This window comes from Alosa sapidissima, chromosome 10, assembly GCF_018492685.1.
Source record: "Alosa sapidissima isolate fAloSap1 chromosome 10, fAloSap1.pri, whole genome shotgun sequence".
NCBI lineage: Eukaryota > Metazoa > Chordata > Actinopteri > Clupeiformes > Clupeidae > Alosa > Alosa sapidissima.
Window position 1 is genome coordinate 807,241 of NC_055966.1, and position 144,179 is coordinate 951,419.

The window sequence follows — 144,179 nt, forward strand, 5'->3', positions numbered from 1 at the left end:
ATGGAGGAAACCCATGCTAAAATAAAACTCTGTAGTCACAAATTTGTTGTGTTGGTATGAATATGTTGTAGTATGTGATTCCTACAGTGTAAAAAAATATACTAACATCTTAGAAACGTAAAATTATTGAAATAGGTTAAGAAAGCCACCGCTAATGGTGATTTCAATGGTTAGATTGATTTGTTTAGATCAAAGATTCTAGAGCGGAGCAAGATAGATCAGTCACCTCATAGGCATGAAGTACGCTCTGAGCCATTGAGCCATTTTAATAAGCTCAGCGCAACATTTCATAGAGTTCCAATTCTATGAGCCCACCTGAACAGCTGTTTTTGACATTGCCAGCTGTTTGTTGTCATTAACAACAATGGCCGTTACATCCAGAGCCTTTTGCTCAGCAATTAACTGCAAGAACCGGCAGTGCGATCGGCCAGATTTATCATTTTTCACGTTCCCACTGAATAAGGAGAGGTATACTATTTAGACAGATAATGTAGATATTGTATGTATATACTGTAGATCATATGTATTCCCATTGCAAGACCGTATATAATGTTAGCTAGCAGGCTAATTAACTAACGCTATAGCCTACCTTACATTTTATCATCATTCTTCTTTCTACCCATATAAGTTAACCCTTTGTTAACAGCCTGCTTAAACACAGGCACATAAGATACATAGCCTAACATAACATCAGTTTACCTTAAAGTTACCAAAAACCTCTGCTTAAAATAATAGTAGGCCTATAGTATAGTCTTTATTGTCCTATAAGGATATTCTTTTTCACACACATCATTACCATAAGTTAGCCCAAGTAACGTTACCATTACCGTCTGATCACACCGTGACATCTCTATCCACATCTGTTCATTTTTGCTAGATGCCAGAAATGGGTGCAAAACTGTCGAAGGCAAGACTTGGTGAAAAGGACAGCTAGTTACTTAAATGCCAATTGCCGCCTATGTGCTGAACATTTTGAAGCCTGCCAGTTCTCAAGTCACTTGAGAAACCGTCTAAACTGGAATGCATTGCCCACCTTATTCAATCTGCCCAACCAACCTCAACTACTTAAAAGTACACGGAGGATATTAAAAAAAAAAGGAACATCTCTAAAAGGTGAACTCAAAATAATATTTAATGTCAATGTTAAACTCACTTCCATAGACACATTTTAAGATGCTTTCACATAAACAGTTTTTTAAAATAGAAAGTGCTTTATGTTTGCACTTTCAGTGCATGGTCTTCCGGCAGATCACACCTACAGCCGGCCCATCACTGACGCTGACCTGGTCACCCCCTCCACCTCTGCTTGTCTGACTCAGTCTCCATCTGTGACTCCAACTCCTGACACGGGGAATGATACTGCTGCAGCTCCAAGGCCTAAAAAACATCTAAGTCTTTTAACCCTTTCGTGCCCGTGCCGAACATTCCATTTTTGGTGCTGGATGACCTCCTTACACAAAAAACCTTATTTCTTGAGTATAATACATACCATCAATGGGATATACATACCATTGTAATCAGAAGGGTCAGTTCTATCAAATGATGTAAAATACATATGGTAATGTTGATATAGTAATGAACAGTCTTTGAAAATCCTCTCCAAATGTATACCAAAATTCGTTAAAATTGAATTTCATTCGCATAAAAATTAATTTTCATCATATTTCTATACGAGATAGAGAAAAATATAGAGTGTATGACATGTTCAGCAAGTTGTGGGCTATTTAACAAAAAAGACTGAATTGGAATATCATTAACCTTTCAAAAGTTATGATAAATTAAGTGATAAGTGTAAAAAAATGCAGGAAACGGGATTTAGAATGTTGACAGAATTCACATTCTCTTTCTCACCAAAAACATAAAAGTATGCATAAAAACTAATAATGAAGTCATGTTAACTTATATTTTCCCTCCTTATGTTTGACCTTTGACCCGGGGAGCGGATGCGCTGGGTGTTGTGTGGGATATGAGTTAGTTGGACCAGTGGCAGGTGAAATGGTAGCTACGGAGTTGCTCTGTACTGAACTGGAATAAAAGGTTAAAGTTATATAAACGTAGTGTTTATTGAATCTAACATTGGTAGCAGAGGATGGCTGCTAGTTACAAAGTTCCGCCGAAGTTTGACGAGACCCGGCCATACGAAAGTTGGAAAAATGAAATCAACGTCTGGACGCGGGTTACAGAACTCGACGAAAAGAAACATGCACTCGCTGTCGCCTTGGGGCTCCAAGGAAGAGCCCGGGAAACAGCCATGGAAATACCCGCAGCTGACTTGGACAGTGATACCGGTATGAATACGTTGTTAGCAAAACTAGATAGTGTGTTCCTAAAGGAGGAAAAAGACCGCGCATATGAAGCGTATTCCCATTTTGATAGCATTACAAAAGACAGTTCTCTGTCCATGTCGGACTATATAATTGACTTTGAGCAACGATATAACCGGATGAAAAAGTACCACATGACGTTACCCGATGCTGTGTTAGCATTTAAGCTCTTGGACACGGCTTGTCTGGATGTGAAAAACAGGCAACTTGCACTGACAGCGTGCACGGACTTAAAGTTCGCCGACATGAAGTCAGCACTTCAGAGGATTTTCGGAGGAAAAACGCCAGGCACGTCAAACGGAATACAAGTAAACCAGCAGGACGTGGCGTTCTTTACAGAGCAAAGAAAGCAAGGACGAGGACAACGGTACACGTTACAGACTGGACAACAGAGGCAGCCTTTACCAGGTACCAATCCACTGGATAAATTCGGTAAGAGATCAAGATGCGCCATCTGTCAGAGCACGTTTCATTGGGCTAAGGATTGTCCTCATAAGAAGAGTGAACATGTAAAGCTAACTGAAGAAGAAAATGTTGAGGAATGTAACATCACACTGTTTACAAAAGCCTCCATGTCTGACTCAGAAATCTTCTTGGTTGAATCCCTGGGGTCAGCTATTATTGACACTGCTTGTACTCGTACTGTATGTGGGGAGAAATGGCTGGAAAACTATGTAAAAGACCTCAGCACAGACCAAGTGAACAAGATGCTGCAAACTGAAATCCCCAGTTGCAGGCCATTTCGATTCGGAGATGGAAACTTAGTATATTCCACCAGAAAAGTGAAACTGCCTGCCAAAATAGGGCAGACAAAATGTCATGTTGAAGCTGAAGTGGTCAAAGCTGATATCCCACTGCTGCTGAGCAAAACATCTTTGAAGAAAGCAGGAACCATTTTGGACATGGAAAACGACCGAGCTGTGATGTTCAGACAACCTGTGCCTCTTGAATTCACTAGCTCTGGCCACTACTGTGTAGACATTAGAGACAAAGATCCTAAAAAAGGTGAGATTGAAGATGAAGTCCTTACTGTGACAGAAAACATGTCCACTGATGAGAAACACAAAGTTCTCCTGAAGCTTCACAAACAGTTTGGCCATGCTTCTGCAGATCGTCTACAAAGGCTCATTCGTAGTGCAGGAAATGAGGATAAAGAATGTATTACTATTTTGCAACAAATAGTACAGGACTGTGACATATGCAAGAGGTACAGCAAGACAAAACCAAAGCCTGCTGCAGGTTTGCCCTTGGCCTCAGAGTATAATGAAACGGTAGCAGTGGACCTGCATGAGTTGGAACCAGGCGTATGGTACCTCCATATCATCGACCATTTCACGCGTTTCAGTGCTGGAAACATTGTGAAAACAAAGAAATCCTGTGAAATCGTCAACTCCTTCATTCACACATGGATAAGTGTACATGGCCCCCCACGGAGACTATACAGTGACAACGGTGGAGAATTCAATAATGAGGAAATCAGAGACATGGCAGAAAACTTCAACATTGAGATAGTGTTAATTTCGTCAGACAAGACGAGAGGAAATATGTTCGTCAACAACCTTTTTTTTCATGACTAAGACGAGACGATGACGAGACGGCAGTAATGTCCTGAAACACTGACTAAGACTATCTTAAGATGCATTATTGTTGACGAAAAAAGACAAGACTAAAATGTTTTGCATGAAATAAAAACTAAGATAAAATCTCTCTTCATTCTCGTCTACAAAATGAGAAGACAGAATATCTAGCTGTTATGTTTTCAAAATATTCCGAATGAGTTCATACGCAACAGCTTTCCTGTAGGCTAGTCTACGTGCTGTTGCTGCAACACAAAACTACATGGAACAAGAACACTGGAGATTTCTGCCAGAGTTAGCAAGCTAACTACCTAAGCTTTATGCCACAATGCTACATACCCAGAAGTTGAAGCTTCTCTCATACAAATTAACATCCCCCAGAATGTCCATACGAAAATGTTCCTCATGTAATGTCAACTATTTAACTAGTTAGACTGATGATGCAAAGTTTGCTAGCAAGTAAGCTAATATGGAAAGTTCGCTAGCAAGTTAGCTATGGCTAAGATGGAGAGTCTGTTTGGGGAATGTGTTGTGTTTGGGCGCATATCGCCATCTAGCGAGGCGGAGTAAAACATTAATACTTTGGCCTATGACAGTGTTTCTCAAACTTTTTCAGGACTACTTAACTAACCCTAGCTAAAAAAAAAAAAGATTAGACCTACTTCAACAATAGCCTATAATTAGTCTACACAATAGGCCTACTCACTGAACCACCTTGCTTATTGTCTTTGCACTTTGCTTATTGTGTGGATTCATACTGTATGATTTAAACTGGCATATCTTACATAGACAGTGTTGTAGAACTGTTTTTACATACAAGTTGGTTCAATATTGCAAACAACTCATCTATATTATATTTTACCACGTCTGCTCGCGTTCTACTTGGGATAGCTTGCGGACCACCAGTGATCCCCGGACCTACACTTTAAGAAACACTGGTCTACGAATATGACAGTGGTCCGGTCAAATCTTTTACTGTCTATGGTCAAATCCCAGCCAAGCTATAACTGTAGCTCGACTTACCTGTGAATGTAAACATACTGACTGACAAAAAATCAGAATGACTAATTATAACAGACGAGTAGCCCTGTGGACACACAATATTGTTGGAAAATTGAGATGTGTGAAACACTATTTGACTCAAATGGTAATCAGAAATAATTTGTTATAAAAAAAAAAGACTAAAATGTGTTGACTAAAACTGACTAAGACTAAGATACCTTTAGTTTTCTTTTGACTAAAACTAGACTAAAATGACGAGACTTTTAGTCGACTAAAACTTGACTAACAAAAATGATATTTGAATGACTAAATATGACAAAGACTAAAAAGGACATTTCGTCACAAGACTAAGACTAAATTAAAAATAGGTGACAAAATTAACACTACATTGAGACAAGAACAACAGCAGGATACAGTCCCTGGAGCAACGGCCTTCTGGAGAGGCACAATCAGACACTCACCGAAATCATCCAAAAAGTGAAACGGGAAAATGGATGTGACTGGCACACAGCTCTTGACTGGGCCCTTATGGCCAAGAACAGTATGCTTAGTGTTCATGGTTATAGCCCACATCAACTAGTATTTGGACAGAATCCTAACCTCCCCTCTGTATTAGTTGATAAGCTACCTGCCTTAGAGGGTACCACTGTAAGTGCTAGGGTAGGAGAACACATATCAGCTTTGCATGCTTCCAGGAAAGCATTCACTGAAGCCGAATGCTCAGAGAGAATTAGGAGGGCACTTCGCAAGCAGCTTAGACCTACAGATGACAAATATGTGACAGGGGACAGAGTATATTACAAACGAGCAGACTGCACTGAGTGGAAGGGACCAGGGGTGGTTATTGGTCAGGATGGAGCTGTTGTATTTGTAAGACATGGTGGTATTCTTGTTCGAGTGCATCACTCTAGGCTTTGTAAGGTGAACACACAGGAGCAGGACAAGCAGATTGCACAAGATGATGCTAACAGAAAAGCAGAAAGTGAGGAAGGCATGACAAACACTGCAGTAGACAGCTCAGATAGTGATCAGGATACTGACGATGAACAGGAGAACATCAGTGACATGGATGTGAATACAGGAGAAGTGTTGCACCCACCCATGACACAAACTAATGTGACACAAAGTGACACAGAACACAGGGCCTGTGGTAACCCTGCCCCTTTTGCAGGTGTAAAGTTAAGAACAGGTCAGACTGTAACATTTGTGAGTAGAGATGATGGCATTCAACATACAGCCAGAGTTTTAGGCAGAGCAGGAAAAGTCACAGGAAAGAACAAAAACTGGTATAACCTACAGCATCTTGAACCTAATGGCTGTGAGGGACAAAAGGAGTCAGTTGATATGTCACATGTTGATAGTCTTAACATTGAGTCAGAAGACAGGGAGGTTGATGTACTCATAACAAAAGACATTTCATTTGATGTAGCAAAACAAGAAGAAATTAAGAATTGGCACAATAATGATGTGTTTGAGGAGGTTGAAAATGCAGGCCAAAAATGTGTCTCCACCAGATGGGTCTGTAGTCTCAAGGAAACTCCCAAGGGTATTGTGCCTAAAGCACGACTAGTAGCCAGGGGTTTTGAAGAGCTTAATATGCAAGAGTTACAGAAAGATTCTCCAACTTGTGCCTCAGAATCTCTTAGGCTATTGTTATCAGTAATCTGTCAAAACCAGTGGCAAGTTCATTCTATGGACATCAAATCTGCATTCTTGCAGGGCATGGAGCTCTCCAGGGATATTTATATCCGGCCCCCTCCTGAGGCAGGCAGTGAAAATGTAATATGGAAACTAAAGAAATGTGTATATGGTCTTGCTGATGCATCTCTATACTGGTATAACAAAGTCAAAGAAATCATGCTGGGCACAGGTGGTAAAATGTCGCAGGTGGATCCAGCCGTCTTTTTTTGGTTAGACAAGCAGTTTAAGGTTACTGGAGTACTTGCATGCCATGTAGATGATTTTCTTTGGGCAGGCTCGCAAGATTTTTCAACAAATGTGATTCCCCTACTGAAGTCTGCATTCCATGTAGGGCGCGAGGAGCATGAGCATTTCTGCTATGTAGGGATGGATTTTGCTACTGTTAATGGTGTAGTTCAGGTACATCAGCACAGTTACATTGAGAATTTACAACCTCTTCACATGCAACCAACACGTGCTATACTGAGGGATGCCCCCCTTAATGACACTGAGAAAGAGCAGCTTAGGTCAAAAATAGGACAGATCCCATGGGTTGCCAAGCAGACCAGACCAGATGTTATGTTTGACTCATGTAGTTTAGCATCTAATATCAAAAATGCTACGGTGCAGTCTATGCATGAGGTAAATAAAATCATCCGTAAGCTGAAGTCAGAAAGGGTGACCCTCAAGTTTCAGCATTTAGGAGACAATGATGTTCTCAACCTGGTTGTTTTCAGTGATGCTTCTCTTGGTAATCTTCCAGATGGTGGTACACAGGGGGGTACATTGATAGTTCTTATGGGAGAAAGAGGGAAGTTTTCTCCTCTCTGTTGGCAATCCAAGAGAATTAGACATGTTGTACGAAGCACTCTTGCAGGAGAAACACTTGCTATGTCAGATGGTATAGACAATGCTATTTTTCTTGCAACTCTTATGTCTGAGCTCACCACTGGTAATGCTGAACTGAATGCTCCTTCACTGGTCTGTGTGACTGACAATCGATCTCTGTTCGATGCCCTTAAGTCAACTAAACAGGTCACAGAGAAGAGACTCAGGTTGGACATAAGCAGCATTAAGGAGCTTATACAAAGCAAGAAAATCAAAGAGATGCTCTGGTCTGACACAAAAGGCCAACTCGCTGACTGTCTCACCAAAAAGGGAGCATCGGCTCTGGTGCTTTTGAAAGCTCTAAGTGAAGGACTGTGGAATCTGTGGTGAAAACTTTGTTTGCGTTAATATGTTCATATTTTGTCAAACTTACTCTGAATGTATCAGGATGTCTTTTTTTGTTTTATAGTCATTGGATGACTTTGTATGTTTATTTGAAATCTTGACAGGTATTACTTTTACATTGTTTTATTATTTCACATAAAAAGGATAGGGAGATTGTTAACTTATATTTTCCCTCCTTATGTTTGACCTTTGACCCGGGGAGCGGATGCGCTGGGTGTTGTGTGGGATATGAGTTAGTTGGACCAGTGGCAGGTGAAATGGTAGCTACGGAGTTGCTCTGTACTGAACTGGAATAAAAGGTTAAAGTTATATAAACGTAGTGTTTATTGAATCTAACAGTCAGACACAATGGTTTAGATTTATTTGGTCCATAAGAATAAACCATTTATTTGTATATAAGCAAATGCTACAGTCAACAATAATGATATATAAAAGAAAAACATGTACCTTACCAGTAATACAGGAAGTAAGTATACTGTATATTTATTGAAGATCAATTCTGAAGAGACATAGAATACATTTGATTCAACAGATACAACTTCCTTATATAAATTAATGTAATATGAAAATGATATACATCTATAAAATGTATTATTTATGAAAAGCTAGGAATACAATCAACTTCAACATCACTCAAAAATCAATGTGTCTAAACATTTGAAAGTGGATTACATAGAACAAGCCTGTTGAGAATAAACACATACACACATATAAACACAAACTCACACACACACACACACACAGAGGAGGATAGGGAAAGGTGGGGTGGGGAACCTGAAGGTTAAACACAGAGGACCTATGACTCATAACGAAACGCATCCCCTTCTGTAGAATGCCAAATCTGACAGCAATTTTGTTTACCAAAAAAGCAGTCACCTACCGCTAAACTCCAGGCCATACAAGCTACTTTAGTGTTATTATGTATTGTTTTTATAACAAAGCCAACAATTTTTCTTTGGCTCCTGCTGTACAGGAATATGTACTTGATGAAAAGACGACAGAGTAGTAGTTGGAGCAGCTGAAGGCGAGGCTGAAATTTTGACGGAAATGCCTGCCAGCTGTTGTGATAGATTTTCGCCAAAGTTTTTCTGGCTGTAGCTACCAAACCTAGGTTCAACACCAGATTCTGCATTGCCAAACTTGAAATAATAAGAAACTACTGAAACAGCAATGTCAATGGAGAAAAAGTGTACACAATATGTATTTCTCATTTGGTCAACGCTCCCTGATCCCTTCAGAGACTTGGTTCCCCAGTAGCAATGGATATTAGGGAGGGAAGTGAAGTCCCATGTCAATGATCAATCCCAGAAAACTGTGAAACTCTTCTGGGGTCTCTTCGTCCCATGCCCCTGCACTGTGTGTTTGCATACGACGGCCTACTAAGCACAACCTCCCACCCGTTCCGGTGGGTAAAACCACATATGCCTGGGACAACAACATAAAAATCAACATAACAAGTCTATTTCACAGTGTTTTAGTGGCAGTCTACACCACCCTACGCACGCCACCTAAATCTATACCTTCTTCCTCCATCCTCACATGGTCTTCAACATTGTGATCGCAAGCTCATCAGCAGTCAGCCACCTCTTCAGGCCTGCAAGGAGGTCTGTGTAGGTCTTGTCATCCTCCATCTGAAACAACAGTAAAATCATACAAATGTAATACATTTATTAATTTAAAAAATAAAATCACAAAACTACAGATGTGTGCGTGTGTGCACATACATACACAAGAAGAGGTAGCCTAAACTATTGAAGCATTTTGAGTAACTCAAAAATATTTAGAAGTATGAAAAGTAATTTTATTACACATGGGTTTAGCTACCCTAAATCTGATTGCCTGGCTGGCATTAAGATAAAGACAGATTACATTTCACTTAGTAACTAACTGCTTAAATGCAATAATGACATTTCTGACATAATATGTGATTTCACATCATGTTTTCTATAAAACTACATATTGAGAAGAGTAGAATATCAAGTCATGCCATCTTAGAAAATGTTGAGACAAGCACGTCTGATGTTTGTCATTTAGAAGCAAGGTAAAACAGTTCACTACAAACTGCCTAGCGAGGTAACAACCCGATGAGAGGCAATACGTCAATTAGCACTACATTTCTGACAGAATCCGTGATTTCACATCTTGTTTTCTACAACTACATATTGAGAGGAGTAAAAATATCGCTCAACTTATTTCATGTAAGAGAACGCAACTTAGAAACGCGGCGCCCATTGATTTATTCAGCTTTGGTATGCTATACTGACTTGCCAATATAATGCTTACCTAACAAGCAAATTAGTACTAGAAAACAAACTTACTTACAGGTTATATACTAACAGGTTTTTAAATGAAATTGTCCAAATGAAAATAACTGATATCAAAAGCAAACGAGAATACTGCAAGCAGTTCAGAGTAATGCAGCTAGCTAAAGTTACATGAAGATGCACTTAGCCCCCGCTATGCCATAATGTTGACGCTGATGAGAAAGCATATTACTGTCAAATAACATGATTTTATGACTACAAATTAAGATTAACCATAACTAGAAACGATGTAAAATATATATTACCTCAGTTTATCCAGCTGTGTGGTTTCCAGTCGAGGTAAACTCCAACGAAGTGCAGGTGGCATCTGGCGGTCCATGTTAAAATGTACGACTGAAGTGAAAAGTTTTTTTCACGACTCATCTTCAAGTATCCAAAACATTTCGCGCCATAAAGCCCTTAACCAATCATATCAAATTGAAGCTTATGTTGTCAGCATTACGGGGAAGATTTCAGAAATAAAATCAGTCATTGGACAGCTGAGATATTAGATGATTGGTCATCGTTAAAATTTTAACGAAATTAGAACGGTCGGGCTTGTAAGGGTTAAAGAAAGAACCGCTAAGGACATTTAGATTGAAAAAAAAAGTGCAGGAATTACAGCAGTGTCTTAACAAGGTAAAATTAGAAAAAGATATGTCACCAGATAATTTAATTAGAAGTGCTCAGTATTTTTTGGAGGAACCAGCACTCTCCTTCTTCGCTGCACAGCTGCGGAATTCCAGCCGTAGCTGTAAACTGAAAGGGAGGAGATGGACACACTCCGACAAAGTCATTGCACTTTCTCTTTACCATCAAGGGCCACGAGCATATACATTTTGCCAACGTATATTTAAGCTACCATCAGTACCATCTCTGCGCCGGTGGCTCAGTGGGGTGGAGATAAGGCCAGGATTTTCTCCCACTGTCTTTGACTTGTTAGCCAGTCGTGTCAATGACATGACCCAACAGGACCGACTGTGCGTAGTAACGTTCGATGAGATGAGCTTAAGATCAGGCTTGTCATACAACATCAGTAGTGACAGTGTGGAGGGATTCGAAGATTTGGGCTCCCAGGGAAAGACGTGGAAGCAGCCTGTGGGGTATTTCCTTTCTAAAGATGCTGCCTCAGCACACATTTTACAGGCTCTTCTAAAAGAGTGTTTGGATAAAATTAGGGCAATAGGCCTACTTCCAAAAGTTGTCGTCTCTGACCAGGGGTCAGGTAATGTCTCGCTTTTTAGGCTGCTAGGCATCACCACTGAGCAGCCTTTCTTTGTACATGATGAAGAAAAAATCTTTGCATTGCATGATCCGCCACACCTGCTGAAAAACACAAGGTCAAATCTTGAAAAGTATACATTTAGAATTAAACAGCAAACACCCAAAACTGTAAAGTGGTCGTACCTCCGGAAGTTTTTTGAATTCAATTCCCAATTGCCAATTCGAAAGACACCAAAATTAACAAAAGGCCATTTTCAACTAAACAGCTTCTCAAAGATGAGGGTAAACAAAGCAGCCCAGGTACTGAGTTGCAGCAGGTCTTTACACCTACGTGGCCTTAGACAAAATCCCTGGAGAAGCTGTTCATACAGCCGAGTTTATAGAACTCATAGATAGCTTGTTCGACTCCTTTAATGGCAGGTTTTTCAGGGACACAAAACCACTTAAGCGCCCACTCTCGCACAAATCTGGCCATTTGAAATTCTTTGAGGCATGCATTCCAGTCCTTAAAAACGTAAAGGTAGTGGGATCAAAAAGTGTCCTTTTCATCAAAGGATGGTTACTCACTATAGCTTCTGTCACTCAGCTGTGGGACCACCTACAGTCCACTCACAAGCTGCAATATATGTTCACCTCCAGATTAAATCAGGACATCGTAGAAAATCTGTTTGCTACAGTGAGGAGGAAAGGTCGTGATAACCCTTCAGCAAAGGAGTTCAGGTGTGCACTGAGGATGGTCATGGTGGCAGAACTAATCAGACCAGTTGTTGGGGCCAACTGTGTCCCAGACACTGACAAATATGTCTCAACACTGAAAGACAAAGGCAAGACACCACAGTGTAAATTAAAATCTGCAAATTCTATCTTGCAACAAACAAAAAGCACGCCATACACCAGTGTCTACCTCGACATCCCTGAGCAGAACACTCTAGCCTACATTGCTGGTTATCTGTGTCGTCGCTGTGTAACTGCACATGAGTGTGACACATGCAGAAGTGTACTCCTGTCCCCTGAAAAACACATTAATGACCCAGCACATGTATTTATCCACCACAAGGCATACGACACAACACAATCAGATTTCGGCTCACTTCTAGTTCCATCAGATCTATTCCTGCAATTTTGCAATGAATGTGAACAAGTATTTAGGAAAGAATTCAATGACAAAAAAATGACAAGAGAACATATGCTCTAAAATCAACCAGGCCATTCACAGTCAAGCAACGTTCAAAAGTTTACCACTCTGCAGTAATGCGGTAAAATCAAAACTTGTCTGTACATTCGTCAGTGTCCGTGTGCAGTATGCACTGAAATTAAAAATAGGGAGTTAAGCCACAAAAATGTACAAAAACAATGCAGAAAACTTAAAAAGGTTACTCATGAATAAGATGTCATGTTTTCATGTTTCTAATTCATTAAATCTGTAAATATGTCAAGATATTTTTGTACAATCTATTTCATATTTAGAATTAATACTTGTGTAATAATATGTAATAAATGTTTGATTGACTGACTCCTCACTGACTATTTGGGTGTCTGTGCCTGCCTTGTGTATGCCTAGTCATTTTATTAAATCGCCTGGCCCAAGCTTGAATTCAGCTTGAGCAGGGGCGTCGCTAGCTATTGAAAACATTCGGGGCTATAGCCCAGAAGTTAGAGTTATTTTTATTCGGGGGTTTCTCCCCCGAGAGATTTTGAAAATCGGGCTGATGAACATGAAATTTTAACCTACTTTGAGAATGAAAAGGAAGGCCAATCGTAATGACTCACGTCACGTCATTCCGAATATTTTGATGTTTAGTGTAAGGAGAACGTCTCTTCTGCCAAAGTGCACCACATACAACACCCAAAATATGACATTAAAATAGCCTGTAGAATAAACATCGTCATGCACCTCTGTCAAGTGCACAGGTGTGAGCGTTCCTCTCGGGATAAACATTTGGACGTCATCACCTTCAATTAATGGGCTATGGGTGCCTTGAAAGCAATGCATTTGGGTTGTGTATCACGAACTTTTGCCCAAAGAAAAAGTTCCATTCTGTCAAAATCAAGCCCAGCATGCATTGCTTGGAAGCCCCCTCAAACGAGGTCAGGTTTACCATATTTACTGCACATGTGACCATGATTCAATAGTAAATCACGATATATTGAAACTGCAGTCTTGTTTATTACCGCGATGTATTTCAAATGATCACTGAAAGTATAATATTGGACACAATTACTGGATTGGCAAGGGGAATAGCTTGATGTTAGGAATTATAGCCAAAGTCCGTCTCGCTCCTCATTCATTCAACTCTGCTCAACTTTTGCCGCTTGCTCCGCTCAACTCGCTGCTGAAGGTCACATTCGACCGTTTCTTGGAATCATACCAACGTCAGTGAATGAATAAGTCTGCACTGCTAACCTGTGGTAAAAAAGACTGGCGCAACTACTATACTGTCATGGAAAATATTTTTTTGTTGGTGGTGAAGAATGTGATTCCATTCTACAGAACCAAACGTAAGTTAGTGTCTCTTTCTAGTTATTCAAAGTGTCTTTCAAGTTAGTGAGGTGCAGTGGTAGCCTGCTAGCTAGTAACATCAGACCAGCATTGATCAACGTTGTCTTTGAGGGCTGCGTTTCACGAACCTGAGCTGATCGAAATGTCCTCCTGGGTTGCGGGAGATGACCCACACAGCAAAAGGACTCCGCGGCGGATCCGCCGCGGAGGTATGACGCCTTCCGGAACGGACCCGCGAAACGGACCCGTATCGGAGTCCAGATGCTCTCAGGAACGGATCCGCTACGAAGGCGGATCGCGGACCCGCCGTGGCTCCGCACTGCATCCACTCCGCATCCGCGATTAAAACCTTACCTCCGCGGCGGGTCCGTTTGGGATCCGCAAATCGATACATACATCCGCCGCGGACCCGGAACGGACTCAAAGGCTCATCTGGCCCGGGTCCGTTTTGGACCCGTTTATCTCATTTTCAAAATTCCTTCTGTTCTTGCTGTAGGATAAAACTAGGCAACTATAGGATAAAAGTAAAACTATCACTAGGCCTAGCCTAGGCTACTACAGCAATATAGGCCTACGATTAATCTGCATTGCCTCGTATTTTTAACTTAACAATACTGTCAATAAACCTAACAGAAAAGGTTTAAGTCAAGACATCAATTTACTGTACAAACGTGATCACTACTCAATGGAAATATAAAATGGACATTTATGGAAAGTTACAGGTTATAAGCTATTCTGTTTTTGTTAAGTAGCCTACATTGCCTAGGCTACTTTACATTCATTTTGTGGTCAAAACCTAATTTAGTGCTTTATAGGCCTAGGTCAGTGCAGACATTAAATATTTTATCTAATAGGCTACAACTTCAATGAAATACTGCGCTATGCACAGCTAAAATATCAGAAAATGAATAACTGGTGAATGACAAGAAGTTCAATAAAAAGATTGTTTAATGCTTATTTCTCCTATTACTCCATTTGTGTGGATGGAGGCGGAACACATCTCCTCGTTGCCCGATCCACCGCCGGTTGAAACACCCGATTGCGTGTTTGGTGACCTCAGTGTCCGTGGCAGACCGTGTCACCATGTTTTTCCTCACAGCACCTGTAATCAAACAGACAGATATGTTTATGGTATGTAGCATCCAAAGCCAAGTATGCTTACACAATACAATATATGAGATAGGTATTAAGGAGATTAAATTTAAAAAGAAACATGACTTACAAAGCTCCTCTGTTCGCTGCACGTTGAGGGCTGGTGTGGGGGTGGAGGGAGTTGAGGAGGGACTGCCGTTCCTGGCCCATAGTGAGGTGGGCGGTGTGCGAGAGGGGGAACATTTTTTTATTAAATGGTAGTATTAAATTGTAAAATTGTATTAATTTTTTTTTTTTTTATTAAATCTGTTAACCATGACTGATAATACACATGGGGCCTTTCTATTCACTAATATTTCAGAGATCAGTCCCTACCTTGAGTAACTCTCCGTATGTTAAATGCAGGTGCAGGTGCAGGGAGTTGAGGTGGTGAAGAGTGTTGCGGTCCTGCCCCATGGTGAGGTGCTAAGGGAGATAAATGGTTGTGATCTGTTAAACATGGTAGGCTGAGAGCTACAGGGCCAAACAATGGCAAACAAAAACAAATCTCTGGTCATGCTGGACATGAATTTGTATGTTTCAATATTTTGGTATGCACTATCTATATCAACTCCATGAATGGATTGACATTGAAATCAATGTGTTTCAATACAATCTGATAATAATGAATGAACTTTTCAGGCAATATTGCATGAATGCAGATGTTTTAACTGACAAAATATTTGGCTGAGATTTTGAAAGTAATGGATAAAGTATGCAGAAAATCTCAGATGGTAATGCAGATGCAATCTGTTGATCTGAAATGGAGTGACTACTGCTGTGTTAATATAGATGGGGCCACTGTATTCAATATTATTTCAGAGATCAGTCTTTACCTTAACAGTTTTCTCCAGGTTGAGGGGTAGTGACTCAGCTGCCTGGCACTCGGCGAGATGGTGGAGCTGGAGGAATAGATACAAAGAGAGGGGAATGTATTTAGCACTAAGAATGTTAACCATATCTCTAATATTAATATTATGATTTAGTTATTTCAATGTAAAGAGATTATTACTTACTTTGACAGTGCAATTGGCTTGGGCTTGAGGCTTCAACTGATATACCAGGCGAGTTGGAAGGTACCTCAGCGATGCAAAGTCACCATTTTCTGGCTCTTCACTGTCATCAGAGTCCCCGAAACGATGGCTGTTACATAACGATATCATTATGGTTATTGCAATCCCAAAATGTCCAAATATACATATAGTACAAGCATCTCTGGTCTATTTTGGAATGCTACGGGAATGTGTTCACATTACATTTTAACAACCCAGAAAGTATCTTACTTGATCAAGCAAACCCAACAGAGGCAATCGTAACGTTAGATGCTAGAATCCAGCCGATAAAAGTTGACGCTGCAGAACAAACAAAATAGAAGATGGGGACCAAGTTCCATACAGTTAAGTTACGTTAGCATAATAAATCACAAACCGATGCCAATAGTTGTCTGAACCGACTTAAACAGTGATTAAAATGCCGAGGCTTTCATTACAAAGATGGCAGATAGACACTAAAGTTACGTATGAGACCAAACTTGGCAAAATGCAAACGTTAATGCACAGCTAGCTAGAGGCTAGGGCTAAACCATTATCAGTGAGTCAACATGCTAAAGTTGTAGGTAGCCATCATAGCAGAGTGCTTCACTGACTTCATTGACTGAAATACCAGTGCCAATATCACCTTAATCAAGGTTTGCATCGCAAACGTGATTTCAATATATGTATAGCACTAATAGACATTAGCAATAACTTATGCAATTGCGCCTAGCAGCATGCTAGCTAGCAGCTATATGCCGCTAGCATAGTAGCACTATATGGACAACAGCGACACATTAAAACAGACAAGACCAGACTAATGTTAAATAACAATGTGTGTTTTTTAAATCACACTACCATTACATATGCCGAAATTACATTCTGCCGAAATTGCTATCCCATTTTAAATCAGATAGGCTACAGACTCCTATGAGCATCACAGCTAACAATAACGTTAACTTTGCACAAACTGTTGCACAAAATGACAAACGTCTCTGGTTGCACTAACGTTAACGTTAGTCCTAATATCAAACAACGTCATTACAATTAATAAACATGATGATTATAAAACCACAAAGGCCAATGTTTAGCTATTGTGAATGTCGCAATATATTAATAAATATCACTTACTCGAGAGGGTTCAGCGCAACCGTGTCCCAGCAAAGAAAATATCCACTAGTATGACTCTTCTTGGCTCTTGGTGTACAGTCATGTTCAACCGTTACAGTAAATGCGCGTCCGCGCCCGCGGATCCGACATGGGTCCACTCAGGATCCGCTGTTTGACAGTAGAATTTACGGGACCGCCTGGAGGCGGAGCTGATCCTCTGTGAGGCACCAAAACGAATGCGACAGTCACGCGGGTTTGGCGTCTTGAAGGCGGATCCGCCTAGGAGTCTACTGCTGTGTGGGGATGACACACTGTGAGTTTCCACTTCTTGTCCCTGCTCTGCCCTTTTTTTCTCTAAAGAAACTTCTAATATCCATTTGTCCTTCTGTACACTTATTTCGCTAAGGCTAGTTAGTAGAAGCACGAAACAGCAATGCGTAATAGTGTAGAGAAGGTACTTGAAATTGTAACATTTTGCAACAAATGATTCTAAACCTGCCCACGTCATTCTAAACCTGATCACGTCAGATTTTCTTGCGCTGCTGTTAATGCACACAATGGACACAAAACACAAAAGTCTCTTCTACGGGACTATTTATTTAATTCACGATTCGAGTTTTTGTTGTTGTTGTTGACGGCGCATAGATCCGGGGCTATAGCCCCGAATGCCCAGGTCTAACGACGCGCCTGAGCTTGAGTCAGTTCCTGATAACTTTAAAGATGAACTGAACTGAAATAATCAACGTTGATAACGTGTTGGTTATCACAATTACATATAAATTACACTAAAAAATTGAATAAAAAAAATCAATACATAGCTTTTTTAAGCAACACAAAAAAATGCGTTTGTTAGTATTAGAACGCTGTCAATTTCGATGACGTCACTGGCATGGTAGGCTCTGAGAAGGTCCATAGACAACAGCTGCAGCACATTACACACTCAGGAAAATGAGTAATTTTAATGGCATGGGATATGCATTTGAGCCTGTGAGGGACAGGCCTGTGGTGTCTGAATATCACCAGATGGGTGACAATCAGTTTCAGGCTCCAGTTTCACCTTCAGTAGGCCTGCAGGAGGGTCGTTTGGGTCGCAGTGACTGGTGTGTGTGTGGGCGCTGCCGGAGCATGGACACCACTCTGGAATCCATCTGTTGCAGAGAAGTCAACCTGGACCATTTATTGATGGGTGTACAATGCATCACCATGCATAGATCATTTCGGATGCTGTGCGGTGAAAGAGAGGTGTTGGAGGTGGCAATGCTTTCTCTGAGGGATGTCCGAGCTGAGATGCTGGAGCGCCCCATAAGTAGCAGGTATGTATGTACGATTATTTTACGAATTGGTGACTGGGCTAGGCTAGGCTAGGTTAGGTTAAGCTAGGCTAAACTGTTAAATGCTTTTTTTTCTTAGACTGTTTAGGTTGACAGCTTACCGGCAGTTCACTCTTTGGGCGAGGGGGCATTTGGGAAGGAGGAATAGGATTCCGATCCCGTCCTGTGCAGTCAACTATATTAGGGATCTTTTCCCCTCAGCCGAATATCAAGGATTCGAGTATGCGTTGGACTTGTAAATAAAATGTAATTCTGACAGCAATGTGTCAGACGCGTCATCATTGCCGTTTTCAACACATCTGCCTTGTAATGTCACCATGCTCCGATAAGCTTACTTAACATACCTTGACATATCTAGGATTAAACACTAGAAATCACGATTAGAATACTTTTTGTGGACAAGGCAGAGAAAATAAAGTACAGATTATCAATTTGGTCATCATATAGCAATACGTTTCATAAAGGACTAGGTCCTAGCCTACATTCTTGAAGCTAGCAGCTAATGGTTCTCAAACTTTTCATCCTGAATACCTCAGAAAATATTTGGTTTTCCAAGTACCACCATTGGTATTAACATTTAACCAGATTAGCATGGTGTGCGATAGGGCCATACTGTAATGCCCAGAAGAAGGTCGATTTGATGTTTTTAGATTTCATGATTATGTGATTGTTTGATGTGTCATTATTTTCTGCACAAAGGTAGCCTAATCTACTTTCTGCTGGTTCAGAAGTCATAATCAATAATGCCAAGAGTAACGTAAGTTTACTGGAAGACGCCACCCTTTTATTTGATGATAGACACATTCAGTTATTGAAAGAGGAGGCATACCATATCAGCAATGACACAGTAAGACAAGGGGGTTTTGGTGTTTAAAAAGTTGCCATGTAGCCACCATTTTATTGGATAACATCAAATAATTGAAAGGTAACTTTGGTAAGCATAGAAAAAAATAATTTGAACTGATATTGCTTCAAGGAATATGTTATGCAGTAGGTGTATTATGGATGAACAGAAATATTGTATGTAGGAATAAGATTAGTATATATACAAAAAATATATGTTGTAGGGATTATACAGTATAGGTTAAATGTGATTTTGATTAGATTTTGATTTTACTGTTTTATTTTTCCTACTAGGTGAACCGGCTAAGGTGTTTTGCCACAGAATGCTCTTTGTCTGGTTTGGTAAGTCCTCTGTGTTGGCCCAAGGTAGGGTGAGCTTCCTGTTTCTGTTCCTGTAAGGTAGCCTGTATGGTGCTAGACTCCCTGCGTCTTATGATGGCTCCATTGACAATATCCTTTCGGAAACTGTAAGCTTTCTGTTCTTTTATTGGTGCCACCACATACTGACCGGCAGCCTTTGAAAATTGTTGCCTGAATCTCTGTCCACCTGCCTTCGTTTTGGCCCTCTCTCTCTCAATGTTGTAGTTGTTGTCCAGTGCAGCCAGGCGAAGACGGGCTTCAAAGCTCTCATAGCTGAAGGCCTTTCTCTTCGTAGCATACTTATTGTATAGAGCATGAACACTCTCTAATTCACCTGTGTGGATGCCCTCGGTCACCCTGTCAAGATTTTGGAGGAGCTGCCTGTTCAGGACAACCTTTTGGAGGCTACTAAAGGCTGCAGAGTCAGGGCGGAGCCATGGGCGCCTGCTCTCCTCATCTGGGGTGTAGGGATGGTGGTCACATTTCGTTATTGTCTCCCCGCTCACCCACTCATGAACATTTGTGATGTGGTGTAGCAGAGATATCCACCTTTCCCTGAGTCTTACTCTATCTCCCCCACAGGAAGAGACAGAAAACCACAAGTGGTTAGTGATCATCCTGGTCCACTCACTCAGGTCAGGATTTTTGCATTTTAAAATTTTCTTTTTTACATTCTTGACAATGTGCCATAGATCATACTCATGTTTGATTTCCTGGTGTTTCTCTCTTAGTACCTTTTGGACAGATGGGTGGCAGTCGGTGGCCAACACAGAGATGGAGACTCCGTGGTCCGCAACTTTGGCCAGGCATCTCTCCATACCCTCTACCTCGAGCCAGTAGCTATTTTTCACATCAGTCACCCGCACAGTTTCCTGAGCCACGATCATTTTTGATTCTGTGTCAAGCAGTGAGTAGGTGCCGAAGGTTGCATTATACCCAGGGCTGTCATACCGTGCATCCCCAGAGACAGTGATCGGCTTCTCACTCACAGCACTCATGACCCCCCTCATTGTGAATAGCCCAGGCATAGTTAACCTCCGGTATGACGTAGGCTTTCTGGATATTATACCACTGCCTCTCTGACATGGCCTCCAAGCCAATAGTTTCGCATACCTCCAGGAAAGGACTGCATTCATTCCCTGTCACAAACACCGCAGCCGGAACAGTTATGTTGCACTCCATGACTCCCCTGACTTGATTTTGCGAATGCCAAATGTAATTATGGCCATCAACACAGTGTGTTTTTACAGTCACCCCAAAACCACTGTTGGACAACACTGGTGGTTCCTCTAGGCATTTGCCACAACCCTCCCAATGACACATGGAAAACAACATTAACAACTGCTGATGAGCAACTATGCTCTTTCTCTGATCAATGCAGTTTGTGTCTTCCTCCTCTCCCTCCTCTTCCTCCTCTACATCACTGCAACTGGCACTATCGCTTGTCCAACCAAAGTCCTCATCATAATCCTCTAAGGACACCTCATTATCTTCCTCTTCACTGATGCTTTGCTCGAATGACACTTCCAGAGTATGCTGTGGTGTTGAGGTTCTGGGGACAGATTTGTTATCAGGGTGGCCAAAGTTTTCCACAGCAGGGCAGTAAAGATGGTCATTGACTAATGTTGAAAGGTTGACCAGGTCATCAGTTAGTGTACCTATGCTCCTGCCCTCATGAATGTTTTCCTCAACTAGGTCTGTCTGGGTACCAACAGATACACTGACTACGGGTTCACAGAGTATGTCCTGATCTTCCTCATCCCTGTCATTTACGGTTGTTTCACTGCCCACTGTAGACATGCAGGCCTGCTTGAACTGAGGAAAAGGGGAAGAGAGAGGAGGAGGGCTGTTACATAATTCTGTGCACTATAAACTAATAAACATTGTGCTGATGAAGTAATTTTTTTCTTGTGGTTTGTTATGTTTCCTAATGTATTATTATTATTTTTCACATTTGTGTTTGGGTTTATTACAAATTATTAATGGCCCAATTGTGGTTTATGGTGTTATAAGAGTGAAATATGGCGGGAGGTTGGAGGACTGTAGCCTACTATGTACATTATTGTATCCAAGCACTGTGCACTCTCATTTATTGTATCCCAGCACAATATGCATTTTAAAAAATAGAGACTGATTAAACTTAGTGTGCATTTAGAGAAAATAGACAAAACATGGTTGAGGTCCTGTGCGTTTCAGAAAAAAACGAGGCAGATAAATGGAAAACGTGATTGGAGAATTCAGCCAATGGGATCGCTTGTTAAGCTATCTGCGCTTATGAGTTACCCCAGGTTGAACACAGATGCACGAAGGAGTCACGAGTTGTGCCGTTTACTTGAGGCTAGCGCTGAGTTCGGCAGATTTTTCGTTGTGGATGTTGGTGGATATTGCACGGATAAGTATATTGCTCGGATACCTCTTACTATGGAACTAGCAGCTATTTCTGCGAGTTGAACTCTGCATCAACAAGACGGTGAACATCAGCTAGCTTCAGGGTAAGTAGAAAGGGACATTGAATTCTGTTTACAGACCCGCTGTGGTTTAGTTAGCAGCTAGTAACTGCATTATTATCGATCTGTGATATCATCGGAGTCATGGTTTATACAGTCTATGGTCGGAATGCTAGCTTGTGGAGTTTGACATAATGCGTTCAGCGTGTTTAGAGGCTAAGTTAGCCGTCTCCCTAGGTTTGATCGTATGGTATCTAGCTTCGTTTTGTGACTCCATGCCCAGTGTGTCAGTTTTGTTGAACGCTATAAATCCTAGTAAGGCTTTATTTATGTGTGTATGTGAATATGTATGTGTTTTGTGTATTTGACAACTTCATTACATCCAGCCCTTTGCCTAGTAGACCTGCTGGATAACAGTTAAACATACCTCTCTCTCCTCTGCCTGACGTGAGCGTTTCAGCGCCCTGTCTCTCCGACAGATAGCATCGGTGGTGTTAACGATACTTTCTGTTGGTCTGTCGGTCAGCCCTGTACTGTAGTCTGAAAAATTAAAAACTGATGGAATGGCCTCAGGTTTCAGTCTGTCGGACTTGATCCTCACCAGTGACCCTGTTGTATTGAAATTATAGCTCTCTACATAGTCTGTTGTTAAAAAATGGTCGCTACAGACTCTAAATCCAGGAGCTGTCGGAGGGCTAGCCAGCTTTAAGGCAGCTAGCCATGAGTTTAAGACTGTTTTTCTCTTCAAAGGTAGCCTGTGAAAATGTGTCTTAACCCCAGCTGCCCTAGCCCTATACATTTCATTACTGCAGCCAGGGGCAATACAGTATGAACCCCCCCTAGACCTGTAGGTTTCTGTTTCCTCAGCCATGTCAGCTTGCCTCAGACCACTGGCTACACTGCTGGTGTTAGTTAGCCACAGAGTAGCTTACCATGCCAGTGACGTAACCGATTGTTGAAATCCAACATGGCGGCGCCCATGTAGCAATAATAACACTTTCACCATACCATTTTATCCCTTTTAACTAATTCATCCATTTTATTAATTGTACCAATGAGAAGAAATAAAATGCATCTGTTATATCACCTTTACTTCAAATTCCAGTTCAGTTCATCTTTAAGCTTTATAAGCCAAAACTCTCCTTCGAAATTGCTGGGCTATCTCTAGAAAACACCTCAGCTGAGACGGGGCTTCCGTTGATAACAAATAAAAAAGAGGGCATCGAGGATAGACTATTATAGGTCTAAAACCATAACCGTTCTTGCCAATAAACAGGACGTTTCTGGAGTTTGTGCATCTAACGTTACACCCCATGGGAAGTAACGTTAGCTAACGCTACCCCCCGTGCTGCGGTCTAAAGCGCCATCGTTTGACAAATACTAGCAATTTAACACTGTTTTTTGTATTCTGTATTTATTTACTTGACCAGATATTAAAATGGTCAAATGCGATTCTGTATTACTGCTTACAGTCTCTGAGAAAGCACATTTATCATGTATGCCTCTATAGAGTGATTTTATTAAATGACCTTACCCAAGCTTGAATTCCGCCTGACAACTTTAACGTTAAGCCTCTCACTCGAAATCCCAGCAAACACACTAATGTGACCATCACGTGGCCGCAACGTGATTTTCCAACCAATGTTTACGTTGCCGCCACGTTCATTTCCAACTTGGCGTAACCGGAAAAGTGAAAGACGCCGTGATGTTGCCGCCACGTTATTTAACAACATTACCGCGACATATCGGCGACATGCAGGCAACCTTCCTGCAACTTAATGGCCACGTAACCACAACGTTTTAGCAACATTGGAGGTCGCCAGAATGTTGTCAGGATGTTAAACAAACAGCTCTGGGCGAATCTGCAGATGCAGTCCTCATTTGCCCACTCACTTGGTTTAAGAAGAACAGAGCGACATTTTACATTTGATTACACCATTTATTTAAATTAATTTAATTTGAGAGTTCCTGCCGATGACTTGACGTGCTGCTGCTATCCTCCCCCTCCTCCTACTGCTGCTGCCCGGCCTGCAAGCAAAGAAGACAACCTTTAGCTTTCAGGTAAGAGCTGCACTTTTTTTGAATTTGTGCAGACTGTCCCGAAGTTTTACTTACGTTTTATTGTGCTGCATGTGTTCCGAGCAGTGGCAGCTTCTTCTTCCCCTTCAGATTGCTGCCTCCAAATTTAGTAGTGTGAGCTACAGAAAACAACATTTCAATTAAGAGAGGCACAACATAGCCAACGTTTTCTGTAACCAACCATGAGAGAAAGGGTTCCACTTTCATCTCACACACACAGGCTACTAGCTTGTGTCTTAGAACATGCCAAACTAACGTCTTCTCTGGGGAGTCCGCTGCTTCTACTGCATATATCTCATATAAAATCATAGCACACCATCTACTAATTACACTTGTCATATTCAATAACATTCACATATCATATTAATATTAAAACACTAACATTACAGTACAGTAACAAAGCAGTACAGTAAACATAAATCTCCGATTGTTTTTTTATCATTCAATTAGCTCAAAGTTATCCTTGCATGCTACATGCTAGCCCCATTCTAATGCAATTGCTGCTACGCGATGCTAATCACTCGCTAGCCTTAACAATCTTTGCTAGCAGATAAATTACTCACCGGCGTTCAAAAGAAGTGGATAAAGACGTGAAAAAAATGAGGAAAGATTAAGGACAAAGTAGAAATAGTAAAACTACTTAAGAGGTATTAAAAATGATTCACGATGGTGACAAGGAGTAAAGCAAAGATTCTAGAGCGCTACGCGCAAGATGGATTACTGGCTAGAAAATATGTTGGATATGTTGAAGTACGTTCTATGACTATGGTCGCCATTTTAATAAGCTCAGGTGTCATCACAGACGCTGGCTACCGTGGGAATCCTATGGCGCTGATCCTAAAATGTTATCAATATTTGTTCTTTAAAGCTGTATGTTGAAATTACGAGAAACCCAATAGACCACACCATGTCTAGACCAGTTAAATATATTGTATAAAGGCAATGTCGAATTATTTCCGAGGGTAGCCTAAATTAGGCTAGGGCACTGACATCTGTCCATCATCTACCAAAACTAAGTTCAATAGGCCTATGTTGTGCGTCGTTAATGTAATTTCGTTACTTTATTGGGAAACGAAGTAGGCTAGTCTAAAGGTAGCCTACATTTAAATTTCATTAATTCGTTACAGTTACTGAATAACTGTAACGTCCATTCCTGCATTAGGCCTAGGCCTATTCATATAGCCTATTTTTGTCTCCATGATTGCTTATTTAAAATATGGATTAGCCTTGACAGGCTACATTATTTCATAGAGATGTGCGTGTAGGCTACAGCACGAATTTTCTCCCTGCGCCTCTCTCCCTCAAACGGGTTCAGCCTGCATCTCCCCTAAGCAAATCAAAAAGGTGGCTTGTGCAATAACTGGTCATGCAGATTTCAACTGGCGCGGTAGCCTACACAACTTTGCAAAGTCAACTTGAATGTATCAATTTTGAACAAAGTTAGTATTACCCTATTTAACACAACATTGTCTGTCGCGTTGTTAAACGCAAACGCAAATTTATTCAAACGGCTAAGGAATTAACTGTAGCTTAATTTGTGGAGATCGAAGAGAAAGCATCTATTTGACATAGGCCTACGCGTAGCCACGGACGGCACGGTTTACTTGTCAGTCTTGTCCGTCCGATTAGAGGGCTTTCCTTCGTTTACGCTCACCATCTTAAAAAGACGCGCAAGTCAACACTGCGCTGAAACCTCAAGAATCAGTCAAATCGCGAAAAGCCACAGCTCCATTTAATTGTCAGGTGTGATGAAATGCGTTCATAATCCACTTCTTATGTCATAAACGTTGAATGCCTATGGAAAGGTTTTGTGGTAGGATTGTCCAATGGTCAGTGTTGCTTCAATTTGTGTTTTGATTTATGCGACGAACCGATGCTGGGTTCAAGTTTAAAACGTTTAGCCAACTGCCTAATTTGTCATTTTCGTTCTATAATTTCCATTTCTCATGTCATGAATGTAACATGCCTATGATGAGACTTTGCAGTTGTACAAGATGGTCAATCTATTGTCTCAATTGTGATTCATGTGATGCGCACACCAATGCTGGGTTCATGCACTTGATCAGCCTACAACAGGAACATTTTGGAGAGGGAATGAGAGAATGAACGCACGCAAGAAACACTTTTTAATTAAACATAGGCCTAATTTACAAAGACATCGTAAAACACTGAAAGTTAATATTTACACAACGGGTCTCACGTCGCTCTCAAGATCAGTCGCGTGCTGCCCTCTTTTGAGCTTGCGAGAGGCTTAAGATGCACAATTGTGCAGCCTATAATAAAAAGTAAATAATGCTTAATTAAATAAAGGGATGTGCTTACGCAGCCTATAAGTAAAGAAAAGACCCCTGCCATAATTTGAGGATTTACAGTAGGCCTAGATGAGTAGGCCTAAATAATAGGACTACAGCTATTTTATAACTCAAGCAAATTGTTTTATTAACATATAATTGCACAAATTAAGTCCAACTTAGATTCATCTGGACGTGTTTTAAGTTGGCTGCAGCCTGTAAATAGGCTAATGATTTTTGAAAACGAACTTCTGTGGTCATATGCATTTGACATAGGCAAGCAGGACAATTTGGGAGTTTTTTACTGCATGGAAACGATACAATAGCCTAGTGTCAAGCACAGTTGTGTTTAGCCTAGGCCATTTGCATTTATTTAAGTTATGAACATCAGACCCTTGAGTGAAATCTCGACCTTATTAGTGATTGATATAGCCTATCTTATGCGCTGTGTTTAAGCAGGCCGTGAACAAAGGGTTAAGTTATAGCCTACAGGTAGAAAAAAGAAAAATTTTGCCTGCTAGCTAGCTTATCAGTAGGCTATACAGTCTCTCAATGGGAACTTATGTGATCTATTTACCAGTGCAATAGCTACTTCTGTCTAAATAATAGGCCTATTTACCTCTCCTTATTCAGTGTAACCTTGGAAAAAAATCAATCGGGCCTTTCACACTGTCAGTTCTTGCAGTTCATTACCGAGAAAGAAAAAAAAAACAGCTGGTAACGTTAAAAACAGCTGTTCAGGTGGGCTCATAGAATTGGAACTGTATATGAAATTTTGCGCTGAGCTAATTAAAATGGCGCCCTGTCAGGCTCAGAACGTACTTCATGCCTATGACGTAACTGATCTATCTTGCTCCGCTCTAGAATCTTTGGTAAAAGGTTTTGATTCAAAGTCTATTCATTCAAGTGTAACGTTATTGAGTCCATTGAACGTAAAATAAATGAATTCTGGTATCCAAGCAACACGCTTGTCAAAATAAAAGCATTTCCCGTTGGCTAGAAAATCGTATGTTCTTCTTCTGGATTTTTAATTATTTTGTTATTTATTAAATGTATGTACCTATTTATTTAACATTGGCAACTAATTTTGGATTTAGTAACCAGTGCTTAGGTGGGTTACACCTTCACCCCTCTCCATCGACTTTGTGCGTGCACATAAAAATGTCAAAGCAAAATAAGATTTAGGTAAGCATAGACAATTGACTCTTAACCTAATGTTACATCTAAAAGGCAAGCTCGAATTAACAATGTTTGGTCTCCTCATTGCCAATGCACAGGCTGCAGAGGGCAGCATGGTGGTACTCCTCACATCTGGTGTAGAGTAGAGTTACAGGCATAAAAACAAGATCAGTCAGAGACTTTCTAATGAGGAGACAGCACTCAAAAAATCCTCCATAGAAATGCATGGGGTTAGTTTGTAATGCCAATATGGCTGTTGTCTACACATATCCCACCCCTTCCTCGCCAAAATGTTGACATGTGTATACATTGAGCCAATTATGTGCTGTGTTGTGCAGACATCGTGCCAATCATGTGTTGTGAACTCGCCACTGGAGCACACTGGTGTCGTGAAGCCTTGTGCACGCACATTTCTGCCGAATAGGATGCCCGATGAGTACCCAAAAAGTGTTGCAATATGAATGCCGAGTGGAGGGACTTGCCTAAAAGGACTTTGGATCAGTCAAACTCAGCTAGCTAGACACAATTGTTCTTGTATAGCTGTCTTTGCACACTTTTTTATTTCGCTTGATATTTTATTAAACTGTGAGTGTGTGAACAGAAAGTATTAAGACATTCTTACCTTTTTTTCTTTTCCAGGGACCGAACTGAAGAGGGATCGATCCACCATTTTGGAGACAACCAGAGGCAACATTGATAACCCTGACTCAGTTGCGACAGCAGAACCAGCATCTCTATGGCTTAAGGACAACTTCAGCTTGATAGAAAACTTGCAACACTTAATTGACATATGAACTGATGTTGGATTGGCACCACTTAACCTACTTGCTGATTGAATCATTTGGTGAATACAATAATAATTGAATTATAATTAAGCTGGTGTTGTAATGTAGAATTATTTTCTCATGCTATGATTTCATACAACATTTGGGTTCTATGGAATTATTTGTTTTCTTATTGGACAGGAGACAGCTTTCCCAAAAGTGGGAATATCCCAGGTCAATAGAATAATCTGGTGTTTTAAGGTTAATTAGTCGGCGGCAGAATTAATGTATTGAATCAACACAGCATTTGTGATCGCGGGGTTGTTACCTTCGCCACTCGGCCTCAGAACCTCCAGGTTACAGCCAAACAAAACACCTGTGATTATATCATTACCCAACACTCCTACTCACACAATTTCAAATTGCTTAACCTCTTTTCAGCCTTGGTAACTGAATACTAAAATTAAACTCAGGTTGATTGTCAGTTATCAGTCTTATCCTGTGGGTCATGTGCACTGCTGTTATTTTCTTATAACTTAAATTTTGACTATAAAGCATAGTTTGGATTGGATTCTGATTAGCAGTCAGTGGTTTAGCTACTCTCCACCTCAGCCTCTCCAAGGTCTTTATGCTCTCTCCTGGTTGACCAATGCCTACCCTGCAATGTGGTTTGTTTGTACACATCACTTGAATTCATGAAACATATGAATTTTACTTCAAATGTTAATAGAAAGAATTGTCAGTGTGATTTATTAATGTGTTCCCTACATGCATTTAAAATAAATGATTCATCAATTCAGTATCTGAATATATTTGATTGCTATTTGTCAACTGGGTCAGAGTCTCATCTACAATGAGAAAATTGTAGTTCTGGATGGTCAACATTAATCTTAATTAATTAATGTTGCGGCCACGTTATTTAGACCACCAAATGGCAACGTTACCAAATGACCGTAGGGCCACGTTATGGCCACGTTCCTCAAGTCACCAAATGGCAACGTTACCAAATGACCAAAGCGCCACGTTGCGGCCACGTTATTTACACCACCAAATGGCAACGTTACCAAATTACCATAGGGCCACATTGCTTAAGTCACCAAATGGCAAGGTTACCAAATGACCATAGGGCCATGTTATTTACACCACCAAACGGCAACATTACCAAATGACCTTAGCGCCACGTTGTGGCAACGTTGCTCAAGTCACCAAATGGCCACTTCATAGTGGCAACGTTGTGGCCACGTTGCAGGAAAGTTGCCAGAAGGTTAGTTGGCCGTGACCAACTGGCAACTTATAGGCAACGTGGCTGTTTAGTTGTGTGTTAGCTGGGATTGCTGGGCTATCTCTAGAAAACACCTCAGCTGAGACGGGGCTTCCGTTGATAACAAATAAAAAAGAGGGCATCGAGGATAGACTATTATAGGTCTAAAACCATAACTGTTCTTGCCAATAAACAGGACGTTTCTGGAGTTTGTGCATCTAACGTTACACCCCATGGGAAGTAACGTTAGCTAACGCTACCCCCCGTGCTGCGATCTAAAGCGCCATCGTTTGACAAATACTAGCAATTTAACACTATTTGTTTATTTACTTGACCAGATATTAAAATGGTCAAATACGATTCTGTATTACTGCTTACAGTCTCCGAGAAAGCACATTTATCATGTATGCCTCTAGAGTGATTTTATTAAATTACCTTACCCAAGCTTGAATTCCGCCTGACAACTTTAACTTTAAGCCTCTCACTCGAAATTGCTGGGCTATCTCTGGAAAGCACCTCAGCTGAGACGGTGCTTCCGTTGATAACAAATAAAAAAAGACGGCATCGAGGATAGATTAATATAGGTCTAAAATCGTAACCGCTCCTGCCAATAAACAAGACGTTTCTGGAGTTTGTACTAACGTTAACGTTATCGCTTGGACAAATACTATAACCAACACTTAACACTGTTAATTTATTTATTTGACCAGATATTAAAATGGTCCAAATACGATTCTGTATTACTGCTTATGCTATCCAAGAAAGCACATTTATGTTGAATGACAAATTTAGTCTATAATCAGTCGTCAAAATCCTATGTTAGCCCTAGGCTACGGGAGCTTAGTGCAGTGAATGTAGCTCAACTTACCTTCAGTATAAAGTTACCGAAAATTATTAGAGAACTATTCCTGTAGATAAATGATGTATAACAAATATGTATAATATATAATTTGTTTTTTCCTAATTTAATTGCGTATAATATCTCTGAACGATAAAAAGTTAGTAAACATGCTGATGTCAGGATAACGCCACATGTTTCCCACGGTGGCCAGCGTCTGTGACGCCACCTGAGTTTATTAAAATGGCGCCCATGGAGTCATAGAACGTACTTCAACATATCCAATGTATTTTCCAGCCAGTAATCCATCTTGCGCGTAGCGCTCTAGAATCTTTGGTTTAGATCCAGTGAAATTGCTCCCTTGGCAACGCTACGTCATGGCTTCAGTACTCTATAAAGACTTTGGGAGCTAGAGCGGTGATGTCATAATAGGCCAACATTCCGCCATTTATTTAAATGTGGGAAAAAGCGACGAAAAACAGGAATATCAAAAGAACGACAAGGGGCAGTCACCCCAAATCTACAAGCAACATACACCGGTTTGCGATGCTGTGGGCTTGATCAAGCCCACTTATTATGAATTCAACAAAGATTGGGAAAACAAGAAGATGTGGCAGAGTTATCAAGTTCCCACTGCCTCACCATTTATAAGCTCAGGTTGGTGAGAGGGCTCTTTAACATGCAGAAATACAACAACAATATATGGACTTCTTGGACATAGCATGTGATCCTCACACTAAGTCATGTGGCTACTCCAAGGAAGTAAGATAATAGGTCAATACAATACATATACATTCTTCAGCATTTTCTTGTCATAGTACTCCCTCACAGGATATTCCTAATATTACTGCCTCAGGCAGAATACAGAAGTACAGAAAAGCATACACATAATATATGGAAATGTAATGTTAGTCACCTCTATAATAAATGTAGATAGGTATTCACTTCTAATACATATAAACTTATTAGTAATCACTTATATTGCATAAGATGTTTTTAGTGCTCCAACATTTCTACCACAGCTGTAGCCTACTCACTGATTTTAACATGGCCAAAAATATAAAGATTATTACTTTGCCACCAAGAATTGAGTTGGTAAGTCTTCAATAATTAATTTCCCTTAAGCTAAGCATTTCCATGAAGCATATGCCGATTGAAAGCCTATCCATTACATGTTTCCATATCCTAACAATGAAGGCTACTTGTAATAACTTTGTGTTGTCAATGTGGCACAAACAATATTGGCAATATTGTTGTTGCATACCCCTCAGAAAATAGGTAATTGCACCCTTCATAGAGGGTTAATGATTTTTTTGCCTCGCTATTGGCTTAGCGAATTTGCCCCCACAGGCTATGCTACAGTATGCTATTCAGTTGTAAATGCATATTTCTGTGTTACTCAAAACTGCACCAGTGGATGTTATTTTTTCCCCAAAAACACCCTCGCAATCATCCACAAATAGACCCTACGTTGTTATTAGGTGTTAAACGTGCTTAAACAAGGATTATTATTCAAACATAATTAAGCATGGGAATGTGTCACTTTAGGTAGTGCTACATTTACATTGTCTTACCTTGGGAAAACAAAGGACAAATAAAGTGATTTGTAGCCCCTTAGAACGTAGCCAGTGTATGTACCTTTGGGAATCACGCACAAGCCTGACTGACAGTCAAATGAGACTCAACAAATATAAGCCAACCAATCGGAGACGATTCCGGCTGTTTGGATGGATGGAATAACATACTCCAGTGAATACAGTGCAGCATGAACAGAGGATGAAGCATTAAGCGAGCACGTAATCTATGCACAGGTTATCATGTTTGAAGTAACTCAGGTGGAGCTCACTTGAAAATATAGCCTTGGTAAGTTAACACTTTCACTTGCACTATACACGATTTAGCCTATTTACAGGTTTAATTCGCTATGATGCATTCAATTAACAGTTAAGGGTCGCGTCCCCCATAAACCTAAATTACTTCAAAAGCTGACTGTGGTGTTCAGAACTGTTTCAGGGTAAACAGTACCCTAATATAATCTCGTTGTAAACCAGGGACACATCAACCCCTTTTTCTCTCGGGCGGCTGACGCGGGCTTGTTGCGCCTTTTAACGTGCTCCATCGGGGTTTAATAGGCATTAATAGCTTACCCAAATACAGCATAAACGAAGGCTAATAGTAATTCATTTGCAATAGTTAATCCACGTTTTTATTCCTCATGGCGAATACAGCTTCTGATCGGTTTAAAGGTGGATGGGACAACATCGCTGATGAAGAGGCTAAACAGTTAGATGGGACAAAGAACATGGATGGATTTTACGACCAAAAAGTACCTCTCAATAAACCACATGTGAGTCAGATGAAATTGACAAGCAACAATGTTGACAATATCATTGATTGTATTATAATGAGTATGATGAAATTGTATGTGACCAAGTGGGTAGATTCATAGGGGGAATGTGGATGATTAGGCCTATTGATTTCTTTTCCAATTCTATAACCTACTGTGAAACATGATAGCCAAATTACCTCAATAGTTTTGGGCCTGTTGACTATATGGTCCAAGCTCTTGTCCTGTTTTTTTCCCCCTCCGGAAATGTAACATAGGCTTAGAGTAATTTCTGCCTGTTCACTTCCAGCAGTTGTAGCCAACATCGTTTTTTCTTCTGTATCCCTATGCCCCACCCCCCACTTCTTTGAATCCACAGGGGAAGACTTCTGGTGAGAAACCAGTCAATGACAGAAAGCAAAAACACATTCAATCTAACCTGCCATTTGGCACAGAGGGTAAGCTTGGAATTAGGATGGACCAGAGGAAGTTCAATTTACAAGTTGACGTGCAGTATACTTAGATGCTTTGATTTCTTTCTCTTAGCAGCCTGAGTTTCTGATCAAGTATCACAGAAGATGCTCTCTCAGAGCTTCAACAATGAGGTCCAAAGTCAAATGTACCACATGTTTCTATTTTGTTCCAGATCTCTTTCAGGACCTTTATCAGTTGCCGGAGACCTGGCTCTGTTCAGGTAGGTGTCTTGGGTGCATGAGATAGAGACAAATGTAAAGGCAGACAGTCTACATGTTACAGTAGGACGAGGAGCTATGTTTGGTCAAATGAGCAGAAGAGCACTCAAGCACTTGAAAAATGAAAGTGATGAGGCTATAGAGGGGTGGTGTTTTAAATGTTAGGTTTGTGTCTTTGTGGAGGATGAGCCTCAAGTTACCTTAGTGTTTCAGCCAATTGATGTCTTTACTGGTATAGGCACCTTGTGTGTCATGCATGCATTATAGAACTTTTCAAGCTTCAATCTGGGAGAGGGCAACTGAGAAGACTACCCAGAGTGTCATTACATATTATCCTCTTACCAAGCAGCACGTTTAAATACCCTCTTAGCTTTCTGCAAACACTGCATCTCAGCCAGCCACCGACTACCACCTTGTACTTCTTCTAATCTTCACCTTTGTTCTTTTTCTGTTTCTCTGTATATCTCTGCCTCTCTGTCTCTGTCTTATTCTTTTTTATTTTCTCCTTTTTCACTGTAAGTCAGTTTTAAGGTCTCTCCAGTGCTGAAGATTTATTGTTTCCATTACCCCTTTTGCTGTTTTGGATAAGTTTGGATTGGAAGTTGGAAGTCCATCATTTTGGCAACAGTGTGGACTTTTTTCTTCATTTATTAATTTTCTAATGGCAAGATTGGCTGATTTTTGGGTAATACGAACAAGATGCTTCAGGACATAAGTGCGAGCGTCTTCTTTCCTACCAGCTTGCAGCGCAGACCCGTAGGTTAGTGAATGCTCATTCCCATTGTAAGTTTAATTCCACTCATCTTTTACAAACTGTAATAAGCTGTAAAATATGTTTATAAATGCTCATTTGCTTATGTGAACAAACTCATGTTAATATGGTATATATATATATTAGTTTCAGTGAATAAGGCAAAAAAGCATTTTGTGTCTTTCTATGAAAGTTATCATATTGTGAAGCATTTGCATACGTGTTATGTATGTACGTTTAAAGTTAAGTTAATCAACATATTGATAGTTGAATAATATCACTTCACTGTGTTGTGATACACGTATCTTATGTTTAACATAATTAATAGCAGTTTCAAATACCGACTCCACTTTGTCACATTTTGTTATTTTTTAGATGTATTGTACATTAAATATTTCAAGCAGAAATACATGCAGTGATAGAATGAAATTATGTTATACCTATTTTTGTAATACGTCAATGCAGTGTTGCTGGGTTTCACTAACGTTAGTGCTGACTTTTGCAAGTGGTTGTCAAACTTAAAATCTTATGATGATGGTATAAGTACTTATGACCATATCCAAATTTTAAGGTGAAATATTCTATCAACAATACATATTTTGGTGCTTGTGTTTTATCTGTTTAATTTAGTAATTATTACATTTTAACTATGATATAATGTTTTAAATTAATTTTGATATTGTAAGTATTTTACTTACTGTAATGCATTTTGTAATACCATTATTGTATTTTGAGTGTCTGAAAACCATATTTAACCAATACCAACAGATAAATGAGGGACACTCACTATTCCGATAACTTATTTCCTTTTTCATGAACTTAGAATACTTTCAATTTGATTTAGGTATATATTTAAAGTGAAATGTGTGCTGCTCAAAAATATTTTGGGTGGACATTTGTCATGCTCTGTTTCAGCTGTACATAGTAAAGCCTTATCACCAGGGGGCATCTTAAAGAATAAGACATCTTTTAAATATTTTAGTTTCTCTGGAGGGAAGAAGTGTCTCTATGTAGATATTCCTGAAAGAAATATAATCCTGCCGAGCTCATATCACTGAGATGAACATCTCAACTGTGTAATTTTAAAAGATGACTTCCTGTCTATTAAAATAAAGGAAAGAGCTACATTGCTGCACCCATGTGTAAGATTGATTGGGTCTAGTAATTGGAAATAAGAGATCATTATAGGAGACAGATTGTTCTTCTGATAGCATGGTAGTAGTGGATAGGTCTCTAGTCTTGGGTTTAAAATGGCAAGAAATGAAAAATAGCTAAAAAATAAATGGATGATTTAATGTCCCACAATGGTAGGCTATTGTTCTCATCTGGTGTTTTAGATGTGATTTAACATGACCCATATGGTTCTTCAATTGATTGACTTAGACATTAAATTTGGCAAGGGGAAAAGATAAACTGGAAATTACACCGAACATGTTAATGGATATCAGTTCATAATCAGGTCATATTTTGAAACCACTACCTTAAACAAGCAAATTTGTTAAGACAGTTGCCCATCATCCTCACCTTTATTATGCTTATATCGAGATAATGCAGCAATTGCTGTAGACTATCATAGCCCATACCAGGATCCCAACAGTTTTCTTTTCACTCTGTTCCTCCCGTTTTTATGAATGGCAGCAAAGTTCTTGGGCTGGCTATCTCATTCACATGTTGACACATACTGTATCCACTTCCACCTAGCCTGGAAGGAGTTCTCTGTGTCCTCTGCCGAACCACATTTTCACTCACATGCTTTTCAGCTCAACACTCACAGAAACCAACTCCAGTCGTGTTTCCTTATTACATTCTCTTTTTTTCTTTTTAGCACTGTAAAATGTTTTGTTGTCTTTTTACTCTTTTGAATGAATGATGATCTGAATCAAACCCATTCACAAATGTCCTGGGAAAATATGACAAGAGATATAAACAATATGGTACAGAACATAGGAACATGACTCAACTTGTTTTTGAAAACCCATGTGTATAAATAAAACTTATAGTAACCTTCCATGATGGAACTCTCTTCAAGATAGTTTTCATTTGTTAGATTGAACTTGAAGGCACATTGCAAATATCTGTGTATAAATATGTGATGTCAACAAACATACTAGGTGAGGCCTCTGTCAAAACTTAAGAATTTTCAAAAATGATTACAAACAAATGTTACAAATATTAAGCAAATGTTTTTTTTTAAAAAGCAGATGCTTTCGACTTTTGTCCTCAAATTAAGGACAGGATTGACCTCTTGACTATTTTGCGTTCGTGAGTTTGTGGTTTGATTAATGCTGATTTTAAAGCTGGGTGTGCTTCACCTTATTTAACCCTTAAATGTTTAGTCACAGAAACATAACAGTTTGTTGCTGTATTCATACTGAGGTTTTCCTTCACATGTGGTGTATTTACAGAAGCCTGCCTTTTGATACTTTTCACACTTGACATTTCACCCTTATTCAAACATTACTTTTATCCTCTCATTTTTCCTGATCTAGCTCTGGAGAATGATGAACAGTTTGTTCCAGACTTTCATAGTGAGAACTGTGAGTATTGATCAGACTTTTCATAAGACTTAATTAATTTACATGGTATCTTGTAAAATACAAAGAGATATACAGAGTATTCAGTTCTTTGGTAAAACACTGTTCTGATGCTTAACTCTCATATGCATGATCCAGGATGGTGTATCCTGTTGATCCTGTAGCTCAACTGGCAGAGTAAAGGGTAGAGAAATGTGTTAAAATTTGTGGGAGCGTACCTCCTGTGAAAATGTATGTGTTCTGTAAATCTGTTCTGTAGATCACTGGAAAAGCAAAAGCATCAGCTTGAATGGTACTATAAATTTGTAATTTAAAACTCTTGATGTAAGGTGTTATCTTGAAAGCTTTAAAACATTTTGACAGATAACGACACTAATGTAAGTCCACTGCAGTCTTGAAATAATTATACCAGTTTCATGCTTCTACAGATGTTGAAAACTGTAGCATATAATGTCTCTTAATAGAGACATTAAGTCAATTAATTAAGTCAATTAAGATCATAATTATTAGACCATTTATTTGCATGTTTAATCGAAGTTGGCTATTTATGTGTTAATACATACACGCCTGTCCAAGTATGCTGTCTTCTTAAAATGGACATACTGTAGGAAGTGCAGTTGGCATAGTTCTAGGCTGCAAAATGGTAGTGCCAGCATCGGAAGTGGCAAGGACCATGAATGGCGTGGCAGGGTGCAATGCGAGCTTATGTTTTAAAAATTAGCCAAGAGGGGGCATGTTGCACACCTCATCAAAACAGGGTCTGGCTTGTTCATTTCTGGAACATTATCCTATCTCTGCTCTCTTTCACATGCATCATGTGTTACTCTCTCTCTGCAATGGTTTGAATACCCTGCATCAGGACTTTGTTTATATTATATTATATTATATTGTATATATATATATATATATATATATATATATATATATATATATATATTATAATATAATATATCTGTGCTGTGCTATTATTATATTATTCCTATATCTATCATGTACTTATTAGCTCTAGTTAGCTAGAACCATGCTAACGTAATGAAATAACATTTCACTTACTTTAACTTTGGCTTTTTACCTGTATTCAGAATAGACACATGGTTCCAGGGAGAAAGTGTTTACCACTGTTTAGTCACACATAATTTTGCGAGTCATTTTATGGTTGCTGCACATACTGAGTGAGGCACAGAATAATGAAACAATTTTGCTTACATTGTTTTTTAGTGTTTTTTCACATGGTAATGTAATGTCCATGTTGGTGTTTGCAATACAATGTCGTTGCATGTATGGCAATGTTAGCATGTATGCACAGGTGGGACAGTCAAGAGCAGATGGACACTTTAGGCTTCAGAGTGGGCAGCCTCAGCACTCCCATATGTGCAAGTCATGTTGCAAGCAGGGGCTGAGATGTTATACAGTCACAATCAGTTTAGGTATCAGGGTTCTAGGCGTATACAAGGAATTTGGTTTCTGCATTTATCCCATCCGTAAATTAGTGAACACACAGAGCACACAGTGAGGTAAATAACCCAGAGCAGTGAGCTGCCTTCCTACAGTGGCGCTCGGGGAGCAGTGAGGGGTTAGGTGCCTTGCTCAAGGGCACTTCAGCCATGGATGTGGGCATGGGAGAGTAGTGCTCGACCACTTCCCCCACCCACATTTTTCCTACTGGTCGGGGATCGAACCGGCCCGAAGCCCTAACCAGTAGGCCACATATTCATCTCACTCTGTATTCTTTGATACTTGCTTTCCTACACATACTGATAGTGTATTCTGCCTTTCATCAACAATGAAACTAGTTTTCATATTTTTATGTACTACTCACAATCAACCATGCACAATTGCATTATGCAATATCTACTGTTAGTTTTGCCACATTAATATGATCTACCTCACAATTCCCAGTGTCACAAGAATATTAGACTATTACGCATTATAATTAAATTTTACATTACACGAAAAAAAATCAGCCAGTGGAGCATCAAAAAATGCATAATGCCAATAGAACATCTAAACTATACAGTCTTCTTTTATTTAGATGTTTTTATATTAAACATGGTTCTTGCATATTTGGAAGTTTATTAATTGAATAATACATTGACAAAAATATCCAACACCCTTGGTAAATTCAGGGGCATTGTGCAAGAAAGGGTATTAAACAAGCCTCTTCTCCTACCCTTTCTTTACACTTACAAAAGGTAAAAATATTTAAGTTTGTCTTTAGAGACCCTAGATGGCTAAAAAGAGCGATTAAGTTGGCAGTCCAAAGGCAGTATGCTATTCAGTTGTAAATCTCAAAACTGCACCGATTAATGTTTTGGTCCCAAATGAAAATGTACACTAATTATTATCCAAAAATAGACCCTAGGTTGTTGTTACTGTAGACCACAGTTTCCCTTTAAATTGGGCATATTCAAATACTTGTCATTACATTTTCATTTAGAGATTATTGTAAAACTTAAAATATTCCAATTAAAATATTTTGGTGGCACGCATTGGCAGGATGGCACTGGGTAAACTTAAGGTCAGGTACCTTTGTAATGTAGTTGTCTGAAAATTTATTTGCTGTGGTCCTTAAGTTGTTTTGAGTTAGATGTTTAAGTGTGCTTTTACACTTTCTGTATCTTTCACTTGTCATTGTGACAGTATGGCATTGTGTCTCTGTGCAAGCCATTGCCTCAGTCAATGATCTAGAATGGTTATTGCCTTCCAAGAGCATACAAGATCTGGAAGTATACCACAGAATCACAGAATCAGGTTAGTTAGTTTGCAACACACTGGGTAGCCCCGTAGCATCATTTTCAACACACAGGGCAGTCCGATAGTATTTCATAGAACCCTTCATGTTAAAAAATGACACTAAAAAGGTACCCAGTATGTTGAAATAATTGCTCTAAGGGCTATCGACCAATACTTACAATGTGCTACTAAAACAAAATATTACATTTTGTGGTAAATATGGAGACTGATGAAATTATTATAAAAAAAAAAAAAAACAATCAATTGTCATAGTTTACATTTCATTTCACTCCATCAATTCACTCCATCCATCACAAAGGCTCATCAGCATTCTGTGTACAGGGTAGAAGTTCAGCATAGGGTGATAAAGTAGATTTGTATATAGGAACAAACAACACTAACCCTTTGGAAGAACACCCTTTGGAGGAATTGGCATGCTGCACATTTAGAATAGAAGATATTTTTTGAGAGTACAGTATGATGGGCTCCAGCATCCTTCGCGCTTTCCATATAACATCAATTCTACTTCACCCACTTTTTAATCCTTTATTTGGATAGTACAGTGTAGAAAGACAGGGAACAAGTGGGAGGGAGATTGGGGGTAGGATCAGGAAATGACTGCAGGTGGGACTCAAATTCAGTTTCGGTGGGCTCACAAAACAATGCATGGAGAGATATACTGCTACTTGTGCTACTAATAATACTATATCACTTATAATCATAATTGTATAATTGTATTGTGTAAATTCATATTTCTTGTACATTTATGGAAGACTTTTTCTGCCTAATATTCAACATGATTTTCTTGTTTTTTCCAAATTAGTTTCATTTTGTTGTCTTCTGCTTACAGTGTCATTCCACCACCTGCATCTGAAAATTAAAACAGAGCCACATAGCCCCTGTGCAAAACTCAGTACATCCTGCAGCCACGAGCCATCGTACAAGCTGCATTATGGGGAGAAGTGCCTGTATAATATCAGGTGGGTAACCTTAATGTAATACAGTTTATACTTTCTCTGTTACAGTGGCGCTTCCTTTTAGTTGTAAGAGACACAAGTTGTAGAAGCAAAAACATATTGTAAAGATGAAAGATGAAATCACACACACACACACACACACACACACACACACACACACACACACATAACATATACTATTCATTTATTATTTGGAAAAAAACACAAGAATTTGACTCTCTTATAATGAGAATCTTGAATCTTGAATCTTGAAATATAAAAACTATTAAAAAATGATTGCTTGGAATTTGGGTATATAGAATCAATTTCAATAAGACTTTCTTAATATGGCGGACACAAACCCATCACCACATTATTGATCTCTTTCAGCGATAGAATAGTATGCTCATAATGTGATATTTCCAGTCCTATAGTAGAATGTGACTACCATGTACTGTATACTATATGTAACTATAGCATTTCACTTAAAAAAACTGGCAAGTGCGTTTCTAATTTCAACAAGCACGTGAAGCAGTGAAACTAAGCTCTGAATCTAATAATCCACTAGACAGAAGAATCAAATAGTCCTAAACACAACTGTGGTTGCTAATGCACACTTTATTTTCATTGATTAGATTAGCTGTCCTCCCTGTGCTGTTCTATACTTTCTCTGTTCTCGTTCTCATTCCACAATAATCTTGATGTATTTTTTGAAGTTCCACTTGGACATTATTAAATACTGTGTGAATATATTTTTTTTTTTGCAAGTAATTTGTTTTGTTTTGTACTAGGTGAAATAATAACATTTTAACATTGCCAAATGGATGCTATGTTTGTTTAAATGAGGTCATGGGCATAAGAATTCAGACTTTACAATTATGCCAGCACAGAACAATACTTGAAAATTAACTACATTTGGATGGGAAAGAAATTAAACTACTAATTGAAGATAGCGGATATCTCCTTATATTACTATTAATATTTCTTAATATTTAACAATGTCTTTGTAGCAAATTTTGCTCTAATGGCGATGTGAGAGAGGTATGCAAAAAAGAGAAATCCACAAATTTAAAAGGATATTATCTTCTGAGGTTAATTTGATTTGTCTGTTGTCCTACAGGATAATGTTATAATGTTCCAAGCAGTATGTTATATTGAAAAAAGATTATAAATTTATCTTTCTGTCCACAGTGCCTGTGAGCAAAAGCATATTGCAGGCATAAAGGCGTCTAATCCTGTGCCTCCACCCAGCAGCACTCCAGTGTCCCCTCATCATGCATCCCCCTTAACAGTCCCATCCAACCCTAAGTCAGACAGGACATTCCCTCACGTAGCAACTACGCAACCTACTCCTGACAGCACATATACCATGGAACACAGGTCTGTCTAAAATGTTTCTGTTTGGGTTTCCAAGTAAACTGGGGGCAGCTGTGGCCTACTGGTGAGCGCTTCGGACTTGTTACCGGAGGGTTGCCGGTTCGAACCAGACCAGTAGGCACGGCTGAAGTGCCCTTGAGCAAGGCACCTAACCCCTCACTGCTCCCCGAGCGCCGCTGTTGTTGCAGGCAGCTCACTGCGCCGGGATTAGTGTGTGCTTCACCTCACTGTGTGTTTACTGCTGAGTGTGTTTCACTAATTCACGGATTGGGATAAATGCAGAGACCACATTTCCCTCACAGGATCAAAAAAGTATACTTATATACTTATATATATACTTGAGTATATCATCAAATGAACATCAAATGAGTATGATTAATTATAGATAGATAGATAGATAGATAGATAGATAGATAGATAGATACATACATACTTTATTGATCCCCAAGGGGAAATACCTCAATAACATCAGATAACATTACTTTTGTTAATAGCATGTTTAGGTAACAGGTAATACGGAGGTATTTAAGACTTGATTTTGTACTACTGACAATGTATAAGTATATAAGTAGAAGTATATATACTCTTTTGATCCCGTGAGGGAAATTTGGTCTCTGCATTTATCACAATCCATGAATTAACACACTCAGCACACAGTGAGGTGAAGCACACACTAATCCCGGCGCAGTGAGCTGCCTGCTACAACAGCGGCGCTAGGGGAGCAGTGAGGGGTTAGGTGCCTTGCTCAAGGGCACTTCAGCCGTGCCTACTTGTCGGGGTTCAAACCAGCAACCCTCTGGTTACAAGTCTGAAGCGTTAACCAGTAGGCCACGGCTGCCCCAAGAATGAATAATGTAAATGGAATTGTGTAATGTAATGGAAGACACATGGATATGTCTCTACTTTATTCTTACATCTCTGCAAACATACATAATAGTGTAAGTTGTTTAACTGAAGAAGACTCACTTGTGCAATATCTTTCACATATGCCAGCTCTGTATAGAGTCAAATACAGGTGTGTAGGCCTCTATTAGGTTATCACTAGTATGTCTCTGTGTCCACTATAGGTTCCGACGTCAACTTTCAGAACCATGCCACTCCTTTCCTTCACCCCAAAGTCTGCCTCGTGATGGGCGCCCTATGTGTCATCGGCAGCTATCTGAACCCAGTCTCCTGTTTGCCCCCCAGGGCTTCAAGCAGGAGTACCACGATTCCCTGTTTGAACATCCCATCATGGCAGGTGCCCCTCTTCCACAGATGTATCATCCTTCTATGATCATAAAACAAGAGCCACAAGATTTCACTTATGACTCAGGTACTATATATTTTTACTCATCCAACTAAGGCTGCTCAACGATAGTTTTTACCGTTGTGGTATTCACCATGACTCCATTGCCTTACCATGATAATGTTCATATAATAGCCTACAATTCTCACCTAATATTTTGTTACCTGCATATGTATTTAATAATAAATAATAGGACTGTTGCGATTGAAAAGTATATATTCTCCCTAAAGACTAAAGCTTCTTAAAGGGCATATTAACTCATTGAATGCCAAGCTGTTTTCGGGAGCTTTGTCCTAGAGTGCCAGCAATCTAGACCATTGTTGATGATTTTTGTACAGCCACAGCATATTCTGTGTCATAGCTATGAACACATACAATGGCTCGTTTAAAAGGTGAGACTTTAAGCTCTCGGTGGGTGCAAACCGTGTATTTCTACACGCCTCTGTTCCTGAGAAATCCCAAGCTAAACAGTGGCTAGTTTTCATCAAAATCGCTGTTTTTTTCTAGAAATGGAGATATAACGTCTTTCATGAAATATGAAGTGTTGCCTGTTACTTACTTGTGTAAACTTCCGGGAAGTGATCAGCGAGACCTGGCGAGACTGCCACCTACACTAGATAGACCCACAAAAATGGCCTGGTTTTGACCTGACGTGCATGCATCACTGATTCGACCCAAAGCGGCAACCGAGTTATGATAAAATGTCCAGATTGTGCGTTTTCATGAGTTTTCGATCGTCATATATTTCATTTCCATTAATCACAGAGTTCCCAAAATCACATATAAGGTGTGTTAGAGTGTCTAGTTTCGTAATTAAAAAAAAAGCTAAAAACGTAATATTACGTTTTTGGCACTCAACGCATGGGAAGGAATGAGTTAAATACAACATAAATTAAAAAATAATGAGTAATCACAAAGGTAAAAGTAAAACAGTTTTATATTATTTAAATTATAATAATGACACAGTAATTTTGTTTTAAAATATTCATTTCTTAAGAAATACTACTAATTTGATGCTGTTTAACTTATTTATAAATGGTGCACTGTCAGTTTAAGCGCATTGTGTCCACACATTCTCTAACCCTAACTCTAACCCTAACCCTAAACCTAACTTGTTATGACAAAAAACGAATGTCACTGAATAACAGAAGCGTTATGTCATAAATGTTTATGACTTGTTTATGACACGTTCATGACAGTGTCATGTCACTCTTATGTCGATACTGTCAAGTAAAGTGTAACCCAATTATCAACAACGACAAGCCAGCTGGAACCTGCCACTCTTTCTCTCTCACTCTTGTGACGTGTTCCCAATTTAATGGAGTAGCATAACGTTCAAGTTGGATGTTAATGGAGAGGACCCAAAATGTATCATCTTTATGTAACATGCTGTTAGTGTATTTTGACATCGTAAACGTTCTCTAACAATAGTGAGCAGTTTGCAGTAAAACCAGGGCTCGAATTATCTTTTTGTCTTTAAGGGGGTCTCTCTATCTCATAAAAAGTTGGCACACCCCGTGCATAGCCTAACAAGTCGATGAAATAGCCTAGGCGTACAATATATGCGCACGGTAGGCCTAGGCTTTACCTTGACACACACACACAACAGACATAGATTTTTCATAGAAATTGATTGCTTTTAATTCATTTCAACATATTATTGATTGTAATAGTCCATATTTCATTTCAATTTTACAATACAAAGACATAGACTAAACGATTTAGTCTGTGCCATTCTCAATTTCACAACGTGACTCATTTGAACCAGACCACCGTCTCAGAGAGGCTATCCTCAGTGTCAAACACAATAATGCATGTAGTATAACTTATACACAGGGAAAAATCACTAACTGGCAGAAATTATAAGCCATTGCAGCCAAACTATGTTCTAGTATTGTTGAACCGTGGAAAATTAATAGACGAACAATTTTAGAGTTTGCACTGAGATGTTGTCGGGTAGCCATTGAATATTCCGACATCAGAGATTGCTAACAGGTGTTTCAAAATATCTGAGAACTTTCTGGAACTCTGAATGGCAGAGGATAGCTACAGATCATCAGGCAACACAATCATTGTAGGCTGCATTATGGGCCATAATTTATGGCTTTGTCAATCAACATAGAAGAGGTGAAGGTGGAGGTGATAGGACTTTTTAGCACATATCAAACCATATTGGCTAGCCCAATGAACGCCTATATAAATAAACAAAACACTCGCATCAAAGCAGGGTGACTTCTTCAGATTTGCGAGTGCTGTCAAAACGATCATATACGGTTTGCTCATATAGTCTAGTGGTGTGGTGGTGAAGTGTCATGCTGCGTTCAAGAGCGTAGGGTAGGTCTACGTCCCGTAGTAGCCTATATTTTAATTTAACGTCTTTAATGGTAAGACATCGCACAGGGATAGATAATGAGCGGTTGTTTAAGATTAAATTGCAATGCCAGACACCTTCAGATATGAGAGACCCCCTCAGATTTTTGACTTTGTTGCTTTCATGGGAGCCAGTCCTCACTCTATGGGAGCTCGGTTCCCTCTGGCTCCCACGTAATTCGAGCACTGAGTAAAACCACTATTTATTGGCTAAATGGTCCCTCCTCTGTCCCTTGGTGTGGGTCCCTCCTGTGCTTTTAACATCAGGCAACTTTTAAATCGAAACTTTTTGCCTACAAGCTCCTCACTGTTCCTCTCCATCTTCAGCTAACTCCATAGACAGTAAACTAAACTCTCAGGTTTACGGCTTCAGGTTTTGCGGCTTCCGTTCCGTGACATCAGCCCCTACAAAGGAAGTAGGTAAACAAAATTAGTTAATTGCGTTTTTTACACTTCCTAAACATTAGGCTGCTAATGTCTAATTCCAATACAATCCAGAAACCACAGGCAGACAATGTTTAAACATTCCAGCACTAATGACAGAAAGTAAGATCATTTGACATTTAAGCCTACCAATTCACAGCAGGCCTTGTTCCACTGTAACTTCTTAGAACAAACTAACCAAATTAAACAAGTTTCAGGTAGAATGTTTTATGTCCAACTGAACACTCCTTTTCGGAACATCTCAATAAGAATTAAAACATAATGAAAAATGCATTAGTCTACTTAGTCGAGAAGGACCATGACCGTAATGTAAAGGATAGGTGAATGGTATAAGTAGCAGTAAGCCGTCCATTTATGATAAAATGTAAACAGTTTATAGTAATTAATGAACTACCAGATCGAGCTAAAATTCTGATAGATGACGTTTGGAAATATGTCATAGGGCCTGTGTGTAAATAAAGAGGGTCTGCCTACAGCTGGATGCAATATGTTCCTGCACCATGCCGATAGAAGGTTACTTTCACCGGCATTCTGAACAGCCCATTTGATGAGCGGCCCTTCTGACATGTGCCCAAAATCCACACGGCCAGTCCGTCACTAATAACAGATCAGCAAAAAGATGAAAACAAGACAAAGTTGCTTAAAGAAGCAGAAGAAGAAGTCTGGTTATTCCTTCGCTGTTTCTGGGTTTTCGCCTGATTTTGGCTCGCATTTTTCACGACATTTTTCCCCCTGCAGCTTCGGTAGCAAGTGACTGCTACGCTAAACCCCCACTAGCTAGCGAGCTAGCCATCAAGAAACCAAGCTAAACACATACAGGGCTCACAATAAAACGGTCGAGCAAACACATTGTTCAAGAGACTATCAAACCACATTACAAAAACGAAGTTCACCCAAGTGTGGCTACTTACAATTTCAGCAGCAACAAAGCCAAGTCGGAGTCCGTTTTGCAGTCTTCTTAGAAACTACAATCTTACTACATTTTCGAGGCCTTCCGCCGAGTCACATCCAGATTTCTTCGGTCCGGGACCAGAAAGTTGCATATTCGGTTTTTCCGCGGAGAAGCACTAGGGGGAGACGAAGCACCCACCAAACGACCCAAAAAGTGTTGTAGAACCATCAGAATGACTCTCAACCTGCATAATTAAGGTCATTTTTGCTAAAATTGTTGCATAGGGCCTCTTTAAATCAAGATAAGAAATAATCAATAATATGATATTTCTTTTTTTGTATCTACAATAATTAAATATAGTTGTAGATACTAACAACAAGACATTATTTATTAACATATATATTGATTATAGAATCATAATCTTATTCTGATGTCTATTTAAAGGTGCGATTTGTAGGATTGTTACCGAACGTTCTGCAGGCCAAAATCAAAACACTGGTGAACGTTCTCAAGACTACCAGACGCGAGCCTCTTCTGGGTTGCCAGATGTAATGAAGACTTAGCTAACGTTAGTTGACCTGCAGCTTTAACGTTTCTCCAACCATGACCCAGCTACACATTACGGAAACAGTGAAAACAAAAAATACCTATCTAACCAACGTAACATGTTTAGCTGAAGTTAGCGATGCAGATGAAGTTTAACCTAGGCTACCTGTTGTGGAGAAATAGGCTATGGCCAGCTCTGCGTCAGACTTGATATTCTTCGTTTGACGAAGACGTCACCATCTCAGGAAGCTCCTCCGATGTCCACTTAATTTGTTTCTTGTTTTAATTTTGGAAATTTGCCTGCCTCTCGTAGGCGTTCATGACTACAACTGACAGCTGTTGACAGTTGGCCTTTGCTAATTTGGCAACCTAAATAGGAGGACGATATTTATATGGTATTCTAGAATTAATCGTTCAAAACATAAACGAAAATTCCAAGAGATTCCGCCCCGTAACTCATTTTTTTTCATGGGTTTTACGGGGTTTTACGGGTTAGAGTAATGTTGTCAAATAAGCCATTACTTCAATTCATCGTGTTTCCTTACTCTCTGACAACATATGGTGATCATATTTGGAATGGTTACAGTTTATTTTCCATTATTTCCTACATACTGGACCTTTAATGCTTAATTCAAGCAACTTTGTCTTGCTGACTTGTTATGAGCAAGTTTAGCCTGTTTAGACATCAATGTTCCAAAAAAAAGAATGGAAATCTAATTATTAACTTAAGTTAAATATCTTAACATAAATACTTAAAATAAGCAATAACTTACCTAAATTAAGACTGTTTAGGTCCCTGAGCCCCTAGATATTTTCTCGTGTTTCAAGTTAACTTAACAAGTGCCATTTTCTTGCTGCACTGGCAGAAACATTTTCTGAAAATAAGTCACTTTTACCCAAAATTGTATTTTTTCCCTCTTATTTTTGGAAAGGCATTTTTGCAGTGTATAACATGTTGTTTTTAACATGTTAGTGCTCCTCATTCTCAGCTAACTTTTGTCATTCCTATAATATCAACATTCAGTATTACAAAAATGAAAACTGTTCAGTTTCTGTAATCTCTGTCCACACATGCAGCTGAATAGAGAGACATATGTACTCTACAATGCAAGGACACAATGTTGCAGGTCAAATATGAATACAGCTACTGTATGTGGCTGCAAGAACAGCAGCATGGATATCATTTAATGTTTGAAGGCAGACCATTGAAAATAGCCGGATGGCTGAAATATCTTCTCTTGCTCTCTATTAAAACTAGTTTCTCCTTTTGCAAGACTTTGTCTACACTGTAACAAGATTCTGTGATTTTCACAGCATCACTGCTGTTTTTGAGAAAAATGTGTACTGTATTTGTGAATACAGTATGTTGCTGTAGTTTCGCTATGAATTATGGTCAAAAATGGTCAAACTACAGTAATAAACATTTGCTGCGAATCATAACACAGTAATAAATCTGACTCCTCCCTCACTTGTCAGCTTTTTGAAAATTTTGAAAAAACATGGCGGAAAATCAGTTGGGGTTTTCTTTTTGCACATAAATACAAAGTTAAGCTCCCAGATAGCAAGGTGACATTGATATTACGTTGATTTTCCACCCAAATCATCATTTTGAAAAGATATTGAAAAGTCATGGATTTATGGTTTACTGGGAAATTTTGACGTGGTGATTGAAACGTGCACCGCGCGACGACGTTTGAACTGTCCGGCGGCGGGAGATCATTTTTGAGCAACAGTTCAGTCAGAGTCAGACCAACGGTGTTCAGCACTCTGTCAAGTTCGCAGCTCCACCTTAATGGTAAGCAAGCATTTATTTATGTAACGTTAATGTTTCATTGTGAAATTGTACTACATTAAATTCGGGCATGTGTACAGTCTATGTACGTTGTACTGTCTAACTTACAGACTCATCCATGCTTGTTGGATCAACTAAGTAACTTTAGGCTAGCTATCATAGTTGCTGTTGCTGTGAAGGTGGCATTAACGTTAATGTGTTATGTTACGTTAACGTTTTGGCAGTCTCGTTTATATTAGGCCTACCTTAGTTCTCAGTAAGTTACAGTTTATTATATTCATATAATTTATATAAAACATTCGCTAGTAGTGCTAGGCCTAGTATGTTACTGTCACAATGTTAGGCTGAAGATGATGTGCTGCTGGTTAACGTTAACGTGGAGGTTTAGCTGCTACCAGCTAACTTATGTAACGTTAACTCATCGTAATATACATATATCTATGTGTTGCTGCAAGCAAATATCATCAATGAGCTCACCCAGCTGGCTAACGTTAGCAGCTAAATATACCTTGCGAAACTGAGTTATGCTAACACCATCTTCAGCCTGGCATTTTGACAGTAAACTCAAAAAACATACAGTATATATATATAAATGATTATTCTAAAGTTTCACTTGTAAGTAGCCTTCAGGTTCAGTTGAAAATTGTTATCTAACACTGTTTATCTTTTTTTCTTCTATTTCTGCTAGGTGCTGCTTCACTCTGCTACTGGTGGTGGATCAGGCTGACTGCAACCGTTGGTCTAACGTTAGGATGCAGCACACGAGAATTTCTAAACGGGAAAAAAAGTGAATAAATGTACTTGCTTTTCAAACTGATAACAAGTTGTCAATGGTTATTTATGCAAGTTTGTGTAGCCTAAACTATACCTAGGCCTAGTGAAATTTATCCTGGCTGTAGATAAAGCAGGATATGAATTTCCCAAAATTACTGTATATAATATTACAGCACTGGTATTACTACTGTACTAAGTTACAGTATGATCCATAAGTACTGTGATTAAAAATACGGTAGACAATTCAATACTGTATACATTACAGCACTGGTAGTACTACTGTAGTTTGCATTTACAGTATCAGGCATAGGTACTGTGATTTCATATACAGTAGGTGTACTGTAGAGTGAAATACAGCAACTTGCTGGTTATTTGCTGCCAGCAAGTTGCTGTAAATTTTACGTTAAACTTTTTACAGTGTAGTTACTTTTTTCAGAGTGCGAACCACTTATAGCCTCTTCCTCATATAATTAAATGTTTTCCTTAATAATCCATTATTTATAATATCTTATTGTATCTGCTTAGAGGTAGGACAGTATGAAGGAAAAGTAGAAAATAAAAACCTAACAATTTTATGTGATATTATTCAGAAATGTATTATTATGTACCCATAGTTGTCAAATTATATCCATAATGATTTTTTCTAGGAAAACAAGGTTGATATATGTATAGTGTTCATTATATATGATAATTTGTCATATTAATAAATTATATGTTATTTTGTATATCCACTACCACATTAAGAAATCAGGAAGTCAATCACAAAACAATGCTCTGAAAGTATAAATCAGTGGAAAGTGCATAGGGTGTATACTGTGTACACATTCTAGATATATGGGAATTACCTTTTACATGTAAAGCTGTACTTTTTTCGTTGTTCTATTTGGCAGTCAAATATAGGCTTATATGTTGAACTCTAATTAAGCTAATGTTCATTAAGCATAATTAACTTTAGTGGCCAAGGTAAAGTTTGACATAGCTACCCTAATTAATGATGACATTTGAAGATTTAACATTTAGACACTTTCTCAGTGATTGTATAGTATTGATAATTATTGATTATTGATATGATATAACATTGACTATCCTATGTACAGTAGATTTACCTGAGTAACATTTTTTACTGTATTTTTACAGTAGTTTAAATGTTGATTGCTCTGCTAAATTTAGTCGCTTGCCTTAAATGTCACTTTAAAGCAAGAGGGCAAGAGTGAGAGTGGGTTTGGTAGAGGATATACCCATGGCTGTGGTTACCTGCAGCATGCGGCATGCAGCCCCCAGCCTCACAGCCGAACCAAAGCCATGGGTATACCCTTTACCAAGGCCACGATCACGAGTGCCATATTGTTTTTATGCAACAATTCCACTTAGACCTAATCAAGTTTAAAAACATCAAATTATGTTTTCTATCATTCATTTTGTTTTTTGTTTGTTCATCCCCTGCCCCAAAAATAGTTCCAAACTATAGTGATGGCGTCTACTGTTGCCAAGCAATGGAAAATGTCTTTTTGCAGCCAAGAGAGAGGCCATGTGCACCATAATTTGTATGCTCTCTTGTCCTCATGTTACATTCTAATCTGAACATTCACCCTACTCTCCATTCACTCCATTTTCTCTCTCTTGCTGTCAAATGTCACATCGTGAAATCACAAAGCGAGACTTTGAATGAAAAGAATGTTTGTGTTTTTCAGGTGTGCTGTTCCAAGTCCTTAATGTCATATTACACAGAATAGGCAGGTAGCATAAATAAGGTTTCCAGGCACTCGGCAGGCCCGGGGTGGGTAATCGGGAGAATCGGGAGAATTCCCGATGGGCCGCTTCACTTTTGGGCCGGTCGAGGAAAAAAAATATTGACATTTGTCACGTTAGTCTAACTTCTCTTAAAGTAGGCTACACGTTCCGCATTCTGTGCATGGCACTGTTGCCTCTGCATGGGTTGTAGCCTACCATATGAGGGAGTTCTCCCCTCCCAAAAAGAGTGTGTTGGGTCCATATAGCCCGTCTTTTCCAAAAAGTTTTCTCTGATACGGATAGCCGGGCCGGCCCTACAGTAGCCATAAGCGTCAGGAAGGATGGATGGTAGAAAGAGGCCAGGAGGGACTGAAACGGCCAGGTAGATGCTGTTAAATGTGCCAAACTTCCAGATTAGGCCTACAGACAAAAGTGACAACTGGTAAAGAGAGATAGCCTATAGGCAATGATTATTAGCAGTTATTTGGCTAATATTGGACGTTTGTATTGTTGTCAAGCTATTTGCAAGCAACATATTAAATTACTTAAAATATTATACTTTTGTATCCGATTCATAGACTTTGCAGTATGCAAATATTAATAACAAAACTGAAGTTTGATCTGTGTAGGCCTATGCGGTAAAAATTGTAGCCTCTGAGCAGCAGATCAACCAGTCGACCACTGAAAATGATGAGCCCGAAATTAGTGATGAGGAGGCCATGACTACAGGGACAAGTAGAGAGGATAAATTAAAGTTATTTAATGTAAGAAAGAGCAATTATGCTACTTGATGAACCTATATGCCTTGTTTGCTTAGAAGAGGGTGTAGTAAAGGAGTAGGCTAAATCACCAAACAACAATATAGCCTACCCATGCAAAAAACATGTAGCCTAAACATTAGTTCAATATGCCTCTTTGTGGAAGTGTGGGATAGGCTACATTTCAAAGGCTTTCTTTCTTTATTTCTGTCTTTCTTTCTTTCTGTTTTTGTTAACTTGTGGAATAGTGGAATATTTTTTGTTAACTTCTGAGTTGAAGTGAATTATTATAACCCTTACACATTTGTTGAACCATGGTACTAATAAAAACTACAGGATAGTAAGAGCTGAAATGTTGCTTCATTTATCAAATTTCCACCACTATGGAAAACGTCTTGGGCCTTGGGCCTGAAACTCCCGGGCTGAAAAGTGGCCCCACTCCGGCCCTGGCACTCGGTACACACTTAAATAAACCAAACATGCCTTTTATGTATGTAATATCTCAATTGACTGTACTCATATACTCATAAACCAACTTGAGTTATCAAAACAAACATTATGGCTAAATATGGTTTGGGGCATGCACATATTTTCATTCAATCATAACACAGAAAAACACCACAATTGCTATACATTAATGCATTTATAGCATACATAAATTATGTTTATATACTTATAAATTTACCTATGTGTAGCCAAACGGAACGAAATACAATCACTATTCAGTGGTAACATTCAGAATCTCCTCTGAAGTAAAATATTTTTTTTTGCCACCTCTTCCACCTCTAATTCAATCTGACAAATTTCATTTTGCATATGAAGTCAGTCAGCTATCCATTCAGACCATGTCAGAGACCAATACAACTTGCAAAACCCTCATTTCAATACAGCTTTCACCATTGCCACTGTTTTCTCGCCATTTGATATCTTAATAAAGTACATGTAAGTGCATTTTTCAGTAAGTGCATTTTTCAAAATAATTTGTACAAACTGCACTAGTGGATTACCTGCAAAAGTATGTAACTTGCTCAAAATGCTTAGTTTATGTCTCAAAAGCAATAATCATGTCAGTGCCATAAGAATGACAAGTCCTTATGCCATTGTTTACAAACAAGATAGTCAATGCTAGTCATGTTGGCAATAAAACAGTTTACTCATTTCTGATGCAAACAAAAATTAAATTGAAAAAATATATGTTTTCTCAGTCGCTTTGGTACATTTGTTTGACATTTGTCAAAACAGTTTGTACAAACTGCATCACCTAGTAGCTAACCAGCAAAAACACATAACTTGCATTGTAGCCCCCTCTGGCCCGTGGCCTATTCCTATTTCAACCTTGCAGGGCTTATTGCTTTTATGAAACAGTTACTACATACACTTGCAAGGTTCACAAAATAAGCACACATTATTGAAATTGAATGGTTATTCTTCCTCCAAGCAATGTAGTTCTTCAGTGACAATGGTTGTTAAGCAACATGCAGATATTGCTGCTTAGAGGCCATTACAAAATATGCTTTGCCAGTAGATTTGGACAAATCTGAACCTGTTGATTGAATTTTTAAGAATGTCTGTATGTCTGACATTGAAAACAAAAAAACAGTTTAATCGGAAAATCCTGTCTCCAGTTTATGAAAGCCTTTTCTGAGTTAAAAGTCAGATGGCCTTTTACTGAAAGATGAGTTCATTGATAAAATTAAGACTCGTTATTGGACAAGGGGTCTGTTTATTGTTTTGGCTCTGTTAGATCTTAATTTCCTGTAAGCCAGGCTTTGTTTGGTCCTTCTGAAGAGTTGGAAACTAATTGTCTCCCATGGGTCAAGGCCAGCAGCCCAGTGCTAATTAATAAATCTCCTCTCAGCTTGTGTTTATTCATGACATTGAAATTTCACAGAAGTGGTCACTCCTAGTGATTCAGTGATTCCAATCCAGTGATTTCCTCACAAATCAAATGTCGATAGTCAAATCAACATTTTATGTTGTGATGGATGTCCAGAAACACTGGTAGTGGTCAGTAATGTTATATGGGCTTTCAATTAAAGAAATTCCATCCAACCTGTTCCAAATTGGTGGAGGATCTAGTCATGAGTGGGGCAGGTACTTAGCTACTGGGTATAACACCTCATTAGTTTCCTCACAAGCAGTTTAGAATGACAAGTTGCACATTTCTTACACATGCATACATAGGAAGGTTGAGGGAAAAGTGGAAGTTTTTGTGTGAAAACATGGGAGGAGAAGCGCTGACAGTGATAGATTAGATATTCTGGAAGTATCAAAACTACAGGGAAAAATGTTTGCCTTGTAAAAGAAAGTGTAATCCAGACTGTGATTAAATGTGTCAATAGGAGAAACTTCCAATGGACAAACAATCAACGACTCAATCTGACAAATCAACAAATCTGAGTCGTTGATAGAGACTTCTAAATTCAGGGCGGGGCAGTGGTAGCGTAGTGGTTAAGGAACTGGGTTAGCATGTAGTAGCCTGAAAAGTTCTGTGTTCAATTGTGCCCTTGAGCAAGGCACTTAACCTGTTGCTGCGGGGACAATGGCCTTTGTAATATAATTAACATAAGTCGCTTTGAGAAAAAAGCATCAGCTAAATGAATAAATGTAAATGTAAATTGTGTGACTCACTAAATTTCCCGAACTCAAATTTTGTGAGCAGGGTAAATTCGGGCTGGCTTCCAGGCTAGGGTTTCGGCTCCTTATGTGCCGAGGTGAGCGTCAAAGTGTGTGTGTGTGTATGTGTGTGTGTGTGTGTGTGTGTGTGTGTGTGCTGTACATGTGTTCTGTACATGTGTGCACACGCATGTGTGTGATGATAGATTTATAGATAGACAGGCAGGCAACAGGCCCTTATTGTCCATTTGCTTGGTGGAAACAAAAGGAAATTGTTAGGAAGGCTGCAGGTCTGGGCCTTGAGGCTGCAGTACCACTTATCTGTCCCTTTAGCATTTGAGAGTAAAAGAGCTGTGCACTGGTGTTATCATTTTCTCTTAATAAATAGTGTATCACAAGAGAAAGATATTTGGGAAACACTGGAATATGGTTAAATCTGATGTCACGCCTGTGGCCATCGCCAAAATGTGATGTTGAAATACTATTGACTGATAGAGAACATAGCATGCAAGCTTACTGTCATATACTTATTTTGTACAATTAGACCCACAAAACAAAAAAACATCTTTGTTATTGTAACCCTACAATAGGACTTGGAAGTCAGGACATTAAAGGTGAAGAACGTGTTTGTTTTTCCTCTTTCTGATTGGTTTCTTTTGATGTGTTAACTGAATGTATCATTGCTGACTTGGTTGATTTGGTCTTTCCAGCCTTTGTTCACAGGAAATGATAGCATGTCTAAGGCTGATTAGATTACCACTAATATTTCTGACATGTTCATTATGGTGAATAACCATGGAAATTACCCTCTGTCAATGAGAAGGGCATTATCATTTTACTCACTTAGTAAACTGTTCATTGTGTTTTGTGGTATGGAGATCACAATTCACAGTCATATATTGTTTTTGTAAACAGTGGTCTTATCGAGAAATATAGTGTGAAATAGTGCACTTATCATTATGCAATATAATGTTTACATTTCTTGGAATCCTGACAGCACGATTGTTTCCCAAGCAGGGTAAACAATAAAAGGACACTTGTTATTTCAAATAAATCTTTTGAGAAATATGGGTTTATAATTGAAATGTTGATGAAAAACAATATTGTGTAAAATATCAGTGTTGGGATTATCAATGTGTTAGCATGCCACCTCCCTTTTAATCTGCAGAGAAAAACAAGAAAGGCCTTATGACAGGTGGCAACTGTTAATGTCCTGGACTTATAAAGGTTTTTAATTCACACTTTGTTATGGCTTCTACAGAAGTTCCCAGCTGTCATTCTGTATGTCTGAGACATGAAGGGTATCTGTCTTACCCTAACAGGACTGAAGGTAATTGTAACACTCAATTTTACAAATGAAATTATCGTCTCCAGCACCTATGGGTTATCACACAAAAAGTTACATGACTCTGGTCACTTGACAGAGAAACTGTAAAACTCAGATAACTCAAAGAGTGTTTTATAAGAAACATGTAATTAAATTAAATTAAAAATTTAATTAAAAAAGACAAAGCAAATTATAGAAATAAATAGCCATATAACTAGACCCTGCCAAAAAATCAGAAACCTTTATCATGCCCTTATCAATTGTTTATTTGGTTTCATGATGTCTCACGTGACCCTGTTTATAATTCATGGCCCCGTTTAGCCGGGTATTAATCTTATGTCATATACTGTACCTTTATGTTTAAAGGTGCTCTAAGCAATGTTACACGGTTTCTAAGCAAAAACATTTTTTGCCACATACAGCAAACATCACCTCACTATCTGCTAGCTGAATGCCAATGCGGTCTCTGTGAACAGCCCAGGCTCCAAAAATGGCAACAAAAACAACTTGGTCCAACTTGCACCATAAAAAAATAACAAAATTGTTCCAGCCAATCACCGACGAGACGAGATGCGCATTTAGGAGAGTTTCACTTGCACAGGAGGGAGTGGGAGAGAGTAGTGAGATAGCTCTCTGTTTTGTTTGAACGTCAACAGAAGTGACGTTACCCAACATCGCTTAGAGCACCTTAAAGTAGTCGTTTCATGAGTACAAGTAAAATAAATTGATGCACTGACCATATATTTTCTGTTTGAATTAAGACTTTTTACCTGAATACCTGGTGATTTTGTGTGTTTTCTTTTCCAAAATTAGTTTAATGCTATTAATATTCCACATGGGTGTGTTAAATCATATTTTCAATTTGCACAGTTAGGTTAATCCCACCACACACACGCGCACACACACACACACACACACACACACACACACACACACACACACACAATGACGAATTTGTTTATCTCATAGCAGATATTTCCTCAATATTCTGTTTCTCACAGGTTGCATGTTCGATAAAGTGACACGACACTTCTATGACGATACATGCGTGGTGCCAGAAAAAACAGAGGGTGAGTTTTTGCATATATATGTTCATGGTTGTTGATATTTATCTTTCTTTTTGTAATTTCGGAACTGAACGTCCACAAATACACACTTGGCAGCAGCGCACAAAAATAGCACTGATTAAGTATCCATGCAAGCACAGTACAAAATGATTAATAAAAGAGAACAATGGAAAGAAACATAACAGAACATAACAGGGAAGAATGATGGAAAGGATTACATAACCTAAAACAAAATTTTTTTAAAAAAAAGATGAAGGGAATTTGAAAAATCAGAGAAAACCAGGTTCTAAGAGTTTATTTAATCTTAGACCCGTTAACCAAACTGTCACAGTTTCCATCAAGCTGAAAAGAAAATGTAAGTATCTTTTGTTATTCCCAGTGAGACATGGGAAGTAAGCATAGTGGCTTGGACCCAACTATAAATTATTTCAACCAATGTACATTGCTTCAAGGAGGGGTGATGTATGACTTGGTTAAAAACATTATATACTGCATATACTGTTGATGGTTTTGACTGATGTTTAAAATGTCTGAAGTTGACAATGTATCCAAAAGAATACAGTGTCTATAAAAATATTAACCCCCTTGGACATGTCCCCCTTTTATTGATTTTACAAATGGAATAATGGTCAATATTGTTTTTTTTACAAGAATTAAAAAGCTCTTTAATGTCAAAGTGAAAACAGATTTCTACAAAGTAATGTCAATTGATTAATAATATATAATGTAAAATAAGCGATTGCATAATTATTCACCCCCTTCAAATCAGTTTAATATAATTGAATAGATGCACCTTCAATCACAGCTTGGAGTCTGTTTGGATAGGTATCAATTAGGCTTGGACATCTGGATATTGCAACTTTACTCCATTTTCCTTTGCAAAACTGCTCAAGTTCTGTCAGTTAACACATCGATTGGGTGTGAACCCAATTCCCTTTTCAGGTTTTGCCACATATTCTGTATTAGATTGAGAGGTCTTGGGCACACAAGTATGTTCACCTTGTCTTTAAACCATTTCTGTGTAGATTTCACAGTCTGCTTCAGGCTATTTTCTTGCTGGAAAATCTTCTCCAAAGTCGTAGTTCTCTTGCAGACTGAATCAGATTGTCCTCTAGGACAAAAAGTATTGTGTGTTTGTGGTGATGTGCAGTGTTTGGTGTCCACCAAACATAGCATCTAGTCTGATCGCCAAAAAGCTCAATTTTGGTGTCATCAGACCAAAAAACTTCTTCCATTTTGAGTCTACCACATGCCTTTGGGCAAACCTTAGTCAAAATGTAACATAAGCTTTACCACTCACACATAAAGCTTTGACTTGGGCTGAAGCTTTTATGTCATATGCCTTAGTGGCCTCCCCCACCAGTCTGCTCATTGCATGGTCACTCAGTTTTTGGGGGTGGCCTGTTCTAGGCAGATTACACATTTCATGATGAAATTGTAGCCAGGGATACTGATTAACCAGCGACTAGACCTACCAGACACAGGTGTCTTAGACACATTATAGACATTCACTGCACTTAGGCAATCTGTATTTCAGTAATTGTAAAAGTATTATTTAACATTACTTTGTAGAAATCTGCTTTGACTTGACATTAAAGAGGGTTTTTTGTAAATTATTGTAAAAAAAAAGGCCAAATTAAATTGACTAAGATTCCATTCAAAAAGCAATAAAAGGGGAACATATCCAGGGGGGTTAATACTTTTTATAGGCCCTGTAGGCTTCATTACAATGACCTGATCGTTTGAAATCAAATAAACTGAAGTTTGTAGGACATTTTTGTATGAAGGACAAGGGGTTTAGTTTTGTGAAACTGCAATTGATCCCTAGGTGATATCAAGCAGGAGGTAGGGCTGTATCGTGAAGGACCCACCTACCAGCGCCGTGGTTCTCTACAACTTTGGCAATTTCTGGTGGCTCTGTTGGATGATCCGTCAAATTCACACTTTATTGCCTGGACTGGGCGTGGTATGGAATTCAAGCTCATAGAGCCAGAAGAGGTAACAGTTGGAGAAAATTAGTCTTCATACTTTCAACAGACACATCTCTTTGATATCTGTTTAGATGTCAACTGACATACTATGTTATCATGCACATATTTTTTATACATACTACGTTATCATGCACATATTTCTATGTTATCATGCACATATTTCTATATTATCATGTCATCATATTACATACACAAATCGTCTCTGATCATAGAGATCATAAAATCACTTGAACTATATAATTAATTTAATCCTGGTCTAGTCAGGAAACAAGGCTGTTGGAGAATAGTTTGTTCAATTTGTAATAGTCAAACTGATTTACATATAATTTTGTGTATGTGCCTTTCAAAGGTTGCCCGACGATGGGGGATTCAGAAAAATCGTCCAGCAATGAATTATGACAAACTCAGTCGTTCATTACGTTATTACTATGAAAAAGGGATCATGCAAAAGGTTTGAGATTGTCTCAATTCTCTGTTCTGTTTCACATACTTGTGAATTTAACAATATACACAAGATTTGTTATTCTTTTTTTGTTATATGGTTACAGGTGGCTGGGGAGAGATATGTCTACAAGTTTGTGTGTGACCCAGAGGCACTATTCTCTATGGCATTCCCAGACAATCAACGGCCTGTCTTGAAAACAGAAGTGGAACGACAGATCAATGAGGAAGACACTGTGCCACTGTCACACTTTGATGAGAGCATGGCATATATGCAGGAAGGAACATACTGCAGCTCACGTCCCTACAACGAAGGCTATGTCTACTGATGCCTGTTGACCACAAACATTTTTTTTTCTGCTATGATGACTAAGACCATTTGAGAGACAAAAGAGCATTCACAAAATCTTTCTACTGTCTCTCTCTATGTCTGCCCTGGTGCTGTTCCCTCATCCCTTCTACAATGACAACCAGGACTCAGCAAGCACTTTAGAAACAGTGACTGTGAGGGTGTAACTCACACATAGAACAAACTGTTTACTCAATCTTTCTGTCTGTATGGAATTAAAAGGTTACTGAAGCAAGACAGCTGTTACAGCATGCCACATACGCCACATTACCAGAAAATACTCCCACCATCCCAGAGAAAAGCATTCACACAAATTTATTTCACTGTTTCACAATTAGTGTTTTCTCTTCTGATTTTCTTAGTTGTATCATATGTGTAATATAATATGTTTTGTCATGCGCTGCTGTGGTCCAAGTTGCATTCATCATTATGTGAAATGAGTTCAAATCAATTGTGGTAAACTGAATGCGTCAGTTCCATAATATAATTACATAAATAAAACTACTGAAAAATATTTTTTTTTCAAAGAAGTTGTGTGACAGTGTTACAAATTAAATGCCCAGTACAAAATTCTAGTCTTTGTTAAGTCAGTATGGTCACAGAAGTAGTTTAATAATTTCTCCCGGAGTTATTCAATAGTAATATGAATTATGAGTGCATATGATTTATGATGCTCCTGATCAAGGGCAAAGAAGTATAGAAGCAAATGGGTATATTGTTAACGTAAATACACAAAGTAATGTTTAATATTCACATTATCCATTTCAATTTCTCTTTAATTATAGAGCACTATAGTAACAGTATAGATATCCATTTTCAAGGAGCCCAAAGCCTAAGCCCCTAAAGCAAGCACATACTGTAGGCAGTGTGATCCAGAAAAAATCCATGTTAACAGGAAGAAACCTTGAGAACCCAGTTCAAAAAAGGGGACCCATCTGCCGGACGCCAACCTGTATAAAGAGAAAAGGGGGGTATTAATTAACTGTGTTGGCATCCAAGTGACAGTGGGAGTTAATGTTGTTCATACTGTAGACGGTTCATTTATCCACTGTCAACCTAGCAACAATAACAACAATCTTTTGCCATGACTCATGTGGGAATGTGAGCCACAATAATTCCATTTTTAGAAGGACAAGGGGAAGGGGGACTTATCCCCTTTCATTTACTGCACTGATATCAGTAAGTCTTGCTCCATGTATGTCTCTTTAACTCTTTCCGGATTGTCTATAGGTATGCAAACTCATCAAGGGTGAAAAAGGTTTCCCAAGAAAGTTCATCAAATAAAACAAAACACAATATGCATGACAGTGGATAAATCAAGTGGAAACACAGCTTATTTTTTATTACAGCCGAAAGAGACCATCCTCATTTCTTCCTTTTGGTTATTATGAGAGTTTTGAACGCATTTAGGCTATACATTGATTTAACAACTACTAGAGCTACATAGTACAATGAGCATGGGATTTCCCCTCTTCTCTACCCTACCCTTCTCTACCCTACGTCCTCCCACTCTGTTAAGAGTGAACTCCATTTTGTAGAAACCCTTGTGTCTGCCGCTGGCCCTCTCATCATGACAGAGTAGGGTATGATACAGGGACAAGAACTTTTGACATGTGCTCAAAGAAAATTGACCTCAGGACTGTTTTCATCAAAATAACACAATACAAGTAGTTTCACAATCAGAGTAAGTGCTTTGTTCCACAATGCCTAAAAATGAAACCTTCTTGAAATTTCATTATTGTAATTTTTGAATTGTTGTTTAAAAGGGTAAAAAAATGTTTCATGGCAACTGGTCATAGACAATTTTAGTAAGTAAGACTGTGAAAGCAAGACTGGTTAAGAAAGTTAACATTTTGTGGTCAGGCTGTTATTTGGTTTGATGCATATCTGAAGAATTTCCTCTGTTAAAAAAGTTCAACCAGGTCAGGAAATTTTTACGGAAATTTGGACCATATTTCAAATACCCTAACTTCCATTTAAATTATGATAATTCTCTGCTTTCCTTGAATTTCCCCTTGGGGATCAATAAAGTATCTACTGTATCTATATATCTATCTATCTTCAACATCACAATGCTACCATATCACATAATGTACTAGTGTGGTCCAGTTTTCTGCCCACAGCAACATTTTGTTAATATAATGTGTTGAAGTGGTGAATTAAGCTGAATATGAAAATGACTGAATGTGTTTTGGGCCAACAAATGGTATATTTGCACTTCTTTTTCCAACTCCTCTCAAGGTGTGCACTTTCTCTGCAAACTTTGGTATGTACGTAGCAAGGTAAGTTAGCATTCCCATGAATATCTCTTTATTTTTGCAGGGTCTGGTTTTATGCCACTGTCTGTGTACAGGTTGCCGAAGAATGAGATACTGTTCTGCTTTATCATGCATTTCTCGCTGTTAAACACCATACCTGCTTCTGCAGCCCGTTCCATCAGGTTGATCAGGTTTCTGTTCTGCTCTTCTTCATTTTTTCCGCATACGGCTATGTCATCAGCTATACTGACCACACCACAAAGCCCCTTCAGAATTTGGTCCATCTTGGCCTGGAGGAAACTTGAGATCCACTCAGTCCAAATGGCAGACATTTCCAGCAGTATCTACCAGACGGAATGCAAAAACGGTGTCAGGACTTGCAAGTCTTCATCCAGATATATTGACTAGTATCCTGCTTTCGCGTCAAGCTTTCTGAAAATCTTTGCATTTGCGAATTTTGGATTCAGTTCCTCGACCGTAGGTAGGTCAGTGTGGTGTTGTACTTTCCGCAGAACATCTTGCCGGACTGGATCCCCCGAAAGGAGGGTAGGGCGGACACAGTTTTCTGTAAATATCTCGAGAATTGTAGGGCCTAGGAGGACCACCTTTTTTGTGTCAACCCATCCCATAACCATTCATTTCATGTATAGTGCTACCTAGTTAAAAATGAAAAAGCAGAAATGAGATGTTGTAATCGCAGGTATCTCTGACCTGACATGGTCAAAACTGCACAACATTGGAAGTGTAGGATCATTATGACACCCTCTGAATGCATGGGGGGGGGGCATACAATAAATTACCCAGATAGCAAAATGTATTTGGCCCGGATCCGGCCCAGATCCACCTTCAGATCCGCAAAACGTACCCGGGCCAGTGTCTTTTGGCACAACGGGCCAATACCGTTCCGCATCCGTTTTTATGATCTGGCCCAGCTCTGGGACGGCTCTGAACCGGATGTGTTTTTTATTTGGCGGATCCGGGCCAAATGTGCAAATTATCGTCATGATCTGGGCCAGATCCGGACAAGATAAGTGTTCGATAGTGGCGATTGCGGCCCTTATTTGGGCCAAATGTGCACTTTATCATAATGATTCTGGGCCAGATCCGGACCAGATGAGTATTCGATAGTGGCGATTGCGGCCCTTATTTGGGCCAAATGCGGACCAGCTCATTTTACGTCTGGCACCCATTTGTACTATATAGTCAATGTCACTAACAAATCAAGGAGTTACAGTATTTGTTCAGAATGTCAAGCTGTAAAAAGTTAAGATTGTCAAATGTATAAAGGATTATTAATAAAGCTTTTTAAACAGTAACATCCAATACCTCTAGTTGAACTCAGTAGCCAGTCGTTTGATCATGTATATTGAGTGTTAAATTATCAACATCTTGGAATAAATTATCTAAAAATCAAAACCTTGTGCTAATGTATTTCAGAAAAGAAGCACAAATTCAAAATTTTACTTACTTTATTAAATTTCATATATCACACACACATTTTCCCTCTCAATTTATTACACACACATATGTAGCATGCACTGGGTGGTGGGTGGATCTTGTCCTTACTGCCCCTGTTGAGACAAGAAAGGCAATCAGCACACATGACAATCCTTGGCAAATGCTTCCTGTACAAAAATGACATTACTCAACATTATCAAGATAGTTAATGATTTGAGTTGAATTTGAGAATGAATGATTTGTGATGCAGTGTGTAATGCTTCCACTAGATTGGAAATGTAAAAATCTTGTTTGAGAAAGATGACAAGTCTTAGTCTTGGAACAAGAACATTTCAAAAATGTGAAAATGGAGGGTACAAATTAGAAGACAAAGTGGAATGTCTATTTCTATCCCTGTTCAAACAATTTAACACCCCCCACAAAAAAACAGCGTTCCACATTCAGCTTTTAGAGAGACAGTTATCTTTGATTATGAGTGCACCACCGGGGACTCGAATTTCGAGAATTTTACGAGAATTTTAATCCTGATAACACCTTTTATGTAATGCAATTTGGTTATTGAGTTTTAAATGTCAGAAACATCGGCTAAACAGTGCTACAATACTTACACTTACCTAACTGAAAGGCAGGATTGCAGACAGGGCACGCCGAATTCACGCCAGTCACGCCACCTCAACGCCTCGGTCCTGGGGCTGAAGAGACGGGGGCGGAGGGAGAAGGCATGATTCATTCGATACTTGGATACCCGTCTAACAATATAAAATCATTATTTTAACATAGAAACACGTACTGTATCTCACAACATAGATAGCTCGCCAACATCCCAATTTGTTCCATTGGCAGACGTAATAGTTTTAAAATGATCGAACTTGTCTTAAAGATGGCCTCCCTTACAACACCAGAAGATTACAATTACAATATAATATATATTTTATTTCCTTTATATTTTTCTGAATGACTGATATTTATGACAGCACACTTTATGCAGATTAGCCTATAGCCTAGGCCTACTATTTTTTATTACAACTCTACCTCTTTAATTCAGCTGTCTGGTTAAAGCCTGGAAATGTTGTAAACAAAGTAGCATAGTTGGCTAGCTTAGCCTATCATAGTCTACTGATTGGACTGTTCAGTTTCCCCATGTGTGTTTAAGTTTCAAGATAATACTTGTTCTCCTTGGGAAACGTTGGTATTGAGATGATAAGTCAACTTCAATGCAAGAGTTTTAAACAAATATGTGCAGCAATGATAGCTAATGATGCTAAGCGGATTTAATAGTAATTTAGTTAACCGTCTTCTATGCGTCCTTGCTTTCACGATTGTGAATGTTTTATTTAAGTTGCGCGTGTTCATTAAGCAGGAGATGGAGGGAGAGGGAGGGAGGGAGTGCGAGAGAGAGCGGGCAAGGAGAGGGGGTTTACTTTTATACTGTTTGGTAAAGTTGCACACATAGTCTACAATGAAAGCAAGGAGAGGTATGAAATTATTATTTATTTATTTGTTTTTGGACAACGTAGGCTACCGATAAGTAAAGCGGGAGATGCGGGTTGCTTTTGTGGCCGCGTAAGCTGCAAAGCAGTGCGTGAAACACTAGAAAGGGTGTGTCCCGATTCTGCCTTTTCATACCGCGGCTGCTTCAGTTTTTTCAACCACGATTACCACGAGTTTGAAAATGCTCCCTCCCGCTATGTAGCAGCTAGTCAAGATGGCGCACGCTGAGGGCGAACGATTCTAGAGTGAAGCACGTATCCAGCGTTCCACATACAGCTTTTAGAGAGACCGTTATCTTTGATTACGAGTGCACCACCGGGGATTCGAATTTCCAAATGACGATTGTCCGTCGTACAAATGAGATTTTTAATCCCTGATAACACCTTTATGTAATATATTTTGTTTTTTGCGTTTTAAATGTCAGAAACATAGGCTAAACAGTGCTACAAGACTTAACACTTACCTTACTGAAAGGGAGGATTGCAGACAGGGCATGCCAGTCACGCCACCTGAACGCCTCGGTCCTGGGGCTGAAGAGACGGGGCGGAGGGAGAAGGCATGATTCATTTGATACTTGGATACATGCCTAACTGTATAAAATCATTATTTTAACATACAAACACGTATCTCACTACATCTCAATTATTTTCTGGCTTACAGAGGATGCGGTAGCGGTTAAGGAATCAGGCTAGCATGCTAGCCTGGATATTGTGGGTTAAAATCTCAGCCTAAGTTGCTCTAAGGGAGACTAGCCCTGAAGTAACAAGTAAATTGACCAAATTAAGTCGCTTCGGATAAAAGCGTTGCTAAATTAATTTGGACATTTTGACCAACCCAATCCTTGCTTACCCCAAAAGCTAACGTTAGCTAATTGTCCAAGACCAGTTTAAAGTAGTGTAAACGTCAAAAGGAGCCATTAACATTATATGAAAGCAAAAATTATATATTTCATTCTAATATAGTTGAAGCAAATAGGCTTACCTGAAACAAATCAAACGAACTCTTCTTATCACTAGCTCTCGTGTTCACCAACCGCCTCCGTTAATGTCTAACTCAGCTCTGGCGGCTGTAAGGCAGTCGACGAAATCGTAGAACTAAAAATTTGCGCTTCCGTTTCACGACGGCTGGCCGTATCAGTTGTGACTGTGCTTCCCGCACCCTGGTGTCTGATCCGGGTCAATGTCTCCATCACGACAGTAAAACAGAGGTGACAGTTACACGGATTTGCCAGTTTGAAGGCGGAGTCTGTCCAGAGTCTACTGCTATCTGGGTAATTTATGTTACTGTACCTGTGGCCTGTAGGTGGCCGGACACAGTTTTCTGTGAATATCTCGAGAACCGTAGGGGCTAGGAGGACCACCTTTTTTTGTATGTTGGTCTTAAATAGCCATGTCAACCCATTCAATAACCATTAATTTTATGTATAGCGCCACTTAGTTAAAAATTAAAAAGCAAAAATTAGGTGTTGTACAGTGTTGTACGGAACTGCACGAAATTGAAAGTGTAGGATCATTATGACACCCTCTGAATGCATGCCAAGTTTCATGGATTTTCGCTCATGGGGGGCAATACAATAAATTCATGTAAAATTAAATAAATTTAGTGACTGTACACCAACAGAGTTTTCTGTGAATATCTTGAGAACCGTAGAGCCTAGGATGACCAATTTTTTGCGTATTTTTGCCTCCAGGGGCCATGTTAACCCATTCCATATGCACACATGTGCATAAACAGATACACACGCACACACATACATTCACAGTAATCATACGTATGACACATACACACACAGCAGACATATGTACGCATGCATGCACATGCACACACACAGGCACAGACACAGGCACACGCACACGCACACACACACACACACAGGGGGCAGCTGTGGCCTACTGGTTAGCGCTTCGGACTTGTAACCGGAGGGTTGCTGGTTGGAACCCCGACCAGTTGGCACGGCTGAAGTGCCCTTGAGCAAGGCACCTAACCCCTCACTGCCCCCCGAGCGTCGCTGTTGTTGCAGGCAGCTCACTGCGCCGGGATTAGTGTGTGCTTCACCTCACTGTGTTTTCACTGTGTGCTGAGTGTGTTTCACTAATTCACGGATTGGGATAAATGCAGAGACCAAATTTCCCTCACAGGATCAAAAGAGTATATACTTATACTTACTTACTTATACACACATAAACATAAACACGTACACGTACACATGCACACAATTCAAGAATTTCTCAGAATTATGAACAGGCAATTCGGGGTGGGGTTGTATAAAATGTATTTTACATGTGAAATCTATGAACTAATCATGTTTTGGTACTTGTTGTCTAGCAGATACCAGTGAGAATTGAGTGTGCATAATGCAATTCAGTGAGACAGTTAGAATCATATATGCCCTATATGCCTTTCACCTTTTGTTTTTAGCCAGACCAGCAGATACCCTGACTTTGCTGAATTACTGAAGCTAAGCAGGCTTAGTTAGTACTTGGATAAGAGACCTCCTTGGAAGAGTAGGTTCCTGCTGGAAGTGGTGTTGGTGGCAGTAGGTGACACTCTTCCCTTTGGCCAAAAACCACCAAACACATATCAATCCCAATGCCCCATTGCAGTGACAGGGACACTGTACTGCAGGAGATGTTTTCTTTTGCATGAATGTTAAATTGAGGTCCTGACTCACCATGGTTGTTAAAGATCCCATGGCACTTATCGCAAAGAGTAAGTGGTTCCCTGATTTGCTGGCTAAATTCCCAACCTGTTTCATTCAATTTGGCCTTGTAATCATCCTCCCAGTGTGTAATTGGTTCATTCACTCCTTCACTCTCCACCTGAAACTAGTGTGTGGTGAAAATAAATGATGTTTTATAAACAAAGTTCGGGTGGAGCCTTCGGGATGATTGACAGCAATTAACTCACCCACTGCCGCCGCAGGGTAGGCCTATTTAAGCCGACCTCCTTTTCCATACGTCACACGCTCCGACGTTAGAGAAATCATCCCCCCTCCTCCCCCTACTCCTCCATTTCACCAATTGCCCTGTTACTCATCCTCCTTACACAGGGGGGTGCAAGCGGTCATCGCTCTATCGCGATGTCCGCTCCAGGCACTCCAGGACCACGGACAGCTACCTTGCCAAACACGCACTTCTCCCATACATTCTAGTCTAGCTGAAGCAATCATATAGAAGGGCGAACTAGTGAATGGCACATAATGGCTGTTGTGCATCACTTAGATGGGTGCTATATATACTTCATCAATACATACAATCAAATGTATATACATGTACATATATATACAATCAAATGTAAAGTATATATATACTTTACATTTGATTGTTAACATTGTTACCAGTTCTGTATACATTATTGTAACAGATGGGCTAGGTTTTTGGTAGAGTAACACGCACACTACGTAACACAAACACATAAACACACATACACACACACACACACCCTCACACACATGCACCCACACATACAAACACACCCACACACACACACACACACACACAAACTGACTTACATGCAGGCACACACTCAATAAACACAGAAGCACACATATACACAAAAACAACCACACAAACACAAAATAAGGAACAAAGTAGGAAATTAACACAATTTGACAAACGTGGAAAAAATAGATAGATAGATAGATAGATACTTTATTGATCCCCAAGGGGAAATTCAAGGTCTTAGTAGCATACAGACATCACACACAACAGCAGAAAAAGTAATATAAGTATACACATAAAAAACTCCACTGTACAAAATAAAAAAAAAATAAAATACTAAATATACTATATAAACTAAATCAAATATCCACATAGTGTGCTTAAGGATGATCAAGCATGAGGCGCTTGCAGTGACAGGGCAGGAACTGAGCCTGTAATTCTGTGTGCATGGTAAGGTGCTCTATGAGAGTGAGTGTCATGGTGATGGTTAAAATAAGTAAGTGCAACAGTGCAAGAATAAAGTCTAGAGACCAGCATAAAATAGATATGGACATATAAGAGAATAATGTATAATGTAGACAAGGTAATATATAAAAAAACTATATCTGTGCAAGAATAGGTTGAGGTAATAGGGTAGTATTAATAGGTAATAGGGTAGTATTAAGTATAAGGTATTAAGCAATCCAGGCTGTCGGAGGGAGGGAAGGGTTGTGCATATGTGCTAATATAGCATGTAAACAGTGTAGCAGTAAAACAGTAGGCTAGTGGACAGTCAGTACACATACATGGAAAGGGTGGAGAGGCAGACAGACTATGCAGAGAAGTCTATCTCTCCTCTTCCCTTTAGTGAAGCATTGAACAGTTCAATGGCCCTGGGGACAAATGACTTCCTCAGTCTGTCAGTTGTGCATGACAGTGAGCGAAGTCTCCAGCTGATCAAGCTCTTCTGCTTTGTAATAGTGCTGTGGAGTGGATGACATTCATTGTCCCAGATGTTGATCAGTTTGTTCAGGGTCCTTTTATCTGATATTGAAGTGATGCACTCCAGTTTGGCTCCCACGACAGAGCCAGCTTTCCTTACCTGTCTAGTCGCCCAGCATCCTTCTTCTTTGTGCTTCCTCCCCAGCATACCACAGCATAGAAGAGGACGCTAGCAACAACAGACTGGTAAAACCGCGCTAAAATCCGCGCTAAAAGACGCCTCTATTGTCGTAAAGGAGTCTGCCCCATGGTCATATTCTAGAACTGCTCAAATTATTCCGCCAGAAGGCCTATCGTTTCATTTCAAGATGCAGAAAGGGCGATAGTGTTGCACCTGTTAACCGTATTGAGTTTCTGTTAAAAAAATACAATTTGAAAGGTTAAAATTAGAAGTTAGCTAACCCTGGTGTCTTCCTTGGTTTAGTAGCTAGTGGATTTAATAGCATCTTTGGACAGCGCAAAAACGAGAAGGCAACAGTGTTCAAAGGTATGGCCACATACTGCATTCAGAATGAGCTATATATATATATATATATATATATATATATATATATATATATATATATAGCCTATAATATAGGCCTAGTTCTACAGCGAGTGGTCAGACAATTATCCATGACACCCAACTGTTTTGAGTTGCAGTTATAAAACCCAACTATTTAAAAATATTAGACAGAACACAAAAAAATAGTTTTGTTTACCCATAGCAACAACAGTTGCTATGCTTCGCTGGTTTAACGTGATGAGAACGGTGCAAACTTAACTGATGGGTTACTGATCTACAATTTTAATACACTTACATTTCTGACTGTGACATGATTTAAGCATACAGCAAAGTCCTGTAAAATATGCAATTTTAATGTAGCCAAAAATGATAGGCTATTAAAAAAAAGTCAGACAAGGCTTTCTGCCCTACCAAAATGTATGGTCACCGCACGCTACTGATGTTTACTCTAAAACATATATTCAAATACAATTAAAACCTCACTATTCACTAAGACAATGCAAACATTTCTTGCTGGGTTAACTAAATACCAGGTTTTAAGTACAACACCGTTAATACTTGTACGACAATACTAGTAGAACTGTTTAAGGTTTACACTAGTGTAGGGTTTTGGAATCAAACTCTTCATAGATGGCCCACAATGATCAAGATAAGAGTTTAACAGTAAAAACTACACTGAAAACCCTAACCCTAACTCTCAAATGATTAATGATATGGGGTTGAGGACAGCAATGTCCTCATCTGGCCACCCCTGGTTAAAATTTTCTCGGGACGGCACTGGCAACATACAATATAAGTCACCACAGACTGTTGTTATAATCAGCCATATAATCAGCAATATTGCGAGAGTAAAAACTAATGACATGGTGTCTCTGTTCATGCTATTGTACCAGTATATCCTTCAATTAATTGAAGCCCTTTAAAGGCTCAGGGGCTCATTTCTAGAAAGCGCCGTTTGCTAACTTGCGTCGCAACCTTGGTACAGTGTAGTTCGCTCCGTCGTTCTTGGATTTGGCGTTTCTAAAAAAGGAAGTTGGAACTCTCAATCGCAAACAAGGATGCAAAGTTTGGTCGTTTGAACTACTGCCCCTGGGCAGTCGCACTTGTGTCCTTCCTTGGTAGTTCCAGTTGGTGGCCTGAGCGCCTAACCAAAAAACACAACTGCCTAACCAAAAATTGCGAAGTGGATGTTTATCTCGTGAATCAATGATTGATCTATCCTGTAGCTTTATTTTGATTAAGAGACTGACTCCCCTACTTGGCTCATCCTTGCTATTTATGTTAATTTGAGTATTGCCTTGCTTTTTGATAAGCTAGTATTATAATCTTCAGAGATTCTTAAAATCAGCACAGTGATAACTTGTTATCCCAGCATCGTAGGCTCGATTTTCTTATGATGTGAGATTGTCCTGCTTCTCGCTACCTGCAGGTGAACTAGTGTGACCCGTAGATTCAATTGTTTTTGACTGATGTCTTGTACCTATTGGTCTCTCGATGTAGAGTAACTATATACATATATGTTCAAAACCTATTGTTGTGTCTCGTAGGCCTACTCTTACTCAGAGGTGAAAAGAAGAGATAGGATGCGAACTCTGGCCGAGCACACAGAGCACCGACGCGCTGCCATTAAGCCACGAGACAGTTGATACATTTTGCGATACCCAGAAATTTGTCCAGGCTATATATTTTTTCCAACATATTGGATATTTAACACAAATAATGACTCATATTGGTCGGCTTAAGTTAACTGTTTTATATGCTTGCAATAGGTTTAGGTTTTTGCTGATGGCATGCAATGCCAGCATTAATCACTCGGTTTAAATTAGAAAAATGTATTATTAATGGTATTACACGTTGCCACTGTTTCCACCAATGATATGTATCGCTGCATCATCAACAACGTTGTTGGAACTACAGTGTTCGAACGCCGGAGGTAGCGAATTGGGACACAGGTACGATGCTTTCTGGAAACAGGTGTAACAATGTCGTTGTTTGTTCGCAAGTTGCGTCGTACCACGTTGGTTGAGAAACGTCGTTGCTAACTTTTCTAGAAACGACCCCCAGGTAGGCATTACCTACAACTCTGGGGGCTAAGCCCCCCCTGCAGCGATGGGTTTCCTCTCCTCTTCTGTGGATGGTACTTTGGAGTAATTCTGTTATAGTGCATTGGAAAGAGCCTCACAGTGGTCCTGGAGTTTGTATTCAAGTGACGACAAGGTCTGGTGAGGTATCGCAATATTATCGCCTGGTGAAGTATCTCAATATTATCGCCAGGTATCGTCTCCCTCATTATTGTGTCTTGCCTACATAATGATGGTTCCACCAAGCTCAGCAGACTGTTAAAGGCCCAGCATGTGCCATAGAAGCTAGTAGCATTTTTAAAGAGATTTGAAGGTGATTATTATTAACAGAACAATGTGGTTATTTAGACTTGACCTGACCTAATCTGAAACTCAGGGGTATGAGGATTTAAATACTTAAGCAAGCGGTAAGCAATGCAGGCCTGCATTTAATATATATATATATATATATATATATATATATATATATATATATATATATATATATATATATATATATATATATTTATCTGTATTGATGGTAGACAAAAAACATATAAGATAAAAATGTACAATGCAAATACTGTGAAATATGTGAAGTATCTTTTGCAAATAAGGACATGACAATGACACACTGTATGCTGTGACGTTCAAGTCTTTCTGAAAGAACATCATGTACAATATTAGGATGCAACAAATTGACATTGGCTAGTTCAATCATAGACAAAATAAACATGTCAGGGATTGTTGTCAACATAACAGCTGAAATAACTGAAAATTGAAATCCTATTTCTAAAAAATGAGATGTCATAACAAAACTCCATCAAGAAAATTACCATTGCTTCTCCATGTTTCCTGCCAGCACAACCTTCGCTGTCTGGTGTCCATCCTTATGTGTGCAAAAGTGTCAGAACTCAAAATGTACACTCAACTCAAAGCCTCAAACTCGAAATGTGTTTCTTTTGATCAGATTATTAAATTAATCTGACAAACAGCAGAAGTAAATATTAGTAAATTAACCATTCTTCATTGTCAACTGCCACAAATTGAACATAGTGAAATGTGTTTGGTTAGCCCCCATAAATCATGCAGATTGATTGATTTTAGAGGTAAAAACAGTCAAGAATTAAATTATTAAGAATTAAATTTGTATTCAATTTTCATAATTATTATTTTTTGTTTGAATTACAGCCATTAAATAGAAATGGGAAAGAGAGTGAATATAAATTGACATGAGAGGAAATAATGAGAATGTGTACCTACTGACATATGAATTGGATATGCCTTCAAAAGCTCCCGTCAACAATACATTTAAATCAACAATAAATAAATCATTATACTATGTTATAATTTATATATCATCAGACAATGGTGTATGTGGTGTCTATCAATCTACCTATCTATCTATCTATCTATCTATCTAATGGTGTCCTGAGTCATATTATCATCTACTGTATGTGCAATTCATCTATGTACTGTATGTAAAAGCCATTGTAATTCAAACAGAAAAAGACCATTACAATGGCTGACTGATCATATTTCTTTGTATGTAAAGAGGGTAAGGTTAATGTAGTATTGTCATTATGGCAGCCTACAAGAGACACAAAACCCCTACACTTAACATCTGGACCTTGAACATCTTTGTGGACCAGCTGATAAACCAGCTGTTCAACATTCCTCAACCCCCCCCCCCCCCCCCCCCACACACACACACACACACACACATATACACACAGTAATCTTGTTAAATCTCATACCATTTACCTATCTGTCTCATTAACTCACATCATTAGCACTCTCACTGTCGACTATACATACTCGTCGTAAGGGCAATTAGACCTACTTTCCCAAAAGCAAGGAACAGTTACACTTGCTATCAAAGATATAGTCATTTATATGTAATAATACTGAAAGTCATTACACAGCCTGAAAAAAACACCAATCCAGTCATAAGGGTGATAAATGTTACCGAGGTAAATTTAGGTTGACACACATTTATAACTCCCATGCCTCCTGAAATAGCCTCTATAATAAATAAAGAAATGGTTCTTGTGAATAATATGTTCATTTTGGCTATTACCTACATTTTCTCAAAGGAATAGATTTGTGTGATGCTTTTAATAATAAATATATTGCATTGCACTATAATTCCCTGATGACAAAATGAATATGCTATTGTAATGTCTTCAGGCCAAGCTACCACAATTGGAAACCCTAAAGGAAATTAATATTACTACAAGAGCAAGTAAGGACACAAAAATGCCAATCTATTGCTGTAAGCAAAAGTTTTGTTATAAAGAATTAATATACCTTAGAGTGGTGCTGCCATTTCAAAACAATGTTAAGAATGACTCTCTTAAGGGAAATATTTAAGCTAAAAACATGGCATTAGCAAATAAAATGATACGATGGTTGAGACTCAGGGACCTACACCCAAGGAGAGGTTTTCCTGTGTCCAGGGATGTAAATATGTCACTCCTTAGATATTTTGTTGGTTGAGTGATAGATATAGTGTTTCACCAGAATAGCCAAACACAACTCATAAAGAATCCAAGAAATGTGCTACCATTAGAAAACATGAAACAAACTGACAAGTGCATTTTACAGGTAAATACTATTTCAAAGTTTGAATGCACTCTTTGAAATACATGCTGTCACTTTTTATTTATCTGTAAATTGAACATGAAAGTTTTAACTCATCATTCTTTTCTTTCTTTCACAGAAAACAGAGGATTACACTAGGAGATGTTGATCTGTCTGGTAATAGATTAGGAAGTGACTAATAGGACTGGTACACAAGGACACAAATTCAGCCAATTATCACAGCCACTGGAATTTCTGTTGAATTGTAGCAGAGGAGAATAACGGTAGCAGTATTGTACTAAAGGGAAAAAAATGCATGCATCTAAAAAGAAACTTCTTTTTTTATTTTGTGTCACCTTTAAAACAGATGGTTACTTGTGTGTTCAGCGGAAGTGTCTGTTAACTCAGTTGGCTTCCTATTGGTGGCTTAAGTCCAACAACAACAGGATTGGGGGTGTGAGCAACAGTTCAGTTTGCCGTCTTCTGATGCACTGGTGAACATAAGGAGAGCAGGCCAAGCATACTGTTACTCCAAGCGCCTGCCAAATCTTTGCTTGAGAAGTAAACCATAGCCACTACAGACACCTGCAATCTTGCAAATATGGCTTTTCTGCATTGTGTGAAAACAAATGAATGAGAGAGCAGGCAGTGATCACACATTTGTGCCAAAACCAAGATGTTTACAACTTGCTGAAATGGTGCCTTTTGTCCCCTTGTTTATGTATAAACTTTATGGTAAAACAGCCCCTTTATTTAGTTATGGTTATGGTTATGGGATTTTGCAGACGCCTTTGTCCAAAGCGACACACAATTTATTTACTTAATTTTTCTATTAAGTGAATTTCCATTGTTCCAAAACTTCAAAACCCATGCCGACCTCAAAATAGGTACCTCTCTGTCTTTTATTCTCAACAACAGAATCTCTCACTGCAAGAACAGTGAACTGATTTAAAAAATTCCACATGTTTGACTATATACAGTGCCCTCTACAATTATTGGTGTACATGGTGAAATTGAGAAAAAAGAGGTTTAAAAATGTTTTCTGGTGATTATCGTGGAGCAAAAACAATACGAAGGTGCCACAATTCATGGCACCCCTGTATTTACAGTTTTTGTTAAACTGTCAGACAACTGAGATGACCGTTGCAGTTTGATTTTGTGTTCAATACATAAGTTTTGTTTATCTGGATACATGTTTTGGATCATTGACCTGCTGGATAATCCAATCATGACTAACTTTTACTGTTTTAAGAGAGACAGACAGATTTTGATTAACAATGTTCAGGTATTTCATGGAATTCCTGACACCATGCACACTAATGAGGTGTGCTTTTGGAGGAAAATATACCCTTCACCACACTTGGCAGTAGGCACTGGGTTCTTTCAGTTATTCTTCTATCTATGCAAACTCACCTTGAGTCTTTATTGCCAAATATTGCCATTTTATCTGTCCACATTTATTTTACCGTGGAACGTTGGGAAATCCCATTCAAGTTAATGGAGCGTTCTATTAGCATGGTAAAGAGCCATATAATAAGATTGGAAATTGCATATAATGTTTTTGGAAACTTGGTAAATCTCAAACAGTGATCCTTTTTTTTGGCTCTTTCACCATCCTCCTGACTGTGTGTGAGTAGTTAGTGTCATTTCCAGACAAATGGCTATTTTTCCTGAGCCATTCCCTGATTTACAGAGAATAACATACTTTTTTGAACTTGAATTGTGTATTCTCTTGTCTTTCTCACGTTGAAGACTGGAGCATTTTATCTGTGTCACCTTATTTTTTATACCTCACCCACCATTTCTTACATATGTCATTTATATTTTGTAGATAATATTTTCTAATGTACGGAGCCCTAGAGGTGTCATCGCAAAATGTTTTGCATGTTGAGAGAATGTGGGCTCGTTTTACTACATTGTGCGCTCGTTTTACTAAATTGTGCTCTCGTTTTACTCTATTGTGCGCACAATTTACTATATTGTGCACTCATTTTACTAAATCGTATGCTCGTTTTACTAAATTGTAAGCTCGCTTTACTAAATCGTGTGCACAATTTACTATATTGTGCTCTCGTTTTACTATAGTGTGTGCTCATTTTACTAAATTGAGCTTTCATTTTAAGCATAGTAAAACGAGGGCACAATTTATTAAAACGAGTGCACAATTTATAAAACGAGTGCACTATTTACTAAAACGAGGGCACGATTTATTAAAACGAGAGCACAATTTAGTGAACATGGTTATAGAACATTGTGTGCACGATCTACTTAAACGTGGCCACAATTTGTAAAACATGCACTCAATATTGTCTTGACACATGTAAACATGAGCACATTATAGTATATTCGAGATCTCGATCTACTAAAACGCACCCACGAATAATTAAAACGTGTGCTCGAAGAAATTAAATTGTGTGCACAAAAACGTAGGCTTTAGTCCAGGGGTTCCCAAACTTTTCCACAACAAGGCCCCCCAAATACCACTAGGTTCTGGCCAAGGACCCCCTTATTAAACCCATTGACAATACTACAGCAAATGTAAAAATACATTAAGCTAATCCTAATAATTATTTTAGCCACAAACACTTCACGATGGAGCATACAGTGCGTAAAAAAATTATTTGGGGCTTTCATATATGACAGCTATCACGACTATTATTCCCAGTCATTATCATGGAAAATATAATGTTCAGATATGCGTCACATTATTATAATGGCATTGTATAACAACCCTCATAGTAATAGGTATATTTTAATTTTTTCAAATGTATTTATTTGTTGCTTTTGTTTTTCCCTCCAACTTGCTGAGGCCCCCCTGGCACCCTCTCGCGGCCCCCACTTTGAAAACCACTGCTTTAGTCAACAATCTAGAAGGAGGTAGTGGAAACCGGTCATTACAACAGAGCCCGAGTAGCCTATGTAGCCTAGTAGTTACATTTCCCCATTATGGATCTCCATAGCTGGCGGTTGACACCACAGGTGACCCTGCTACAAAGAGCAGAAGTCCGCTAACCATCCTGACCACCTAATGGTGAAAACTAAAAAGGCTTTAATTAACTGCCTACAGTTATCATCACAATACCAATATGAACTGTAATGTTACAGACAGCCTGATAGTAGGCCTAGTCCGTGCCAATAGCTAGGTAACACAAAGTTGCCACCACAGCAAAGCGAGCGGTAAGAAAATGTCGGAAATTACTAAATGTGAGCACGAAATACATATTTCGAGAGCTCAATTTAGGCCTACAACGGAGTCACGTTTTATTAATTCAAGGGCTCAATTAAAGGAAAGCGTGCTGACGTTTTATTAATTTGAGGTCTCAATTAAAGGAAAACGTGCTCACAAATTATCACAACCAGAAAAAATATCACTTAACATGTGATTTTTTTTACAAACAATTATTTCTTTGATTGTTTTTTTTTTCCACATTTTTTTCAGTATGAGACTCACCAAAAAGTTCATTTCTTTGAGCACTTCTTACTCATCTTTACCAGGGGTGCCAATTATTGTGGAGGGTGCTGTAATCTTTTTTAATGACCCCTGTGGCAAAAGTCAACTTTTTAACTTTCTAACATGTCCATTAGGTGTTTTTATGTGTTATAATACTTATTAAGAACACATAAAAACATCATGGCTGAGGGCTATATCTTGGCGATCTAAAACACATGGTTACCCAACACGGTTACCGGTGAATAGCATAAACAAATTTCGGGGTTTGTCCAGTCCAGTTGGGTGGTGGTTTTGTTATCAAACGTCAGCGCCTGGCGCAAAAAGGTTGGTCTTATGTTTCTTAATCACTCATGAGTGTGTTTTAGGCATTAAACAAATGAAAATTACATCTGTCATTCCCTTTAACAGCAAGCAGTGCAACTTCAAACAGCGCATCGGAATTTTGATAGTCAGCGGCACATTTGAAAGAATCTGCTTGCACACGAGACAGATATTCCACTAAACCATGCTTAACTAAAACCTGTTTGTGACTAGAAGAGTATAGGCTACACACCTCTGCACTCATCTATTATTTGAACTCATAGGCAAAGTGAAACTAACTTCACCATGGTGTCATAGTCAATGACAAAACAGTTATACACAGTTAATTACTTTCACTATTGACTGACAATGGGTTACCATCGAAAACATAGCCTGAAAAAAGCAACACTTACCCCAATAATGTTCGAATGACTGAATAAAAAACCTAAGGACATTTATCCTGCAGGAGTTGCTGCTCAAATCTCTCAAGACAGTGCATCTTCAGCTGTGCTTCGTGGTTGATTTCGCTTCAGTATAGACCAGGTTTTTCTTGGTCAGTGGCGTAATGCTTTTAGATGATGTAAGATAACGATTTTTAGATCACGCACCAGACCACACCTTATGTCTTTAATTGCCACATCCCTGAGTGCATTGTGTAATAAAAGAGAAGGGCATGGCAACAAATTTGAGTGTGAGTCAAGGGGGAATATTATGGTTTTGAAGTGTTTCACTGTTCGCAATGGATGTGTCCCCTGCATCAGTAGCTATCTGCGATTTCCAGATTGGCAGTAATCATGGTCTGATTCAGTGTGGTCTATGTAAGATGGGATGACCAACACCATCTCCCATAGACCTGGAAGGATACTTAAACCCTAACTATTTTCTTGTCTAGTTAGAGCAGCTAATTGATCTTTATGCAGAGTCATGATGTCTCTCCTTTTATATGCAACATTGTAAATAAAACTGATCCTGATTTTTCATACCACCTGACTGGGTCTTCATTCATCTGTGGTATAACAATTAGATCAATGCAACCTTATTAGATTCCCAGGGCCTGTAAAACAAAATCAACCAAACTTCACAGACCCTCCACCTATCAGTAGGCATGGGGTTCTTTCCAGTATTGTTAACCTTCTATGACACCAGATCCACCATGTTGCCAAAAAGCTCAGTTTTTATTCCATCTAACCACGAGACATGATTCCAGGCAAAGACCAAATAGCATTAAGGAACTCCATCCAGATATATTTGTAATTAAATGACAAGAAAGGCTTTTTTCCCTATCATGGGTTTTGAATAGTGTGCTAACTTGGAGGCCACTTCTGAAGTTGGTGACCCCAAGATGCTACTTTTTCCTGCACCACCAAAAGTGGTCCTCATGGATTTTTGTTGCCTCTTACCATCCTCCTTACTGTGCGTGGAGGAAGGATAAAGATATCCAGGCACATTTCTGTACATTTCCAAGCGAAGGAACTACATATCCCATCAGCTATCGCAAATGATACATTTTCTAACTATTTCCAACCAAATGATAGTTTAACACACTTCCTTTTGAATGAAAGACAACAAGATGATTAACTTCCTACCATCTAAATTGAGCAAATTTAACTTTCAATGTAAGAAAAACAGTTTTCGTCAGATGGCATTGAGGCAGGAGTCATACACATTACCATGGCAATGGTGACCTCTACTAATCAAAGTCTCTGCTTTTGACACTTTGAGGTAGTGTGTTTTTCCATGAAATCACATTAAAACAAGTTTTTTTCTTGAAACAAGGTTGATATAATAAGAACTTGTGGCGTCTACATGGACATATACAATCCCTTCATCGTCGCATAGCTGGTTTTAAGTCTACCTTGGATGGTAGCAATATTATGGCTTATAATCAAATTGTCAATAGAGAAAAAGAATATGATTTTTACTTCTGGAAATGGAGTGGCCACTGTTGAGGTATATTGATAATTAACTGAAATTGGATTACATATGCTTTTAAAAGGCAGAAATTCTTTACTGCAAAACAGATGTTAGCTGTTTTCATACATATGCCAGAATACCTAATCCACTGCCCTTGAAGACTTCTCCCACGTTTTTGTGCAAAACTCCTGCTTTTCCTTCGACCTTCCCATAAATGCATATGCATGAGTAAAAAAAGCACAGCTTACAGCACCCCTGTAGCAGGTAGAATGTGGTTTTATTAATGTGTGTACTGTTTGAACATGCATGTAAGAACAAAATAACGTCTTATGGGCATCTGCTCCACAATGTCTGAAAAGGTCAAGCTTCTGGAAACAGAAGAGATGTACATGCATGAGTTAAGCGTTATCCGTATCACTATGTTATGGTAACATTCTACTTTTCGCTGCACTCGGTGAGAACTGAGAAATTGAGAAATGATCAGCGCATTTGTAGGCTTATGTGCAACAGATATTGCAGTTTTCATGTTCCGTCCGTTTTTTTTTATTGTTGAAGATAGATACACGTTGGGGATAGTTACATGTTGACTTGTTGGTAACATAAATATTTCTTCTTAAATGTAATTGTCACAACCATGCCAGGTTCTGCCTCAGCCACACCCACTCCTCAATCGCCGGCAGCCACTCAATCATTCTCCCCTGAATACTGATTACCCACACCTGTGGGTAATCACACTGAAACTCTTTTTAAGCAGCTGAGACCTGGGCTACCTGTCTGTCCTCGTCACTGTTACCAGAGACTCAGATCGGTACCCTTGGCTGGCACACAGTGCTCGCTGCCCTTGATCTTGGGCTTTTCTCTCCCTCAGTTAAGTCAGTAGGCCTATCCTCTGTGCGTTTGAACATTCTTTAAGGACTCTCTTTGGATTTCTGTTTATGCTGTTTCTGGATCTTCTGTGTGTTTTTGGAGGCTTCTCTTTTACCCTGTTCATTTTGGATTGATCTTCTGTGAGTTTTGACTGAGACACGTATTCTTCTAATAAATACAGCTTTGATGCTGGAACCGATCCTGTTGACCTGAGGGTGTGGGTATCCTGACAGAAGGACAGAACGAAAGATTTCACAACAGGGAGACCACTTTCAGGACCTGGTGGATGAACTTCGCCATGCTCTCAGAGCTGCAAACCCAACACCAGCAGGTCCTGCCAGTCCAGTGGTAAACCCCACACCTTACTCTGGCTCACCGGAGGCCTGTAAAGGGTTCATTTTGCAATGTTCTCTGGCCCTAGAGATGCAAGCTCACCGATTCCCCACGGAGCGATCACGGATTGCATACATAATATCTCTACTCACTGGACGTGCCCTGCAATGGGCAGAAAGCATCTGGACCCTCGACGGCCCTGCGACCCGGTCAGTGGATGACTTTGTGATCCATTTTCGGGAGGTTTTTGGTCTCCCAGAGGGTCATTCCACCGCCCAGGCCACGCTGCATGCCCTGAGACAGGGCAGAAGGGCCATCACCGAATATGCACTCCAGTTCCGCACGCTAGCCGCGGCAAGTGGCTGGAACGAAGCCGCCCTCATTACTGCCTTCAGACAGGGGCTGGAACCCACACTTCGTCTCCAGCTGTCCTCATATGATGACACAATGGGCCTGGAGAGATTCATCCAAATGGCTATTCGGGTAGCAAATCGAAGGGAGAACTGCCTCCAAGAGTTGCGATCTTCAGTACCATCCACACCAGCAGCACGCAGAGAAGGAGCTTGGATGGGGAGCACTACTGAACCAATGTAGGTGGATTCCATGCGACTTGCACCAGCAGAACGAAGTAGGAGACTGACACAGGGCTTGTGCCTCTATTGTGGGAGCTCCCGAGGACCCGCTGTGCCAACACCTTCCATGTCCACTCCATAGTGGGTAAGCCTTTAAGCCGCAAGCAGATTCAGTATCAGACTAGGTGTCTAAACATGCAAGTAGGGAGTCTTCATGTAGAACGAATCTCCTTCTACGTTCTTGATTACTCTACGGCTGATGTAATCCTCGGCCGGCCATGGTTAATTCAACATCAGCCTGCTATTGCCTGGTCCAGGGGTGAGATATTGCAGTGGGGAGAGGGTTGTCATGACCACTGCTTTTGCATCTGAACCCTTCAACTGTTAATTTTTAGTAGCCTATATTCGAACCTATCCATAACCCTTTTTTGTTATTTGACTCATCATTTCACATACAAAAATATAAATAATGTCAGACAGCGAATTATTTATAATTATAAATAATTATTTAAACTGCAGCACCCTCAGCACCCCCCTTCCCGCGCCCTTGTGCACGGGTGGAAAACGAACTTTACGCCATGCGCTGGTACCCAAATTACAGCCCAATATCTGGCTAGGTGATATTACAATTTCATAACTGTTGACTGATAGGTGAGTCAGTTGGGTGTTGCATCCCGAACCAAGGCCGGCTGGGTACGGTAGTTCCAATATGAAGTATTGCAGTCACACCATGATGAACTCGTACACTAAAAACTGCTGATTTAATTATAGCCTACTTAATTAAAAAAAGGCGAAGGCTATTTTCACCCTGGTACAAATATCAAGTATAGTTAGTACCAGTGTAACTAGTGTCTAATTAGAAGTGGATGGTATCGTACCCTGGTGTATATAGCAATGTGTGCTATTTACATCCTGGTGTCAGTACTGATGGACATACTAGTGTCTAATTAGAAGTGGATGCTATTAGTACCCTGGTGCAGGGCCAGCATAAGGCATGGGCAATCTGGGAAATTGCCCAGGGTGCCACAGCATGGTGAGCTATAGGCTACAATATTGAATTGAATGCTGATCTTCAGCCTGAATCGCCAGGTTGCTAGCAGTGCAACATAGCAGAGGGGCGACAATGTAATAAGGTAAAATCTGAATCTCACCATACAGACGTCATCATATTCAATAGGTAGTCCGATTTATGTATAATATCCTGTAATAATAATATGTTTATGTTACTAAAAAGCCTAATTGTTTAATTGTAGGCTGTGAAGCCCGGTCGCAGTTGTCCCGCAAAATGTATTTATTTTTCTGTGCGGTCCAGTAGTGCTGGGAAGTAGTAACGTTGAGCTCACCCATACATTGAGACCAGCCCCGATCTGCACGCTGCAGCCAGGGGCTTCTGCAAAGGTAGCACACAGTTGAAAGTGGCACGCAGTCTATGAATATGGGGGAGACATATTCCTATTTCACCCAGGGCGCAGGATTGCCTTCCACCGGCCCTGCCCTGGTATAGTAATGTGTGCTATTTACACCCTGGTTTGAGAATTTTCAATTTTTCTTCTTCAAATTGCGTGCCTCTGCAGAGACGTTGGTAACACATGTGCACTTCTATTTAGGGACGCAAATACCGGTAGCTACTTTTCTCAACCGCTCTGGCTAAAACACTCCTCACCAGAATCAAACCCCAGACTCCCCAGTGCCACGTTAACCACTTCTATATGTTTTCACATACTACTGTATATGTTTTCACATACTGTTATGAGTTTTCAGACCTGACCACAATAATCATGAGATTGCTGCTAACCAACAAACTGACAGTTGTATGTATTCACTGAACAAAGCTTATAAAAATAAAACACAACTTTTACACCAGAAAATTCATCAAAACAGATATTAGTGCCGAAATCTTTCTAAATTCTTCTTCTATCCTTTTTGGTAACACTTTAAATTAACACACCCATATTCATCATTAATTAGCCAGTAACTAACATAATTGTTAGTAAGATATTAGCCCTTAATTAGCAGTTATCACTCGTTAATTAATAATTTACAAGGTATCACCCATATTCCACCCTTAACAGACCAATAACTAAGACTTAAGCAGATATTACTTTCTAACTACTGATTATTACTGGTAAATTAGAAGGCAATAAGACACAAATTATGATCATAACATCATAGGCAATGCATAGTTCTGGCCTTATCATGTAGCAGTTCCAAAAGAACAGCCGTTCTCCATTAACAACACCCAAATAGCATGGTCTGTTCTTGTGGAATGAAATGCAAACCTACAACTGTATACTGCCTAAATACATATGAATTAATCCAGTAAAAGTGAGAATTATGCTCCCTGTTCTAAAGTGGAGTGCTTTTCATATTTAATTAATGAGTAGTTTACTAACTAGTACTTTATAATCACATACTATATTGACATTTTCCATAACAAAAGTGGGTGGGTGAACATCAACAAAACCCTTGTATGGGTTAAGGCAACCCATTAGGCCATCCTAAAATGTTTATTCGTTGTAACCTAACCAAATGAGATCTAAGACAAGGGCATTTTTGATTGCCATAATAGCCCTTATTAGACATTGTTTTAGAATAAAATAAAGAACTGCTTTGGACTATATTTTATTGTTGTTTTATTGTTTCACTCATTGGATTGTATACTAGTTACTAATACTAGTTGGAAAACTAATCATTAATTAAATATTGCTCACTGTGCCTGCACCAACACTCACAGCATGGCTATTACCATGTTGACGGGGAAGTTAACAGAATGCAAAATGTCAATCATTCCGTTTCCAACAATGTGGTTGTAATAACAGGAAAAGGCAGGATCTGTGTGACAACTGCCATAGTGAAGTAACAAACTGACCACATAGATTTCAGTGGAGGATTATTTCAGTGTTATGCAGCCTCATCATTAAAAAGTATCTGGTCTAGTTCTGTTCCCTGATCATTGGTTTGTTGTTTTCACCTATGTCCTTTTCATAGTTGGCCCCAGTGTATTTAAACCTTCATATTCCCTCTGTGCTCTCTTACGCTGCTGTATTGCTTGTCTTCTTGGTCTTCTTCGTGTATCATGTATTCTGAAGTTTTTAAGTTAAGATTTGTTTGTGTGTTGAAATTGTTGTCCATTTCAGTCCTACTTTAGACACAAAACATAACAACCATGTCTGAATATTGTCTATAGGCTATTCTGTATATTTTCCTTGCTACTGATGATTGGATACAAATTTTGTATGTGTGTTGACTTTGCCAATAAAGCTGACTTTTTTTTTTTTGTTTCCTTATTATCTATGGACTGGGGTGTGTTTCTCCTTAGCCTCCTAAGATTCTGTACAGACAGCACCAGCTAATTATGATTTAATAACTGCCAGGCTGTCTGTCTCAATATTATTACAGGAAGAAGAGGTCAAATTAATAGCTCGTCATCAGCCCTCAATATCATTCATGTAGTTTTAATGATGTTAATTCCAACAGTAAATCTTAATTAGATGTCAAGATCTTCAGGGAAGTCTGTCAATTTGTTCAAGCTGTATCTGTTTTTCAGGGTCTGTAATTTTGTTATCAAAGAACATCGCAAAGCAGACAAACAGTTATAGAATTCTTCCTTTCATAGTGTTTTTCCAATCACACTAATTGGTGAACAAACACAAGGCAGGTAGAATAGAACGTGTTGAGTTGCATATGAGGACGTTTTTTTTAATGATTTACATTTCAAATCAAGTCCATTTATTTTTACAGCATATTTAACTCAACAGGGTGGACCCAAAGTGCTTTACAAATAATAAAATAGTAATAAATAAAATTAAAAAACAAAGAGTACAAATAATAATAATCATAATAAAAATAATACATTTGTAAGTATAGAGATCATAGATCAATTTCAATTTTAGAGATTGATGTGGTAATCAATCTCTAAAAAAGGTGACAGAAGTCATCAAAAGAACAGTCAAAAATGTCCTAAGATAATTCACCATGAAAAACAAATCATGCTTTGAGGATAACCCCTCCTGTTTTCACAAACTTGTATTCATTATAAAGTAATCTATTGTATTAAGTATATACACTCTTTTGATCCGTGAATTAGTGAAACACACTCAGCACACAGTGAGGTGAAGCACAGACTCGGAGCAGAGTGAGCTGCCTTGCAACAGCAGTGCTCGGGGAGCAGTGAGGGGTTAGGTGCCTTGCTCAAGGGCACTTCAGCCGTTCCTACTGGTCGGGGTTCGAACCGGCAACCCTCCGGTTACAAGTCTGAAGTGCTAACCAGTAGGCCACGGCTGCCCCAAATTATTGCATTGGATCATATACTACTTCATACAACTTATAAAATAAAACAATTTCATGTCTCATAGTAAACTCTTTGCATTGCTCTGTGCATCTCTGTGCTCTGAAGTATGACCATTTGGTCACTTCATATGCACATGATCATATCCATGAAATGGGGTATAATTATGACCAAGGACACGTGTAGTAAGACATTTTTGCCGTTAAGATGAGTACCATATATGTGTGTGCTATATTCATCCATTTTCTCTTTTGGTGTGGTTTGTGAACATGTTATAGATGGATTTGCTGCAGAAAGCAGAATGAGAGATTTATGTCCAACATCTGTGGAATGTCATGTTCAAGGTGTTTGTGAAATCATGCTGCTTGTGTTGTGCCTTAGAGAAGGACAGCCAGGCCTCTGCTTTGGCAGGCTGGCGCCCTAGGCCTTATTTACTGCCTTGGGGCCAATCTTGACTGGAGATCTTCCACAGATGTCGGTCGTTAGGGGATACAACCTTATAGATATGGGCCCAGTTTCCCGATAACGACGGATACACGCTCTTACGAGGGTTTTCTACGATTCATCTTACGATCGTCCGTTTGGTTTTTCCGACTGTTTCCCGAACATGCTCGTAGCGTGAACGCACGTGCACTGCTCTTAAGATGCTCTTAAGGGGAGCTGTCCATGTTAATAGTTCTGAAATATCCTCTAATTTGACAGTGATGTCAAGTGACTGCCCGTCACAGCTATAGGCCTACCGTTTAAACTTCGGATCTACACATTAATTCACATCAATACGAAAATAGAAACACTTTGAAATCTGCATGAAGCATCCCAAATCCCAAGTAGGCTAGGTTATATACCACACACAGACATAAATAATTGTAATTATTTAGGATTAGATTGTTGCACCACGCAATATTTTTTCGCGGTGTCACTTAAGAACACGTTTGAAGATAAGAAAGAAGTCGATAAGAAAGTGAGGAAATGTGCTTAGATTTTGATGCAGTACAGACTAAACCACATGTTGCTTTCTCTGCTTTTTACCTTATAGGCCTAATAAAATATAGCCTTCACTTAGCAAAGATAATGGCAAACTATTCTGGCAACGTCTCGTTTCATAACTTAACGATTGCATTTTTTGTCCGCTTTTCATCACATTATTATGACCATTAAATGTAGGCTATGCTATTTTGCACGCTAAAATCTGATTCATCACAGGTAAACACAATAAAGAATGGGGACGTAAGTTGGATTATGTATTCTAAATTGTAATTCCTCTGTATGTCCTGTTGGTGACCTCAGTGAAAAGTACTGTTAAGATGCTCTTAGCCGTTAACGAGAACTCTGGAGCACTCGTAGATCTACGAGTGTTTTCACAACGCTCTTAAGCTACGATGGTTTCGGGAAACAGTCGGCAAATCTTAAGACGTTCGTAAGAGGGACTTTACGACGCTCTTAGGCTTAAGATGCTTTCAGGGGAACTGGGCCATGGTCAACTTCTTAAGTAACCAGGTCGTAAAGTGGTTTGCGTACCATTAATGGAGATGTCTTGTCTGTCTTGTCAGGAGGGTATAAGAAGTGTGTCCTTGCTTTGTAGCATCAGACTGCGTCTGTTAGCTACACGACGTCTCCGGATTCCGTGAATAAAGCTCTCTGAGACTTCTGACTCAACTCCTGACTGGCTGAGACTTTGTTTTCCTGATCCCTAGACAATTTTTGTTCCTACACATGGTACTACGACACTAACATAACATAACACATTAAATTATACTACTTCTACTACAATTACAAAAACAATACTACTACTACTACTACTACTACTACTATTATTATTATTATTATTATTATTATTATTAATAATAATAATAATAATAATAATATTGTTTAACTTCCATTGTGACTATGAAATTAAGAACCACTGGTAAAACCAAAGTGATAACTTACAAGTTTGCCACGAGGCCATGTTGGTAAGTAGAAAATGGTGCATATAACATGCATGTGTGTATTTAGGGGTTATTATGTTTTTAAGAAATATGATAAGAAATATATGTAGATATCTCTTCACCTCTCTTTTACTTATTGATAATCCTTTGATCAATTCAACCAAGGGTGCCATATTTGAGTTGTCATTAAGCTCAGTAATCAACATCACTATTATGGTTGACAGAGAAAATAATATTGAATCTTAAAGAATAAATATTGAGACTTCATCCTCACCAGCAGTCAAGATAACAGAAAAGGGCCAAGCAAACAACACAGACTTCACAATAAAATGTTAACACTCTACTTGAGAAGCCTAGACAAAAATAACCAAGCCATTTCACCTCAGCAAATGATCAATTGTAATTACCAACCTGCAGATCAGTGCTGCCATCCCTGCAGGCCCATGGGGCCCTCTGACAGAGTCATTGTGAGTTCCAGTTACAGGTAACTCCACAGGCTGGGTAGTGGTGGAGGGTTTTAATTGCTTTGTGCAGAGTGTAATTGAAGGTTCAAGTGTGTTGCCATGAGGAGTGTGACTCCATTTGCCCCAACCTAATTAGTCCTGTCACACCAGCCTTCTGCTTTCAATTTTCACGTTTTTCGCTTGTGGTGTTACAGTAGGTGAAAAAAATACTGGAAATATAAGTTGGTAAGTGTAAACCACTCTCTGTGGCAGAGATGGATGCATATAAATCATATTAAGCAAAGGGCTCTTGGACTTATTTCAAGTGTCTGGAAGCTTGGATTTATATAAAAATGTGGTCTAGGGTCATTTAAGGGTTTGTTCTACAGAGGAGTCCAAGCCTTACCCTAGCTTTTTGATAGGCCTTCTCATTTTGGGGGGTTAGCTCTTTTTTCCTGTGCCTCACCCTTTCCATGCAACCCTGTCCCCATGCACTCTCCCTCTGGGATTGCGGGGATCCCTCTCAACCCCACACCTGTGACAGCAGTTTTTATTCATTCAATCTTTATTTATTCTCGGAGGTTCATTGAGGGTAGTCCTCATTTTCAGTGAAGCCAAGATTACACAGTTACAATGGAATAACAAGAGATATAGTATAATAATTGTGGAAAATAAAACAAAATATAACAAATAATAAGATAACCTACATAACATTATAAAGTTGTATATGCCTATGATGTAAAAGAGACATAAACGGTCATAACATAGTCCAACCTTAAGACTACTTCAGACCATTATAAAATAAAGTGAGTGGATGCTTAATATGTACTGTAGCCTATCTAGTATTTATGCTGCATGCTATCCCAGACACATATCATACTGTACAGTGCATATTTAGATAGCCAGCTAACAATATACTCCAAAAACTGTGAACAATGTCTCTGAACCTCCGGCCTCCCATTTCATCCAAAACATATTAAAGGTGGTGCTATCTTTAAATTATTACTGACATGTTATGTGCCTTACTGAAACCTGGCTTAAACCAGATGAATACCTTCCATTAAATGAGTCTACACCTCCCTCCCATTTGAATTATCATGTACCACGCACCAGACTGGCAGGGGAGGTGGAGTAGCTACAATTTATGAATCTAGTCTTCTCACATCTCCCAAGCTCACACACAAGTTTAAATCTTCTGAAGTTCTAGTCCTCATTTTTTTTACCTCAAGACTGGAAAACTAATCAGCCTGTAACTGTGGTCACATTGTACAGACCCCCCAGCCCCTACACTGAATTCTTAGAGGAATTCTCTGATTTCTTCTCCACTTTAACTTTCCAAACAGAAAAAATACTTATATTGGGTGATTTTAATATTCATCTATCTATAAAGCAAGAAGCGTCTGTGTGTCCGGATGTCTGTGGCACACATACTGTATCTCGCTGACCGTTTGTCAGACTGATTTCAAACTTGGCAGGTGTCTTGCTACAGGTATGAGTAAGTGCAGTGCCGCTAGCCACTCCCCCTCCCACACAGCACTGTAAGCTACCAGTGAGGCTAGAAGCAGGGCTTTGGCAGAACTGGATCAGTGTAGGTTACACGGGTAAAAACTTAAGCGAGTGCAAGATGTGTTAACATGTCTGACCTCAACAATAAAATGACTCCTCGGATTTTGCAACAACACGCCAACACACACAGGTGTAGTGCAGTGGCTCTTCAAAATTACGTAAAAAATGATGTGCAATAAACGGACACTTTGAATAGCCCAGGCTACTTTGGACTGTCTTTAGACTTTGAATAAGCAAACAACAATTCCAACTGCAAGGTCCTAAATTGAAACGAGCGATAATGGTCCCGAATTAAAGAACGTCTCAGAATGCCACACATGCAAAGCATAACCAGCGACAAGCAACGAGTGGCAGACAGAGTGTGATGTCACTTATAGGCCACCAGAGACTGTTTTTGAGTCACACCGTTGCAAATTTCATATGATGATGCATTATTCCACAAAATGGTTTGTTTTCTCTATCTTCAAGTTATTAAATAGGGTACACATAATAGCCTTGACTCAAAACTGTTAGGATTATGTCATTTTGATTTGTAAAAAATGTCACATGCAGCCATGCTTAAATTCTGCTCACTTCACATGTATTATATTATTATATTATCTGTATTAATTATTAAATACTTACCTGGAATTATGTTACGATTGTCTCACAGTTGCATTTCAATCCCTAATTGACCATGTCTGGTTCTGCCAAAATGTTAATTCACCCACGCACCGAGACAACCATATTATTGATCTAGTCTTGTCATACGGCATAAGCATAGAGCAGTTAACAATCTTACCACAACACTCGACCTTAACTGACCACCATCTAATTACTTTTAAAATGACATTACAATATGCAGTACCTAATTCAGCTGAATACTACAGTCACGGTCTATCTGAAAAAACTAATGCAGACTTTCTAGAACATTTTTTGCTTACGCTTGCCCCATTCCGGACTCATGAGGTAGGCCTATCAGAAGGCCCTTTCCTTAATTCAGCTGAGGTCGATTTGTTAACTGATAATGTGATGAACTCATTACGCTCAACCCTTGACTCTGTAGCACCACTCAAAAAGAAAATAAGAAAACAAGTAAGGCATGCTCCGTGGTATACCACACAGACAAAAAGCCTCAAACAAAAAGCGCGTAAACTACTGTAGAACAAAAATGGCGTACCACTAAATTGGAAGTTTTCCGCTAAACATGGAGAGATAGCCTTATCACCTACAAAAAAGAACTTAACGAGGTTAAGTCAACCTACTATTCCTCGCTGATCGATGAAAATAATTCAAAATTTGTCTTTACCAAAATTTCTCGCCTGACAAAGAGCCATACCGAAGTAACCGAATCTATCCCTATAAGCCTAAACAGTAATGACCAAATATTCATACTCCATTGCTGAATGATAGCGAAAATACAGATGAGACCTCGAACAACATTGAATTAATTTACACCTATCGACATATTAGACCTCACTGCCACAATTTCCTCATCAAAATTTACAAGTAGTCTACTAGATCCTATTCCTACCCATCTTCTGAATACTGCCCTCGATTTCTTGGATAATGCTTTGCTCCAGATTATAAATAATTCACTGCTACCAGGGCATGTACCACAGTCGTTTAAGTTATCTGTTATTAAGCCATCCCTCAAAAAACCTACCCTTGACCCTAACAGCCTGGCCAACAATAGGCCTATATCCAGGGGTGGAGTGGGGCACTAAAATCATTTTGTCTGGTGGAGAGCACACTGACATCCTCCATCACTGTCTGATGGACCTAATAGAGTGCCCTACCGGTTGTATAAGAGTGCACCAGATGTTTTAAGATTTGACTATTTTACTATTTAAGGAAATAGTTTGGAAAAAGCAAAGTATTCCCAAGGCTTGGTGAAGGGCTGGGGGAATTATTTATTCCCAAAGAAAAGGACGCAGTGGAGATTAATCAATTTAGGCCAATTAGTCTACTGAATGTTGAAGGGAAGGTTTTCTTCAGTGTGGTGGCACGGAGACTGACAAGTTACCTTGAAAGGAATAAACTAATTTTTTTTACCACAGTGCTATTCTGTGTGATGAAAGTGTTTGCATGGCTCTGATTGGAAATTGCCAGAAAGAATAGGTCAAGCAGGAGCAAGGCATCCTACTAGCTTGAGTAGGAGGGGAAACGTATAGTCTAATAGCCGTTTTAAGTCTTGCACCAAATCACCAAGGTACTCATGACTGTCAGGTAGGGGTGTAACAATATTTTAACACTATATTTAAGAAATCTTCAGTGATGAAATATTACTCTCGCTCTATGCTCTATGGCCTTGAATAATTTCAGTTATTTAACAATAGGTTACTACAATAATTCCCTATTAAATAATTTAACCATTTAAACTATCCACCTATTTAACTGTTCAGCCATTCCAACTATATTCAACCTCCACCTACCTAGCAACAGCCTAGCAACCACTTCCACAGTCACAACCTAGCAACCAATGAGATTAACCTAGCAACTAGCATAGCAACCACAACAACTAAGTTATCAACCTATCAATCACGTCCACGATGACAACCTACAGTAGCAACCAACATAGCAACCAACATGATTACCCTAGAACCAGCATAGCAATCACCATGTCCACGATGACAACCTAGCAACCAACATAGCAACATATGAGATTAACATAGCAACCAGAATAGGAACCACCACAACTACTCTAGCAACAGCCTAGCAACCACCTAAAGTACCCTAGCAACAGCCTAGAAACCATGTCAAATAACCTAGCTACAGCCTAGCAACCACTTCCACAGTTACAATCTAGTAACCAATGACATTAACCTACAGTAGTAACCAGCATAGCAACCACCACAACTAACCTAGCAACAACATAGCAACCATCTAAAATACCCTAGCAACAGCCTAGCAACCTAGCTAAGTAACATGGTTTACATAATTAGCATTGTTAACATTGTTAACATAGTTAGCATTGTTAGCATAACTGCTAGAAAACATTAGCTAAGTTAGCTAAGTAACATGGTTAACATAACTGCTAGCAAACATTAGAGCCATTCCAACTGTCAGTTATCTTTAACTGTTTACTTATACACCCAATAAACTATTTGTCTATCATCATTCATTAAACTATCTGCCAATCAACATGCATTAAACTATCAGTCTATCAACAACTTTTAAACTGTCTACTTTTAAACTATCAACTTTTATTAAGCTATGCAACCACCATTATCTATTTTAACTATACACAATATTTTACATCACAACTTTTGCATTTTCATGCACTGGTAATAACCTGGAATTACATTTTCTAGTTTAGTATAGTGCATTTAACATGCAAAGAGTGCAACCCAAAGTGCTCCACATACAAGACATTGACAAAAAACACTAAGACAATAAGACAAAAAATGCCAGGCGGAGTGGCGTAGTCGTCAGCGTACCCGTGACACCAAGACATGACAAAAACATTTAATAAATAACAAACACAAAAGATGCCGGATGGAGCGGCGTAGTCAACAGCGTTCCCGTGACACTAACACATACGGACCAAGAATAACACAAAAACTATGTTTCCATTTATTAGAAAGCAGAACATATGCTTGATAGACTTACCATTTACACTTACTTTTATTAACTATTATTATTATTAATTGAATGTATTATTATTGTTATTATTGTTTGTTGTTGTTGTTATTATTATCATTATTATTGTTTTTATTATTTTATGTAAAGCACTTTTGTGGTCCCTAGCATAATGTCAACCTAGCAACTTCCATGGCAACTAACATGATTACCCTAGCAACCAGCATAGCAACCACTTGATTTGGCATAGCAACCATCTTATTTACCCTAGCAACAACCTAGCTACCACCACTATAATGGCAACCCAGCAACCACAATAGCAACCAACATTTTTTACATATTTTTTGCATTTTCATGCACTGGTAATTCCATAGATTTGCATTTCTAGTTTATTAGTGTTGTGGCTTCTGTTGTTGTGCTGTGGCTAATATAGTGTTGTCGCTTCTGTCGTTGTGCTGTAGCTAATTTATTATTGTTGTGTTGTCGCTTCTGTCATTGTGCTGTGGCTAATTTATTATTGTCGCTAATTTTTTAGTGTTGTGGCTTCTTCCATTGTGTTGTGGCTTTTGCCGTTGTGTTGTGGCTTTTGTATTTCGATGAGCCGCCAGGGCCACCGTACTTTTGCGTTCTTGTTCTAACACTTGCAAGTGTTGTGGCTTATGCAGTCTTGTTGTGGCTTTTGTATTACGTTGAGCTGTCTGGACCACCATAGTTTTGCCTCTGTTAAAGATAACACTCCACTGAAGATATAAAATTACTCAGTTGTCTGAATTTGCTGACGTTTAACTACATCATCAAAAACCATGCTCAAAGTGAAAAATCTGTTGGGGTTAAAGGAAAAATGACATGGCCAGACGATGTTCCTGGGCTGGGGAGCAACTGGGACTAGACAGTTAGTCTGGCCACCTGAAGTTACCATGTAAGTTAGCAGCATCTGTATTTCACTGCCGTTCTGAAGTGTGAAATGGGATGTAATCTTGAATTTACCCAGAGATGTGTTGTTTTATTTTGTGAGCAACTTTGTGATTTATGTTGAGAAAATAAGCTCTTGTTGTATGCTAACAATATATACATGAAGCATTTCCAAGTGGAGATTCACACAATGAGGTGACATACACAAAACTATACTACAATGAGTATAAAAACATTTAATATTGTTTGTGTGTTTTATTTGACAGACAAATGTACCTCTATACAATGTAAGATATATATTTGTGTAGTTCTGAATCAAGTGTTGTCAGCTGTTTCATCCCTGTCTCTTGATCATTTTTGTTCAAAATAGCATTTACACTGTGGTTTGTCTCCTGTTGATTAGCAAACTGATGGCCTACTATTTGTCAGCACTCTTACAGACTTCTCTCCAAGCAGCAGGAATGCCTGATTACTTAATTGCGTACAAGAGCTCATTAAACTGTTCTATCCGTCATAATTTGAGCATGCACCTACTGTAGAAAAGGGAGCCAGCAAGACAGTGGCTGTCTCCCACAACCAATTTTGTTTATGTAATTTATTCTTGCATTTTGTATGTTGGTCATGTGATTCAACAATCAAAAATATTTTGTGGCTCCAATAAAGTGTCTATATGTCAGCCAGATACTTACATGGAAACATTGAATCAGAAACTATTTTTTTATTATTTTTAACCACATATTCAATAGTATATGTGTAGAAAATAAATATAAAAAATGTAGAAATGCATCTACAGCTGACTTTCAGTTTATACTTTAAAGTATGCAAAAACTGCATCTACAGCTGCCTTCCAGCATGTGAGATTGCTCAGGATTTCATGGCTTCTGTACGCTTCTGTGGTGATCTCAAGCAGGCTGCTACACTGCAAAAACTGCTTATCTAATAAAATCTAACCAAGTGTTATTAATCTCATATCAAAATCAAAATATCTAGTTGGTATTGTTTTCAGGACAAAAAGACTTACTTAGCGATTTCTCGTAAAATCGTTTGACTTCATTTACTTCCCAAATACAAAAGGCTTGAAGAGTTATGTAATGATAAAGAAAACAAAAGTAGGAACATTTCACAACTAATTAGGTGAACTGGAAACATGAATGGGAATTAACAGGCTTGCATTGTAGCACATACATTCAATATCAAAAGTTTTCCGTATATGTATGTCTAAAAGTGCATTCCAGAGAAACTGAGTCTCTCAGAAGTAAAGATGTGGAGGCATCACTCTGTGTAAACCTGTGTGGGCAAGTTATGAAACAAGATAAGAATAATGTTTCTTAACATGAAATGGCAAAGGATTTGAGGACTTCATCATCTGTTGTATATAATGTTAAAATGTTAAGAGAATCCAGAGAAATCTTTAAAACAATGGGAAAAGATATTGGATGGCTGTGGTCTTTTGGACCTCAGATGGCACTGCATTAAAACCAGACCTTTTCTGTGAAGAAAATCATTGTATGGGCTCAGGAAAACTTTTGATAACCTATGTATGAACACAGTTTAATGCTCCATTCACAGATGGTAGTGTAAACTCTACCATGCAAAGAATACATTTTATTAGACATGATATAGAAAGGCTACCTCTTAAAATTGACTGAGGTAAAGTGGAAAAAAGTCCCGTGGTTAGACCAATCAAAATGTGCAATTCTGGACTCCTCTGGGCTAAAGAGGAGAGGGATTATTTAACTACCCAACATATCCAACTATCCAACTAACTTCTAGAATTTACTTAATAACATATTTGTAAGTATTTGCACTCAAACTTTCTAAGTAAATTTTACTGCTGTAATACCAAGTACTGTACAACTCACTTGCCAGTATCAAGTTAAATGTACTGGAAACGCTTTAGAATAGCATGTGCTTATTAAGTATTAACAGTGCATAATAAGCAGTTAACAATTGCTTACTAACAGTTAGTTAACTGTGTCAATGGTGTACGGTGGATAACTAATACGCTTATAAGACCTTTCTTACCTATTTGTAGTAAATTTTGCAGCCCCCCAATCTAAGGCGAGGACCATGTAGCCTATAGCTCCACAAGCCCGACCTTCTATCTCTATATATCTACTGTATCTATCCATTTACAGTACAGTGGGTCCCAGTTAAGTTTGGACCGATTCCTTCAGGAATCACGCACCCCATTTTCTCAGCCAAAATGGCACAAACTGCAGTTGACACAAACAACCACAAGGTGTCACTTTGGAGTTCTGCCACTACTTTTTTGATGCGACTTGACTTACTGCTTCCATGATGCAGTTTCCAAGTCAGTAGAACAATCAGAGAAAGCTGAGCCATTACCAAACATATATGATAATACAATAACATGAGTTTATATATCTTATACCCTATTTGTCACGGTTACTTATAGATTTGATAGTGTAACGATAAGCGCATGAGACTTTCAGCGGGGGCACGGGAACTTAAATTGATCACGGTAGTTTAAGCTTACACTTGACAAAACAATTGGGCAAAGTCATCAAAACTTAAATAATAATAATGATATTTCATATAAAGTCAGAAATGCCATGTTCAAAGAAATAGCAGCGTTGCCATCTTTCCTTGGAAACTCAAAAATGTACTGTACAAACTAAGAAATTCTTGATAAGTGAACTTGGCTGAGTATCCTAAACTAATATTTTGTTGCAAAACCACGGTTTCTGATAACTGCTTCACATCTGTGGTGCATGGAGTCAACCAACTTCTGGCATCGTTCAACAGGTATTGCAGCCCAGGTTAATTGTACTGTATTCCACAATTCCTCTTTGTTTCTTGGTTGTGCCTCATGCACTGCACTTTTTATGTCAGCCCACAAGTTTTCTATAGGATTAAGGTCCGGGGATTGTGCTGGCCACTCCATCATGGATCAGAAATTTCCTCTTCAGCATATGGCAGCATGACCTCTTCCAGTATCCTGATGTACTCGAACTGATCCATGATCCCTGGTATGCGGTAAATAGGACCAACACCGTAGTAGGAGAAACATCCCCATATCATGATGCTTGCGCCACCATACTTAATTGTCTTCACTGAGTACTGTGGCTTGAATTCGGTGTTTGCAGGGCGTCTGACATACTGGAAGAGGTCATGCTGAAGAGGAAATGCCTTTGAGGTGGACCTTTCAACAAGATAATGACCCGAAACACACCAGCAAGCGAGCAAAAGCATGGTTCCATATGAACAGGATTCAACTGATGGAGTGGCCAGCACAATCCCCGGACCTTAATCCTATAGAAAACTTGTGGGCTGACATAAAAAGTGCAGTGCATGAGGCACAACCAAGAAACAAAGAGGAATTGTGGAATACAGTACAATTAACCTGGGCTGCAATACCTGTTGAACGATGCCAGAAGTTGGTTGACTCCATGCACCACAGATGTGAAGCAGTTATCAGAAACCGTGGTTTTGCAACAAAATATTAGTTTAGGATACTCAGCCAAGTTCACTTATCAAGAATTTCTTAGTTTGTACAGTACATTTTTGAGTTTCCAAGGAAAGATGGCAACGCTGCTATTTCTTTGAACATGGCATTTCTGACTTTCTATGAAATATCGTTATTATTATTTAAGTTTTGATGACTTTGCCCAATTGTTTTGCTTTGGAATAGAATGTACTGTGTCCCCAATGCATCTGTGTTCATGAAAGTACAATTTGTTTGAAGAATTTTGACATTTACTCATTTTTCTAAAGGCACTGCTATTTTTTTGAGCACAACTGTATGTGTGTTAGAACTTAGATGCGTGTGGAAAAAGTAGACGTGCTGTTGAGACTGGAGCGAGTCATATTCAAAATAATGCAAAAAATAAATCCGCAGATAAAACCAATTATCCTCATTCATTGCAACCGCAGCATGCCTGCTTGCCGACGTTCAAACGAAAAAGATATCAAAGCACCGTTTGAATGTAGCACGATTTTTTTTAAACAGCTAGACAAATGATTTAGCTAATTGATTATAGCCTGTACACCAGCAATTGTTGAACATTTACCTGTACAAGTACATTGACAGTAGCCCAGCCTAACAAGCATGTTGCATGTTGTAGGCCTACTGTAGAAATTTCACTTAAATTGCAACCGCAACATGCCTGCTTGCCGACGTTCAAACGACAACGAAAAAGATATCAAAGCAACAAGAGGGTTGACCGAATTCGTTTTCCTTTGTCATATGAATGCTGTCATTTTGTTAACATTACTGTTAAGGAGATGCTGTAGGCAAAGTCTATATTTCAACCTCGTTAGTATAGTAAAAAAAATCAGAACTATTCACAAGGTTTCTGGGCAGCATATTTATGTTCTGTTAGCAAGCGAACTTCTCATGACTACCGACAAAGTAGCCTACTGCCAGCTGACGAAGCACTCATTTTAAAACATTACTGAGAGACAGGCACTGTACAATCAAGAAATCTTGCCACTGAATCCAAAACTATGTTTAACATTATGTACAAAGCGTAGGCTACAGTGGAATAGCATGTTGCAGGGGCTGCTAAAAACACAGAGAAACGCACTGAAAACTCGGCCAATCACAGCCCTTGCTGTCGTATGCGCCGTCTGGTTCGACCGTGGAACGCCACAACGGACTATGCTGCCCCCAAGCGGCTGCAGTTGTACTTACATTTCACCCAGCTGCGTGAATCACCTTGATCGTGAATGAAGTGTCAATTTTTAACTGGGACCCACTGTAGCTTGATTTAACTGTGAGAAATGCACCTTCAAAATTGCTGCACCAAGCAGGAATCGAACCCCAGTCTCCTGCATCATAAAGTGACCTGTTACTGACTGAGCTACATTCCTATCTGTGGTTTTGAAGAAAATGTTCATATTGATTCTATATTCTATATTCTATGATTCTATATTTAGAGGACTTAGAGGAGGTCACACAGTGCACAACTGACTACCTGAACTTCTGCATGGACATTGTTGTTCCCACCAGAACTGTACGCTGCTTTCCCAACAACAAGCCTTGGATAACCAGCAATGTCAAGACCCTTCTTAACAGGAAAAAGATGGCGTTCAGAGAGGGGGACATGACAGAGCTGAGGCGCGTGCAAGGGGAACTCAAATTCAAGCTGAATGGGAAGCTAAGGAGGATTACAGAAAGAAGGTGGAACAGAAGCTGCAGGAAAACAACTTGAAGGAGACATGGAGGTTGGACTGCATGAAGGTTATCACTGGCCTGAAGACTGGCCTGAAGAAGAACAGCAGCTCTGTGGAGGGAGACCTGGACAGGGCGAACCAGTTGAACCACTTCTACAACAGGTTTGACTGCCCTGCTCCAGCTCCAATGGCGGTGTTCTGTTCACCATCCCCCAGCCCCCACCCTCACACCCCCTCAATACCAGCGCAACTCTCACCTCCATCATCACAGGCTATCGTACCCCCACCATCACTGGATTTTGCACCCCTCCCCCACATGGCGATCACGAACAATGAGGTGACAACGACCTCAGTCAACAGCCATCAGACACACAGATCCCAGATGCACCCCCCCACCTCCTCCCAGAGTCCAGACCTGTCGCTCTTACATCACATGTGATGAAGACAATGGAGCGGTCTTAGGTATGCTCAGACCCCAGGTACGCCATGCACTAGACCCATTACAGTTTGCATACCAGGAGAAAGTGGGCGTGGACGATGCCATCACTTATCTTCTACACAGGACACATTCCCACCTAGACAAGAGGAAAAGTGCTGTGAGAATCATGTTCTTTGATTTCTCAAGTGCTTTTAACACCATCCATCCCCTCAGATTGGGAGACAAGCTTTTGCAGATGGGTGTGGACGCTCACCTGGTAACCTGGATTACAGATTACCTGACCGAGCGACCACAGTTCGTCAGACTGAAGAACTGTCTCTCTGACACTGTGATCTGCAGCACCGGAGCGCCACAGGGAACTGTGCTCTCTCCAGTCCTGTTCACCCTGTACACATCTGACTTCTGCTACAACACCGAGTCATGCCACATGCAGAAGTTTTCTGATGATACTGCAATTGTGGGGTGTATCAGGAACGGGCAGGAGGAGGAGTACAGGAGCCTGGTGGAGGACTTTGTGCAATGGGGCAAACTCAATCATCTTCAACTTAACACTTCAAAGACCAAGGAGATGGTGGTAGATTTCCGCAGGTCTAAGCCCACTCTGCTACCAGTCCACATTGATGGGGTCAATGTGGAGGTGGTTAGCACCTACAAGTATCTGGGTCTCCACCTAGACAATAAACTGGACTGGTCAGCCAACACTGATGCACTCTACAAGAAAGGGCAGAGCAGGCTGTACTTCCTGAGGAGGCTGCGGTCCTTCAATGTGTGCAGTAAGCTCCTCAGGATGTTCTACCAGTCTGTTGTTGCCAGCGTCCTCTTCTATGCAGTAGTATGTTGGGGAGGAAGCACAAGGAAGAAGGATGTGGGGCGAATTGACAGGCTGGTAAGGAAAGCTGGCTCTGTAGTGGGAGCTGAACTGGAGTGCATCACTTCACTATCTGACAAAAGGACCCTGAACAAACTAATCAACATCTTGGACAATGAGTGTCACCCACTCCACAGCACTATTGTTAAGCAGAAGAGCCTGATCAGCTGGAGACTTCGCTCACTGCCTTGCACAACTGACAGACTGAGAAAGTCATTTGTCCCCAGGGCCATTGAACTATTCAATGCCTCACTTAAGGGAAGAGGAGAGATAGACTTCTCTGTATAGTCTGTCTGCCTCTTCACCCCTCCATGTTTGGTACGGTCTGTCCACTAGCCACTTGTACCACTGTCTTTATGCCTCACTGTTTGCGTGCTATATTAGCACATTAGCACATATGCATAACCCCCGTCTCCATGCCACAGCCGAACTGTGGCCACACTTATACATTTTCTTAAATAGTTAAATATATAGATATATAGACTTTACTTTACTTTATTTCTGCATTGTTGCACTGTTGGACTTACTCATTTGCACTATCACCATGACCACTATCACCATTGCACTACCACCATAACACTCATTCACTAGTTCGCCCTTCTATATGATTGCTTCAGCTAGACTAGAATGTATGGGAGAAGTGCGTGTTTGGCAAGGTAGCTGTCCGTGGTCCTGGAGTGCCTGGAGCGGATATCGCGATAGAGCGATGACCGCTTGCACCCCCCTGTGTAAGGAGGATGAGTAACAGGGCAATTGGTGAAATGGAGTAGGGGGAGGAGGGGGGATGATTTCGCGAACGTCGGAGCGTGTGACGTATGGAAAAGGAGGTCGGCTTAAATAGGCCTACCCTGCGGCGGCAGTGGGTGAGTTAATTGCTGTCAATCATCCCGAAGGCTCCACCCGAACTTTGTTTATAAAACATCATTTCACTAGTTCGCCCTTCTATATGATTGCTTCAGCTAGACTAGAATGTATGGGAGAAGTGCGTGTTTGGCAAGGTAGCTGTCCGTGGTCCTGGAGTGCCTGGAGCGGATATCGCGATAGAGCGATGACCGCTTGCACCCCAAAAGATCACAGAGAAAGGCCGCTACCAACTACATAAGTGCTTGCTGAGCGAGTCGTGAATCCGCTAGATTGGAGCGGATGTAAGACTGGTAGGCATCCGAGGACCAACGGCCCAGTATTTTAATTTGTTGCTCCTATAAGCCGTTGAGCGCAGCTGTTGTGGCAGCTCCTATCCTGAAGGAGTGTGCGGAGTAGCGATCCGCGGGAAAACCAGATTTGACTAGAATGGTTTTTAAGAGTGTCTGGAATCTGTGGCGAGTGATGGGTAGCCCTTCGTCTGACACGAAGGGCGGGCTAGTAGACGAAGCTTGAGCTGACCGATATGAGATGTAGTGAGATAGGTATTGGAAAGGCTGAAGATCTGAGGCGGAGTTAAATGGATATGGAGTGTCCTTTTCGGGACTGATCGGTTTTACTCTGTTTGATGGTAAATCGAATGGTGTCTTGGTCTAGCTGCTCTAGATCTGCGATGCACGGGTGGACATCGGGAATGAAGAGAGACGAAGGGCATGTAAACTCGCTACATCTCAGCAGCCCAAAAAGGCCAGTAGAAACATAACGGAGATGGTGGAATCGGAATGCGGTGACATGACCCTTTGCGAAGGGTAGCGAGGCGGGTGGCGAGAATGCTTGAGGTAATGGGAAGGCGGGAGTCTTGGGGGACTGGATGTTGCCTACGGATACCTTTAATTAACAAGCCTATCCTGGTGTCGGAGAAGGGGCATTCGGAGCCGTGGGGGCGTTTGTAGAAGAAATGAATGCCAGCTAGGTAGACTCTAATGGAAGAAACTTTGATCCCGAGTGAAGTGTGGGCGTAGGTGATAAATGATGATATGGTGACTGCATCGAAACTGGGAAATGGTAGTGAGTGCTTTGCGTGGAACTGTTTGAAGCACGACCAAGCAGTCCAGTAGGACTGCATGGTCCTGGGTGCGAGGGCTTGAAGGGCTAGGTCGGCCGTGATGGGCTGAAGATAGCTGAGGGGGTGGTTTATGGGAAGATGGTCTCCGAAAAGCTGGGGAGTGGAGTAGGGTACGGGTCCGCCTCTGGAGCCGAGCTTCTGAATCTCTGGAATTTAAGACGAGAGAGAGAGTCAGCAATTCCATTGTGGCAACCGGGGACGTGCGCGGCTCTTATAATAAGCTGGTAGCTGGCTGCTATCCAGATTAGACGCCTAATAAGAGGGGAAAGCGCAGGCGATTTTGAGCTCGAGTTATTAATGACGTGCACTACGGCTTCGTTGTCGCTGTGGATTATCACACTCTTGGAGGTCCACTCATTCCCCCAGGTAGGGCCGTGATGGCTACGGGGTAGAGTTCGAACACGGCTGACGATTCGTTTCCAGTTGTTAGCTCTCTGAACTCTAGTGGCCACGGGGATGCAAACCAACGCCATTTGAAAAAGCCTCCGAAGCCTGTTGAGGGGGCTGCGTCGGTGTACAACTGGAGCTCTTCTGGAGATGATTGGCAGTCGTCGTAGAACATGCACAGACCATTCCATTCGTCTAAAACATCCTCCAGAGTTTGATATCGGCCAGACACTGGGCATCTAGAGATACGACGTCTTCGAGAGATGGGGTTGCTGAGCGCAGTTTAGGAGATGCGAGATGAAAGGGCGGCCCTGGGGAATGAGTTGACTAGTGGACACTCGACCGCGCCGTGACTGGGGCTATTGCAGAGGGGACAAGATGGCTTAAGTCCTAGGAAAACGCGGTTATGGAGCTCCATATTGAGCGCGCCCCAGTAGGGGTTTTAGTTCCAGAGGCCGACTCTGGCAGCGCATTTTGCTGAAAACAGCCGGTGGTAGCCTACGTATGAAAATGAGCTCCACCGTAGGATACGGCTAGGCCGGCGATGATGGCCAGGTAGTCATTTAGCTTAGTCATTTGCGTCGACTGGAGAACACGAAACAGACGACTTCTGTGTAGTTGGTAAAAGCTACGGTGAACTCGGGAAATGACAGGGTTTTTGATGCTGGGCCAGAATTTTTTAGAGAAAAACCAGTTCGCCGCAAACTAGATCCCGGTTATGAGAGGGAATAGGAAGGGAGGGAAGAATGGTAGAAAGGTCTACGTCTGCACCTGACAAGAGGAGGTTCCTGGTGGACGCTGTGACGGGTGGTGGTTCGAATGCTGCAGCGTGAGGAGGCGGTGGCAGGGCCTGTGCTGTGGCTAAAGAATAGTTTTGCTGCCGGAACGGGACGTCGTGGTCCGAAGCACTCGCTGAGTGCTGATGACCCGCTGCTGCGGGCTGGTCTAGCGCGGAGCCGGGGAAGAGATGGGAAGGGAGAAAAGGGGGGAGGGAGGGAGCGGTCGCTGACGCGACCGGAAGGGGAGCAACCTGGGACAGGGTCGCGGGAAGTGGGACGGGGAAGGAAAGAGGGTTAGGGGGGAGTAGCGACGCTGTCGCTATCAGCGCCGACTGAGACCAGGTGCTCGCTAACTCATAAGAGAGATGGGGAGCTAGTGAGGTGACTCTTCGAGCTGACGCTTCGTGAGTTGAGGCGTGCTGTACAGACGTGGCTCCCGGAATGGAAAGGGGAGGGGGAGAGGGGGGAGGGAGGGAGCAGTCGTCGGAACGACTGGAGGTGGGGCAGGCCTGGACCGAGTCCTGGCTAGGGGAGGTGGATGGGGGAGGGAAAGAAGGAGTGGGGGGAGTAGCGACGCTGTCGCTACCGGGGCCGTCTGGAGAAGTGGGGTTGGACCCGGAAATACGGCGGAGATGCGGCGGGAATGGGCCTGAGCCGCTGACGTGGCAGTGGCTGTGGCTGAAGCGGCGGAATGATACGCTCTGAAGCGTGTGGTGCCGGAAAGTGCTGTCGGCGTGCCCGGTTCGCGAGGTGGCTGGTGGTGTGTGCTTCGTCCGGCTGAATGGCCGGCGGAAGGAACCGCGTCGGGATGCCAGAAGGAGCAGCTTGCTTCCTGGTCTGGGGAGGAAAACAAAGTGAGGGAGCGGGAGGGCGAAAGACCAGGTTATCCGACTGCGTTAGAAGGCGGAGGAGATGGAACTTCCTATCCGACATATGGAACGCGATGCCGCGGGAATGGAGAGTGCTGCGGATGCGAGCCACTGTCCAGTGGGTAGGGTCAACGCCTTGCTGGCGCTGGGTGGATTTCCAGTTCCATGAGAGCTGTCTTGTCAATGCGAACAATACGCAGACTGAATGATTTCGCGAACGTCGGAGCGTGTGACGTATGGAAAAGGAGGTCGGCTTAAATAGGCCTACCCTGCGGCGGCAGTGGGTGAGTTAATTGCTGTCAATCATCCCGAAGGCTCCACCCGAACTTTGTTTATAAAACATCATTTCACACAGAGCACCTTAGAGCACCTTACCATACCTTACTATGCACAGAGAATCACAGGCTCAGTCCCTGCCTCAGTCATTGCAAGCGCCTCTGATTGATTAATCACCACTATGTGGATACTGTTTTTAGAATTGATTTAGATTAAGTGTTAGTTAGTATAATTTGTATTTTTGTAATTTGTATTTTAGTATATTTTTATATATTGTATTAAGTGTTAGTTAGTATAATTTGTATTTTAGTATATTTAGCATATTCTCTATCTTCTACTGTCCTTATTGCTTAGTTGTGTTTTTATATTATATACTTTAATTACTCTTTCTGCTGTTAAAGAATGTGTTTGTGTTGTATGTATGCTGCTGAGACCTTGAATTTCCCCTGGGGATCAATAAAGTATCTATCTATCTATCTATTCCGATAATGTTCTATATCATATCAGCTATGCTTTCTGCAAATATGTCTCTAATGGAAAAGTGGTGTTTAATTTCCATAATCTTTGTTCAGTGAACGCATACATTTGTCAGCAGTCTAAAGATATTATGCCAGCTTTGTATATAGTTCGGTTACCTAGAAACCGAGGCTTAAAGACGACAAGTGGGTGCGTTCAAAGTCGATTTGAAACATGTTTCAATCGATTTGAAACATGTTTCAGTTTGCCTTGAACAGAGGCGAACATTTGTGGTCTGTTGCTGCATTAATTAAACACCACTTTTCAATCAGAAACATATTTGTAAAAAGCATAGCTGGTATGATATAGAACATTATCAGAATATAGAATCAATATGAACATTTTCTTCAAAACCACAGATAGGAATGTAGCTCAGTCAGTAATGTCCCCACCAAAGCTCAGACCAAACCTATGCCCTTGCCTCCTGCATACAATTTAAAAGAAAAAAGACAATTATATTGAGACAAAACATTTTTTTTCAATCTTTTATAACGACTTCATTGCCAGACTGATTAAAAAAAAAAAAAACTTATTTACCTGGCAATCTTAAAAAAGTTCCACTTCTTTGCCAAGGTACAAAATGAGGCTCTGGATAACAGCTTTGCTTGTCATCCCAATGCTTTGGTTCTGTTAACAGATTAAGACAGACAGACAGACGGCCTCTACAAACAGCTGCGTGCGTTGCAGTGCTGGAGACGCATCCCATTCACTTTACATGGGCTTACGTCATCCGTTGCTGAACTGAATTGTGGGTCCGTTGCGTTGCGTTTCTCCTGTCGCTCGCGTTGAGAAGTTCAGCTGTTGCTGCACTGACAGACGGCACCGGCCAATCAAGCCAATCGACAGACGGCAACAACCAATCAAATTACGGTTATACTTCAAGTCATTTGCATAGCTACCATCGGGAACACCCACTGGCATGCGTTGACGGAATGCAACTGTGTGTAGAAGCCGAGACAGACAGACAGACAGATAGATATATAGATAGATTACTTTATTCATCCCCAAAGGGAAATTATGGTGTTACAGCAGCAATTAATATATCACACAAACAAGTTAAAAAATAAATACAGTTGGATATGTCTCCGTTGAAGAGATTGTAAGCTTTGCATTGTCTCTCAGCATAAGATTTTCTTCTTACTACACAAAGGGGAGTTGTTGTAAATAGTTATGGCAGTGGGCAGGAATGATTTTCTATAACGGTCCTTGTTACAGCGAAGTTGAAGCAACCTCCAGCTGAAAACACTCTATTGTCTGACCAGTAGTTTGTTCAGTGGATGTGAGGTGTTGTCCATAATGTTAAGGAGCTTGCAACATCCTTCTCTCAACAACCAACTCTAGCACAGAGCCAGCTCTTTTAATCAACTTGTTGAGTTTTTTGGTGTCATTTGCTCTGATACTGGTTCCCCAACAGATGGCTGCAAAGAAAATGGCACTAGAAACAGCAGACTGGTAAAACGAGTTCAACATTCTGCTGCACACATTAAAAGATCTAAGCTTCCTCAAGAAGTATAGTCTGCTCTGACCCTTCCTGTAAACAGCCTCAGTGTTGCACTTCCAGTCCAGGTTGTTGTCCAGATTTAGCCCTCCTAAAGTCCACTACCATCTATTTGGTCTTGGCCACATTTACAGTGGGCAGTGCTTCGACTTGGCCAGCTTCACTCGCGGTCTGCGCGCGGGATCACGCGGTATCACGCGACTTTAATTTGTATTTTTCCAGTGACGCTGCAACGACGCTGCAACAACCCAAACAACCGGTAGATGTCTCAAGTGAGCAGGGTGTCTCGTAAAAAGAAATAGAGCCTGGAAAACCCTACACAGACTTCACTACAGACTTTAGCAGACTGGTTTAGAAATAATTTAATAGCCAGAAATATGCCTGCCCTGCCCTAATAAAGAAATATTTGGTTAACTGCGAGTGAATCCCGTTGCAGCCGTAGAAGAAACGCAGGACAAAATAAACATTCTGGTTTTCTCCGAGTGCAACGATGATAGACAGACATCATTTGGACAAAATATAGAGCATATTAACCTCCGTTGCTCAGCCAAATGCCTTCCTGTTATGTCCTGTTATCACAGAGTTAGATGTGAATAACGATTTTTGATGGTCACAATTTTACTTCATTAGCGGTTTATTTTTTTGATTATTAAAGAGTGTTTTTCATTTAAAGGTTTGACTTCGTGCTTATTAAGTAGAGCATTTAGTGCTCTTCCCAATCCCAGACGTTCACATTGCATGTTTGTTTGTAATGGATGCAACCGCGAGATAGGCTACGCGTTTGACGGCAATGAGTTGTTAACAGACATGAACCAAGACATATAGCCCAGCAGCAATCTAGGGACTGTTCATTATTTATTGAAGGGGCCACCGGAGGAATTTTGAGTGCTTCAGTCAAAAGTTGCATGACCCTCCCTTGCCTGCTAGAAATTGTTCAATGACCCTCCGACAGAATTGTTAAAAAAGACATGACCCTCCCCTGCCAATTGTCGCTGTCTTCCGCCCGCGCTGCTTTGCGCCACAGCCACACACACTGTGATAACGTTCTTAAATCAATCTTTCCCGTGAGCTTGCATGCTACCAGTCCTTCCTTTTCAAATGTGTTACGCCTGTTTGCACAATTTCACAAATAATCATATGTGATTAATAGTATGACAAATAATCCCTGTGCACGGGGACCGAAACAATGCATGCCAACTTTTTCCGTGTTCATCACATATTTTAACTTTCCCCCGCTGTCTTGCCGTTTTAATGTTTTCCCGTAGAATATCCCATATTTGAATACTCTCATAACAGCCCTGCCATCGGGCCTGCATTAATTTAATTTCAATTGGGCTTGCCGTGCCGTGTCGTCCACAGCTCTTCAGTTCTGACAAAGCTGAAATTACACCTTTTGAAACAATGAGTGTGCGCGTTTGTATGGTTATATGCTTGACAGGGGGGGATCCCAAGCATCTTTCAGCCATAAGGCTACTTTGAGAACATTTCCTAATTCACCCGACACTAATATTCAAAATGTTGAAAACTATTTCGGCATAGCCTTTAAGCAGTTTAATTAAATGTAATGTTGGTTGTAAACAAACGGACTACTTGGTGAGGCTTGGCCTCACAGATGCGCTCGTGCCTTAGATTGCAAGAAAAATCTTCACGATATAGGCCTATTAACTGACCACCCGATTCACGTTGACTGGGGGGCAGGGGGGGCCATTAGACATTTGTGCCCAGTTAATCCGGCCCTTCCCCCAACAAATAACACCTTCCCACCAGCTGTGACAGAAAAGAAGTCGAGAGGACTCCTAACTCACAGACCTATTCACAAACCGGTTTTGTGGCATTTCGCCTGTTTTGAAATCCTATGCGGCTACAGGAGCTTCCAATCGTGAGGAAGCAATTTTGCATTGTAGGCATAACTAACATGCAATAACGCCACCAACAACAACCAAAACTAGGCTACTCATTGTCAACATGTAAATTAAATGTAACATTATTGTGAATCAAATTAAAATGTTCTCTTTTGCAAACGTAGGCATAGGCATAGTAACAGATTAGGCCTAATTTAATAATGTTATAAAGATACTACATCAATCTGTATGTTTCATTATAGGCTACTACGCTATTTGTTTTGCCTTACTCTTGATTCATTTAGGCTAGGCCTTTTTATTCAGTTATTCATCATCTTCCGTCCTTGTGTAGCGCACGCATTCTCAGACCTGTCACCTGCCACTCATCATAAGGGAGGTGTTTGGAATCATTCCCGCGTTACAATCATCAGCCAATCAAGGTGGTCACTTCAGTCAAGCTTGTGCATGAGTAATAACGTCATCCATAGCAACGAAGACTCACTCACTCTTAGTCAAAGATTCTAGAGCGCTCAGCTCCAGAATCTGTTCAGGAGTTGTCATTTTCCCTACCTAAGAGTAGGTCTGAAAGGCTTTGTAAATAACTTAATAAGAGAAACTCCTAGCTAAAATCTTTGATTGCTATTTACATGTAGGAGTAGCCTACTCCTAGTGGTAAGATAAAAGGCTTTGTGAATATGGCCCCTGGTGTCTAACCCAATGCATAGCCCATTTACACAAAATAATGGTGGAATATTAGGCTACTGATGATCATTGTTATTTAAGAACATGCAGTGCGCGTAGGGCACCAAAAACATCTTGCTCGTAAAGAATCATCATACCGCACATTGTGGCGGGTCTGTTATTTAACCTACTTACTGTAGGCTGCGCAAACCACAGGCCTTTATTTTGGGCAAGCTGCATTCGAGGCAGGCCTTCTGTTGAAGAATTTTATATAAAGCCTGCGCTAACAGTAATCCTCCTGCCCTCGATACCACAGCTGTGGATAGTGTGGGAATGTTCAAGTAATAACACAATCCAATGTGTGTCTCAATTGTCCCCCGCTGACCACCTCACACATTTCTCTAGATTTTGCAACGACCTTACATGACACAATGACATGACATGACGCCATAAAATGACAGATTTTAGGACACAGAATAATATTTGTAATGATACCAGTTAGGCCTACGTTCAACAGTAACATAAGTGTAATGAGCTATTCATTGTCGAAGGTGCATGGTGAAGTGAAATTCTTACTTTGGAAAACAAACATTTGCCGATATCATTGGATAGGGGATAGGCCTACTTGTTTATTTTTTACGTATAGCCTACAATGGCCAGTTCAGACAAAGCCGAAATTACTCATTTTTAAACATTTGTAGCCTATGGTTATATTGCTTGACTTAAATCTCAGAGAGTAGGCTACCGCACCCCACAGTGGGCATAGCAGTCTTACGCGTTCAGTGTGGGGTATAAACAAGCTGAGAATTTAGCGGTGTCACGTCTGCCTGTCACAGACGTGGGGAGCTGAAGCTTGGGATACAGTTACTACAGTAACAGTATTTTATTGTACTTCTTATGGAATAATTTTTTTTCACTTTTATGGCGATAACGTGTTATCCCGAGGCCTTTGCAAGTCAGCATCTCTGACGGTAGTCTACCCTATTAAAAATATAAGTTTTCGATGTCCCAAACGGAGAGCCATACTTTATTGTTTTAACGATCTCTATCACCAAAATAATAGACCACAACCAATTTCAATTCTTCAACACGGTCACCGTTAGACTAGAGGGGAGAAAGAATGGGAAAAGATCTGGGCACAGTTCTTCCAGAGCTTCGTGCCAAGTAATAAGCGTTGAGTCAAGATGTTGGTGTGAATGAAACGAAGCGTATAGGCCACAGTGTCACATGCGTAAACCAATGGTGTAGAGATGACGCCACAGGGTTTTATTTAAGAGAGCCTACGTTTGTACAGTATGTAGGCAATTTATATTCACAATACTTAGGCCTACTAAAATAAATAGTATTTTATTTGTATTGGTTGTTTAGAGTAAAAAAAAAAAATCGGTCAGTCGTAACGCAAGTTTACAACTGGCAAGTCGGTCGGACTAAAAGGGGAAAAAAATAAATATTTGGGTCGGTTCTAAATTGACATGGTCGGTTGGGTTACGGCAAACGAAAATATTTTTAAGGATGGCCTGACAGTGTTTTTTTGCGAGTCTGCAGAAGTCAGCCAAATATGAATGTAATTCTGCGGCATAAAGCAGATGTATTTGTTTATTGTACAGAAAAATAAAAATGACATGTCAAGCAGTCAATTGACTACATTGCAGTCAAGAAGTAGGACAAATTAATTTACGAAACCAAAATGTGGGTCATAGTTGTCTAAGCCTCTATTGCGTAGCCTGTTAAAAACGTCGCCAGATAGTATTAAATCGGCAACTGCAGAAGCCTACCCAAGGCTACAGATTAATTCTGAACAGTTATTTCTCTACTGGCTCAATTATCACACAAGACACTGTTTTGATTTGCGTATTTGCGTTACCCCCAACACTGACAATAATGTAGACAGCAAATTTCGATTTCGATTTTCGTTATCACTGTGTAGTCAAGCCTTAAGCCATACCCAAGTAGCCTAAATCGAGGTAATGTTTAATTATGCATGATTTATTTTGTTAAGCTTCACGCAGCTTCACACCTCGTAATGCGCGACTGAAGTGGTCATTTGAAAGCGATGCCCACTGTAAGAGAAGGTGGTTGTTTCCACACCACGCCACAAAGCTGTTCACCAGTTCTCTATACTCAGGGCCAGATGTACTAACGCTTTTGCGCCCATTTCAGGCGTATTTGTTTCGCAATGTGCGTGTAAAATCATTGCGAGGTATGTACAAACAGGCCGCAATGATGTAAAAGCGCAAACTGCCTGTCGCGGGAGCTGGAAGTGGCAGATTGCGATTGTCATGTCATGCATATGCATTCATGGGAGGATCCAGGGGAAAGTGGGAGTTTAGCGTAAAAAGATGGGAGGGGAAGAGTAAAGAGAGCCTAGTTATGTATTCCGCGGTATGTACAAAGACTGCTCCTGAAAGCGCACGTCTATTCTGCGCCTAAATGTAAACGGTAAAAGCAGGTGTTAATCCTCAATAAGAGAACCTTTCAAAGACAACAGAATCGCTATTTAGAACACCAGTTTTTGTGGTGAAAGTATTTGTACTACCAAAGGCAACCTTAACTTTCGTTGGCCTTTCGCATGTCTTACTTTCACGTCATTCACTTAAACTTTCCTACTTGCTAGATTTGACCAATCTCCCATAGCCTACGTGCACAAGTAGTTTGAGTAGAACTACTGATCTTCATTATCTCCCTGCTTGTTGACATCTTATCATGTATGGTATTATTTCATGATCGCTAAACGTTTGATTCTTTTTAATGTTGTCATCAGTTAACTTCATTCAACTGCACTTGTAGGCGCTGCCATTCAGTTGTGGACGTTCGTAAATTGCGTTTATGGGCGGAGAAGGGCAGAGAAAGGCGCAGTTTACACTAAGGATTGAACGATTGATAAATACGACGGAAACTTGGGTCTGACAGCGCTCGCAATCTGCGGTGTGTCCATGGCGCTGATAACGCTACGTTCGCAAATGTACGTACATCTGGCCCTCAGTCTCCACCCCACTCTTCACACACCCTACAACTGCAGAGTTGTCAGAGTATTTCTGCAGATGACAGGTTGCAGAGTTGTATTGAAAGTCTGAGGTGTATAATGTGAAGAGGAAAGGAAAGAGTACAGTCCCCTGCGGTGCTCCTGTGCTGCTAACCACTTTCTCTGACACACATCCTCCCAAACGTACAAACTGTGATCTTTCCGTCAGGTAATCAACAATCCATGATGTTATGGATGTCTCCACCTGCACCCTGTGTAGCTTCTCTCTTAGCAATACAGGTTGTATGGTGTGGAAGCACTGGAAAAGTCAAAAAACATTATTCTCACTGCGCTGCCAGCTTCATCCAGGTGGTTGTGGGCTCTCTGAAGCAGGTAGATGATCACATCTTCAACATCAACCTCAGGTCGGTAGGCAAATTGCAGTGGGTCCATTGAGGTGGTCACCTTAGGACTGAGGTGTGCCAGCACCAGTCTCTCCAGCGCTTTCATGCAGTGTGATGTTAACACCACTGGTCATTGAGGAAAGATGGAGAAGACTTCTTGGGTACTGGAACAAGGCATGATGTTTTCCACAGCACTGGAACCTTCCCCTGACACAGGCTGGTCTTGAATAGGCACTGTAGAATCCCACATAGTTGTTCTGCACAGGCCTACAGGACCCTGGGGCTTTTAAAATGCTGTTAAAATATGTTTGCCTATATGATTACCCTACAAAGGAGGAAAAAAGCAAACAGGTGTAAAGGATAGGCCTACTTTTAAGGGCCATCAAAAATATAAAAATGTAAAAAAAGTAACTTGTTACTTGAGAAATTTATTAACAAAGTACTTTTTTACTTTTACTTGAGTAGATTTCTCAGATGGTAATATTTACTTTTACTCAAGTAATTTTTGAAGGGAGTAATAATATTTTTACTTGAGTATGGATTTTCAGTACTCTACCCACCCCTGTGCATACCTTGTACTTGCCTGATGCAGCACCAGACACTTCTCGTAACGTTAGCTGGTCCTCAATTCACACTCCACTGGCTCATCCTGCAGCATTATCCTGTATCTGACATGACATCTCAACTCACTGTTTCCTATTGAGATAAATGTTATTAAGACTAACAAATGACAGATTTCCTAGGGTTAGTTAACTTATAACATGAAATATACCATTTTTACTGCTCTGAGATACTGCCCTGGGTTTTCCAATTTACCAATTGGTTTACCAATCACAGAACGGAGGGAGGGCAGCAAGACAATGATGACACACAGAAGCCGTTCGTACAGATGCATTTGATAGACATTCGTAGTGCCCAATAAACAGCTCTGGGCATTCGTAAACCACGTTTCAAATACGAGAAAATGAATGTCTAGTTCCCAGACCCCATCTCAATGAGATGAGGTCTGACATTAGCCAGGCTAGCTCTGAGATGCTGAAAGGTAAACAACCACTCAGTGAAGCTTCTAAGCTAACTCTAACGTTAGCTACAAAGTTCATGCAGAACTCCCTTATAAAAAGAGAGTTTGTAACGTTAGGTGTAGGTTGTGTAAAATGAATATCATTCTTTGGAAATGTAACATTAAGAGCAACTGTTTAATTCAACGCTTTTTTGTAGGTAAACTTGGCCTTATTTCAGTGAAAATATAATTTAGGCTCTTACGCTAACTTATCGCTATATAACAGGTTAACCTTAACTGCTAGTCTCCACAAAACATTGCCGCCAAAAGTTTTGGAAAGCTGTTTTTCCCCCCTTAGACCACAAACCTTAAATATAAAAACAAGTTGTTGTCATTTTGAGTTGAGAAATGTAAAATTAAACGTTATTGTGCTTTTGGTTACACTTTACTTGACAGTATCGACATAAGAGTGACATGACACTGTCACTGTCTCTACGACATTCAGTTTTTGTCATAACAAATTAGGATTAGGTTTAGGATTAGGGTTAGGATTAGGATTAGGACTAGGGGTAGGGTTCATGTTTCATGACAGTGTCATATGTTCATGACAGTGTCATGTCACTCTTATGTTGATACTGTCAAGTAAAGTGTTACCGTGCTTTTTATCCAGATAAACCGCAGTACACCACCACTTTATCGATAAAGACATTAATGTTAGTCTTGCCTGGACGAAGTTGGCGATGGCGTTAAAACTAATGTTACAGTTATTTGTTTTGCAAAAATCCACAGCTCCAGGTTCTTCTGGTCCAATCAGAGCAGGGCTGTGTGAGATCTGGCTGTCAATCACAGTCTGGTGAAGTATTTCTCCATAGAGGAGGAGCCCAGGTGCTAAAATGGCCTGTCTGCTGTCCAGACCTGTCAAATTGGGTGCATCATGAAATAAAAAACATAATTAAGAATACCCCAGACTGTTGAGCAGCTGAAATCCTATATCAGGCAGGAATTGGACCACATTTCATTCTCAAACTCCAGCAACTGGTCTCCTCAGTTCCTAAACATTTAGAGAACGCGGACCACCTTCTACATCCTGACTTGGCTCGCGTACCCCCACCATCCGACACATTCTATTGACGCATTCCAGGCATCATGTTTAATTAGCTGCCCTACATGATAACAAATAACAAAATCAAAATGTGCAACTGGTCTATGAGCTTTCATGCTAAAAAAGAACAACATTAGACTGGTTAGATAGCACCTCACTGCAAACCATGCACTGTGGCTTTGGGCAGTCTGTCTCCCAATCCACGTGAAGCCTAGGGCTATATGGCTCATCATACTTTCGTTTTCTTCGCGCAGTCTTTTCTGTCTCGTCCTTTTTTATCCCCCTGCGCTCCACCTCCGCCTTCATCATTCTGCCCCCCATCCCATTCGATCTGTTTCTCTCCCTTCTCCTGTTTGATCGCTTTACAGTAATTAGGCCTTTGGACAGTGTCCCTGTTTTTAGCCAGTTTTCCATGTTTGCGCAGCCTTCTACCGAGCCTATACTTCCACGAAACTAACACGCCAGATATTCTGGCTGCCCGCAGGAAATCACGTGCATTGTGGGTATCTTATTTTTTAATGAAAACATAGCCTATTATAGAGATTTCCTTTAATTTCACGTTTCCATATCATTATAACCCAATTTAAAATTATTTATTATTTATGAATTAATTAGATCATTAATTAATTAATCATTTTTAACACCTTTCCGACATTGCCCTTTTCATCTCGCGTACCCCCTAGTGGCAGCTCGCGTACCACAGTTTGGGAATCCCTGCCCTAGGTAATTTGGACTCATTTGTGGAGTGGTGCCACCTGGTGAATGACATCAATATGAAAATCTAGAGCTTCAATGGCCAATATGAGATACAGGGCTCACTCATTTCAGTCTTTTGTCACGCTCTCCCGCCACACATTGTATTTCTCACGCAGAAAAACTATTTATATATTTAATATGCTGCCTCAGCGCCCAAAATGTCTCTGGCCACACCGCTCTCACCCAGCAGGAATCAAGCGCGTCTCCCCTGGAGTTGAGCCTGTCACTTATCAGCCAATCAAAAATAACGAGACAATAGCCAATCAGAAAATAGCACTATTGTATCTGGGTAAGATTTAACGCAACAACCAATGAAAAAACGTGTATCCTGGAATTGTTGAACGTGAATTATTGAACGCGAACCTGTTTCGTTCACCTTGAAGCTTCGAGCATCAGTTCATGGTTTCAGCACAGAGTAAGTCATCTTTTAATGTTACAACAAATCCACAACTTGTTTGACACAAACAATGACAACGTGACTGCTAGAGAATGTTACCCAGACAATTAGCATCAGTTGTTCATGACTGTCTCTAACTTAGCCAACAATTTCACAGCCTGTTCATTGACAACACTTGCTCAGAACAAGTAGCCTATGCCTAGTCATAGCCTACTTTCGTTCACACGATGACTGACATATTGTCACATTCTAAACATCTCTCACTCCAAATAGGCTTAATCATTTTATTAGCACTAAACAAATTAAAGTGTATTGTATAGCCTATTGTTATAGGTCACTTTTAAAATCATCATATAATTATATCCTGGCCATGGATGCATTAATCATTGCATCTGCATTCAAAAATGTCAGGTAAAAAGCAATTAAGCATCCTCTCATTCACCCTGAGAGGAAAGCCCCCTAAAAGGTCCAGGTTAGTGGATGCTCAGAGGTGGTGAAAAAGCCCATTATTGAATTGTCAGTGCTATGTGTCAAATCTTTTCTTTTGCAAATCTGAGCAATTATAAATTATACTTTTGCCCCATTTTGACTTAGGAGGGCATTGCTCCTACATACTGTAGCCAATAATCAAATGCCTGCTCTCTTTTGGAAAGCTGAGACACTGTTGGAAAACAATTAGAATAACTGTGTGATGTAGCCTACTGACACAAAGTTACAAAGGCTAGATTATTATTTTCTTTTTCTACTAACAAGCATCTTTGAACTGACCACATTTCAGCCCTCTAGGTCTTGACTTGATATGACTTGAGTCCTAGCATTAGGTCTTGTCATGCTGTGTGCAAAAGTAGATCAATATAGAATGACAACATGAGTACTTTAGACCATTATTTGCCAAGGTATGCTCATGCATTTTGTAAAATGCCCTATGAAAACTCCCCATAGGACTTTGGGTTATCCAAAATGCATACAGTAGGCTACTGGCGATCAAATGCCTACTGCATATGAACCCCTTATAAGCATAATCTTGGCCTCAAATGAAAGGTAATACTCTGAAGTTTCATGCTTGCATTTGGATTGTAGGCTACTTCAGGTTCTGATATAACTACACTAAATATGGAATAATTACAAAAAATACAAATCTTTACAATTTCTATTTCAATTCAATTGGTGTGTATAAGATGGGCTATATTTCTGCACAACTAATATTGGATCAACTGTTGACCGACCTGGGGCTGGTGTATGCTAGCTGGTAATGCTAGTTGCGCGTGTAAATCCTCACACTCCTAACCTTAAGAACGGCTCTAACTGCTGAGTTGGAAGCTTGGGCTTTTAGCTCAGTGGTTAGAGCGCTCGACTCCCATGCCGGTGTGTTGAGGTGGCGGGTTCGAGGCCCGTGAGCGGTGGACGAAACAACCTCTGGAACATCTGAAGGCATATTATTAAACAGCAACAAAAAGTTGTAGTATTATTAATGAAACACCCCCATTCTCGCAACCCATCTGACCAGCCACCCCTTTAACCCCCTGACGGGGGGGGGGGGAATTGTCGACGGGGAATGTCACTCTTCCCTGTCCTCAAAACTTGAGAGCCCTAGAGATATCATAAAATTAGTCACTACACATACCATACTACCACATAATATCTATTAAAAATGTAGTTTAAGAGTTCAGCATAGAGTGTCTATAAAAAGTATTCACCTCCCTTGGATACCTTTATTGTTTTAATAAATGGAATCTTTGTCAATTTAGCCTCTTTACAATAATTGACAAAAATCCCCTCTTTAATATCAAAGTGAAAGCAAATCTCTATAAAGTAATGTTAATTAATTAAAATATATATAATCCAAAATAAGTGATTGCATAAATATTCACCCCCCCCCCCCCCCCCCCCCCCTTATCCCTTTGGTGACAAATCGTTCAAATATCGTTCCTCCAGGAACAATGACGTTGCGGTTGTTATGACGACAAAGTATACCTCTACAAAGCAAAATATGGTTTTGTCAAGCCCTACTGCAATAATACAGTAGTAATCTTTTCTTTGTGATTGGTTGTTTTTTCCTGTCAATATAATTGAGCAATGGCCACATCAGCTGAGCATGCACAAAGTTGATTTAACATGGCGTTTGTAGGCAAACATACACACACGGAGCATGTGAATCTTATCTTAGGAATGGTCAAAGTGGCGACAAAACATTGCAACATTGAAACTCAACCTTTCCAGGGAATTTGGTTAAGATCAGGGATTACAAGGAGAAAGTGATCCAGAGTAAATAGAAGGAAGATAGGATAGGAAGGTAAATAAAACTGTGTAGTCTATGAATATCAGTTCAATCAGTTGAACAAATCAATCAGTATTCCCGGCTATAATTCCACCATGAAGACAAAAGAACACTCCAGAAAAGGTTTAGTGAGGGGATGGACACAAGAAATGCATAAGTGAGGGGATGGACACAAAAAACATTTCAAGTCACTGAACATCCCCTAGAATTCAGTGAAATCCATCATTAAGGAATGTAAGGAATATGGCAAATGTGCAAATCTGCCTAGAGCAGGCCGTCACCACAAACTGAGTGACTGATCATGAAGAATAATGGTAGTGGAGGCCACCAAGGCACCTATGACAACTATGACAAAGTTAAAAGTTTCAGCAGCTGAGGTGGGAGAAACTATGCATACAACAACTTTTACCAGAGCTCTTTACCAGTCAAAGCTCTACAGCAGACCCGACAGCAGACACTAATTCACAGACGGGCATTACATTTTTCCAAGGGGGGCACACATTAATCACTGTTGCAGGAAGTTAAATTGATCACCGTAGTTTAAGATAGGCCATTAATAGACACTGGGGTTACAACAACTGAATTCAAACAAATATAGTGCCAAAAATGACTGCCATGACTATAATTCATTCACAAGCTTACACTTGACAAAACATTCTAATATGAAAATGTAGATGTTTGGGGTAGCCTATAGGGTGTAGGTCCTATAATCCCCAAGGGAGAAGGAGAACGCAGCCATTTGCATACTTAAACCCAAGTAGCCTAACTGTATCTACACTAGTGCTGCCACTAACGACTAATTTTCTAACGACTAATCTTTCGACTAATTTTTCGATTAGTCGACTAATCTAAACGACTAATTTTTTTTAAAAATCAAGTGTTTGTTATTTTGTTGTGTCTGTTTTATTTTGAACTCAACTAAAAGGGAAAACGTAAAATATATATCACCCTACTTTTGTTAGAAGCTGTATTACTGTAAGTAAACTGTTCAAAAACATTATGTATTAAAAAAACACCCATTTAAAATGCTACCTTCAGATCTGATGTCAGACCTTTGATAGACTTTATTTGTATGCCAGTGTTGCGATGGACATTGACAACTTCTTTGACCTGAGGCCCGGTCATGGCATACTTTGGGGTCATAGGGCCCACCTACATGAAATCTCCACCTCCATCAAATTATCCTTATATCACATCACAATTGTTATGCTATATTGTTATACATGCACATCAAAGCAGCCAGTGTTTAAAGTGCTTGTTCACAAAAAGTTTGTGAAAACATGCACATCAGAGGACTGCTTTACTAATGTAAAATATAATCACCTTTATGGAGAAATACTTCTCAAAACAACAGCAGTTATATGGGTGTCATCGTTTTGGGATGTTTCCCTCATGCAAGCATTATACACTGGTAGGCAAATGGAAATAATATTGACATATTTAATTATGCAACAAGCTTTTTGCCACGCTATTCAAATTTGACTATACAATACTCTAGATAGTGTAGTGTAGTCTGTGCTCTGTTTTTATGGAAGTTGCATAAATCCACATTGTTCTATTAAATGTAGTTTCATAATTAAATAGCCTTCCAATAGGTTGAATTGGAGCTTTGCTACCAACGTTATCAAGTGGTTTCAGTTTCTCTCGCGTATTGAATGAACGCTCATACCACCATTTAATTGTATGCCTCTATGTTTGATGACACCAAATTAGCAAATATTTCCTACTTTTTGCAGAAACGCTTGTTTTCTTTTTCTGTCGGTCCGCGGTTCCTTGATCAATTGTGCAGAAAATTATCAAATGAAGCCCGGGGAATAATTTCCCTCCGCGGCTCCGGACCAGCAGTGTCCACGTTACGGCCGGTGCTGGTCCGCGCGGCCCATAGTTTGAGAAACGCTAAACTTTGAAAGGCGACAGAAGTTGAGGACTTTGCAAATGAGCCTAACATCAGCATGTTCAAAGCAAGTAGGCTACAGGCACTTACCACATAGGTTACCTCAATTTATCAGTTGGCTTGAACGCTAAAAAAATATGCGTCGTGACTTATTGACCATGCAAATGACGCGCACCTTGATTGTTGATATCACGGGCGGCGGCATGTTCGTTTTAACGTTTTTTTTTTTTTTTATGAATTACAGTAATGACACGCCGTTGCGGTGAGACACTCTTCACTTAATTTATTTCAATTTCCACAATACTATATTAGTCAGAGTCTGGACTAGCGTAACTTACTAGCTTAGCTCCCCCCACTTAGCTCTGCCTAAGAATGAATTGCAGGCAGGCAGGCACGCAGCTTTGCTGCTGGCGTAGTTTGCGTGCATAGCGGGTTTAAAACTGGCAAAGTCTTAGTCGCCTGTTTAACACCCAAAGACAGTCATTGTACAAGAGTTAATAACATAGAGTTAATATAACATTACAGTCAGCCGGTTGAGACCAAAAATAAATAGGCGGTCAATAGTAAAATGACGTTTTTTTCGACTAAAAAAATTGCCGTCGACTAATTTTCATGGTCGATTAGGTCGACTAAGTCAGGGGTTCCCAAACTTTCCCACAACAAGGCCCCCCAAATACCACTAGGTTCTGGCCAAGGACCCCCTTATTAAACCCATTGACAATACTACGGCAAATGTAAAAATACATTAAGCTAATCCTAATAATTATTTTAGCAAACACTTCACGATGGAGCATACAGTGCGTAACATTTTTATTTGGGGCTTTCTGCTATATGAAAGCTATCACGACTATTATCCCCAGTCATTATCATGGAAAATATAATGTTCAGATATGCGTCACATTATTATAATGGCATTGTATAACAACCCTCATATAGGTATATTTGAAATTTTTCAAATGTATTTATTTGTTGCTTTTGCTTTTCCCTCCAACTTGCTGAGGCCCCCCTGGCACCCACTTCCGGCCCCCCAGGGGGCCCCGGCCCCCACTTTGAAAACCACTGGACTAAGTCGACTAATCGCAGCAGCACTAATCTACACAACATAACCTATGGTTGTAAAATGGTGCGGCTCCTTTAAGAGAGCCCCGTGTGCAAGAATGGAGAGAGAAAGTGAGAGTGGGTATGTATGTTTAGAACTGAGATTTGTATGGAGAAAGTAGACGTGCTGTTGAGACTGGAGCGAGTCATATTCAAAATAATGTAAAAAATAAATCTGCAGACAAAACTAAAGTCCTCGTTCATTTGCTAACCACTTTCACATAGAGGGAAAGGGCAAAAGGCAAAGTTACGGATAACTTTGGCCCTGGAGCGGTAACATGAAGCTCCCCTATGTTCTCCGACTAGGTTAGAAGAAAAAACAGTAAAGGTTAACGCTATCAAACAAACCCAGAAACTACTACTAACTACGGTATGAGACATAGCCTACCTGTAAGCCGATAAGTCCTAGATTTGTCATCGGATGACTGTGGTTAGCAGGGGCGGAGTGGGGCACTAAAATCCACCGGGAAAATTCTGACGGCATCGGCCCCCCTCCCATCATCATTGGATAAACCAGAAACACATTCCCCATTCCCAGGAGGCTTTGCTCCACTCTAGCCTAGGCCTGCGTTAATTTAAGAACAAACAAACAAATTTTTTATTTGTAATTTTTTTTCTTATTTGTGACCATGAAAGTTCTGTAACACCTGAATAAGACAAAAATGAATTAAGATAAAAAATTAAGGCTAGCCTTCACAAAAATCAGCATGGGAGAGATGAGTGTGCAGGGTAACCATGAATGACATATAGACAGTGAGCGAGTGGTATAAATATTGGTTGGACTTCTTAGACCTCCGAAGTGTAAGTCTCGAAGATTTTTGCGGAATATTCTGTAGGCCTATGTGTTTCTCATGTACATGCACGGCCGCGTTAAAAGCTCTATTGGCCGGCCCGCACCTCGGCTGCCCCCCCGGGAAAATTGCCACTCCGCCCCTGGTGGTTAGTGCAGAAGTGAAGTAGCCTAAACTGCACCACTAAAACCTCCTCTCCATAAAGGTGATAAGCTATTAAGGCTTAGCTAATGTTTCTGATAATAATACGAAATAATGCAGATTTTAGAGGTTTTATTTGCTAATTGCTATATTGACAAATTATTTTGTAGAAATCTGCTTTCACTTTGACATTACGGAGGGGTTTTTTGTTAATTACTGTAAAAAATGCCAAACTAAATCGATCAAAATTCCATTTATAAAAGCAGTAAAAGTGGAAATATCCAGTGGGGGTGAATACTTTTTTATAGGCACTGTATTGTGTTTAGTATGAATTTATGGAAAGTGCCTATGGAAAGTCAGTCAGATGATATTCAGCCACACCATATTCATATAGTACTATCAGTTTTTATTTTACTTGACTTATCAGTATCCTTTGATACAGTGATCCATGACAGCTGTGTGTCAGCTGTGTTGTGACAGCATCTTCTGTTATATTCTGCCCCTTTGGTCTTCACTCGGACACTTAATATCTTGTTTATGACCAACAGGGCAATTCTTTATTCAACTTTGACATGCATAAATCCTTCAGCATCGCAACATGCTCATTCACTAGGTGTAATGCTTAACCAGGTCTGTGTAAACAGGTACACTACAACAATAGCCGTTACAACACAGCTGACACTTCACCTGAAATGTATGAGTTGGCTAAAGAACCTTCCTGGCAATTGGTTTGCATCTTGACTCAAAGGTATCAAAGTCTCATGACCTCAGGTGTAGGGGAGAGCCGGGACAGTTGAAACACTTAATTTTAACGTAATTTACAAAGCGATCGTACCACACCGAAAGCTAATATTTTGTCATTAGCAACATACATCTGTCCTCTGTCAAATACAAATGCATTTTCAGCTTTGAACAAAACCGTTCAGGAAAAGTGGGACGTGCATAATGTTTCATTTGTCCCTCCTGGTCGGGATGGTTGAAACACCATAAGGGGACAAATGAAACATATAGTTTAAGCCATAACTTCCCACAACTTCAATATTTTACTACATATCATGAATGGTACTCCCAAAAGGTGTTATTTTAGATAGATTGTTGCTGAGCTATACATCTTCGTGAATGTCTGTTTACAACTCATTGCCATCATCGTGAAGCGTGTATGAAGTGGTTATTGAAATATCATGCACCGTGGATGATTCTGCCATTTTTATAGCAAGAACAGTAAGTTTTCCCATTTACATCATGTTTCTATTGTGGAAAATGATTCACTAGGTTTTTACAAGGGTTAGGCCACTGCACATCCAAATAAGGCACATCCAAATAAGTGACCTTAATGACCCACAGCACGTCAGTCTCCATAGGATAACATGGGAAAACTTGACCGCCTACCTGGTGGGCCCAAATATATTTCCATCTTTCCAAAACTGTTTTTTTATGTCTCACCTCCATACATTATTGTATAAACACAGATATTTGTGCATTTACTTAAAATACATGGAGGTACAGCCTGGTCACACTTGTTTCAATCATCCCGACAAAGACCCTTGCCCTTGAGCAAGGCACCTAACCCCTCACTGCTCCCCGAGCGCCGCCGTTGTAGCAGGCAGCTCACTGCGCCGGGATTAGTGTGTGCTTCACCTCACTGTGTGTTCACTGTGTGCTGTTTGTGTTTCACTAATTCACCGATTGGGTTAAATGCAGAGACCAAATTTCCCTCACGGGATCAAAAAAGTATATATACTTATATACTTTATACTTTATATGCCATATAGCCTGCTATAGCCTGTTTTGCTTTCCATGTAAACAAGCGTGCGATATGAAAGTCTGGGATTGTGGAGAACACTAAACGGTCTACTAAATACGCATGAAGTCGAACCTTTAAATGAAAAATACTCATTAATAATTGAAATCTGCTAATGAAGTTTACTTTCGACTTTTTTATCGCCTGTAACTCTGTGATAAAAGGACATAGCAGGAAGATATTTGGTTGATAGAAAGAGGTTAACATGCTCTATGTTTTGACCAAAGGACGTCTGCCTATCATCATTGCACTCGGAGAAAACTGGAATGTTTCATTCGTCCCACATTTCAATCATCCCGACTCTCCCCTATCTCAAGGATCTGTAAAAGGACCACTTCTGTTCTTCATTAATACTTACCTTAGATGAGATCATTCACTCCCACAGATTTGCCTATCAATGTCAGGGCTATTTCAAAGCATTATTAGCTGGCCTTCCTGCTTGTGTAGTATGACCATTACTACAGATGATTCAGGATGCTTGTCTGCATGCTTGTGCATCTGTCAAATCTGCAGTAAGACACCATTCACTGTGTATCACCCAGTGATGATCTCTCTTGTTGTCACTTTGCACTTGTCAAACTCTGCTTGTGCTGTATCATTGACTATCTCACTGCCAAAGCGGTCATGTTAGACAACCCCACTATTGGCTCCATTGCCATATGCGGATGTGAGAGCCTCACCCCGCTCATGATATCCCATGATATGTCTCTGCGAACCGTGCTATGTAATTTACTTGTCCTCTTGCCAAAGTGGTGTGTTAGAGGACCCCACTATTGGTTTTCATTGCCATATGTGAGTGTAAGAGCCTCACCCGGCTGATAATTCTCCCGCATCACTGCACACTCGCCAGAACTCTGCTTGTGTTGTATCATTGACCTAGTTCATTGGCAAAGTGAACGTGTTAGACTAGAGGACCCCGCTATTGGCTCTATTGCCATATGTGGATGTGAGAGCCTCACTGATGATATCCCTACGTCACTGCGCACCTATCAAAAGTCTGCTTGTGCTGTATTGTTGACTCACTTCACTGCCTAAGCGGACGTGGTTGAGGACCCTGCAATTTGCACTGCATGGTATGGGAACTGCTCTCAATACAATAGAAAAGCACTTCAGGGAGTTGTGCGTACAGCACAGACCATATGCGGCTGTGACCTACCCTCCATACTGGAGTTATTTGAGGGAAGATGCATTAGGAAGGCAAAAAAAATCTTGAATGATCCTAGTCATCCTAACCATGAACTATTTGAGCTATTACCATCTGGCAAACGATATAGAAGCTTGAAAGCTCGTACCACCAGACTCCAAAGTAGTTTCTTTCACCAAGCAATTAGATTGCTGAACTCATGCTGAAGACAACAAGGCACTTTTTTTTTTCCTACACACACACACACACACACACACCCTTTCATTTATTTATTTTTTGAGGAGAAAGAAAACACAACGAATTTTACTCTATTATAAACCTATAATGAGATGTAATAAAAGAAATCTTGAATCTTAAATCTTGAATCTTGCTCCACTGCAAATGTGGACGTTACAGGCTCAACCCGCAGCTCATTTCTCTGTCACTTCACACTCACCAGCTTGTGCTGTATTGTTGACTTATTCACTGCCAACATGGAAGTGTAAGGGAACACTCCACTATTGTATATGTACTTTTTTATCGAATAAAAAATCGAATAAAATTAACCCAAACCTCACTTCCATATACAGTATGTGTGATGATGTGGGGCTATTTTAATTCCAAAGGCCAGAGGAACTTTATCAGGATGCATAGTATCCTGGATCCATGAAAAAACTGGCCTTTACAAATAAAAATCTGCCTGCCTCTATGGGAATTTAACATAGGTGTGTCAATACTTATGACCCCTGTATTTTAAGAAAGAACATATTTATTTATGATACATTATTCATTTACAAAGAAAAATGGTGTCCTTAAAGGTTGGATATTTCCTCATTTTTTTACTTAAGGCATTAAGATCAATTTCCAAAAGATGATTTTATATTCCTCTTTTTAGTCAACTTTAGCAGAGGTGCCAATAATTCTGGAGGGTACTGTAAGCTCAAGAGGCTGTATTATACTGTCAAATAATTTGCACCAGATTGTGATTGGTATATAACATTTGGATTTTATAGAGAGCTCTACAGGCTTTTTGTTTTAGTGCTGAGGTAAGTATGCATTGTGTGCTCTATGTTGCTACCTAGGGTGAACACATGTCTGTGTTCCTGACATTTGGGCTTCTTTTGGAAAATCATGATTTTTGTCTTTGAATGATTTACTGCCCAGATCTGGTAATACTTCTCCAGCAGGTCCAGTTGCTGCTGTAGGCCCTGTTCTGATGGGGACAGGAGCACTAGGGCATCTGCAAAGAGCTGTGGTAGCGTAGTGGTTAAGAGGTTGGGCTAGCATGCCGTAGCCAAAAAAGTTGTGGGTTGAATTTCCAGCTTCCAATGTTGTGCCCTTGAGCAAGACACTTAACCCCAAGTTGCTCCAGGGACAATGTAGTCTCTTGTAATAGAACTGACCTATATATGTCACTTTGGATGAAAAGAGTCTGCTAAATGAATAAATGTAATGTAAATGCAAAGACCAGGAATTTATCTTTTTATTGAAGGGTCAGTCTGGGGGCTGCAGACCACCGCTAGTTCTCTGATGTAGATGTGAAACAGAGTTGGACTCACGTTGCCTCGCTCCACGTCTCTGTGTGAAGGGCTCTGTTTGTTTTTTGGCAATTTTCACTGTGCATTTATTGTTTGAATATATTTGCTTGACCGCAACATATACTTTACCCCCTACACCACTTTCTAAAAGTTTGCAGTATAATCTTGTGTGCCAAATAGAGTCAAATGCTTTTTTAAAGTCGACAAATCAGGTAAATATTTTCCCATTTTTTGTGTATTTTACGTGTTTATTGATTAGGGTGTAAATGTCATCTGTAGTGCGGTGGTTTGGGAGGAAGCCAATTTCATTTCTACTCAGGGTATTGTGTTCGATAAGGAAGGTTTGAATTCTGTCATTCAAAATGCTATTAAATGCCTTCCCCAGATTACAGCTCACACAGATACCTCTGTAGTTGTTTGGGTCCAATTCATCTCCAGTTTTATGGATTGTGGTGGTAATACCTTCATTACAGATGTCAGGAAAACAGCCAGAACTTAAGCATCGCTCTCCTGATGCTGTCAGGACCACAGATTTTATTGAACTTTAGGGATTTTAATCATTGTGCCAATTCTTCACTCGGTATGGGGTAATCAAGTGGATTTTGGTTGTTTTTGATTGAACGTTTTGTAGTTTTTCTTTGATGAGGTTTTGGCTTTCATTTATTTCAGTTGATTGTATTTCACTGTAAAGGTTATTAATCCAGGTTCAATCCAATTTTTTCCCTCATTCTTGTAATTATTGTGGTTCTTTTGTGCTCAACGTATTCCACATCTCCCAGAACTGATTTTTGTTGATGGAATTTTCAATTTCATGCAGTAGATTGTTGGTGTAGCTTTGCCTTTTCTTTTGATTGCTTGTTTGTAGCTTTTCAGGGTTGGAAAGTATTCCATCCTTAAGTCTGTGTTGTGAGGATGATGGCGTTTTAGGTTTGTTGCCTTAGTTGCCAGTCCCAACTTTTTTTGAAACATGTTGCTGGCATCAAATTCAAAATTAATATATATTTTCTATGAAATAGTCCAAATTGTCATTTTCAACATTTGGTATGTTGTCTATGTCTTTTTTGCTGCTAAATATGGGTTTACAAGACTTGTATTTTATCACATTCTGTTTTTATTTGCATTTTACACAACGTCTCAACTTTTTCTGTTTTGGGGTTGTAGATTGGTTGGTCATTTTCAGAAGTATATTTAGTTGGTTAGGTCACGGTCTGAGAGAGGAGATTGGTGCATGAGCATGACAGCAGTCCACTACACTATTACCCAGGACTAAGGAATATGTAAATCTCCCTAAAGAGTCCCCTCTAATCCTACCATTAAACATGTACAGACCTAAGGCCCGACAGAGGTGCACTACAGTAACTCATTAACCACACAAACTAGGTTGTTTCTTAATGTGGTGGTTGGTGAGAGGTGCAAAGGTGACAGGCCAAATATATGTGCCTTGTGGATATATAAAGTTGGGCTCAGCCCCTGTGCATGCATTACAATCTTTACACACAAGCACTTTTCCCTGTGCTTCAAAGTTATTTATCTCTGTTGTAGAGGTCTTCCTCATAGTAGACTGAATCTTTTGGGGGATATAAACAGTGCAGAGATAGGTTGTAGATTTGGAAATGCCTTTGGTATCATGCAGTTTCAGCCAAATGTGATTTTTTTTTTGTCAACTAAAATGTGTTCAGCTAATTTGGATTTGCACCACACCAAGATCTGTCACGGCAGATTTTTCTTGATTTTACTAAGTACTATAATCTCATAATAATTTGGTGGGCATTGAACTTTTTCTTGACACCAAGTTTCAGTATCAAAATGTCACTATTTTAACACTTTTAAGAAATTCTCTCTTTCTCTTTCTCCCTCCCTCCCTCACTCACACTCACACACACACACAGACACACACACACACACACACACACACACACACACACATTTACAGAGCATTATCACACCAGATCCAATGAGATTCTATGTTGTAGAATTTATTTATAGTAATAGCCACAAGTAACTACTGTATTTTATTACAGTGTAAAAAAACAGTTACAAAGTTCTCATATCAACATGCTTGGCTAAATCATGAGTTGTCAATTGTGTGAAAGTGACATACAGGGAATTCCTGAGGAAATTTTCAAGAGTGATATATGAAATGGGCTGTTATTTAAGGTGCTGTGCAATATATTAATTGGAAATCATTTCTAAAATGAATGTAAGCTGTTTTTTTTTTGCCAAAAGCAAGTCTTACAAACCTCCAGCTGGGATTGTCAGGGGCAGGTTTATTGCCATTGTGGCAGCATATGTTGGGTGCCAAGAACACCAAATGATTTGCATTTCTTTTATATCATTTTTACAAAGCAAAAACTCTCTCTTGTGTAAAAATGATCCAAACTTGAGTGTTGCAATTAATCACAAGTGAAATATATTGGCCGATGAAAAGGTCTAATTCTAGTTGAGGCTTTTTTTAAAAAATGGGAGCAATCATTTACTTGCATAACATCTACAGTAAGCTTCTTCACTCAGTGATGAATGTTCCTTAAAGGCTGTATAGTTTGGCATCATTTAAGCCCGCATGAAAGATATAAAAAATTACACTATTTTGTGTTAGACATTGCACACATCAGTCATGTGGTGAAAAGCAAGCCATTTTCTTCATCTGATGTAAAAAAGAGAAATGCACCATCTGACATAGAATCTAGTCTTGAAATGTATGTGAAAGGGCAAATGGTAAAGGATCATATTAATGTTGTATTTTATCATTACTCACTACATATGCCATTATAAAAAAATGTATGCATTGAAAACTGGATGGAAAAGCATTAGTTAGGTCTAATATATCTGACTTCCATGTATATACTATTCTGTCTTTGTTATACTACTCTTTGTTTTTAGTGTATATGAAAGACTGTTAACAAATGTCAATGACAAATCATTTTGTGGGTGTAGAACCCTTCTTTGAAAACACCTGGACAAAAAAAGGCTGAATGAAGAAGCGCAGCCAGAACTACAGTTGACATTTTTTGTTATAACATTCTGATATTTTTGGACAACATATATCTGGCATGCAGATAGAGCATTGATGCATAAATGTTGCTCCTTTTTGCATGGGTAACTTTTATTTTGTACATATTTTTTCTTGTTTCACTGGAGAATTCACGAGCAGTGACTTTTTCTGCCTTTTTAGGAGTTTGCGATTGCCCTTCATCAAAGAATGTATTAATAAAGGACAATAATTAAAAAATACATAAACATCCATATCAAATCTCAGCATTGTGGAAGTGCATACATTATTCTCGATAATGATGCTTGAAAGGGATTTCAGCACCTCTCTGGGACCTTTTTAAACCCCTTACCTCGTAGGCAGTTGCTTATTTTGCAACTCTTTGTTGTTAAACAACAAAGGGAATGGGCTCTCATAATGTTATATTAATCAGCAGATTAATATTTCAATTTGATTTTCTTTATAGTTGAGGTGCTGTTGGCATTTCCATTTTCCCTCCATATGTGCACTGATGTTAAGTGCTATCATTACCATTTTCTACCTGGGGGTTCTGAAGATAACAGGCATCACTGATAGCTCTATTCTAAATAGAGGAGCTTTGGGTTGAGGTTCATGCATTTTTAATGGCACTATTTGGTGCAGGCTTCACAGCCATTATTTTATAATGCGGTAATGTAAAAAGCTGAGTCACAGATTTTGAGTTCTAACAACATTTCTACTAAGGCAGAGTGGGCAAATGAAGAGAACAAAATGAAGGAGAGACCATTTCTTGTCTAAAATTCAACAGCTGTTTATGATGTAAATTGTGCCATGAATATAAGAGAATGCATGATTATACTGCTGCTCAGTTTAATAAATCCTAAATCATTACAGGAAATCATTGGAGTTTGAAACTGTATCATAAGAGGAATGGTGGGAAATCTGGCCTGTAACTGCCCCTTTAGTGATACGATTATTCTAGAGTTATTGCACTAAAAGAAATAACCCATTGGATTTACTTAATTTTAATGTGTACAGCGGCTGCACATAAAATGTTTCAAATGAATACAGAATTTCTCTTTTGTTTTACTAAATTGATTCATGCCGTGATTGTTTAAAGGAAGTTTACATGAAATATTCATGTAATTTCAATGTCATTGTGTTATACAGATGGAGGCATGTACTGAGAGTAGGCATTCCGATGTTGTACTTAAAACTGCAGGCTGCGGCATCAATGTTATTAGAAGATTTTGATTAGATGAAAGACTTTGAGGTAAAGTTGTGCCACAGTATTCAGAAGTATTCATTGTGGTGGGAAACATGTGATGTGGAACCACTGATGTCTTTTGCATGCTCAATACTTGACACACTCATGGTTGGAACAAAGCATGGTTCATTTCACGTCATAACATAAGATACAACATTGCTCCAAATTTCTACTGCGTAGAGTATACTGCATTATTTCATTGAGAAAACCCATGTGAAAACTGTTGGGAACTCTGATAGCTGCATGATTATCTCAGTGTTCTTGCAAAGGCTTATGGGAACACATTGAAATGGTGGCACCAAGGCATCTAATGTAATCATTTGCCTTCCTGGTTCACATTCATCTTACATAATTATGTTGGATAAATTCATTGGCAAAAATGTGTTACTTCAACATAATAATATTGTGTTGAAAAGAGAAACATGAGTTTGTCTAATTTCATGTTGTGTGGTTTAGTAACTTCCTTTTTTCGCAGTGTATATACGTTATATATACTTTCTATATACCTTATGTGATTCAATCAGAAAAATAGAATACTCAATTGGAATGACTATTTTAACATAATAATGTTTAATTCAAAACTAGATTGCTTTATGTAAGTGTAACGTAATACGGTTTGATAAATTAGACTTTTCCTTTTTTACAGTGTCAGGAGTTAGGCCTACACAAGACTAAACCATTGAGAGGGCTGAAATAAAAGATAATTTTGCCAACAATGATGTAAAACCATAGATTTGTTCAGTTTATACCATGTTTCATTTATAACTTGAACCAACACGCTTTTCCACAATATTTTTATTTTTTATTTTTTTGGATGCACCTGTATATCTCAAGATTCTCATCCCAAATTGGATTTGGATATTTATACTGGACCCTGCTTAATCTGTTATTAAGAATGCTCTGCTTCTCCTCATCAGCATAGCGAATGTTGCATTTATAATTTGCAGGGTCATAGACTGCAGAGCTTGTAAGCTACCTTCTGTGTCACATCTTGACTCTCCCTCACTTGGAAGAGCCCTGCACCTATCATTTCCCTCTCTTCTCCTCTGCAACGATGTGTCAAGTGACGGTGCGTTGATACAAGGATCTTGGCTATTTGCACTTAATAAATGAAACAAAACTTGAAAAAAAAAAATACAGAGGTAATGACCTTTGGGGCAGCCGTGGCCTACTGGTTAGCACTTCGGACTTCCAACCGGAGGGTTGCCGGTTCGAGTAGGCACGGCTGAAGTGCCCTTGAGCAAGACACCTAACTTCTCACTGCTCCCTGAGCGCCGCTGTTGTTGCAGGCAGCTCACTGCGCTGGGATTAGTGTGTGCTTCACCTCACTGTGTGCTGAGTGTGTTTCACTAATTCACGGATTGGGATAAATGCAGAGACCAAATTTCCCTCACGGGATCAAAAGAGTATATATACATATACTTACTTATACCTCAGTGTTCTCTATGGTAGCTACGGCCATGCATACAGGCTTATTATACATACAGACCTCTTGTGAAAATGGTTTTGTTTAATCATTTTATTATATCTCTTCACATTAATACCTGAAACAAGCCATATATTTAAATAAACCAAAATGTCCTGTAGCTCTGCTGGCTGAAGATCCTTCTGAGCCTGGAACAAGTGAAGTGGAGTAGGGTGCAGTTGTGGAGGGAGAAGTGCAACCAACAACAGCGAGGTCCAGGGAAGCAACGTGCCGACCCAGATCACAGCCAGGAGAAGCACCCTTTTTTGGATCTCCAGCAGGCCGGTTTCGATATGCTGGAGAGGGAGCTGATTGGAATCCGGCACAGTGTTCGGCGCCCCAACACCCGCCTCAGCCGGATGGAAATGCTGTTACGGCACCTGGGCACATAGCCAACAATCTGAGGAAGCTTGATGCTCCTGCTGCAACACCACCTCACACCATGAGCACACTGCTTCCTGGTTCTCCTGGACTCTCCTGTACCCGGCACCAACAAAATGCTCCCCGTCTGTGAACCTGGGGAGGGTGAAGAGGGAGAACATGGACTCTTTTTTTCCGCCATAGTTTTTCTATGGTGGTTTTCAAATTACTATAATAAAAAAACAACCCAATACTTTGAGCTCCATGATTTTTAAAATGTACTAATAATTAATTAAATGTTTGGGATTAAAAATAAATCAAACTATTAGGTTGCCTACCAGGCTACAGATGTGTCAGCTCTTCTGCCAACTGATCCCTCCTCTCCCGTGCTGCTGCTGGTGCATCTGGGTTCATTGGTATCGGCACATGCAATTCAGCATCACGCCTTCTACAGTCCTGTAATGTTTACTCATCTATGTCTACGAGACATCTATGCTGCATGGCAATGTTATGCAGCACACAACATGCCACAAAGACTGCTGCGACTTTCTGAGGACTGTACTGTAATGTGCCACCTGACTATTCCAAACATCTGAAGCTCATTGTCAGCAACCAAAATGTTCTTTAAATGGCGACGTGTGCCTTTGTGTGTTTTTAATTGAATGACAATTCACACACTGTTATTTGCATGATATAAGTTGTAATCAGCCATGTCGATTTAAATACCTACACGTCTTGCTACTATTAGTGAAGTGCCTACTCAGTTTTATCTGTCATTACTAATTTGCAAATGATGTGAATAACTACTCATTGTGAGATGTATTTCTTAATATCTTTATTATAATGTTTCCCATTGTAATTGTGCAATTTGTAATGTTTTGCATAGTGTGCATTCCTGTGGATGAGAGAAGCAGGGTGTGTGCACATTGTGCACCCGCCCATACAGTATCACTGTTGATATTGCGCTATTAAAATAACATATAAACAACTCACCACGGATTTCTGACCAGGTTTCTCTTGATCAGTGGCGTAATGATTTTTAGCGATGTAAGATAGCGATTTTTGGATCATGCGCCAGACCACACCTTCTGCCACACCCCTGGGCGCAAGGTTTAATAAAAGTGAAGTGCATGGTGCAAAATCCACCACTGACTGGGTGTAAGATAAAAATGAGCTTTGCGCCACTTTTGAGCCGGGTCCATGATACAGCCCTGTCTGTTTGTCTGTCTGTCTTCTGGGTTTGCGGGGTAACATCAGGGAAGTGAGAGGCTATTTTGATATTATCTTGGAGTCTTTTCCTGAAATTGTAATCACTTGAATCACCTTGTTTATCTAACCTGCCACAACTACCTCACCCATTTTGTTTTCACTGAATAAATTGAACAGTTCACCGAGCCTCTTAAAAAGATATTACCTTGTCTAAACATCGGAGAATCATTGGATTCATTCTTAATCATTGGATTCACTCTTAATGAGTAGGCCTATTTATACTTCTTCAATTAAGTTTTTCACCAACATTTCCTCTGGATTCCTTTACATCCATTCTTCTACAGTGTATAACAGCTACTAATCAACCTGCTGTCACAAATAAAATTAGTTCATCAGTCAATTCACAAGACTCTCATTTATCTTTCAAACAGACTAGAGTAACACCTTTCCTCAAAAAAATATAGACTTATCTGCCTTTTTCTATTGAGAGGGGTTTTCAAGCAAGTTTCTTATTCCCTATTTAAAAACTTGTTAGACCCTATAAGCTGAGTGATCATTTTACTGAAACTGCCCTTTCATCACAGATGATTTAAATTGATCTGAATTGTTTTAATTGTTTTAATTGTTTTTAATGCTACTGTAAATTTGTATTGTTATCATAGCCTGTCGCGTTGGATAAGCCAACATAAACATAACATGAATATAAATGGCACCTCTGTGTCATTTGTAAATGTTGATCATAAGCCTAAATCTGGAACTCTCAAGTATTGGGGGATGGATACTTGTGACCATGCATTTCCACTGAATTATTTTTGGAATCTGATCCCTTATCATACCTGTTCATTCGTACTCGTCGCTCGACTTATCGTGACTAAATTCAAGATGGCGGCGAACGGTAAACTTCCTGAAGGTACTGTTTGTATAAATCGTCTTGTAAATAAACTACCAGTGTTGTAGTCAAGTCACAATGCCTCGAGTCCGAGTCCAGGTTCGAGTCCCCAGTGTTCAAGTCCCAGTCAAGTCCAAGTCATTAAAAAAAATTCCAAGTCAAGTCCGAATCGAGTCCACTACTCATCCGATTCAAGTCGAGGTCGAGTCACTATTGATCCACGTCGAGTCCGAGTCGAGTCCCTATTGATCAAGTCGAGTCCAAGTCCAGCACTAAAGTAAGCATAGCCTACATGTCGTTCCATTTTTTCCCATTGCAGATGAACTCCTTAAAAGCAAAACGGACAATCTTCTGTCTCCAAGCAGGGGTGCCATCACTTGTGTGAAAGTAGTATTGCCAAATTTCTTGCCAAACCCAATGTGTTGTATTTATTATATCGGAGAGAATACCATACCATAGCCATACCATAGCCTATAGGCCTACTCATAATAAATGAGCAATCCACATCCCAATCACACAGGCCATTAAGTCACATTATGCTGTTACTGACTGCTGACAATTGTATAGGCTGTGTTGCAAGAGCTAGATGGACGTTGGAGTAGGCTTATTTTGTAAGAGGTAGTGTGGATCATAAAAGGGCCTCCCAAAATGCATTTTTGTCATATCAGTTAGCTGAACTTTGACATTAGTTAGCACAACTTCAATATACCTTTTGTGTTAAATAAACATACAGTATACTTTACTTGTAATTGTAATGACCAAGTTAGTTGAAATAGCAATTCTGTGTAGCCTACTGTACTGTAAGTGCACTACACTAAGTGAGCATTTGTTTGCACAACTTGACATTACAGACAAATCTGGAATAGGAATTGCATAGACAATCAGTTTGCATGCTTTTGTTAACAGGTTAACTAAGATTATAAACTAATTTTACAGTGTAGCACAAACTTCAGCAATTCAAGTGTAGTTTACTTGACTGTTTACTTTTCTACCTCAAAATGAAGTAACACTCATTTTACGCAAGTAATCTCAACAAAAGACAAAACCTGAATTCTACTTACTATAACATTTTAAGTAAGTAAAACTATTATGTTTTACAGTGTGGAAATATAATTTGTTACTGTTTTAAGTTACAAGTTGTGTGTTTAATGCTATCATATCTGACATATACTGTTAGGGTTCATTGTAAAACACTACCCTTAAATTATATGAATTTCTACAAATGTCATTGAATTTCAATTCTACTTCCTTTAATTCAAATTCGAATTGTAATTCTACATCCTGTTTTTGGCCTTCATTCAAATTCAATTCAAAATATAGCTGCAAGCAGCAATGTGAGGGCCAAGCAGTTAAGCAGGAGTTGGATTGGATTGGATTGGACTGAACTGGACTTGACTGTGATGTGTTAGATTGGATTGCATTGGACTTCTTTGAATTGGACTGGACTGGATTCGAAGGTCACCGAATTTATTGTGTGTCCTCAAGATGTACTCCTAAGTCCACATACCAAGTTTGGTTTAAAGTGGTGAAAGTGTTGATAATTATAGCACCCCTAGTGGTGAAAGCACACCAAATTAATTGTGCATCCTCAGGATGTAGTCCCAAGTCCACATACCAAGTTTGGTTGTGATAGGTGAAAGTGTTGCTAATTATAGAGCCCCTAGTGGTCAAACGTCACCAAATCTAATGTGGGTCCTTAGGATGTGTTCACGAATCATTGTACCAAGTTTGGTGTCAATACGAGAAAGTCTTCCTAATTATAGTGCCCCTAGTGGTCAAAGTACACCAAATGTATTGTGCGTCCTCAGGATCGGGTCCCGAGTCCATATACCAAGTTTGGTTTTGATACGTAAAGGCATTACTGAGATATGAGCTAATTTCCTGTATCTCTAGCGCCCCCCTAGTGGTTGAAGGTCACCAAATGTATTGTGTGTCCTCAGGATTGGGTCCCAAGTCCATATACCAAGTTTGGTTTCGATATGTGAATGCACTGCTGAGATATGAGCCTACTTCCTGTGATTATAGCACCACCTAGTGGTCAAAAGACTCCAAATTTATTTTGCGTCCTCAGGATGGGGTCTCAAGTCCATGTACCAAGTTTGGTTTAGATATGTGTAAGCATTGCTGAGATATGAGCCTACTTCCTGTAATTATAGCGCCACACAATGGTCAAAATTTACCAAATTTCTTGAGCCTCCTCCTAATTGGGTCCTGAGCCCATGTAACAAGTTTGGTTTTGATATGTGAAAGCATTGCTGAGATATCCCTTCACTACCTGTTTGGTGGCTTCGCCGCCAAGTTTGATTGGCTGTTACAGGCGAACGGTTTTAGGTTTGAAGACAAAAAGGGATAACTTTTTTTAGGCTTGGACTGAAGATTATGTGTGTCAAGTTTGGTGTCAATCGGACAAACTTTGTGACTTGTGAAAACTTTTAGGTGTTTTTGATTAAATCCAATATGGCGGCCGGATCAATTACGTTAACGTCACAAATTCACATCTGTCGGACTTACGACCTCCCATAGTATTAACAATCACCATTAGTAAGTTTTAATTCCAAACACAACACCCGTTACAGGCCAAAAGGTAAATTTGCTAATTATAGCGCCACCTATAGGTCAAAAGTCATTATATTTATTGAGCCCCCTCCTTATTTGGTCCTGACCCCATGTACCGAGTTTGGTTTTGATACGTGAAAGCTTTGCTGAGATATCACTTCACTTCCTTCGCCGCCAATTATGATTGGCTGTTACGGGCGAACGGTTGTAGATTTGAAGACAAAAAGGGATAACTTTTTTGAGGCTTGGACTAAAGATTATGTGTGTCAAGTTTGGTGTCAATCGGACAAACTTTGTGACCTGTGAAAACTTTTAGGTGTTTTTGATTAAATCCAATATGTCGGAAAATCCATCATGGCGGAAAATGATGTCATAGGGTGCGTTGAACTCGGCTTGGTCCAAGGATTCCAACGATACCTCATATTTGACAATCGAGCCAACGGGTCAAAAGTTACTTGTATGAACGCACATCCAACTTTGGCCTGTTGGTGGCGCTAGAGTGCTCGAGGTGCCAACTTGAAACTTGGTGAAATTAATCATGGGACTGTGCCTAATTTGTGTGCCACATTTTACAACTTTTTACCAGACGGTTCTATGGGCTGCCATAGACTTCCATGACGGAATAATAAATATAACCGCAAGCGGTGATTTACGGGGTCCGAGCAAAACGAACATGAGGTAGCATAGCTTTTTAGTTTTACATATGCTTTGATTGTTTGGGCCCAATTGTTCAAAAGAAACGTGATTGGATTTTGGTTATCGGATTTCAGTTACCGGATTTCGGCTATCGGATTGGATCAAATCTTGAAAATGGCTTGTTCAAAGGGAAACAAGGATCCTGAAATTGGATTAGATCACATAATCTATTCTTGGTTTTGATCTGGATAAAACCTTCACTTTGTGTTGTTCAAAACTTTTGAGTTGGATTGGAATAAATTTGATGCATAAAATTAGGATTACCCTGTGCTGTAACGTTATAGTGTGCTAACCTCCACAACCTAATAGTATTCTAACAATACCCTATTCTAGTGTGCTAACCTCCACAACCCAACAGTATTCTAACAGTAGTATTCTAGTGCGCTAATCTCCACAACTCAATAGTATTCTAACAATACTCTATTCTACAGGACTATGCATTTGTCATGGATAAGATGAAGCGTCTGTTAATGGAAGGCAGTGTTTCCCACAGAATGGAATTGTATTTGTGGTGGTAGGTGAAGGGGGGTGGGGGTGGGTTCTGTGTTGGAGTCAATAAGATGAACAGCCTATAATTATGCAATTATACTTGCCTTGCACGACAAGTCCTGACAAGTATCTGTAACGTTATAGTGTGCTAACCTCCACAACCCAACAGTATTCTTAACAGTATTCTATTAAGGAACTGTAGGGGGCGATGTGGGTCAAGGTAGAGTGAGTGTGTGGCAAGCAGGCAGAGCCTCGGTCAGAAGGCTCAATGGTATGGAGTGATGACACGGAGATGGCAGGTTTTGGTGCCTGTGAACTTTATTTGAGTTTCAATTCATCTGTTCTTTTGTTCTTTACTTGTATGTGTGCTGAATCAAAGAGGAAACAAACAGAAAATGGAGTAATCAGTGAAATGGGGTAAATCAGTACAGATCCCAACTCACAAACAAACCAATTGACATTTGAACAATAAACTGAAATCATATGGCTATATAAGGTACAACTAAACAATACTTGACATCCCAAGTCAACCAACATCACCTAATCATCTCTCACATGGGACTCCAACACACCAAACCAGCAAACAAAGACCTTAACTTTACACATGATGGCAGAGCTACTCTACAAACTGATAAACATCACAAAAGTCATAGTGAGGGTCATTAAAGTGATGACTTACGTTAACTCAAAGACGCACACAAAGCAGGACACACTGGAGTGCTGGGTTGAGATGAACAAAAGAGTGAACTGAGGGCGAGCAAACAATTTATCCTGATCTGAGCCCCTGCTCCGGAGCTACAGGGTTTCCCAGCAGGTAAACTGGGTGTGGTTAGGTGGCAGAGCCAAACAATCCTGCAATTTCTCCACAGCACTTTCACCACAAGCCCTCCTTACACTGACAGACTTTGGAAAGATTTGCAAAGATTTGGAAAAGATTTTTGAAAGACTACAGTCTCAGACCCTCTCACATCTAAAGACAAGTAGTAGAGTTTTAAGTCACAGACTATGATTTTGCAATGACTAGGGATCTTGCAGGGTCACTATTTACAAGACTGCAACACGATTCCTTTAAATTATTACCCATCGTGCACTAGATAAACAGGAACTGAAAATTATAGCCTACTAAACTCAAAGTCGTATTTTCGTGTTTCTGCAGCATTGTTTCATGCGTGACATCTTTAACCGATACAGAGTTGTTCTGTCAAGTGGAAGAGCCGACTAAATATGTATAAGAAATGACAAATATTATAAGAATAACAAATAATTATAGGCTACAGCTGTGTCGGAGTCAATAAGATAAACAGCCTATAATTATACAGTTACACTTGCCTTGCACACAAGTCCATATTGACAAGTAGCTGTAATGTTATAGTGTGTTAACCTCCACAACCCAACAGCATTCTATTGTAATATGCTAACATCCACAACCCAACAGTATTCTAACACTAATGCTTCAAGTGGGATTTGAACTCTCAACCTAAGGATCGCCAGTAGAAGGCATTATCCCACTGAGCCACTGTCAATCCTACATGTTGGCCAGTCACATTCACATGGTAAAAATGTGTATTGGTAAACACACAACAAGAAAAACTCTAAGCATACATTTTTACAATAAAATGAAGGGCTTTCCTAAAAGAGTACACCTGAAAACTTTTTGAAATTCTGGGGCAATTAGACATTTGTAGAGATGAACACTAATGGATGAAATATAAATATGATAGACTTAATGATGAAGGAAAAATAGTAAACAAAGAAGTTCCCCTAAATGTCAGAGTGCCTCGGCATTCTGATTCTTGGCAACTAATGACTGTGAATGTTGATTGCCTGATGTCATTCAGGTGCTGTTCAATGGTGTGAATCTTCAATAACCAATAGTATTCGAGCTAGAGCCTAAAGCACTACCAGGGATTCGAACTCTCAACCTAACAAACATCAGCACTAGGCATTACCCCACTGAGCCACTGACAATCCTACATATTTGGCAGTCACATTCACATGGTGAAAATGTGTGTTGGCAAACACACAACATCAAGAAAATTCCTAGCATACATTTGACAATAGAATTAAGGGCTTTATAAAAAAGAGTACAGATCTGAAAATGTGCACTGTTAATGGTATCCACATAATGATGGTTGTATGGTTGTTCTCCAAAGGAAAAAAATTACTCATATAGGAATATAGGTGATATAGGAGAAATGGGCTGAGTGGTCAAACTTTATTGGTCTATATCTCTGAAATGGAAAAACATATCCAAATTCTTTTGATAACTTTTGTGAGGCTTTGTCTAAACATTGTCTGTGAGAATTTTGGTGAAGATTTGATAATTTTTGAAGCCTGTGAAACTTTTTATGATGTTTGGCTTTTCTCTGAAATTGTGGCAAAAGTAAACATTTTTAGAGCATAAGACCAGGGTGAAAAAGATGCATCTGAATGTAGAGATTAATATGATGAAAGAATTTTGAGTCTAGGTCAATCTGGTAAGGAGAAATAAGCATTTTTGACAAGAGCGCCACCTTTGGGTGCAGTACCCCAAATTTTGGGTTATGGGTAGTGGGGGGTACTGGTAACAATACTTGAAAATGTGAAGTTTCTAGGACTTACGGGAAGGAAACTTAGGAATATAGGTGATCTAGGAAAAATGGCCTAAGTGGTCTAACTTTATTGGCCTATATCTCTGAAATGGAACAAAATATCAAAATTCTGATCGATAACTTTTGTGAGGCTTGGTCTAAACATTGTCTGTGAGAATTTTGGTGAAGATTTAATTATTTTTGAAGAGTGTGAAACTTTTTATAATGTTTGGCTTTTCCATGAAATTGTGTCAGAAGTAAACATTTTTAGACCATAAGACCAGGGCCAAAAAGATGCATCTGAGCTTAGAGATTAATATTATGAAAGAATTTTGAGTCTAGGTCAATCTGGTAAGGAGAAATTAGCATAATTAACTTTTTTCCCAACAGCGCCACCTTTGGGTGCAGTACCCCAAATATTGGGTTATGGGCAGAGGGGGGTACTGGTAACCATACCTGAAAATTTGAAGAGTTTTGGAGTTACGGTTTAGGCTGCAGTATGACTTTTACAGAATTTTGGCCAAAAATGAATGGTACAGAAACAATAGGGGTCCTGCAGCTACGCTGCTCGGACCCCTAATAATAATAATAGGAAAACGTAGAAACACAATGGGTGCCTTCGCAGCTTCCCTGCTTCGCCCCCAATTCAAGAATTGAATTGGAATTTAGGAGTCATTCTCAATTCAATTCTGAATTGTGCACAAGCCTGCTGGCAATACTACATTGAAATAGCAGCGGCCATGTCTCCAGGCATTTTGGTGTTAAAGTTAATGTTAGTTTGCTTTGCATGTGAACATGATGTGACTTGCGATGTATGACACGAAACAGTAGCCTAACATTCCCTTGAACTAAAATTAGTAGCCTATTACAAATAATTTAGATATTAAAATGATATAGCAAATTATAGCCTAATGACATACTGCAATTATAGCCTTACGATATATTAGAAAAAAAAGTTGAGTCCTCGACGAGTCATCGCGAGTGCGAATGCACGAGTCCAAGTCCAAGTTCGAGTCATTTAGTGCTCAAGTCCAAGTCAAGTCACGAGTCTCTAAATTTAGCTAATGACTCGGACTCGAGTTCGAGTCTCGGACTCAAGTACTACAACACTGTAAACTACCAGTGCTTTTTCAAAGTTCTCAATGTCTCGGCCCTTGGAAGGCTACCAATGAAGTGTGGAGCTACTTTGAGCCTCGTAAATGGTGTAAAACAGTGATTTATTTGCATGGCTAGGCACTTCTCCTTTAAGTTAGCATCAAAGGGTGCATTCACACTGGGTCCATTTAACTAGACTGAACCCAAGTGGAATTACTCCCCCCTAGCCCTGACCCAGCTGGTCTCTGTTCACATCCCTTACAAAAATTAAATGTTTGCGGCAGATTTGCAGCAAACTTGTGGGTGATTTGTGGGAAACAAATGAGTTCACGAAAATATTGCCAAAAGTTTGCCCATTTTGGCCGCTAGAGGCAAACTTCCAACAAAGTTCCGGCAACAATGAGAAGTTAGCCAAATGTGTTCACCAGTGTTTTGCCACTACACTTAGCCAATAATGGCAAACTTCCAGTGAACTTCTGGTGACAAACCTAATTTGCATCATGACATTGCTGCAAATTTGCTGCAACATTGCCAAAAGTTAACCGCAACTGTTTGCCAGAAACCTAATTTGCATGTGAAAATATGACCTTGCCGCAAATTTGCGGCAACTGTTCGCCAGAAACCTGAAATTTCTGTAAGGGATTACATTTTTGTTTGTGGACCTGGGTCCGTTTATGTCATAAACACTAGCTTCTTTTTACCAATTTCGCTTGGCAATGTCGAAAAAACAGCAGTTTATTTCCTGGTTTTGGAACAGATGGCATTCAAACTGCACTGAAGTTCTAATGAACCGTACCCCAGACCCCCATTTTTGAGACCCTGGTCCGCACCTGGGTTCGGACGACTGTGTTCACATTAGCAAAAATCACCAAACCA

General features: G+C 39.8%; 1 protein-coding gene and 4 long non-coding RNA genes across 11 annotated transcripts; 2 read left to right on the forward strand and 3 right to left on the reverse strand.

Annotated features, from left to right (window-relative positions):
- Positions 1–14,773: 14,773 nt before the first annotated feature.
- LOC121720988 lies at positions 14,774–17,411 on the reverse strand. Of its 2 annotated transcripts, XR_006034702.1 has the most exons (5): positions 17,137–17,411; positions 15,991–16,117; positions 15,811–15,876; positions 15,066–15,136; positions 14,774–14,945 (listed from the first exon to the last, which is right to left on the reverse strand). It is a non-coding gene; the product is annotated as an uncharacterized LOC121720988 (long non-coding RNA). The 2 variants fall into 2 exon arrangements; XR_006034703.1 differs by lacking the exons at positions 14,774–14,945; positions 15,066–15,136 and adding an exon at positions 15,346–15,400.
- A 6,622-nt stretch (positions 17,412–24,033) lies between these two features.
- Positions 24,034–25,453, reverse strand: LOC121720999. The gene is made up of 3 exons (XR_006034714.1): positions 24,739–25,453; positions 24,212–24,294; positions 24,034–24,124 (listed from the first exon to the last, which is right to left on the reverse strand). It is a non-coding gene; the product is annotated as an uncharacterized LOC121720999 (long non-coding RNA).
- Positions 25,454–30,995: 5,542 nt separating this feature from the next.
- Positions 30,996–60,777, forward strand: etv1 (ETS variant transcription factor 1). 5 transcript variants are annotated; one of them, XM_042107521.1, is made up of 14 exons: positions 30,996–31,165; positions 32,119–32,371; positions 32,737–32,855; positions 33,214–33,292; positions 33,481–33,528; positions 36,767–36,814; positions 40,395–40,524; positions 41,692–41,880; positions 42,945–43,192; positions 56,350–56,418; positions 57,417–57,485; positions 59,311–59,480; positions 59,823–59,924; positions 60,022–60,777. In XM_042107521.1, the coding sequence occupies exons 3-14, from the start codon at positions 32,811–32,813 to the stop codon at positions 60,241–60,243; spliced, it is 1,419 nt and encodes a 472-aa protein (XP_041963455.1). In that variant the 5' UTR covers positions 30,996–31,165; positions 32,119–32,371; positions 32,737–32,810; the 3' UTR covers positions 60,244–60,777. The 5 variants fall into 5 exon arrangements, with proteins under 5 accessions (XP_041963455.1, XP_041963456.1, XP_041963457.1 ...); XM_042107522.1 differs by having other exon boundaries at positions 41,755–41,880; XM_042107523.1 differs by lacking the exons at positions 30,996–31,165; positions 32,119–32,371; positions 32,737–32,855 and adding an exon at positions 34,047–34,286 and having other exon boundaries at positions 33,219–33,292.
- Positions 60,778–63,999: 3,222 nt separating this feature from the next.
- LOC121721003 lies at positions 64,000–66,478 on the reverse strand. 2 transcript variants are annotated; one of them, XR_006034719.1, is made up of 3 exons: positions 66,452–66,478; positions 64,599–64,671; positions 64,000–64,092 (listed from the first exon to the last, which is right to left on the reverse strand). It is a non-coding gene; the product is annotated as an uncharacterized LOC121721003 (long non-coding RNA). The 2 variants fall into 2 exon arrangements; XR_006034718.1 differs by lacking the exon at positions 66,452–66,478 and adding an exon at positions 65,934–66,231.
- A 1,290-nt stretch (positions 66,479–67,768) lies between these two features.
- On the forward strand, positions 67,769–92,972 carry LOC121721004. Its single transcript, XR_006034720.1, has 3 exons — positions 67,769–67,780; positions 84,358–84,363; positions 92,818–92,972. It is a non-coding gene; the product is annotated as an uncharacterized LOC121721004 (long non-coding RNA).
- Positions 92,973–144,179: the final 51,207 nt, after the last annotated feature.

What these genes read in the sequence shown, in the direction of transcription:
- etv1 (XM_042107521.1), top strand. Translation starts at nt 32,811, where the DNA reads ATGGATGGATTTTACGACCAAAAAGTACCTCTCAATAAACCACAT. An exon ending in GGAGACCTGGCTCTGTTCAG is followed by an intron (nt 33,529 to 36,766) that starts GTAGGTGTCTTG and finishes TTCCTGATCTAG; the next exon opens with CTCTGGAGAATGATGAACAG. An exon ending in ACATATACCATGGAACACAG is followed by an intron (nt 41,881 to 42,944) that starts GTCTGTCTAAAA and finishes TGTCCACTATAG; the next exon opens with GTTCCGACGTCAACTTTCAG.